This window comes from Benincasa hispida, chromosome 11 (assembly GCF_027475165.1).
Source record: "Benincasa hispida cultivar pf3 chromosome 11, pf3_genome.v1.1, whole genome shotgun sequence".
NCBI lineage: Eukaryota > Viridiplantae > Streptophyta > Magnoliopsida > Cucurbitales > Cucurbitaceae > Benincasa > Benincasa hispida.
Window position 1 is genome coordinate 60,405,579 of NC_143488.1, and position 144,179 is coordinate 60,549,757.

The window sequence follows — 144,179 nt, forward strand, 5'->3', positions numbered from 1 at the left end:
AGCTGATCCATGGAAGGTGGGCTATGTTGGCTACACTTGGTGCCCTCACTGTTGAGTGGCTCACCGGCGTCACTTGGCAAGATGCCGGAAAGGTTGGTTCTCGATTAATAGCAAGTAATTTAGAAAGAGTTAAAATCATTTTTATTAATAAAAATATTTTAGAGTGATTTTGAATACGTTAAAAATGATTTTAATTATTTAGAAATCACTATCAAACATATCCTAGAAGTGATTTTGAAATAATTAAAATCATTTTTGTCAAATATAAAACTATTTCAAAATATACTTCTAACCACCCAAAATCAAACTATTTCAAAATACACTTTTAACCACTCATAGTTTAATATTATACTTTTAATTATATTTTTCATATGACTAAAATTTATTTTGAATAGTTGGGGTGATCTTCCGAGTGATTTTGAAGACGATAATAATGATTAGATTTGCCACAACCACCATTGGTTAGGAGTTCCATATTGTTTTTGTTTTTAGAATTTGAACTAGTAGATATGGGAAACTTGAGTAAGAAATTGTGAGTAAATAAATACAATTTTGGGGGAAAAGAAATCAAAGGTTATTTATTGGGAATTTTATTCTAAACCTTTATCATAACTGCGGTTGAAATATTGATTTCTTAATTACTTTGAGAAAATTCCATAAGCTTAGATGAAGCTTAAGCTAATGATGCTTAATTACTTTGAGAAAATATGGTGAATTAACAATGCATTTTTGTGAACGTGAAATTTCAGGTAGAACTGGTGGAAGGATCCTCATATCTTGGACAGCCACTTCCATTCTCTATATCAACATTGATATGGATAGAAGTTCTGGTAATTGGGTACATTGAGTTTCAAAGAAACGGTGAGCTTGATCCAGAGAAGAGACTTTACCCGGGGGGCAAGTACTTTGATCCTCTTGGCTTAGCTGCCGATCCCGAGAAGAAGGTGACGCTACAACTGGCTGAGATCAAGCACGCTCGCCTCGCCATGGTTGCGTTTCTCGGTTTTGCCGTTCAAGCTGCTGCCACTGGCAAAGGCCCCCTCAATAACTGGGCAACCCATCTGAGTGACCCTCTCCACACTACCATTATTGACACACTCTTCTATTCATCTTGAAATGGTTGAGTTCTTTGTTCTAGCTCTGGTTTGTAATTTATATTTTTAGAGGGCAAAATTGCAATTCTCTTCCTGTCATATCATGTAAATTATTATATCTGAACCGTCTGTCAAAGGATCGATGGGGTGGGTTGGAGAAGATTTACAGATAGTAATACATAAATACATATTCCTTCGATTGAGATATGTGACATGTGATTAAAAGTGAAGTCAAATCCATTTAAACCCATTAATCTTTTTGTGAAGAATAGAGGCCACTATATTAAACTTAAAATCAACCATTACAAAAAGTGGAATATGAAAATTCATCTTCGATCTTTGACTGGAAGATAATTAATATATATCTATTCTTACTAAGTTGTACCTATTTTCGACTTGTTTACTAAAAATTTTAAATTTTATTCCAACATCATCATCAATTTTTTTATTAAATGTATGTCTGAATCTGCCACGTGTAAAATTATTTTGTTTATCGAAACTCGAGGTAAATTTTGCAAAAACTCATAATCTAGGCAAAAGCTAGAATAATATTGGTTGATGGTAAAATTTGGTCAAGAAAATTCACTTGATCTTCATGTCAATGATTAAGCTAGTTTCAATACAAGTATTATGGTAACTTTTTAGAGAACAAGGGGAATTAAGTTATATATATATATAGTTTTATAGTTTTCTCAATCCCTTTATGAATAGAACTCTGGAAGGCTAGATTAGACCTGTCAAATAGGAGCCTAAGGAGAAGGGCAAATTGGCCTCTGAGGTTAAGGTGGAATAATAGGGTTAGATGACTTAATTGATTTTTCCACTCTTCTAAATTACCTCTCATGAGTTTTTCTTGCTATTTTCAAATAATTTTGGATGAGACAACTTTCTCAAATTTACTCTTAGAGTTGCCTCTCTCGAACTTTTTCGTAAGTTCAGAATCATGAAATTAGATCTAAAGTAGGACAAAAATGGTATTTTTATGTTTATAGGATAAAAATGATATTAACATTTGATCTTGAAAATAACCATAATAATAAGGGTAATTGTAATATATATTATTTTTAAGAACAATAATCAAATGTATCACATCAGTGTAAAAGAATTATAAGTATGATAAAATTTATTAACGATAGACTTGTATCACTGAACGATAAGATTTATCATTAATATATTTCTATCAACAATATAATATATTATTAATAGATTATCTAAATTTTATTATATTCATGTTTATTTTAGATTATGTTATATCTATTAATACTTTAGATATAAATTGCTATATTTGCCAGAGACTATTATATCCGGAAGAGAGTTTCAATTTCCTTTCTTTTTCTTGTCTTGGGCACGTTCGCGCCTTCGTTACTGTGTTAGGGTTTGGGTCTGAGTTAGTGGAGTGATGTTCTCCAGCGGATTTGGCCAAGAATCCCTCCTCTTGAATTATGTCGTTTCTCTTTCCTATTGTCAAAACAGGCTTCAATTGTTCCAACACCGTTAAGGAAGAATTCCTTGGGCATATTTTGGTTCCTCGCCGGAAGCTTGCGGTTCCTGTCTGTTGTGAACTATCAATTTCTAGGTAAAATCGTGTGGTCAAATTTCTTCCGATTAGAGTTCGATCTGTATGCTCTTTGCTGTGATTCTGTTCTGGAAGTTCAAAAATCCTAAATGACAAATGATTATTTTATATTTGCCAACTTCGAGTTTATTTCATTATAGATTTATCCATGTTGCAGCTCCTGACCTCCCACTTCACCCTTGATATGGATCCATTTGGAATTTAGTGTGGAACGTTGCGAAGAAATGTTTCACATTTGGAATTATAGGGGTTACTGTTTCGGATCGTTATGCGGGTGTTGTCCCTATCCGAGGTGTTTCAATGTCTCCCACTTTTAATCCTAGAGCGACTTCTCTGGCAGGATCAGTGACAGGTAATTTTCTAAACACGACATGTTTGTTGTAGCGAGATGATACCATCAATGCTTGGGTTTGGTTTCAGGTGACTACGTGCTAGTTGACAAATTTTGCATTGAGAAGTATAAATTTTCTCCCGGTGACGTGATTGTTTACCGGTTAGTTTCCCTTCATTGCTACTAATATAATTATCTGTGTAGTCTTGTTCTGGACATTTATTTTGTGGATCGTGGTAATAGCTTGATTTAATCTCTCTTTTATAGGATGATCTAGTGCATTGTATGTGGATGGTCTTGCTCGATTGCTCAATGTTTGCATCTTAAAAGGTGCAAGCCAGATAATTTAAGGTTTGGATTGGCTCTTCTCAATTGTGTTATGACCAGAAATAGGCTGCACGGCTATATGATTAATCATTGCTCACGTAATGGAGAAATCATGTTTGGACTCCAATTTATTAACTTCCCAAAGCCGTTCATACTAAGAATAAAAACAAGGAACTAAAAATTAAGATAAGCTTAACTCCATCACGTGCAATTTGTATAGAATGAAATGGTTACTCTTAGGCATTCGTCTTCTCATTATAGGGGTTGGATTTTATGGTAGGTTGACTTCTTTGTAGTCCTTTGAGATATTTGGATCAAGAGGTACAAGATTTTTCGAGATTGGGAGAGACCTGGGAGGAGGTGTGGCCGGCCTATTTGGACATCGATTTTCAAGGATATTTTGCACATTGGTGTTATTATTTTGAATTGAAGATCTTTTATTTTATAGCTAAAGCTCTTTGATTGGCTTCTCTTAGTGGGTTGTCTTTCTGCATGCACTTTTCTATTCTTTCATTTTATCTCAATGAAAGCTCGGTTTCCATCAAAATAATTTTATTCTTTCGGAAAAAAATTCATATAAAATATATTTGCTCAAGTCATTTTAAATCATCCGAATTAATGGGTAGCACAGTGATCCATCTTGCTCTTGAAGTGTATTAGTACTGATGATGTAATTTCAAGTGATTGAGCGCAGGTTAAGAGAGGGTAAGATAGATAGAAAGTTCCTTCCTATCGTTTTGTGCAGTGTTAGTATATTTAGAAAAGGAAGGATTAAATGTTAAAAATAATTCAGGACCTACTAAGCAGAAGATGTGTGTTGATCTCTTTCCTCTTGCACCAAGCTTTGCTCGAGTATGGAGATGCAGACCTAGCAAGATTCTGAGTTTAAATTAAGGCTGGAGTTTTATATGTGAGCTTTATCTAAAGTTTGAACAATGTTGTATCTCATGGAGGGTGGTTTAAAATTAGGAGTTGTTCTCTTATGTTTCCTTGGTTTCTTTCTGTACTTTGAATATCATCAATGAAAACCTTAGTTTCTTAATTTTCTTTTCAAAAAAATGATTTTAATTGATCCATCTCAAACCATACTTTCCTGAATTAGAAAATATTTTCATTTCATATTGTCGTGTAGGCCATTTGTTTAACTGGAGAATGGCAGAACCTTGTCACTTTTGCATCCTCTTTTCTTATATGGAATGTGCGAAATGTTTTTGATCCACACTTAGTGAACATGCTGTGATCACACTTCCCAATTTGTCACAACTTTACTCTGAGAGACTTGCACATTTTGTATAAAATTTCCCTCCCAAAATTGTTGACCTATTGCAGCTCCCCTTGTAATTACAAGGAGAAACATGTGAAAAGAATTATTGCCTTACCAGGAGATTGGGTTGGAACTCGTCAAACATATGATGTTGTCAAGGTTTCAGAAGGACATTGTTGGGTTGAAGGCGATAATGCAGAATGCAGCATGGACTCGAGATCTTTTGGCCCGGTAAGATACCATCTACTATAGTAAACGCTAAACAGTCTGTTTCTTTTGGGGTGTGCTATTAGTTTTGAGATGCAACCAGAGTTTCTGTGAATGGGCAGCATCAGTGAGATCTTTAATTATTCTTGCAACTATTTCTAGGGACTTGAAAAACACAGTTGAAAATTCCATCATGTTTTTTTGGAGTTAGCATTTTATTCGACCCCTGTTTTTCAGTCGGTCTTTGATGTTTTACGGAGGATTAAGATATCGAAGAAAGTTTTTTGGTCTTGTGAACATGGTAGATAGGCTTTTGAGAAAGATGCCTTCGTTAATGGGTCATTTTTGTTGTATCATTTGTCAGAAGGTAGAGGAAAACTTGGATCACCTTCTCTGGGAGTGTCAATTTGTGAGTTCTGAAATTGTTTCTTTTAGGAGTTTGATTTTGTGTTAACGCACCAGAGCAATAGTCGTGTTTGATGATCGGAGAGTTGCTCCTCCATCCGCCTTTCAAAGAGAAAGGTTGTTTTTTGTGGTTTGCGGGGGTGTACGCTTTGTTGTGGGATCTTCGGGGGGAAAGGAACAATAGATTTGGTTCTTGGTGAGGTTCCATGTATATCTTTGGGCTTTGGTTTTAAAGATTTTTTTTTTAATTATTCCCTAGGCAACATCTTACTTAGTTGGAAGCCCTTTCTCTAATAGAGGTTTTTTTTGTATGTCCTTATTTTCTTTCATTTTTTCTCAATGGAAGTAAAAAAAAGAGTATGCATGTTAAGAAAATGAATGTAATGTTTTACATGTGCCGAAGACATTTCTTGAAACATTTTACTGCAAGTATCTGATATATGTGAGTGCAATCCCTCTTTTATATGCTTTTTACACGACATGCCTAGTCCAGGCTGACTAAAGTTAAAGCCTTTTGGTGGCAGATACCAATGGGTTTGATTCAAGGGAAGGTGTCACATATCGTATGAAAGAATTGGTGCTGTTGAGAAAAAATATCCTCAGGGGAGAATCAATTCCTACTAGTTCCTACTTAAAACTAAACCTAGAGAGATGACCAGTTTTCCATGATCGACCCGACCTGGCCTTTTGCTTATGTGCAAGATTTGGAAACGTAAGGCCTTTCTTGTACTGATTTTTATCCATCACCTTCTTTAATGTCATTTTATAACATATTAACATACATTATTTACCGTTCTTGGGGTATTTTCAATATATAATACCCATATTCCAGGATTGATTCAGGCCACTTTGGAAGATTTCTTTTTAGCAATGCAGTTCTTTATGTTTAAAATCTTCCATGGTAATTGGTAATTATAGAAATAATATTAATTTTACGGTTTGCTTTGCCACGTTCTTCTTGTAGACTCCTTTTCCCTCGTTGAACAATCTCATTTGAATAGAGAAGCTGTAAATTTGAATAGAGGAGACCGTGCATGTTTGTATGGTATGATCCATCAACTGTAAAGACGAGGCATTTAGTAAATTTTTTATTTTTGAAATTTGATTATAGGCGTGAATTAATCTTAACTAATAAATTTGGTAATAAGTTAAATTACAAATTTAGTTTTCAATTTTTGATATAATCAAAATTCATAGATTTAAGAGGCAAAATTGAAAGTTTAGCTTTTTATCATGCATGAAATTTAGTTTACATTGATAGATCAATTAATTTTTAAAATTTTAAGTTTGTTAGGAAATTATTAAATAGAAAATAGAAAATCGAAAAGTTAGAGATCGACACTTTATTTTCTAAATATATACAAATTTCAAGAGCTAATTTGTAATATTTTTAAAGTACCGTGTCCATTTAATTTATTTATTTTAAATAATAGTATTCACAGCCCAATAACCTATTATAAAATTTTGTAATATTAGAAATAAAATAGATGCAAAGTTATAAATTGGGGAAGAACACTTTTATTTTAACCTTTTTTCAAGTATAATATGAGTATGGATAGGGTTGGCAAGGGCGGGGATTCCCCGTTAGGGGAAACAGAGTCTTCGTGGGGCCTCATTTCCCGTTTCTCTACTATTTTCCAATGGAGATTCTCCATTTTTTTAATTAAAATTTGATTAGTCCACAAAAAAAGAAACAAAATTTAATTTCTAATCTATAAAATAAACACAATTTAGAAGCTTACAAATCCATTAAATAAGTTTATCGAATTCCTCATATTTTAATTGAGTGATTTTATTTAAAATTTGACTAGTCCACAAAAAATAAACAAAATATAATAGACTAATATATGAAATAAACACAATTTAAAAGCTGACAAATTCATTAAATTAGTTTATAACTTAAAATTCAATAAAGTTTGAATAAGAAAGTCAGTTAAAGGCAAATGTCTTATACTTTTAAAATACATAAATTGTTCGTCTTTCTCTTTTCGATGACTTCACATTCAAATCTTTCTCCTTTCTTGGCATCATCCCATCTTTAATTGTGAGTATTATTCATTCCTACATTTAAAATGTAATTAATAAATAATGTCACAAAAAAAAAAAAAAAGCTAGGTCACAAAATATGTTAATCCTTGAGCATACTTTAGTCACCATATCTTCATTATAATCGTCTGCATCTTCTAATAAAAAAAAATATTTATTAATATATTAAATGCTAAAAAGAGGTAAAACAAAATAAACAAACAAAACTTAAGTTGCAATTCAATTTTGAGCGCACATCAAAACCTCTATCATCTTCAGATGAAGTTTGTTACGATGTGGGCTTACAATCCTACCACAGGTACTAAAAGCAAACTTCGATGCAACACTAGATAATGGATGACTAATATGTCTCTTGCAATTTCTTGTAAAATTGGATACTTGACACTATTCAATTTCCACCAACTCAAAATGTCAAAATTAGATGTTCGAGGTAAGAAAGATTCATCCAAATATGCATCAAACTGTTGCTTCTAATTTATATTATTAGAATTTAGTACAAACAAGTCATAATCATTAAAATCATCAAATTCTATATTCTATGAGGTTTCATCTAAACTTTTAGAGTGATAATCATCACATTCACCTTCATGTTTTAGCTAATATTTGTTTCCAAATTTGAACAATTTTTTTTAATCTCTCCATTTCAAGAAAAAAACTATCTCCATAAATTCTAGAGAAGTAAAACTCAATCAACTTCAATTTGTAACGTGGATCTAAAACTGCAGATATGACCATTACTCTATGAATTTTCTTCCAATACTTATCAAACTTTGACATCATATTTGAAGCCATGTCTCTTATCTCTTGAATGCTAGAATTAGTCCACTAATTTCAATTTGCAAATTTTTGGGAAAAAAATATTAGCAGTAGAATATTTGGATCCAGAAAATATTTCAGTCACGTGATGAAATGTTTTCAGTTTCTCACATATCTCTTTTGCTAATACCCAATCTTGATTCAAAGGCAAACACTTTACCTTGGTTCTCATTGTTTTAATCAATAAAAAACAGCCTTGTACTTTAATGTAGTAGCTAACATAAAATATGTTGAATTCCACCTAGTACAACGACTCAACATTTGACCATCATAAACATTCAACTGCAGTTTCCTCAATTTTTTTTTTTTTTTTTTTTTTTTTTTGTATGCACCCAAAAAGACACACTATTACATACTCTTTCGATCCCATCTCCTATCACTACCAACCCATCTTTCACAATCAAATTCAGAATATGAGCACAACACCGCATATGAAATAAACTCCCATCCAATATTAAGTTTCCACACAAACTATCAACAAGCATATTAACCATGAAGTCATTTGTATTACAATTATCTACAGTTACAAATGACAATTTTCGATCAATATTTCAATCTAACAAACATTCCATTATTTCTTCATGAAGCATCTCAAAAGTGTGTGGAGAAGGGACATATATAAACCTGATTATTTTGTTTTGCAAAACCCAACGAGCAGTGACAGTCATATAACCTTTTGTTTGGTGGTTGGAAGTCCACAGTCCGTTGTAAGGACAATTTTTCTTTTGATCTCATTCAACAATGTCATGGTTTTCAACTTTTCAGTCTCATAAATTTTCAAAATCTCCTTTATTGTGTTTCTTGACACCATCTTAAATAATGGTTGGATGACATTACAAAATTCCCTAATACCTTGATGCTCAACTATTGAGAGAGGATATTCACGTTTCATTATCATCCTAGCTAATGCTTTTTTTGCAGCTTCCTAATCAAAGTTATATAAACTCAATATATTGTTTTCTCTCTTAAGATTCAATAGAGATTGTCGTATGTACTTTTGTCCTTTATATGGGCATATCTTAATATGATCGTGCAAATGTTTGGTTCCATTTTTACTTTCACCCCCTAATTTTCATTTGCAATAATTACAAACTACCTTGTCTACTCCATCTATTTTTTGTTTCTTAAAATGGTTCCAAGCAACCGATGTCAATCTTCTTTTTAAAGATCCCTTCTCAATATCCTCACCAAGAATAACACAATTATCAACATTCAAATTATCATCATTCGAAGGGCATGGAGTTAAATTTGGGATTGAATTTGGGGTTGAATTTAGGATTGAATCTAGGGTTGGATCTGGGATTGGACTTGGAATTGGACTTGAAGAATCTTTATTTGTAGAAGGTGATGAAGACATTGTTTTCAATCTACCAAAGATTTAATTTAAAAAACCCTCTCTAGACTTGGACTTAATTTTCAAAATATTCAAACATATTGAAAGCATTCAATCCCAAAATTCAAAGCATTCAAATTTCAAACAATGTCTTAAAATTATGGAATGTCTTAGAATTAAAATTCAAACCCCAAAAACATTAAAAAAGACTCAAAGCATTCAAACATATTCAATCCAAAATTGAAAAACACTCAAAGCATTCAAACAATGTCTTAAGTTGTTTTAAACATTTTAAATCTTTACCTTTATAAAATGATTCTAAGTCTTCGAGCTAGTTAAATTGATCAACAAAAAAAAAAAAAAAAAATCAAAATGTTATTAAATTAAATTAGAGCTTTCAAATATATATAGTTCTACCCATATAACCTAAACAAATATAACTATATAATTGCAATCCATTGGTATGTTTGGAATGACTTAGAATTTTTTTTTCAAAAATTCATTTTTAATTAAACTCTTTTTATAAAAACTCATTAAAATAAAAAAACATATATGTATTGCAATTCTATCTTATAAGTGTTTTTATATACAAATTTGTTTTGTTTGTTATATATTAAGAGTATTTTTAGTTTTTCAAGGTTGGTTGGTGGGTCAGAGGGCGACCAATGGAGTTGGTAGCTTGAATTTTCTAGTGTGGGGGAAGGGGGTGCCAGAGGTTGGTTGATGGTGGTCGGAGTTAGCTAGTGGCAACTAGAAGTTGGCCAACAACGGTCACCAAAGTGTGGCCAGAGTTAGTCGGTGGTGGCCGGGGTTGGCCGGCGGCGTTCGCCGAAGGTGGCTGCCAGAGTTGGCCGGTGGCATTCACCGGAGGTGGCTATCGGAGTTGGTTAGCGATGGTCGCCGGAGGGTGGCAACCGGAGTTGGCTTGCGGTAGTCGTCGGAGGGAGGCGGCCGGAGTTGGTCGTGGTGCTCACCAAAGGTGGTGTCCGGAGGTTGGCTGACTTCTTAGATTAAATTATTAAAAAAAAAAAGAGGGGTAACACTATTCAAACTCATAGGAAATGATGTAGGAAGCCAAGACTTCCTAAATCCATGTCCCAAACAAGGGTTAGACTGGATGCCTAACCCATCTAATCCCAACCTTTGAAACAAACACCCCCTTAAGGTTATTGTTCAAACTATTAGTCTATTAGAATATTATTTACTGTTGTTACAAATTGTATATGGTTTGAGCAAATTCATTCTATTTTAACTTAATTTCTATTTCTTCATACTTAAGGTGAGTTGTTATTTGTACTCATATATAAATAGGGGCTCTATTTCCTCATTCTATTTCTTTTTTCGTGCTGAGTTTTTATTTGGTACTAAATCTACGTTGACATATATATTTTTTTCTTCTGAAGTTTGTTGATTCCTCCTGTAAAGGGAGAGCTCATGGTCACACTTCATCTCCAGCTGCCACTATTGCTGTAACATCAACACCTATGTTTTTATTATTAAATATTTGAAATCTTGTTTAAGTTTGTCTGGATTCCACTGATTATGTTACCTGAAAATATCAGGTTAGGTTTCTTCCATTCCCTTTTTGGTCACATTGACGATTCTAGACCAGCTCTTGCACAATTTTTTCAAACACCGGTTGGTCGATACACTACAGAGGTGACAAATTTTTGGTCACGACTGCACCATTGTTTGTACACAACAATCACCCTTGTGGTGTCTCGGCTAGCTGGTGTTTGAACAAATCATGCAGGAACTACAGTAGAATTGTCAATGTGACCAAAGAGGGGAGGAAGAAACCTGATATTTCTGCATAACATAATTAGTATAGTCTAGATGAACTTGAATAAGATTGGTCATATTTGATAACAAAAACAAAGTTGTTGATGTTTAAACGGCAGTGGCAGCTGAAGATGAATTGTTGGCCGGAGGAATCAACAAATTTCTGGGAGAGAAAAGGAGGCGTTTAGCTCTTATACCAAGTAAACACTAATATAAAAGTTATGTAATTTCCTTGCATTTGAATGAGGGCAAAGAGCCTTCTATTTGTACATGAGTGCACGTTCAACTCATCTGAAAATAGGTAGAAGAAACTAAAATACTACAAGAAAAATGATTTGTTCAAACTAAATACAATTCGTTACAACAGTAAATAATATTCTAATAGTCATCACCAGTCACATTGCACGCTTTTTACGAAATTGTTATACAGATCATCTATGAAGATCAATTTTTAAAGAATTCGATAAAAAGATATTTTACGCTTATGTCAATTTGAGTATAACTTAATTAGTTTAGAAATATATCTTCAAGTATAGTTAGATTAATCTAAACATACATCTTCGATTGAGATTCAAAAAGTCAAATGTTTGCTCAAACTCCAAATGTTTTTGAACTTGACGAAAGAGAAAAAAAAAAGTCGACTCCAAAGTGTGTATGTTTCTTCTTCTTCCTTTTCTTTCCTTCTCTTTCTCTCTCTTTTTTTTTTTCTTTTTTTTTCTTTTTTTTAAATAATAAATAACTTATATTATATCTGAAAACAGTTTCTTAACATGTAATTTTGCATAACCTTTCACACACACACATATTATCATTACAGACATAGGACAAGAAAACCCTTGTGGGATTAGGCAAAACCTTTGGTCAAAGCTCGAAAAATTTTACAAAATGACCCAAAAAAAAAAACTTTTCTATGACTGACCTATTCTTAAAAAGTTATGACATTTTTCCCATGTGAAATTCTTCAAATACCCTCAAATTTTAATTCTCTCTTAAGCATAGAAAAATTTCACAAAGTGACCCAAAAATAAAAAACTTTTCTATGGCTGACCTCTTTCTAAAAGGTTTTCTATGATCGACCTTTTTGCCATGTGAAATATCAGTTATACCCTCAAGTTTAAAACATCTTCTCATTCTAGCGCTTATTTCTTCCTTCTTCAACAATGAGTTTCTTCAGTCATTGATAACAGATGTATTCAATGCAACACCAACATTTTACCAAAGCGTTTATTCTCAACTAACATTCTACCACCAACACTGAATGTTATTGATTTCAAGCATGAGAAAAGTAATAGAATGTCACTTTCAGTTATTCACTTTCACTTGAACTCCCCAATTTCTCCCATTGTTCTCTCAGTTTTAGGCCAACATTCTCATTGTCGATTGCTTTCACCTTCATTTAGTTCATTTTGTCGTGGGTATATGGCAAGATAGTTTGTCATAACCAAAATGGAGAAAATGTATGTGTTAACTACATCTTTTTCTTTGAAGATCGCTTTCAGAATGATAGGAGATCCCCCATACGGATGTAAGCGATCGTTTATTATTATATAACGATTGTTTATAAACATATAAACAATCGGTTATAAACAACTAAACGATCGCATACATCAGTATGGGCAATCTACTATGCCATGTTGGGCGATTACCTATGATATGTTGGGCATGAAGGAACTCGATTTACAAGATCTATGAGCGGAAGCAGACCGTCCAAATCTCATTTCGATTGAGAACAAAACATTTACAATAAACATACAGATTATGCATCTTAATAAAAATTACAGCATGCTTTTCAACAAAAGGGTTCAAGTAATTATACCTTTGAAGAACACTTCTTCTAGTACAACCCTCAAACTGTCACGAACACTTCGACAATCACGAACTCCTCGAATAGCAACAAAAATTGAACCAAAAACCGAAGGCACAACCACTTGGTGACCTCGGTATTCTCAAGGTGAGAACCCAGGAGTGGTGGGCTCTGACTATTTTGGTTAGGGGGGAGTTTGTGAGTTTGAAGGGGGAAGACGATTGAGAAAGAAGAAGACTATCGTATAATAAGATCACTCAATCGTATAGGCAGTGAGCCTATCGTATATGCTCTCTCAATCTATCATATAGATTCTCCACAATTCGTGTAGCTTAGTTATGAAATAATAAAATCATATTTTATTCATTCTATTTTGTCATAAAAACCAACTAACCTCCCACTAAGGTGGTTAGAGAGAAAAAAAGGATTAATTATCCATATAATTAATAATATAAATAAATATGATAATCAACTTATCATATTATATTTATAATCTATAGTTTTAATATTGCATAATATACAATATAAACTATAGTTCTTTTTCTCTATTTTATGACATTTAATATAAATCATATTTATATTATATTTAACAAATACGAATCTCATTCATAGAAATATATTTGAATCACATTCAAATATGTATTCCTCCAATTAAACTATAATTTATCAAATACATTGTATTAGTTATATAATATATAATTGAATCAATTTAATTATATAATATATAATTAAATTTCCTCTTATTAATTTGAACAATTCAAATTAACCCAAAACTAATTCTCAACTAAATCCTTTTGAACTACTAAGAGGACCTTAGGGACCTGTAGCTTGAAGCTCCAATGGTACTTGAATAATTAATTAAACTCTTTAATTACATTATCCACTATTTGTTAACTGCCGGACACTCCAATAAAGACTGACAGCTACACTCTTCGCACTACAAATATATTTCTGTGTTCATTAGATATAACCAATCAATAGTATGATGACCCTTCCACAAATTACTCGTAAGTACAGCTAGGCCAAATTACCATTTTGCCCCTGTAGTTACATTTAACTCCTTAAGTACCACTGATTCTCTAATGAATAATAGATCATAGTCTTACTATGACTAAACTCCTCTCTCGAGCCAAGAGAGGGTGTGACGCCACATTATTCAAGACCTGGAATCAACCTTTAAGGGAGCAATTTATCTACTTACCCCTGCTTTGGGGAAGGAGTGAATTCTATCTTGTGTAGCTGAGTTCCCAGCTCCCCAATTAGACAAATCCCCAAAATGGTAGGTTTGTTAAGTTGGCGATCTGGCCACTCTCACCCATACAAATCAAAGGACCATTCTCATAGGTAGGAGTTCACAACTCACTCAGGATTAAGGTCATGTTACCTATGGTCATTCTAGTGAAATGAAAGTCTATTATGAATGGCGTTATATAATAAGACTAAATATCTCGGGGTCCAGTCTTATACAAACTCCTTTGTATAGAATATCCCCGCTGGCATGTCTAATACATGAATGATTAGGATCAGATCATTTATTTACAATATTTGTAACACCTACAAAGCGGGCCATACTCGTAGTATCACCAAGATAAAGTACCCATCCTTATCCATATATTACAAACCATTTAGATTATTACTTAAACATGATCCACGTGTATATCTCCACATACATATTTAAGTTACAACGATAACCTTGGATGTTAGTTTATTGGTCTGTGGTTAATACAACTAAAATATCACATCTTTCATAGACACCGTGAATAAAATATCAAATATTATTAATCACATAGAAGTTTGTTCGTACAAGGTTTACAAACTATAGAATCCTACGAGATTTAGGGCATCAACCTCAACAGGGCGATCACTTACTTTAATAATCTTGATAGCAATTTGAATCCAATTGTCTATTTTCTGATTTCAGATCAATGATGCTATTTCGTATCTTTGTACAATTTGGTGGGGAATGAGACTAATCCGAAAATAATTATATTGGAGATCATATGAAAAGGCTATAGAATGTCTGAGTTTCAAATAAGGGTCAAACTCCAACAATATCCTGGTGTGACGGCATATCTTAAGGAGATTGGCTTACAATGGTGGACAAGAGTTTATCAAGTCCATTTTATATATGACAAAATGACTGAACATAGTAGAATACCTCAACGTTGTATTAAAAGATGCCCATAAACTTCCTATCACGAAGTTGTTGGAACATATATGTGAGTGGCTGTAGGGTTGGTTCTATGTTTGATGTACTCATGCAATGGAAAGCACAAATATTGTTACTGACTACACAATGGATTTGTTTAAGGAAGGAGAATTGAATTCTAGAACCTACCGTGTTTTCATAGTTGATATGCATGTACTTAATGTGGACGGTGGATATTTAGGGGGGTTGGTTGATCTTCATTCATGTACGTGCACTTGTATGGAGTTCAACTGCATGGAGATTCCATGCTCATATATAATTGCTGCGATGACGCTTCGTAAAATTAATGTTCAAACATTGTGCACAAAGTGGTTTATTGTTGAATGTGTACTTGCCTCTTACATTGAATCGATCTACCTAGTTGGACATAGACAGGAATAGAGATGAAGACTAGTGTTCGAAAACCTTGAAATTTTACCACCACGGAAGGTATCAAGTGTTGATTGACGTTAAACTGTTATAATACCTTCTACTGGGGATGAGCCACTAAAAATCCACAGGTGTACACGATGTGGTACCAGAGGACATAATAAGAAAACATGTAGACAAACACTGATAACACCTGATTAGGGTCCATTTAGTCTACAAGATATGTAGTGGGAATTGTTGGGGTTGATGCCCTAAAGTCTTGTGTCCTGTAGTTTGTAAACAGCTTGTACAAACACTTGTGTTGTATAATATATGATATTTACTTCACATTTTGTATTTTGCTAAGTTGCTTGTTTTATTTTCTTTACCACAAACCAATAAATATAAAATCCCTAGTTATCTGTATGTGACTGAAACATGTATGTGGTGACATATAAGTGGATCATGTCTTGAGTGATAACCAAAATGGTCTGTAGTATATGGATATAAGAGGGAAACCTTATCCTGGTAACGCTACGGATACAACCCGCTTTGTGGAATGGTCATAAGTGTTATGACCTGTCACAGATGGTCTGATCCTGATCATTCGTGTTGGGGACATGCAAGCGAGGGCGTCTAATACAAAGAGTTTGTATAACACCGTTCATGACAGAGACTTCACTTCACTAGGATGACTATACGTAACATGAACTCAATCCTGAGTGAGTTGGGAACTTCTGCCATTGAGGGCGGTCCTTTGATTTGTATCGGTGTGAGTGGCTAGGTCACCGATTCAAACCTACCATTTTGGGGATTCGTCTGATTTGGGAGCTGGGAACTTAGCTACACAAGATGGAATTCACTCCTTCCCTGAAGTAGGGGTAAGTAGATAGATAGCTCCCTTAAGGACTGATTCCGGGGCTTGAACGATGTGGTGCCACACATCTTCTCTTAGCCCGAAAGGTATTCACACATAGTTGGACTATGTTGTATTGTTCATTAGAGGAATCAGTGGTACTTAAGGAGTGAGATGTAACTACAGGGGCATAACGGTAATTTGGCCCAACTGTACTTACGAACATCTGTGAAGGGTTATCGTACTCATGATTGGTTATATTCGATGGACACAAAAATATATCTGTGGTAAGAAGAGTTCAGCTGTTGGTCTTTAGTGGAATGCTTGACAGTTAACGGATGGTGAATCTCGTGGCTAAAGAGTTTAGTCAGCTATTCATGGACCGTTGGAGCTTCGAGCCACAGGTCCATTAGGTCCCCTGGGTAGCTTGGATAAAGTCGAGAATCAGTGTTTGGGTTATTTTGAAATGTTCAAATTGACAAGAGGAAGTTTGATTATATATAATATAATTGAACTGGTTAATTATATATGATATAATTGGCTAAATGTATGAGATACATTATTTTGGAGGAAATTAGATATAAATATGATTTATATCAAGTAAAGGAGAAATTACTATAATAGATATGTGATATCAAACTATAGGTTAAAAATATAATATGATTATATTTATTAATATTTTAATTGGTTAATTATATGATAATTAACCCAAAATCATGTTCGGATGTGCGTTAGTGGGAAGAGCGTCGATTACTGTAATCGATGAATTAAAATGAAATTTGTTTCATTTTGAATCGATCGTCCGAAAAAAGATCGAAGAGTGCGTTGGTCTAAAATCATAATCGATCGCTTAATCTCGAGAGCCTATACGATAGTCGTTTTGTGCCTAAACGATCGTCTACCTAGCGCCTAAACGATCGCACACTAAGTCTTAAACGATCAGTTAGCTTTCCTAAACGATCGTATAGTGTGTCGTGTTTGCTAAACGATCGCCTTCTGTTTTCTAAACGACTGTTCAGTAAAATCTACACAATCATGTACTTTCTCCTAAACGATAAGCATCTTGCTATACAATAGTGTCTTTTTCCCTCCCACTTTCTTATCACTTACACGATCTATTCTTCCTCCTTCCTCTACCAAACTCACCAAAGACCACGCTTTGGGTTCTCACTCCAAGAATACCTAGGGATTTTTTTTGGTGGTGTCGTCCTCGTTGCGTTGGTGAGTTTGTAGTTGTTCGTGCTGCTGCAGTCGACGCATTTGCTAGGCGTTGGTTGATCGGGTAGAGGTTTCCACTGTGTTGAGTTCCAAAGTTTGAAGACCGTCTTCAACTGGTATGACAACTCTCTCCCTTGTAATTTCTTGTTCAAAGCATGCCGATAATTACTGTTTGTTTGCATAACTGTGCGTTTGCATAATTGTGCATTTGAATAATACAGTTATGTAAACCTAAGCGTTCACATGTACGTTACTACGCGATCGCTTATATTATATTATGCGACCGTGTAATAAAAAAAATATGGGATGACTTATCCAAATTTGGGCGATTGCTTAAAGTATACTAAATGGTCGCCCAAAGTTAACTATGTGATCTCATGAATAATATAAGCGATCTTGTAGTAAATTTGGACAATCTCATAATGATGAGCGATCTCATGAATGTGCATGTTTTTAGTGTTTAGTTGTATTAATTATTATTATTCGGTTGAATTCAATTAGTGTAAACATGTATTTTCCGTGTTCGAATAACTATTTAATAGTTATGAAATATATGATGAAATTCAAATTTATTACAAATTACCATATATATTTATCTTCCAACAACTGGGCAACATATTATTTTCTAAATAGGGGCATATGGTCTTGTTTTAATCTACTCCAATCCTCCCTTGTTAAAAGATATTCTATGTATTTAGCACAAAAGATGCCACAGTCATTGGATTTTCCCATTTGGAGGGTCGCATTCGAGCGCTTCACTTTCCACGGTCTAGATTTGAATTTTCGATGCTGCTTATCAAACCCAACATATATCAAGATTGACAGTATTGATCTGACCACCATTTGCAGATATCATTCAAAATGTCACTACCGATGTAGTTCGACATGGAGTCGAATACGTATATCGTGCATGAATATAGGTAAATTGCAACTATAAGCCAATGTTGTTTGACGTTGATTGACCCAAAGATGAATCCCACCTCCGCCTATGTAGGTTTTTAATTTTCATGTTGTCCAAGTGTATAGTCGAGAAAGTACTTACTGTCTGCCCACAACTTCACATGTCCTCTCTGATTCGTCTGGATTGTCATGTTTCCGTCCTCCATTACCACACCATTTGGCTGAACCTTTAATGAAATTCCTTTTGCCTCCATGATGAAATCCTGTGTGAGAGAGAGAGAGAGAAATAAATCGTGATAGTTATGGAAAAGTCATAAAGAGTAATTACAATTGCATAATTTGTACCATGAAGCTCAAATCCACTACTGTGAACATATATCCACAAAGGTTAGGTCTCGAATACAACTTATAGTGCATGTGCATCAGTAGGATGTCCATATTCTAAGATAATTAATTGACGGACAATATCATTATAAAATAGAATTTAATTGATCGTGTAGATAACCTATATGATCTTTTAGATAATCATAAACGATCATGTAGATAATCTTATACGATCGTTAGGTTTTTCTCAACGATTATTTAGATAATTTTAGACAATCATGTAGCAAATCCTAAACGATCCTCTGATTAATCTTAAATGATCGTATATAAAAAACTAAGTGATTGAGAAACATATGAGATCGAGTAGTAAAACTAAACGATCTATAATTTTGATTAAGAAAAAGGAATAAGAAATACTCACATCTTCAATCACCCATGTGTTCATCTCAAGTTTTCGGAAGGACTCTTGATCTGGAAGGTAAATGCCACCGTTCGCTCCTCATTTTTGTTTTTTGATTGTCTCTCCATTTCATATATGGCGACTAGGGAACATTTGGTACTCGGAACAACGAGTCATATGATCTAACGTTCCTTATGGGAAAGTTAGGGACATGGACCAACGAGTTAGGATTTATAACACCTTTGGGGTGGTTTCAATTCCCTAGAAGGTGATTGAGGTTCCTTTGTGTAAACCCTTGGATTTGTTTTACTAGTTAATTAAGTTTAAGTCCTCTTAATTATGAGTTAAAGATGTGTATTAACGTCAATGAGAAGAGTAAGTTAAGTATGTGAATGATGCATTTAAAATGTAAGAGAAGAAAAATTTTCTAAGTATTATGACCGTACGCATTCAGGTTGTAGCTTGGTCAACGCGTAGAGAGGGGGAGAGTAACAATGGTAAGCCAGAGAAGGCAAGAAAATATATTAAGTATGGAATGTTGCGTTATCGAGTGAAGTAGAAACAAGTTAACACTTAAGAAAGATGGAAGGTTCCACACGTTCAACATGCAATTAATTAAGAAAACTCCTCATGCAAGCCCAAGTATAAATAGGCATAACCAAGAAGGAGATTGTTTCACCAAAATTTTTCTGATGCCTAAGTGAGGGAGTTTTGTTGCCACCTGAATACTTTAGAAGTTGAAGAACTCTCGGCCAATTAAAGGAGAATTTGAGGGATTTCTTATCGAATATGGAAGAAATGATGCTCAAATTCTAAGGTAAGCAAAGGTTAAATTGTTTATGAGCATTTTCTTTAAAAGGAGTTTAATTAAACGAATGCTGAAATTAAAGTTATGAAATATGGAAGTTTGAATTTGGAATGGTGTTGTGGATGAATAAGCAGGAAGTTGCATACGAAGAATAAGCAAGTAGTTGACTCAGCGATGTTATGCGTTAACGCATACAATATAGCTAATCCACAACAAAGACAATCAAAGTACATCACATGGTGGGTGAACATCGCATAGATTGAGAAGTGTTTTAGCGCTTATCGAGCAACTTGAGGAAGGATTCCCAATTATCAGCCAAATTATAAGATAAGGTGGCTAAGGATAGTTGATGCATTAAGGATGGTTTTGATGCGTCGAACTTAGTTATGATGCGATGATTATTAATCTGTAGTGAAGTTAAGCAATGTGTTAAGCTCAAACGAGAGCTAAGAATACTGACTAAGGGACCTTTCCTTTTCAGGGCAAACACAAATAGGAGATGCATACAACCCTTTGGATAAGTAGCTTAAGGCAGTAAATGACAAGTTTTAATAAATGTTTTCTAACACAAGTTTTATGAATAATTACCAACGCATAGGCATTTCTTATGAAGTTTTTATATCATGATTTTTTCCAACACATGCCTTAAAATGAATGTTGATCGCATGATCCATATTTTTAAATGATGAATTTATATAAGGGTTTAGCATGCATTTTCTAATAAACCTATGGCATGTTTTATTGCATGATGAAATTAATCAAGTATATTCCATGTTTTACAAGGCACTATGCGTTGATATGAAACCATGAGGTATGATTATTTCAAATATGTATATTTTGTATATGTTCTTAAATATTTAAATGTTTGTGCCTTGTACAAACCCTACTCCAATGTTGGTACCAAAGGACTCGTAAGGTACCCAGATTACAATGATGTTAGGGATCCTTGACATCGAAGGTATGGTAAGGTGGTCAAAACCCAATCCAGCTCTACGTGCACACATGACTATATTATCGACGTTGATGGGATCGAGAAAAAGGGCTCTTTCTCAATAAAGTTAGTAGGGATTGAGCAAAAGGATCCCCCACATGTTCAGATAGTAGAGTAGTGGAGTTTCAAAAAGATGTAAATTATTTTAGGGTTTTTACACGATGTAATTGTAGTGCAAATTGTAGTCTTAAACAATGTGCTGATACAACTGTGCGTTGTCACAAGTTTCTTTGCGTTGAAACCAAGTATAATTTCACCACAAGTTTCTCGATGTGATCCGAGGTCGAACATAGGGACTGTTTTATGTTATTGCATTATGTTCGTGATACATGCAACCAGGGGTTTTTCAATTTATAAAAGAATTTGTGTACAAGAAATTAAACATGCGATAAAGTAAAGTAAAGCAGTAAAAATGCGATAATAACATAAATTGCGTTAAAATAAATTGAGTTAAAGTAAATTTAAGCTAAGATGATACAAGATACAGGTTTCATGGTACAAGATACTGAGATCAAGGCTAGTTGTGAAGATTATGCAAAGATCGTGTAATGCGGTGACAAGTCTTATGTACGAAGCAGAAATAGAAAAGATAATTAATACAAACATCGCAAGTTTCTTAATTGCGTTAAAGATATAAGTACGGTTCGGCTTTTCCCTTGGTGTATACCTCTCGGTGATTGGCCACGTTCCCACATCTCTGTGGTGAAACAAGGATGAGCGTAGTGAACGCAAGGTTGCTTCCATCTCTGGAAGTACTACTCGCTTTAGTTAACGCATTCTTCTAACCTTCTCTCGACAGATCAGAATGACATCTTCACTTCTGCTCTCGCAGGTGAAGATGTTGTCTAGCATGCTTTAGCTAAACGCATTTACCTCTTTATCACATATTAAGTTACTCGTTTAATCCATATTAATTACCAAGGTTTTAAGAAAACTTCATGGAGAAATCGATAAACGAAGGAGCAGAAATAGACAGAGAAGTGGAAATGAAAACGATCAAGACATTCAATAAAATAATTTAGCGTCTGATACATGATTTGTGAATGAAGAGATTAAGAAGATGAAATACACTTGATGAAAATAGAGTTAGAAACAAATACAAATGAGCACCAACGTCTTAGCACCGATCTGGATAGAGATTTGCTTGCCGGTGTGGATGGATCGTGTGGAAAGATGAGCTTCCCTCTCAGGCTTGCTCAACCGGTAGCAGGGATCTAAACACAGAGCTTCACGCGGGGATCTGGCAAAATCGCACTGAGACTCACCTCTCGGTTGTGTCTCTTCTCTTCCCGGATTTCTTCGGATCAGTACTCAACTCAACCTCTCTCTCAATAATTCAGTTGCAATTAGCCTTCGTATTAATTATACCTGTATCAAGTATATCTTCTCTGAATTCTATGGGGGTATTTATAGGTGAAAAGCTTTGACTCTTGGCTTGTGGACCCCACTTCTTGTTATGGAAATTCTGAAGATGGAGGAATAAATATTCTTTCTGTTATGCAATCAGACCGTCAAATCTGCACAACGGTTAGTTGTACACGTGTCGCAATCCTCCACCTTTGCGTTGCTCAGCTGCATCTTTCGATCGGTTGCTCGCATGCGATGTTGTATTTATTACCGCATGCGATTGAAATTCAGCTCGGGATCGACTGTCGCATTGCGCAGTCATTGCATTAATCGTCTCTACATTGTTGATTGACGGGCGCAATGTAATAGAGATGCGTTGTTCAGTTTCTCGTTGAGCCTTGATCGCAAGCGGTGACTTGGTTTCCTGCAAAACAGAGTAAAAATATCCTCTTTTACCATATTGACGATGTTAGTGGGTGTAATTGCGTTAATTCATAATTATTGTATTTCTAAGCTAATTTTCATACAATCAACACATATTCCTTCTCTTTTGGCCACAATATCTAGATAAGACAGCATAAATAACTTGTATTTCTACAAATTATCAGTAATTTTATGATTTCAGTTCCCTTTTTAAAGACTCTGACTATGATTTTATAAATGTTTCTTGGTAAGCATGTTTATGTTAACTATGATTTAAAATATGTTTTACTGAAGATAATCATTCATTGGGCTTTCCAACTCACTATTTTAAGATATTTTCCTCCCCAGTTAGTGGTCGACGTCCCAAGGCCTAGCAATTTTGCTGGTCAGTTACCTTTCAGACCTCCGAAAGATTGCAGTTTAGGTGGCTCATAATGTTTAGTTATTTATTCTTATGTTCATGTCAGGGGGTGGGAAAACAGAGTGGAGTTTTTGTTGTATTTAATTTTGGTTTTTGACTGTTGTGCATGTTAATGTTGAAATTTATGGTTAGCAATAAATTATATGTTTAACGTTGACGCTGAAATTATATGTTGAGTTTTAGAGAATTATAAACTGCTAGTCAGGTTTAACAGGTGCTAAAACTACAGGCTTCTAGGAGTATGTTGGACAGTAGTTATCATAAAAGGGTTGACAATTATTGTCTTCACATCTCTTTTTGGATTAAGAGGGTATTCTGGGGAAGGGTGTGAGAATTTGTATGGGGTTGAGGTTCATCTGCAAATGGTTTAGGTTCATTTACAGGTGGTTGAGGTTCATTTGCAGGTGATTTCAATTCTCTAGACTCATCCTCAGTTTTTTTATATTGGTCCCATTTCTCTACTAATGGTTGAGATTTTGGTTGAGCTTCACTCCCATGATTTTGAGACTTGCCCTCTTTCTTTAAAATCAAAGAGGTTTTTTCTTTCTCTTTTGACCGCTTTAGATGAAAATTTGGTCGACTTCTTCCTTTTTTGGTGCTCAGGACGATCATTTTTCTCCTGTATTTAAATTTTAAATCAGCGACTATAATGTTAATATCAATAATGCATACAACGACTGTACCTTTTTTTCAGTGACATTCTTTTGAATGCACTCCCCCCAACCTCAACTTGTGATTCATCTGCTGAATTCAAGTCAAAGTGGCTCCTCAGATTAAACAGTTGAACAGGAAGCTGTTGTCCTTCATCGACACAAAGAGCCATTTTGACTTGAATTCAACAGATGAATCACAAGCTGAGGTTGAGGGGGGAGTGAAATTCAAAAGGATATCATTGAGAATAAGGTACGACCGTTGTATGCATTATTGATATTAACATTATAGTCACTGATTTAGAATAAATAAGAGAGAGAAATGATTGCCCTGAGCGCTAGAAAAGGAAGAAGCCGACTAAGTTTTCATATGAAGAGGTTAAAAGGGAAAAAAAACTCTTTTTATTTTAAAGAAAGAGGGCGAGTCTCAAGATCAAGGGAGTGAAGCTTAACCAAAATCTCAACCATCAGGAAAGAAGCCAGACCAATATGAAGGAGCTGAGGATGAACCTAGAGAATTGAAACCACTTGCAAATGAATCTCAACCACATGCAAATGAACCTAAACCACCTGCAATTGAACCTCAGCCCCATACAAAAGAACTTTAACCACTTATTGGGGAATTAAAACTACCATAGGTGTTATAAATCCTAACTCGTTGGTCATTGTCCTTGACTTTCCCATAAGAAATGTTAGATCATATGACCTAATGTTCCCAGTACCAGATGTTCTCTGGTCTGTATATACGAAATATAGAGGCAATTCAAAAACAAAAAATGAGGAGCGAATGATGGTGTATACCTTATTGACCAAGGATTTCTTCCAAACACTCAAGATGAACACATGAGTGATTGAAGATGTGGGTATTTCTGATTCCTTATTTTATTTATCAAAATTATAGATCGTTTATGTTTTACCACTCGATCGCATATGTTCTAATACTCAATCCCTCAGTTTTTATATATTCAATCGTTTAGGATTAGCTAGATGATCGTTTAGGATTAACTACACGATCATCTAAGATTATCCAAACGATCATTTAAAAAAAACTTAAACAATCATATAGGATTATCTACACGATCGTTTATGATTATTTAAATGATCGTATAAGATTATCTATACGATCGCATAAGATTACCTACACGATCATTTGAATTTTGATTTATATTGATATTATCCATTAATTATTTGTCTTAGAATATGGACCTTCTACTGATGCACGTGCACCATAAGCTACATTTGAAACCTAACCTCTGCGGATATCTGTTCATAATGGTTGATTCGAACTTCATGGTATGGATTATGCAATATATATATATATGTATGTATGTATATATATATATATAAGGAATTTCATCAAAGGTCCGGCCAGATGATATGGTAATGGAGGACGAAAACGTGGTAGTCTAGACGAATCGGGGAACACATATGAAGTTGTGGGCAGAAAATTAGTACTTCCTCGACTATATGCTTGGACAACATGAAGATTACAAACCTGCACGGACGGAGGTGAAATTCATCGTTGGGCTAATCAATATCAAACAACATTGACTCATGGCTGCAATTGACCCGTGTTCATGCACGTTATATGTATTCGACTTCATGCCAAACTACATCGGTAGTGACATCGTAAATGATAATCCGCAACTAGTGGCCTGATTAATACCGTCCATCTTGATATTTGTTGAGTTTGATAAGCAACATCGAAAATTCAAATATGGACCGTGGGTAGTGAAGTGCTCAAATGTGACCCTCCAAATTGGCAAATCTCTTGACTGTAACATATTTTGTGCTAAATTCATGGAATATCTTGTAACAAGGAAGGATAGGAGTAAATTAAAAGAAGACCATATGCCACTGTTTAGGAAACAATACGTTGCCTAGTTGTAGGCAAATAAATATATATGGTAATTTGTAATTAATTTAAATTTCATTGTGTATTTTATAACTATTAGATAGTTATTCTAACACGGGAAATACATATTTACACTGATTGAAGTCAATCGAATAATGATAAAATAATACAATTAAACACTAAAAACATGCACATTCATGAGATCGCTTATCACTATGAGATTGCCTATAATTTATTATGAGATTGCTTATATTATTCATGAGATCTTATAGTCAACTTTGGGCGATTGTTTAGTATATGTTAAACGATCGCCCAAATTTGGATAAATTATCTCATATTTTTTATTACATGATCGCATAATATAATATAAGCGATCATGTAGTAACATATATGTGATTGCTTAGGTGTTCCCACTACATATCTTGCAGCCTAGATGGACCTTGCTAGGTGTTATCAGTGTCTGTCTAAATGTTTTTCTTGTTATGTCCTCTGTTACCACATCGTGTACACCTATGGATTTATTGTGGCTCATCCCCAGTAGAAGGTATTCTAATGTTTGACATCGACCGACACATGGTACCTTTCGTGGTGGTAAAATTTCAAAGTCTTTATACTTTGCTTTTTTTCTTCATTCTTGTCTATGTCCAACTGGGTAGATTGATTCAGCATAAGAGACAATACACATTCAACAGTAAACCACTTCGCACACAATATTTGAACATTAATGTTACAAAGCGCTGTCGTAGCAATTGCATGTGAGCATCGAATCTTCATGCAGTTGAACTCTATACAAGTGCACATACATGAATGAAGATCAACCAACCCCGCCAAATATCCATTGTCTACATTAATTAGATGCATATCAACTTGAGAAACAATATAGGTTCTAGAATTCAATTCTCCTTTCTTAAGCAAATCCATTGTATAGTCGGTAACGATGTTTGTGTGTGCCATTGCATGAGTACGTCGAACATAGAACTAATCCTGTAATCACTCACGTATATGTTCCAATAACTTCGTGATAGGAAGTTCATGGGCATCTCTTAATACTTCATTAAGGCATTCTACTATGTTCGTAGTCATTTTGTCATACCTACAATGAACTTGATAAACTCTTGCCCGTTGTTGTAAACCAATCTCCTCAAGATATGCTGTCACACTGGGTTATTGTTGGAGCTTAGCCCATGTTATTTGAAAATCAGATATTCTATAGGCTTTGGTCGCAAGATAGAAGTGTGGGATTATATCCTTGTTTTTTAATTTGTCCATCAAATTATTCCGAATGTGGTATATGCATAGGACATAAAATGCATCGAGGATTACATTTGCCACTGCCTTTCCAATAGCGATATGATAGTATGATATAATTACTAATCCTGGAATGTCTTCAATTGAAGCCTTCAAATTAGTTATGAACCAAGTCCAGGATGCATCATTCTCACCGTCTACAATACTAAATGTGATTGGGTATATGTTGTTAGTACCATCAATACATGTTGCTATTAATAATATACCCATATATTTCTCATGCAAATGGATCTCATCAACAACTACAGGGAAAATACAGTTCAAGAATCCCTTAATACATGGACCGAATGTCATGAAGACATACTTAAAATAGTAACCATCTTCTATTTCAACCCAAAAAACTGTATATGGATTTGCAAGCTTTAATGTCTCGCCATATGCGTTAACAATGGCATATGATTCTTTTGATGATCTTCGTGCATACACCAATGTATACTTTCTAGCACAGTTAGCTCGTTCGTAGCTTATATTCACCCTATAATCTCACTAGACATCTTTATCCCTTGGGATGGGAACAAATGGGCTTGAAACATGAATGAAGGTATTTGGATTGTTTGTGGTCTTGAAGGTTGTCTGTATACATGTTCAACATCAAACTGAGAGAATAATGAGAGAAGGTAAAAGTGATTGATAACAAGAATGTTGGCCTATAACTTAGAGAATAATGGGAGAAGAAGTTAGGGAATTTGACTAAAAATGAATAACTAAAAGTGACATTCTATTACTTATCCCATGCTTGATATCAATACATTCAATGTTGGTGATAGAATGTTAGTCGAGATAACACTTTGGTAGAATGTTGGTGTTGCATTGAATACATATGTTACCAATGGCTGGAGGAACTCGTTGTTGAAGAAGGAAGATGTAAACGTTAGAATGAAAAGATGTTTTAAACTTGAGGGTATAACTGATATTTCACATGAAAAATGTTAGTCATAGAAAACTTTTTTAAAAAAGGTCACCCATAGAAAAGTGTTTTTTTTTTTTTTGGGTCATTTTGCAAAAGTTTTCCTTAAACTTGTCATCTTTGAAAGCAAATTTTACTTTACCAAAACTATTCTTTTTCGATGTAGATTTTTTGCTTTAGTTATTTTAGAAGTTGCAGAAGACCGCGATCCATCATTTGTAGAACTGATAATGTGAATCTAAGAAGCACGAACATGGCACATGGCACGAAAACAACACGACACCGACATGCCAATTTTTTAAAATGTAGGACACGAACACTTTGAGGACATGTTATTTATGTGTGTATATATATATAAGGATCAAACCTAAAATACTTTAGTTTTTTTTTTATTAATTGTTAAAAATAATGTTTTCTTTAAAGATAATTAAGAAGAAGAAAAGAGCATTTAAAAGAAAAAAGGCCAAGAGCCCATTTAGAAAAGACCCAACGTTGGAAGGGATTAATAAAGCCCAAAGGCCCATTTAAGAGTAAAACCCCCAACACTAAATGATGTTTCCCTTTTCCCTCCACTGTTGTCTTCTCAGTTCTCACATTCACACACAGCTTCCTTCCCCGATTATGCTCTCCTCCTTCCTCCTTGATTCTTCTCTCCGTACACTACCGCTGTCAAAGTTCTTAACGCCAATCTCTCTCCCTTTGCCGCCACTTAGGCGGATCAATTTTGTGGACGCCGACTAGCAACCACTCCCTCTCGGTTGATTTCATAAATTTTTTGGGTGTATGTGTGTCTGTGATGTCCATCACGTGTCCAAAATTAAAAAATTAAAAAATAATAAGGGAGAGAATTTTTGTGTGTCAGACACGTGTTTAGAGCATTCTAGACGTATCCGTATCCGACGTTAACACTTAACCATATATGAGGTATTTGTACTTAATAAATATGAAGTAAATTGATATTGATTCTATGATTCTATGTTAGATGTAGTTGTTGTATGTACATGAGAGAAAACCCGTTCATATTATTTTCCCTTTGTTTTTTAAATGGAGTGCTGAAGGGGTAAGTTTGAATTTAAGATTTCTTGTTCAAGGTTTGTTAACTTTCAGCAACATTAAATATAAATGTATATCTTTTAAAGGCAGATAAAATATAGAAGAACAAATGGTAACGGCTAAATTTGTAAATTGAATTAATATATATAAAAAAAATCAAACAATGACATCTTGTGTATTTTATTTGTCTGTTTATTCATTCGTTTATTTGTTAACTTTTGACTATGAGATGCGTGCTCAAGAGTTTTTTTTTTTTTTTTTTTTTTATAATTTTTTTTTTTTAATTTTAACTAATATTACCATTATAGTTCTTGAGAGTAGAGATCGACTTTGAGATTTAATTTATGTCATATCCAACTAGATTTGTTTCGATAGGCTTTCACCCTTCATTTTTTTATTTTTTATTTTGTTTGATGTTGTTAGGTGGCAATAAAAGAAACATATATAAATAAAGGTAAAATTATTTATGAAAACAATGGCACCCTTTTGTTTTTTGTTTTTGTTTTAAAAATTAAGTCTATGTACACTAATTTCATCCTCAAATTTCTTATTGTTATCTGCTTTCTACCCATGATTTTAAAAAACCAAGCAAATTTTGAGAACTAAAGAAAAAGTATTTTTTTTTTTAAAAAAAAAATTCCTGAAATTTGACTAAAAATTAAAGCACTTTATTTAAGAAAGATGCAAATTATTATAAGAAATGTGGATGAAATAAACTTAATTTTCTAAAATAAAAACAAAAACCAAATGATTACGGAATAGGATCGAGGATTTTAAAATTTTGGATCATAAAGTGCTACTTTACCTGGAAGGACCTTTAATATTAATATTGTTGTTTTCAAAACTTATTAGAGAAATATTGTTGTTTTGAAACTTATTAGAGAAATATTGTTGTTTTGGGAGTTCGAGGCTAGAAGTCGAGGATTGAGGATTCGACTAATGTAGAGGTCGAACGTTGAGAACTCGATAAACAAACAAAAACTTGGAAACAATACGTAAATTAGGGTTGTCGAGGGTTGAAGTTTCGACATACACGAAAATCTCGCTAATTTTGTGATGAGGATCTCGCTCTTGAAGGGAATCTCGCTAATTTTGTGCAGTCTTGACATACATAAGTCGAAGCTTCAACCTTCGACAAGGAAGATAAGCGGGTGAAGCAGATTGTAAGAGAGAGCAAGATTGTAGGAGAGAGCGAGATTGAAAGCGAGATTGAAGGAGAGAGCGGCCATGACTAATGCTCTTTACACAATCAGGATAAGTTTAGTCTAATTAATCCTATGCAATCATCCCATATCCCCAACATTTCTCATACATACGTTGTTAAAAGGTTTTAATTAATTTAACCATAAGAAGTATCATAAGAACTATCATTAATGGATGCTATGTTATCATTAATTAGTACACTTTGAATTAACTCAAGATGTTACATATCTATAAGGTAAAATGTTCAAACTTCCATCTTTTATATAATTAAACTAAAAACAAAGGTTTAGTTATGCAAGTTACCACGCTCGAGAATGGACTTTCATCTAACATGATTTACATACAAACAAAATGACCAAAATTTTGAGAAAATAATGATAAATTCTCTCAGTAGGCAACGACCGAGATAAATTCAATGATAGAATAAAATGGCGAAAGATTGATTCTCAGAGATGGATTTGTATATTACTTCCATTGAAGCTTCCATTCTCAAAGATTGTAGGAGAGAGAGAGATTGAAGAAGAGAGCGAAATTGAGAGAGTGAGATTGTAGGAGAGAGCGAGATTGAGAGAGCGAGATTGAGAGTATCTCGCTGAACATCTCGCTCTCTCCTACAATCTCGTTGAACATCTCGCTCTCTCAATCTCACTCTCTCCTACAATCTCGCTGAACATCTCGCTCTCTCAATCTCGCTCTTTCCTATTGTATATTCAATTTTTTTATATTATAAAGTTGTACATTATTCTTTTAATTAAATTGTATATTATTCTTTTAATTAACTTGTACATAACTTTTAATTAACTTGTCTTGTACATTATTCTTCTAATTAAGTTGTACATTATTCTTTTAATTAAGTTGTACATTATTCTTCGAATTAAGTTGTACATTATTCTTTTAATTAAGTTGTACATTATTCTTCTAATTGAGAAACAAATATTTTTTAATTGAGAAATAAATATATTTTTTTTCAAATCATGGCTTTAAACCCAAGACCTGTTGATCCCGATATTTTGTACGACCAGTCCATTCATCTATCATCTGTTGTATGGCGAGATCGTACTACTGGAGAAATATCTTGCAGGCGTCCATTCATCAATCATCTTGCAGGGGTAGTTCTCCAGCGCACTATCCCACTTCACCCTCGAATACTACCGCTACTACGCACATCTGGATTTTATGTGTTTCTAGATTAGTATTTATTCAGTTGGACTGGCATATGATCACAGCCTTGGTCGAGAGATGGAGGCCCGAGATGCATACATTCCATATGTCTGTTGAAGAGTGCACTATCAAGTGTTGTTGGGGTTACCTGTTGACGGTGAGCCGATCACCGGAGTGATGTACGATGACTGGTTAAAAGTTTGTCAACTGTACCTCGGTGCGACCCCACCTGCTGACAAGATTAAAGGATTGAGGTTAAATTTAATATGGTTAGGAACACAATTTCGTCAGCTCACAGATGATGCAGACGAGAAAACCGTCATAGGATATGCGCGAACATATATACTACAAATGATGGGTGAAAGTCTGTTTTCAGATAAATCAAGCCATTTTGTTCACTTGATGTTCCTGCCACGGTTAGCTAACTTCCATGATGCAGGGCGGTATTCGTGGGGTGGAGCATGCTTGGCATGGTTGTATAGACAACTATGCAAAGCAACAAGACCTTTGGTTCGAGAGATAGCTGGGTCTCTCATACTTTTGCAACTATGGGCTTGGGAGCGATTTCCAACAATGGCTCCACAGCTACATGTTAATGACGCTCAGTTAGTTGGATGAGCCTACGGTTCTCGGTATGTTGTTTTAATTCAATTTAATTTTTATATCACTAATCTAGTTAATTTAAATTCTAAATTATCAATTTAAAAATTTAGGTGGAGAGACAAATTTTGTGTGACTAGGACAGCCACACATGTAGTCAGTCAGTATAGATACATGTTTGATCTGCTTCAACCTGAACAGGTACATTACACTGAACCTAATTGATTATTTTATACACATTTTTATTGTATTTGTCTTTAATATTCTCTAATATAATATTTTTTGTTTCAGGTTATTTGGGAGCCGTACAAAATTATTATGCATACTTTGCCTAATTTTTGTACGAATGGTCAAAACATATGGCGGACGATGAGTCCTCTCATATGTTTTCACATTGGTGAGTGGCATCTTCCTGACAGAGTGATGAGACAATTCGGTTTTCAGCAGGATGTCCCATCGCCTTGTAATACATGATATGGACCTAAGGACTGGAGATTGGTTCGAAAAAGTTACACATTTGGTAGTGCGATGACACTATCATGCAAGGTTTATTGTAGTGGGGGTTTCTCTTGAACAGTTTGACACAGATGTTACTTCAGAATATATTCATTGGTATAATAATATTACAAGGCGCGACGTCACTCGTCTTGGAGCAGCTGTGGGTCATCTGGTAAATGAATATTATCTAATTATTTTTAATTTAAATTTATTTTAAATATTGTCTAATTTTTTTTATAATTTACAGAGATCGAATAACCGTAGACTCCGTGAGGTTGCGAATGATCCGAACCAGGTTCTTGCTATATGTAGTGACAACTAAAGCTATTTGGAGGAAATTCATTATATGTACGATATACCTATTGTTCCTCCACCAGCTCCTAGACGTAGAGGACTTGTTCGGGAAGAGGATGAGTTTGATGAGGTTGCATATAATGTGGAAGAGTTGTCCCCTATGATGCAGACGTAGAGTTAAACAGATTATGTTAGTCTGATGATGATGATGCCAGCCTTTGGTTCAGGACATTATGACTTAGAGACTGGTCCTTCGTCTTCATATGTGCATAGATATGGCCGGGGTCATGAAGAGCATAATTAATATTTATATTATGAAGCACCTGCAGAAGTACCAGAGCAACATCAAGAAGAACCTGAGCAACCTCAAGTTCGAAGTCAACGACGACAACCAGCTCGAAATCGACGATGTCCGCCTTATGGGACACATTGATTTTTGTAATTATTTTTATATAAATGAGATATTTAATTTACATTTTTTATTTTTATGAGATATTATTTTTTTAATTTATTCTTTTTATATATTATGAATAGTAATTATTTTGATATAGAAGCTTTTAAATGTCACTGACATAAATAATAACATCAGATAGTCTAAATCTAAAAAGTTAGGTAAAAAAACTTCAATATTCAAATTTACATATTTTAGATAATAATTTGGGAAAATAATAAATCAAATCAACGCTCAAAACCTTCACATGCAAGTCTATAATAAGACTAATTGATATAAAGAATAGAAATTTTAATCAGGTCAATAGTTTAAAAGATTTTATAATAATGATCTTGGATTCCCTTTGTACATTTGGTACCAAGATTCTGATGGAGTTTTTTTTTTTCTTTTTTTTTAAAAAAAAATTATAAATAACAATAAAATATTTTTAGAAATTGTTTTTATAAAATGAAAAATTAAAAAAAAAAAGAAAGAAGAAGGTGGAATGGGGAATTAAATAAAGAAAAAAAAGGGAAATTTGTACAGATATCTCACTCTCGCTAACAACTCGCTCTCGTTCTCAGGATCTCGCTCTCGCTCTCAAGATCTCGCTCTCGTTCTCAGGATCTCACTCTCTCAAAATCTCGATCTCTCTCAAAATCTCGCTCTCTCTCATAATCTCGCTCTCTCCTACTCTTCCTTCTTTCGTTCTTACAAACTTATTTATAACACATCAAATAATTATGAGTGTTATGAGGAAGGTCTTTCGTTCTCTCCACATCAAATAACTTGAGATGAAAAAACTACCCTTCATAAAGATACCAAAAAAAAAATCAGACCAAAAAAAAAACTGGAAACTCCCAAGTTAAGAAGCTTCGTGCCAGATTGCACCAATGAATGAGTTAGAAAGAATAATGAAAACTCCCAAATTAAAAAGAAAAAAACTGGAAACTCTCGCTCTCTCTCAATATCTCGCTCTCTTAGATCTCGCTCTCTCAAATCTCGCTCTCTCTCTTACTCTTTCCTCTTTCGTTCTCTCCCAATACAAAATTATTTTTACACATCAAATAATTATGAGTGTTATGAGAAAGGTCTCTAGAATGAGAAATGTTTTTTATTCTCTCCACATCAAATAATTATGAGGAAGGTTTCCGGAATGATAATTAAACAGACTCAATAATAATTAAATTAAGGGCAAGGTCGAGGGTTCAAAGTTCGACGTACAAAAAATAGGGAAGATCGAGGGTTGAAAATTCGACCTACACGACTTATTTAAAAAAATAAAAAACAGTAATATTTTTATAAATAGTTTGAAAACAACAATATTTTCCTAAATAGTTTCTAAAAGGACAATATCCTTTTAATTGCACCACAATAAATAATTTTCTAAGAAACACTCTGTGTAGCAAAAATACAAAATGCTTTGACTTTCTTTTGTCCACTCTCTCTCACAATCCCTATTATATTTAGAAAAATATGGTATGGGTTATTGTATTTAGATATTGCAGGCTATTTTATTCTAAACAAGTCTCAAATATTATTAGTATGGCAAATACAATAATTTTTTATATGTATATATAAAAAGTCAAACCTGCTCCTAGGCACCCAATTAGCTGTTTTATTCTTGAAATAATTCACATGGTAAATAGAATAAAATTTGTTGGTCTTTTCTTTTTTTTTTTCTTTTTTTTCAGCCTATTTCATTATCTTTAAAATTAATTGCTCGAACGATTTAAATATAATAATTAGACTTAAAATATTAACAGATATAATATAATATAAAAAAATTATAAATATGACAAAATTTAGATAGTCTTTAATAATAGACCATATCAATATAGGAGTTTATTGGTGATAGACCATATAGATGGTAAGAGTTTATTAACAATAGAAGTCTATTGTTGATAAACTTTTCGTTATTTGCAATTTTTTTAAAAATGTTATTGTACACTTGGTTATTATTTCTAAAAATGCTATCCATTACCATTATCCTTAATTGTGCCTTTAAAGTCAATATCTAACTTTTTTAATTAAATTATATAAGACACCCTTAAGCTTTGTAAAGGTTTTATGCAAATAGATTTTAAAGAACAATGAACATAGCTCAATGCTAATTTACATGTGCTCATTTTTTTTAAGTAGAAAAGGTTTAAATCTTCATATCTCTATTTGTATATTAAAAAAATAAACTTTGAAAAATTCTATTTTTATATTTAACTTTGAAATTCTTATCAAAGAGTACCGTTGTTTTTTTAGTTAAAATAAAATGGAACGATGACTCATCTTAACGATATCTTTTGAGATAAAATAAATGGTCCTATAATTTTACTATTTTATATAGCTGTAAATAATATTGTGGATGCCTTAGTATGTTTTTTAATTGAAAATATATTTTTGGAACAAATTTTAAAGTATAAAAGATAAAAGGACAACCGCAAGAACGACCGAAATAAAATATGTATTTTGAAAGAAGGCCATAGATATCTTTTATTGTATAAATGACCAAAGACTAAATTTAGGATGTTTTTACGTAAATTAATGGACTAAAATACCCCTGATTCATATCTCCTAAAATCAAGCAAAAGTTAAATAGTTGAATGACTTATTGTGATGATTGGTATATTTAAATAAAAAAACATTTTAAATATAGATAAAATCAGTTACTTAAATTAAAATTTTAAATAGGTATAATTTGAAATTAACTAGTGAAGTTTAAACAAATATGGACTATAATCATATATATTTAATAATAAAAAAATTTATACATTTGATCCTTGAAAATTGAAAAATATCGTGTACTTAGAAAATTAAGATATGAACTAATGAAATTGAAATTAACATGTACAAGAAGCAAGAAGCATATACATCTAAATAACACCAAAATTATACATTTGATGTCTGAAAAATACTGTGTATTTGAAAAATTAAAATCTTATGAGATTCTCCAAACATGTAAACAAACATCTGAGTGTAAGGGTACATCGAAAATGAGAAAACATAACCCACCCACCCCACTCCTTTGTTCATTATCGAAGAAGGTGTTTGTGTTATGATCTTTCTCCTTGAGTGTTTGTTATTCCAATTTTCTTTAATTCATCTTTGTAGAACTATCCTACATACTATTTAAAATACTATGGAAATACCATTATATATAAAATCTTTCCTGATCAAGCTTCACAAATACCTTATACTAAAAAGTAGAAAAAAATTCATCAAATTTTCACCACACAAATACCTTGTACTAAAAACTACTAGTTAAATCTTAACAATATAAAATACCTTATAACAATTAAGGTCATCAAAATTGGAATAACTTATATCTTCATTACACTGAACCACACAAGTACATTGTAATAACTAAAAACTTTGGTAAACGAAGTTATGTAAATATTAAATACAATTAAAGTATTCACATGCCACTAAAATATCTACCACGTACTTGGTCAGATTGAAATATGCAAATAATTTATACCAAGGGGTTTAAAGTTGCATTTTAGGAAGAATGGACAATAAAAGATTTTTGAATATGAACTTTGTCACTTGCTTGCAAAGATTAACCGACGAGTTGTAGTTGAGATCGATTTTAAATTCTAATTCGTAGAAGTATAGAGTTCTCCTTGTGATTTAAGTCAATAATGAATAAAGGAGATGATGAAATTATCTCCATCCAAAATGCTATTAAAATCTTCGAGTATTCAAAATAGAGCATTTGAGCGATAACTTTGGGATAAAAAAAAAACTGGCTTTTAATTTGTCTTATACTTTTCCTATGAAACGTTGGCGAAATAAAAATGTAAGTTTAGATTTAAAATTTAGAAAGATGTTGGGTGAAAATTTGACTTTCAAAACTAGAGGGAACCAACTTTTTTTGTTGGAGAATCCCACATTAGAAAATTTGGTATTGGAAGTCTCCTTTATGTACTCCAACCTTTATGTTGGGTTTGGACCCCAAGGGATACCCATGTTTTGGAGGGAGTGAGGAGATAGACCATTGTGGAGTTTGGTGGACGTCCCACACGCACGCCACCGTCCATCCGGTCAGGCGAGACGCGTGTGTGATGATTATTAAAAAATATTGTTTTATTTTTATTATTATTTTTTAATCGAAAAAAAAGAGGAAACGGTCCGTTCGTTCGCGTTTCGTCCGTCCATCCCGTTCCATCTGCGCACGTTTTGTGGCGGAGCACCCTTCTCGCTCCCTACAGTTTGATGCTAAAGGCCTATAAAAGGTGAGGCCTTCAGCAGTTCATAATACAGAATTCATTTCTTCATTTCCCACTTTATTTTTCCTCTCCTCCTCCATCTTAGTGTTCCGAGCAGTGAGTTTAAAAAGGGTGTATGTTTCGGTCGGTAACGGTGCATTTCAGATCGGGTTTCATTTGGCTGTTTTATCCTGAGGACGACGTGGCACTTTTCAGACCTGCTTGCACACTTGGTCAGAGCTGCGAAACGTCTTAAAGAGAACGAGCTCCATGACTCAGCCTATAATGAGTTTCTATTTTGCAGGTTTTACCCTTCGCTTAACCGCCGTGCCTTGACGGTTTACTATTCATCGTTCTGAGGGTCCTATCATTTCTAACAATTTTAAGATGATTGCTATATCATCAATGGCCCTTAGTAGCAACAATGACGTTATGATATCTGACCTCAACCGTCCATTCCGGTTCGAAGGAGCGAACTTCAAGCAGTGGAAACAAAAGATGCCGTTCTTCCTCATCGTAAAAAAAGTTGTCGAAGCTTGTACCAGTGCTAAGTCGATCGTCCATTTAGAAGAACCAACTGAACAACAGATAAAAGAAGCTGCTGACTGGGAGGAGAAAGACTTTCTATGTAAGAATTTCATTTTAAATGGTTTGACTGATGATCTTTATGACTACTACAGTACAATGAAGACAGCGAAGGAGGTCTAGGATGCCTTGCCTTGCAAAAGAAGTATGACATCGAGGAGGCCGGATCGAAGAAATATGCGGTTAGTCATTATCTCAAGTTCCACTTGACGGATGAAAAATCTGTGGAGGCCCAATCCCATGAACTCCAGAAGATAGCCCACGAGATAATTACTGAAGGTATGCCTCTAGACGAACAATTCCAAGTTGCTGTTATTATTGATAAACTGCCCCCTTTGTGGAAGGAATTTAAGAACACTTTGAGGCATAAGACCAAGGAGTTCTCCTTGGAGAGTCTTATAACCTAGCTAAGAATCGAGGAGGAAGCTCGGAAGCAGGACCAGAGGGAGGAGGTGAATGCAGTACTTGGGAAACTCGCCTCTGCCGTGGTAAAACCTGACAAAAAATCTATGAGGACAAAGAGGAAAGGTCAGAATCGTGGCTCCAACAACCAGAACCAACAGAAAAAACAGAAGCCCTCTTTAGGAGAAACGGTACAGTTTCTCTGCTTTAATTGTAATAAACCTGGGCACATGGCTAGGAACTGTAGGAAAAGGCGTCGTCCTGCTGGTCAGGCGAACCTGACAGAAGAACCGTTAGTCGCCATGATCATAGAAGTAAATGTGATCGATGGTTGTGAAGGGTGGTGGATAGACACTGGCGCGACGTGCCATATCTGTCACGACCTTAGTCTATTTAAAACTTATACTGAAACTAAGGATAAAAATATTCTGTTGGGAGATCACCGCTCCATGAAAGTTGTTGGAACTGAAGTTTACCTCTGGGAAGAACCTCACATTGAAGGGCGTTCTGCACACTCCGGAGATACGAAAGAATTTGGTTTCAGGCTATCTTCTCAACAAAGTTGGGTTTACTCAAATTATAGGGGCGGACCTATATACCCTTACAAAAAATAATGTATTTGTAGGGAAATGGTATGCAACTGAGGGAATGCTCAAATTAAAAGACTTTAATAAAATGAAATCTTCTATGTATATGTTGTGTTCTATGAATATTTGGCATACTAGACTCTGTCATGTGAATAAGAATTTAATTAGTAATATGATTAGACTGGAAATTATATCTAAGTTATCCACAAATGATTTTGATAAATGCGAGTATTGTAGTCAAGCTAAAATTACTAAAACTCCGCATAAATCTGTACTTAGGAATTCTGAGCCTCTAGATTTGATTTATTCTGATGTCTGTGAATTTGATGGCATATTGACTAGGAACAATAAAAGATATTTCATCACCTTTATTGACGACTGCTCTGATTTTACTTTTATATACTTGCTGAAAAACAAAAGTGATGCTTTTGAAGCCTTCAAACTTTTTGTTTTTGAAATAGAGAATCAGTTTAATAGAAAGGTTAAAAGACTTTGTAGTGATAGGGGAATCGAGTACGACTCGGACAATTTTAAAGAATTCTTTAACTCACATGGAATAATACACAAAAAGACCGCACCTTGTTCTCCTAAAATGAACGGAAAAGCTGAAAGGAAAAATAGAACTTTAGCTGAGTTAGTAGTTACTATTTTACTTAGTTCAGGAGCCGCGTCTTATTGGTGGGGTGAAATCATTCTTACCGTGTGTTATGTCCTAAATAGAATCCCAAAATCTAAAAATAAAACTTCACCTTATGAAATTATCAAGAATAAGAAACCAAACTTGTCCTACTTTAGAATATGAGGTTGTCTAGCCTTTCTAAGGATTCCTGACCCAAAAAGGAGAAAGTTGGCTAGTAGAGCTTACAAGTGTGTCTTTATAGGTTATGCCTTAAATAGTAAAGCCTACAGGTTCTATGATCTAGTGAACCAAGTGATCATTGAATCAAATGATGCCGACTTCTTTGAAGATAGGTTTCCTTTTAAATCAAGAAATAGTGGGGGCTCTGGATCAAGTGGTATAACCCTAGTTAGAAATCCTAACCCTAGAGAGGAAACTAACCCAGAATCTAGAAGAAGAAAAAGAGCTAGAACCGCCAAAGATTTCGGAAATGACTTCCTAAGCTACAATGTAGAAGAAGACCCTAAAGATCTAAGAGCTGCCATGTCCTTAGTAGATGCCAACCTATGGCAAGGAGACATAAATGATGAGATGGACTCACTTGAGTCAAATAGGACTTGACACTTAGTAGATCTACCCCCAGGATGTAAGACAATAGGGTGCAAATGGATCTTAAGGAGGAAACTTAGACCTGATGGGACTATCGATAAATTTAAAGCCAGGTTAGTAGCGAAGGGCTTTAGACAGAGAGAAAACGTAGATTTCTTTGACACCTTTTCCCCTGTCACTAGAAAACGTAGTACATCAGATGGATGTAAAAACTGCTTTCCTAAACGGTGAACTTGAAAAAGAGATTTACATGGAACAACCTGAGGGTTTTGTTGTCCATGGTCAAGAAAATAAGGTGTGTAAATTAGAAAAATCTCTCTATGGACTAAAACAAGCTCCTAAGCAATGGCATAAAAAATTTGACAACTTTATCCTATCTAAATGTTTTAAGGTCAATGAAAGTGACAAATGCATCTACTATAAGTTTGATAATAACCTCTGTACTATCTTGTGTCTATATGTAGATAATTTATTGATCTTTGGGTCGAATTTGCACGTCATAAATGATGTAAAATCAATATTGAGTGCGAACTTCGATATGAAAGACTTAAGAGAAGCTAGTGTAATCTTAGGCATAAAAGTAAATAGGTTTGAAAAGGGAATTTCTTTGGATCAATTTCATTATATAGAAAAGATTCTAAAGAAATATAATTATTTTGAGTGCAAACCTGCATGTACTCCTTGTTGGATGCAACTCTAGAGGGGTGAATAGGGTTTAATTAAACTTTTTTTTTTCTAAATTAACTAAATTAAACTAATTAACACACTTTTTATAAGTAATAAGAAAAATTCAAATTATACAACAAATAAGATGACAAAAAATGTGATAATTTAATTCTATCAAATTTTAGCAAACAAATAAGAACAAACTAAAACATACAATAAATTACTTAAATTAATTGCAAAAATGAAAAGGAAAGAGTTAGAGAAGAAGACACCATAATTTTTATAGTGGTTCGATCAAACTCGACCTACTCCACTCCCCAAGCGCCTCTTAGGAATTTGAATAAAATCTTTCCGACTCTTTCCACGGATTAGAGCCCAACCGTTACACCACCACTCCTTTTACGGGTTCAAGAGCAAACCCGATCCTTTCTATGGTTTAGGATCAAATCGTTACAAATGTTGGAATTTTTGAAGAATACAATACAACTCTCACTAGAGTGGATTTACAAGTTTAAGCACTCAACAAGTTTATCCTCACAATACAATAACCCTCTCTCACGAATAAGATGAAAAGAAAAAAATTGGGAACTTAGAGAGAGCAAAAATGGAACTTTTGAGTTTTAGAGGATTATGAAATGTAAAATTTGTTGGTTTAAAATTTAATTTAGAGAGGAAGATGGTTTATATAGAGATGGAAAAAATTTTAGAAACCACAATTAATTTGGACCATTGGATTTTAGAAAAGAAAAATCAATGGTGGAGATTTTAAACTAAACTAGTCGTTAGATACAAACAAAATATAATATTAAATTCCTTTTCTTTTGAAATTCATTTTCTTTTTAAAATTAATCCAAAAAATAAAAAAAAACATATCATGTGTCAAAAACTAGCCGTTAGATACAAACATAAAATAATATTAAATTCATTTTCCTTTTAATTCATTTTCTTTTTAAATCCATTCTTTTTAAAGTCAATCCAAAAATAAAAAGACATACTATGTGTAAAAAAACCTAGCCGTTAGACACAAACATAAAATAATATTAAATTTATTTTTCTTTTTAATTTCAATTTTTTTTTATTTTAAATCAATCCAAAAATCAAAAGTTAGTTTCTTAATGATCCACTATTCAACCAATATGCTGCCACATGTCTACATACAAATGGTCTGGTTATGCCACGTCATCCACAGGATATTTTCTCTATAGATTTGTTTCGGTCATATCGTCTTCGTTTTAGCTTCGATTTGAGTGATTCAAGAGGTGTTGGAATCGTTGTTCCGAGCTCTACGCTATGAACATATTAAAACACTAAGATTTTCATTAATTAAAAATTAAGTTTATTATCATCAAAACATTGATTAATTAATTAATTAAAATTAATTAATTTGAGATTAAGGGCCAAAAAGCCAACAATCTCCTCCTTTTTGATGATGACAAACCATTCAAGAAAAATATCTTGAAATACATGTAAACCATATGTAGCACATAATAAAATTCAACATATCACCATAAAGATCATTCTTGAAATTCACTCAAAAAAAAATAAATTCTCCCCCTAATTAATACAATCAAAATCATAACAAATTTATAGCATATTTTTCTTAAACTTTTCCCCTTTGGAATCATCAAAAAGAATAATTAAGAAAAATTTAGAACTACATAAATGTTTCCTTTAAAGACATGAACATAAATTTAGGCACAACTCCCCCTAAGAATATTAACACATACTTTCCATATCTCCCCCTATCAAAATGCATTCTAAAAGATTTAACAAGTAAAATTATAAAATCAAGAGACATCATAACGAATAATACCGAACTCAAGCCTATTTTTGCAAAAGTTTTCTTCATTCAAAAGCTTGGTAAAAATATCCGCTAATTGATTATTAGAGCCTACAAATTCAAGAGTAATATTATCATTTTGCACATGCTCTCTAATAAAGTGATGCCTAATATCAATATGCTTAGTCATAGAATGATGTATAGGATTTTTAGTCAAATTAATAGCACTAATATTATCACAAAATATAGGCACATTATCAAACTTTAATCCAAAATCACAAAGAGTTTGTTTCATCCAAAGAATTTGAGCACAACAACTAGCAACTGCAATATATTCCGCTTCGGTAGTGGATAAGGCAACCGAATTTTGCTTTTTACTAAACCAAGAAACTAAGGAACTACCAAGAAATTGACAAGTCCCACTAGTACTCTTACGGTCAAGTAAACTACCCGCAAAATCCGCATCGGAATATAAATTAAATTCAACATTTCTAGGATACCATATGCCTAAATCAATAGTACCAAGCAAATATTTAAAATTTCTTTTAACGGCATGTAAATGTGATTCCTTAGGACAAGATTGAAATCTAGCACAAAGATATACACTAAACATAATATCAGGTCTACTAGCGGTTAAATAAAGTAAAGATCCAATCATACCTCTATAAGTTTTTATATCCACACACTTACCTTTTTCATCCTTATCAAGCTTAGTGGATGTACTCATAGGAGTTTTTGCAATTTTACCTTCATTGAATTTGAACCTTTTGAGCAAGCCCTTGTGTATTTGTCTTGACTTATGAAAATACCATCCTTGAGTTGTTTGATTTGGAGTCCAAGGAAGAAGCTAAGTTCTCCCATCATACTCATCTCAAGTTCACTATGCATACACTTAGAAAATTCTTCACACAAAGATGTATTAATAGAACCAAAAAAAATATCATCCACATATATTTGTACTAAAAGCATATCATTTTCTTTAGTCTTAATAAAAATAGTAGTATCAATTTTACCCATTTTAAATCCATTCTCAAGCAAGAAATTACTAAGTCTATCATACCAAGCTCTTGGAACTTGTTTTAAGCCATAAAGAGCCTTTTTCAACTTATAGACATGATTAGGAAAATCAAAACTTTCAACCCCGGAGGTTGTTCTACATAAACTTCCTCCATGATATAACCATTTAAAAATGCACTTTTCACGTCCATTTGATACAAAATGAAATTCTTATAAGAAGCAAAAGTAAGCAACATTCTAATAGTTTCTAATCTAGCAACGGGTGCAAAAGTTTCTTCATAATCTATTCCTTCCTCTTGACAATAATCTTGAGCTACAAGTCTAGCTTTATTTTTAATGATATTTCCATTTCATCCATTTTATTTCTAAAGACTCATTTAGTTCCAATTATAGAAGCATGAGAGGGTCTAGGGACTAACTCCCAAACTTTATTCTTTTCAAATTGATTTAATTCTTCTTGCATAGCTAAAATCCAAAATTCATCATTTTCGGCGTCTCTAAAACTTTTTGGTTCAATTTGAGAAACAAAAGCAAGATTATTAAACATATTAAGAGAGGAACGAATTTTCACACCTTGTTTGGGATCACCAAGAATTAATTCTTTGGGATGGGAAAAAGCATATCTCCACTCTTTAGGCATGGATGAAGAACTAACTTCGTTCTTTTCGATTAAGCTCACCTCTTGCTTACTTGAAACAATTTTCTTGCCTTTGTCACTAACAAGTAAATCTCCAAAATTTCCTTCTGAAACATCACTATAAATAGGCTCATTAGAAATAACATTGCAAGATTCATCAAATACTACATGCATAGATTCCTCAATTACTAAAGTTTTTTTTATTGAAAACTCTATAAGCTTTACTAGTAGAGGAATAGCCAAGGAAAATACCAACATCCGTCTTAGAATCAAATTTTCCAAGTTTTTCTTTGTTATTCAAAATAAAACATTTGCAACCAAAAACTTTGAAATACCCAATATTTGGAATTTTGTTATGCCAAAGTTCATAAAGAGTTTGATCCAAAGAAGGTCTAATTAAAACTCTATTTAAAACATAACAACCGGTGTTAACGGCTTCTGCCAAAAAGTATGTAGGTAAACCATACTCATACAACATTGATCTAGCAAATTCTTGCAAAGTACGATTTCTCCTTTCAACTACACCGTTTTGTTGAGGAGTTCTTGAAGCGGAGAAATTATGAGAAAAACCATTTTCTTCACAAAAAGTTTCAAAAGCATTGCTATCAAATTCTCCTCCATGATCACTCCTAATTTTAGAAATCAAAAAACCTTTTTCATTTTGAACTCTTTTTGCAAAACTAGAAAAGCTTTTCAAAGCATCATCCTTATGTTTTAGCATCAAAACCCAAGTAAATCTTGAAAAATTATCAACTATCACAAAGGCATAATAGTTCCCTCCAAAACTAGCAATTCTAGAAGAGCCAAATAAGTCCATGTGTAATAGTTGAAGGGGTCTAGTTGTAGAGATTACATTTTTAGATTTGAAAGATGACTTAGTTTGCTTACCCATTTGACAAGTATCACAAACTTTGTCTTTTTCAAATTTAAATTTGGGAAGACCTCTAACCAAAGAATTCTTGGAAATATTTGAAATTAAGTGCATGCTAGCATGTCCTAGTCTTCTATGCCATAACCAAGAACATTATGCAAAGCCGATAAACATTTATCATTAATAGGACAATCATTCAAATTAATAGTATAAACATTTTCATCTCTATTTCCAACAAATATAACTTTTCTATCACTAGCATTTTCAATGATGCAATTCTTCTTATCAAACACAACTCTAAAGCCTTTATCACACAATTGACTAATACTAAGTAAATCATGCTTCAAACCATCAACCAAAAGTACATTTTCAATTAAAATAGAAAATTCATTACCTATACTACCTTTACCAATTGTTTTACCTTTCTTATTGTCACTAAAGGTTACAAGACCTCCATCCTTTTTGGAGAGAGAGACAAACTTGGATGGGTCTCCCGTCATGTGCCTCGAGCAACCACTATCCAAGTACCACTTGTTTTTCTTAGAGGCTTTCAAACAAACCTACAAACACAAATGTTCAAGTTTGATTCTTTGGTACCCACACTTGTTTAGGTCCTAGATGGTTAGCATTAACAAACTTGAGAATCCGTTTCATTTTTGCATAGACATTCAAGGCATTGGATTTAGACAAGTAACAAGAATAAGTTGTATGTCCAAACTTGCCACATGAGAAACAAATAACATTATGTAAAGATTTATCTCTTACAACAAATTTACGCACTCTACTTTTCTTGGAGAAATTATTCCTTGGAGCATTGTGAAACTTTGCCCTTTGAGAAAAATTTCTTCTTGGAGAAGTAGTATGGGCATATTTCAATTTAAAACACTTAGGTCTAATATGGCCTTCAACACCACAATAATGACATATAGGCACAAAGTTAGATTTAACATGCTTAGACACAACATTAGGCATATTAAGCTTAGGCATATTATGAGATGCTTTAACAAAGATAGTTTAGAACTTGAAGGAGTAGAACATTCATCAATATAGCCTAAACCTCTTTTATCACCAAAAGGCTTGCCTACTTCAATTATCTTGTCTAATCTTTGAGCACCTATTGTCAACTTTTTAATAGATTCTTTAGCCTTATCAAATTATTGCAAAGCACTAAATTCCTTTTCTTTGAGTAATTTAATCAAATTATCTTTTTCACAACTATCATGCTCAAGAAATTTAACTTTGTCAAGCAAGACATTTTTCTCATCACAATCAAAAGCATGCTTGTCACAAGAGATATTCATTTCATCAATATGCATAGCATCATGCTCATTCTCTTTTAAGCAAGCAATTTCTTCAAGTAAAGACTTATTTATACTAGATAAAACATTGTATTTCTTTTTAAGCACAACATACTTAGAACTAAGTTTTTCTAAATCATTTTGCGTATTTTCAAAAGCTTCGAACAATTCATTATAAGAAAGAGGTTCTAGAGTTACCTCATCATTTTGTTCATCCTCTTTGTCACTATGAGCCATGAAGCAAAAATTGGCCACTTGTTCATTATCACTCCCACTTTCGCTTTCATCACTATCATCCCAAGTAGCTTTCATTGCTTTCTTCTTGGATTTCTTGGATGATTTGAGAAAAGGACAATCGGTTCTAATATGACCCGACTTCTTGCATTTATAGCATATTACCTCATCCTTTTTGCTCTTTTCACCTTTTGACTCTTTTTGGTTGGAAAGATGCTTCTTGAATTGCTTTTTTCTCTTGATGAATTTCTTATACTTACGTGAAAGATAGGCAACATCATCTTCATCAAGGTCATCTTCATCTTGGGAGTCAACTTCTAAAGAGATGGTCTTTAAAGCTATACTATTTTCTTTCTTTTTCTTCTCATCCTACATGTTTTTCTTGATCTTTATCTCATGCGTCAACAATGAGCCCATGAGTTCATCAATGGAGAGAGATTTGAGATCCTTTGCCTCTTGAATGGCCGTGACTTTAGGCTCCCATTGTTTAGGCAAAGACCACAATAGCTTCTTTATCTTCTCAAGATTTGAGTACTTTTTCCCAAGTCTTTCTAAAGCATTGACAATGTTAGTAAATCTAATAAACATATCGGAAATAGCTTCATTTTTATCAATTTTAAATATTTCATATTGATGAACTAACATGTCAATCTTTGTTTCTTTTACTTGACTAGTTCCTTCATGAGTAATTTCTAATTTATCCCATATCTCTTTAGCGGTTTTGCAAATAGACACTTTATTATACTCAACTTCATTCAAAGCACAAAATAAGCAATTAATAGCTTTGGCATTTAAAGAGCATGCTTTCTTTTCATTTATTGACCATTCTTCCTTAGGTTTTATAGTGCTAACACCATCAATATTTTTTGTTGGAATTTTAAAATCTTCCTCAATAATATCCCATAAATCATAATCAATAGAAAGCAAGAAAAATCTCATTCTATTTTTCCAATAACTATAATTAGTACCATTAAAGAAAGGAGGCTTTATAATAGATTGACTATCGATAAAAGGGATAAAACCTAAAGTTGCCATAGCTAAAAAACAATTAAGTTTATCAAGAAATAAATATTTGAAGAAGAGCAACCCGCTCTGATACCAATTGTTTGATCAATATGGCAACCCTAGAGGAGGTGAATAAAGTTTAATTAATTTTTTTTTCTAAATTAACCTAATTAAACTAATTAATACACTTTTTATAAATAATAAGAAAAATTCAAATTATGCAACAAATAAAATGACAAAAAATGTGATAATTTAATTCTATCAAATTTTAGCAAATAAATAAGAACAAACTAAAACATACAATAAATTGCTTAAATTAATTACAAAAATAAAAAGGAAAGAGTTAGAGAAGAAGACACCGTAATTTTTATAATGGTTCGGTCAAACTCGACCTACTCCACTCCCCAAGCGCCTCTTGGGAATTTGAATAAAATATTTCTGACTCTTTCCACGGATTAGAGCCCAACCGTTACACCACCGCTTCTTTTACAGGTTCAAGAGCAAACCTGATTCTTTCCACAGTTTAGGATCAAACCGTTACAAATGTTGGAATTTTTGAAGAACACAATACAACTCTCACTAAAGTAGATTTACAAGTTTAAGCACTCAACAAGTTTATCCTCACAATACAATAACACTCTCTCAAGAATAAGATGAAAAGAAAAAAAAATTGGGAACTTAGAGAAAGCAACAATGAAACTTTTGAGTTTTGGAGGATTATGAAATGTAAAATTTGTTGGTTTAAAATTTGGAGGGGAAGATGGTTTATATAGAGATGGAAAAAATTTTAGAAACCATAATTAATTTGGACCATTGGATTTTGGAAAAAAAAAAATCAGTGGTGGAGATTTTAAACTAAACTAGTCGTTAGATACAAACAAAATATAATATTAAATTCCTTTTCTTTTAAAATTCATTTTCTTTTTAAAATTAATCCAAAAAATAAAAAAGCATACCATGTGTCAAAAACTAGTCGTTAGACGCAAACATAAAATAATATTAAATCCATTTTCCTTTTAATTCATTTTCTTTTTAAATTCATTCTTTTTAAAGTCAATCCAAAAATAAAAAACATACCATGTGTAAAAAAACTAGTCGTTAGATACAAACATAAAATAATATTAATTTATTTTCTTTTTTATTTTTTTTATTTTAAATCAATTCAAAAATAAAAAATCTATCATATATTAATCTCTTGATGATCCACCATTCAACCAATATGCTGCCACATGTCTACATGCAAATGGTCTGGTTATGCCACGTCATCCACCGTGGTATTTTCTCTATAGACTTGTTTCGGTCATATCATCTTCGTTTTAGCTCCGATTTGAGTGATTCAAGAGGTGTTGGAATCGTTGTTCCGAGCTCTACGTTATGGACATATTAAAAAACTAAGATTTTCAGTAATTAAAAATTGAGTTTTTTATCATCAAAATATTGATTAATTAATTAATTAAAATTAATTAATTTGAGATTAAGGGCCAAAAAGCCAACACTTCTTATGACCTTAGTGTTAAGTTGTTCAAGAACACTGGTAACAGTGTTAATCAATCTGAGTATGCGAGCATCATAGGCAGTCTTAGGTACGTTGCCGACTGCACTAGGCCTGACATAACTTATGCTGTAGGATTACTTTGCAGGTTTACAAGCAAACCTAGTAAAGAGCATTGGAATGCTATAGAAAGGGTCATGAGATACTTAAAGAAAACCCAAAACCTAGGATTACATTATCAAAAGTTTCCCGCTGTTCTGGAAGGGTTCAACAATACTGATTGGAACTCTCTTTCAGATGATTCAAAGGCTACAACTGGTTATATCTTTAATATAGCTGACAGAGCTGTATCTTGGAAGTCCAAGAAACAGACTATTTTAGCCCAATCTACGATGGAGTCAGAAATGATAGCACTAGTGACAGCTAGTGAAGAAGCAGACTGGCTTAGAAGTGTGCTATCAGATATTCCCTTATGAGAAATGTATTGATCCATTGCGATAGTATTGCAACAATCGCAAAAGTTCATAACCGTTACTACAACAGAAAGAGACGTCAAATACGTCATAAGCATAGTACTATTAGAGAGTTTCTCACTACTGGTGCAGTTGGAGTGGATCACATACGAACTGATGAAAATTTGGCAGATCTTTTGACGAAAGGACTAGCCAGAGAAAAGGTTTTCAGAACCTAAAAAAGGATGGGACTCATGCCTATCAAAAGATGAATCATAGTGAGGAAAACCCAACCTGTAGATTGAAGATCTCAAGAAACAAGTTCAACGGGTAATAATTGATCATGAGTGATATATAGTGAATCATGCTAAACCAAATACAGAGTTCCATTCCTATGGATTAAAGTTTGAGCATGATATCCTGAATCGTAAGAAAAGTTGAACTCAGTTCTTAATGAGATCTATACTTGATGACAAGTGGGGTACTTAGCTACAGAAGTACCCTTGATAGACTCACCTGTGTGAATATGGAAGTGAGGGCCGCTTCCTATGGAGTTTTTAGGCAAACTCTCTAGAGAATTCACTAAACCGAGATTCACGTGCTAGGCCTTAAAAGCACGGACTTTCGTACCCATGTTTTGGAGGAAGTGAGGAGATAGACCAATGTGGGTTCGGTGGACGTTCCACACGCACACTGCCGCCGCCGTCCGGTTGGGCAAGGCGAGACACACGTGTGTGTGTTATGATTATTTTTAATAAAAAAATATTTTATTTTTTACTATTATTTTTTTTATTTTTTAACCGAAAAAAAGGAGGAAATGGTCCGTTCGTCTGCCCGATTCGTCCATGTTTCATCCGCCCATCCCGTTCCGTCTGCACACGTTCTGTGGCGGAGTGCCCTTCTCGCTCCCTACAGTTCAACGCTAAAGGCCTATAAAAGGCGAGGCCTTTGATAACTTGTAGAAATACAAGTTATTTATGCTGCCTTATTCAGATATTGCGGTCAAAAGTGAAGGAATATGCATCGATTGTATGAAAATTAGCTCAGAAATACAATAATTATAAATTATCGCAATTACACCCATTAACATCGTCAAGATGGTAGAAGAGGACATTTTTACTCTGTTTTGCAGGAAACCAAGTCATCGCTTGCGATCAAGGCGCAACGAGAAACTGAACAACGCATCTCTGTCACATTATGTCCATCAATCAACAATGAAGAGACGATTAACGCAATGATGGCGCAATGTGATAGTCGATCCCAAGCTGAATTTCAACCGCATGCGGTAATAATAACAACACCACATACGAGCAACTGATCGAAAGATGCAGCTGAGTAACGAAAACGCGGAGGATTGTGACACGTGTACAACTAACCGTTGTGCAGATTTGACGGTCTGATTGCATAACAGAAGGAATATTTGTTCCTCCATCTTCGGAATTTCCATAACAAGAAGTGGGATCCACAAGCCAAGAGTCAAAGCTTTTCAGCTATAAATACCCGATAGAATTCAGAGAAGATATACTTGATTCGGGGATAATTGATACGAGGGCTAATTAAGGCTAGATTATTGAGAGAAAGGCTGAGCTGAGTATTGATCGGAAGAAGTTCGGGAAGAAAAGAGACAAGGCCGAGAGGTGAGTCTCAGTGTGATTCTGCCAGATCCCCACCGTGAAGCTCTGTGTTTAAATCCCTGCTATCGGTTGAGCAAGCCTGAGAGGGAAACTCATCCTTCTGCACGATCCATCCACGTCGACAAGCAATCTCCATCCAGATCGGCACTAAGACGTTGGCGCTTATTTGTATTTGTTTCTAACTCTATTGCATCAAGTGTATTTCATCTTCTCAATCTCTTCATTCAAATCATGTATCAGACGCTAAATAGTTTTATTAAATGTCTCGATCACTTTCACTTTCACTTTTCTGTCTATTTTTGTTCATCCATTAATCATTTTCTCCATGAAGTTCTCTTAATACCTTGATAATTAATATGGATTAAATGAGTAACTTAGTTTGTGCCAAAGAGATAAATGCGTTTAACTCAGACATGCTAGACGACATCTTCACCTGTGAGAGCAGAAGTGAAGATGTCATTCTGATCTGTCAAGAGAAGGTTAGAAGAATGCGTTAACTAAAGCGAGTAGTACTTCCAGAGATGGAAGCAACCTTGCATTCATTACGTTCATCCATGTTTCACCACAGAGATGTGAGAACGCGGTCGATCACGAGAGGTGTACGCCAAGGGAAAAGCGGAACCGTACTTATACCTTTAACACAATCAAGGAACTTGCAATGTTTGTATTGATTATCTTCTCTGTTTCTACTTCACACATAAATCTTGTCACCGCATTACATGATCTTTGCATAATCTTCACAGCCAGCCTTGACCTCAGTATCTTGTATCATGAAACCTATATCTTGTATCATCTTAGCTTAGATTTACTTTATCGCAATTTACTTTCATGCAATTATTGTTATTATCGCATTGTTACCGTTTTACTTTACTTTATCGCATGTTTAATTACTTGTATACAAAATCTCTATTAATTTGAAAAACCCCTGGTCGCATATATCACAAACATAACCTCAAACAATCTCTGTGTTCGACCTCGGATCACACTGAGATACTTGCGGTGAAATTATATTTGGTTTCAACGCAAGAAAACTTATGACAATGCACAACATACTACAAGAACATTTGTTAATAACGCATATCTAGAAGTAGTATCACATATCATTGCATGAAATCTATGTCATCAAGTTTAAGGCATGGACTTGCACCATACTAAAAATATGCGTTACAGCCTTCAACAGTTCGTAATACAAAATTCATTTCTTCATTTCCCACTTCATTTTTCCTCTCCTTCTCAATCTCAGCGTTCCAAGCAGTGAGTTTAGAAAGGGTGTATGTTCCGGTCGGTAACGGCGCATTTTTGATCAGGTTTCATTTGGCTGTTTTATCTTGGGACGACGTGGTACTTTTCAGACATGCTTGCACACTTGGGTAGAGCCCCGAAACGTCTTGAGCGAGCTCCGCGACTCAACCTATAACGAGTTTTGTTTTGCAGGTTTTGCCCTTCGCTTGACCACCGTGCCTTGACGATTTACTGTTCGTCGTTCTGAGGGTCCTACGTTTTTAACAGAAGAAAATCTAGAAGTTCTTTTTTCTTAAAAGAAATTACAGATAATTACGATTTAAAAGATATTAGATAAATGGTTAATAAAATTAAATATTGTTTAAAAAATAAAACTAAATGATAAAAAAAAAATTGAAAGGACAACAATTCAAATCTATATAATAGATGAAAATTTTGAACAAACTCAGACCGCGTGTGACATGTGAATCAATATGTAGGGGAAAAATTGAAAGACGATGGAATAAATTGACACGTGTGTAGCTATTTTTCAAAAGTTTTTTCTCTTGGGTTTTTTTCAAGATGAGATTTATAATTTGGCTATTTTCTGTAAATTCTCAAGATAAAAATAAAGTATTTAACTAAGCGTTGACGAACAACTTAAATAAAAGAACAGTAAGTTTTTGAGAAATCCCACATTGCTAAATTTGTAATTTGGAGTGTCCTTTGTAAACCCCCAGCTTTAGTTATGGATTTGTGTTCCAAAAGATACCTATGTTTTAGAGGAGAGAGGAGATAGACAAAAATGGATTTGATGGATATCCCGCATGTGCCATCGCCATCTGTTGAGATGCGGCATGTGTATGAAATTATTTTTTTATTAAAAATAATAATAAACCTTTTTTATTTCTTTATTTTTTTTAACTATTATTTTAAAATGAAGAAAATTTATTTGGTCCTCAGTTTTCCCACGTGCTTCTCCCTTATGCATGTTCATTGAGTGTGCGCATTCTTCTCCCGGTTAGTTTTGCGCAACCATTGGCCTTCAAGGCCTATAAATTTAGTTGAATTAATTCATTCTATATACAACAATCTTCTCCCCTCTTCTTTGTTTACAGACGAAAGATTTCCTTATACTCTTTCCTTTGATTTTACGTTTTTCGAGCAATTTCTGTTTCGTGAAGGGTGTGAGTTTTCCGTTTATTACTAGTGCAGCTTCGATCAAGATATATTTTTTTTCCTGGGTTGTTTTATCTTGGGAACGACATAGCCATAGTTGAACTGCCTGCACAAGGAGCCGAGTCGCAAAATGTCTTAAAGAGAGCGAGCTCCACAGCTCAGCTTGTAACCAATTTTTATTTTGTAGGTTATTTTCCAATGTCAGACACTATTCAATAGCAATTGTTTTCTGTCCACTGGAGGTAGTTTTTTCTACAAGAAGTATAATTGAAACCTACTCTAAAATATAATAGTATTTTGTGTATTTAACTTTTTTTTTTTCTAACTTAGATTGAAATATGTACATTTTAGAATTAATGTGCAAAATAGATAAATGAAAAGGGATAGTTGCATAAATATAATTCAAGTCCAAAATAATAGAATATGTAGTACAATGATAAAAATAATTGCATATATAGATAAAAAAAAATGGTAAAAGACTAAAAAACTCATGCCTAGCCACCATTTTGCCCGTTTCTTTCCAATTTTCTCAAATTAAAAGCTATCACTGATAGTAGCCAGCAGTGGTTACCACTGCTAGCTGCTATCGCTAATAGCTTCTATCAATTACTATCGATGATAGTTGCTATCTGCGATAGCTTTCAATTTGAGAAAAATTAGTACAATCTTGAAATATTAGCTTTTAATTTGCTATCAATTATCAGTAACTATCATTGATTCACTTTCATCAATTGGAATTAACCTTGAAATATTAATACTTAAGGATATCAATAGCTATCAATGATAGATTTATAAATAGTTATCAACTTTGAAAGAAGACCAACAACTTTGATTACCACAGTAACTATCACTAATAGCAACTATCAGTCGCTATCACTGATAGACTTTCATCAATTAGAATCAACCTTGAAATATTAATATTTAAGGCTATCAATGATAAACTTCTATAACTGGTTATCACCTTTGAAAGAAACTCGATATATAGATATCACCTAAGTTCTATCACCGATATCATTAACATCACTCATATTGTGGTTATCAGTGATAGCTTCTTTCACTGATAACATTACTAATAAGATGCTATCAATGATCTCACTGATATCATGCTATCAGTGATAGTTATCTATCACCGGTAACGTGCTATTAATGGTAGGTTCTATCACCGATAACGTGCTATCGGGTAGGTTCTATTACCGATAACGTGCTATCGGGTAGCTTCTATCATCGATAACATGCTACTAGTATTAGTTTCTATCACTGGTAACATGCTATCAGTAGTAACTTTTATCAATCATAGCCATTGAACACCTTTTTGCCCCTTTCTTGTCCTTCCCAAACATTTATAAGTCTTTTTTCTTTTCGATGGTAGCTTCTATCACTGATAAACATGCTATTAGTAATAACTTCTAGGCATTCCACTTATATTTTAGCTCGAGATTCAACTTTATTAATTAAATTCACTAAGTTGGCTATCAATGATAGATTTCTATAAGTGGCTATTAACTATGAAAATATAATCAAAGATTAAGCTATCAATGATTAAAAATATTAGTAGCTATCACTGATAGACTTTCATTTACTATTTATATTTATTATTTTTTATAATAATCAAACTTGATGATTGACTTATTGGTATTAAGTCACTTATGTATTGAGTACTTTCAAGTTTTGAGTACGAAACTCAACCTCATAATTCTTGTGAAAAAAAGAGAAAGAAGAAAAAATTCAAATAAAGGAAAGAAAAATTTAAAAAATAAGAGAAAGAGAATAAGCAAAAATTGAAGAATAAAGGAAAGAAATAAAGATTAGATAAAGGAAAGAAGAAAATAAAAATAAAAAAAAAAAAAGAAAGAAACAAAATCTGAGAAAGAAAAGAAAAGAAAATGAAAAAAATGACAAAAGTGAGGGAAGAGGCAAAAATCGAAGAAATAAAAAAAATAAAAAGATTAAAAAAAAGAAGGTGTACAACAAGATAACACTAGAAAGGACAAAATTGGAAATTAAATAAAATTAAAAAGATTGAGTAGTCAACTCATTCATAATTATAAATATTTTAAAGTTGTAATATATTTTTATATTTTTTTTTTTTATTGTTCTATGTATTACAAATATCCAAACGAAAACGCTGCAACAATGACATCCTTTAATATGGGATTTTTTAAAAAATTATTTCCGAGTTCAACAGATTTTAAATTTAAAAGTAATAAAAAGTAATTTTGTAAGAATATATTATTTCCAAACCTTTTTATACCCAGGAAAAGCTCTTTTGTGATTTGAATTTTGACGTCACGGGAGAATATTGAATTACGCCATACTGAAGCGGCTGAGGGCACAAATGACCTTTCTCATGAGGCGGCACCACCACCACCACCACCACCTAGAAGTACAGTCGACGTTAGAACTTAGAATTTACTGTCTGAATCTTTTGCTCTCTGACCAAAGAAAAAGTAAGCTCCAAATGGAAGTTAAAAATGATGTCAAATTACAATATGAACTTCTTGCTCTGAAGTCTGACCAGAGAAAAGTAGACTGAAAATTGTATTTAAAATAATAATAATAATAAAGTAAACTGAGAGATGTGTAGACGACAAGACGGATTCTATGGCCAGCCTGCTTCCGATTTTAGTTTATCGTGATATATTAACCAACCCAACGACACTCTTTAAAACTTCAACTGTTTGGTCACCTGTTCCTTGAACAACTTTTTCTCGAATCCTTGGACTAACCCACCCACGAAAATTGAAATTTGAAACGATCATGTTTTCCTTCTAGAGAAGAAAAAAGTTTGGTCACTAAGAGACAATTGGGTCTTTAGTGTAAAATGATTCAACATTTTTTATAATTTAGTCATTCCCTTCATCTCAATCTCTTCTAAATTTGAGCAATTCCAGTTCCTGTTGAAATCACGCCACCCGCCTCGTATTAGCTCATCCTTGCTTGCTTGGACAATTATCTTTGTAGCATATTTTGGCCGTGCGTGTCAGTTGTCGTTAAGGAGCTCTTCGGTGTTTCAGGGGCCGATAAGGGTTGAAGGAAGGGATGTAAAAAAAGTGGTTGATGTGTGTATATTGCAATGGCTTCTTGTTGCTTTGCAATCCTGAGTTGCTGTAAAGGAAATAGCAGCACCGAGGAAGCGGCAGAAGGTGAGAATCAGGTAACTCTGTTTTTCTTTAGTAGATTCTAGGTTTAATTTTATATATTCTATAGATCTTTTCGAATGGGTTTCTAACAAAATTCTGATAATTTTAGGTTTGTCTTTAAATAAGTAATTAGTATATACTCTTTTAAATGATTTTCTTCCCTTGCACTTGGTTTAGGGATTGGTGTTACCAACAATGTACGCGTCTTTTCTTATAATTCCCTGAGGTCAGCAACTAGGAATTTTCATCCATCAAGCAGAATAGGTGCCGGAGGTTATGGAGTTGTCTACAAAGTGAGACCAATGGACAATCTTATTTTTATGATTCTCTCCTGTAATTTCTTTCCTGAAGGTAGGTTAGGTTAGGTTAGGTTAGTTTAGATACATTTCCCATATTAATTCTGATGCATTTTGAATCTGTCATTGATTTGCGACGACAGGGAGTTTTAAGGGATGGCACCAATGTTGCAATCAAATCACTGTCTGCAGAATCAGCCCAGGGATCTCGTGAATTCTTAACCGAGATAAATATGATATCAAATATAAGACATCAAAATCTTGTTGAACTGATCGGTTGTTGCGTTGAAGGCACACATCGAATTTTGGTGTATGAATACCTGGAAAACAACAGCCTTGCAAGTACTTTGCTTGGTAAGTTTCCACAGCATTCAAGTTGATATTTTATATATATATATATATATATATATATATATGTTCCAGGTCAGTATAAATTTGTATTATGTTATATCTCCGGAAGTCTTACGCTAGTTAGATATTTTGTTTCAAATCTTAAATTCCAGTTTGGTTAACAACTTAACATGTGTTTCTGGTTTTCAGTATAATCTCTGACATGTTCCTTCCTTAATTTGGCTTGTAAACAAAATACTTGCAGTTAGTTTATGAAATTATCATCAGTATAAGATTATGATAGGTATCATTTATTCACTAGTAGGAATTATAATCTATCAACTAATGACTACTTCGAGAGGGTCATTGATCTCTCTGCATCAGACAACTTCAACCAAGTTTCTAAACAAGAAAAACTAGACTTTGACGACATATATGAAAGACCGAACACAGCCAAAGAACGTTAGTTATAACTTCCAATTCCATGATGTTTGTAATTTTTCCTGAATATCCGTGGCTATATCCTTAAATTTGAGTTACTGATATCGATATCATATCGATATTTTCATCTGTCAGCTTTGACACATTTCCCTTCGTGCCCTTCCTTGAATGCACTTTCAGAGTTTGAGTTATAACTATCATTTCAGGTACAATGAGTAAGGATGTCGTTCTGGATTGGCCAAAGAGAGCTAAAATTTGTGTTGGTACAGCTTTGGGTCTTGCCTTCCTACATGAGGAAGCCGAACCATCTGTTGTTCATAGAGATATCAAGGCTAGCAATATACTTCTTGACAGAAACTTTGATCCTAAAATAGGAGACTTCGGGTTGGCTAAACTTTTCCCAGACAATGTTACTCATGTGAGCACTCGAGTGGCCGGAACTGTGTAAGACTGTATTTCATTATCTTGATATTTGTGAACTTTACTTCAAAAGTATGTTGAGGACGACTCTTTTCCGTTGTCTATCATTATTGTAGGCAGAGCAACAAAATTTATCTTGTTTACTATTTGAACTGCTGTGTCGTATTTGTAGTAATCTGCTACCATAAACAGGTAAAACTAAAAAGGGAAATTTTAACAGTTGATCACCATTATCTTTGTGGCTTATGCAGCCTATTCAATCATCAAGAATAATAATATCTTCATTGGACTAATGAGTTTAGCCAGGTTAAATAGTCACACAGCAAGTAGTTTGTATGATGGCCGATTACTAAATCAACAGAGCTCAAATGTGAAGTAGAAATGAATTGGCTGTTGTGAAAAAGTCCAATAAAGAGAGGTTTAGAAGTTGTGTACTGGTTGATGTTGGGTGGTACATGCATTGCATTCATAGGATCTAGTTGCCAATCCCATCTTAGTTTGCTGTCATTGGTTTTGCTTCTTCAGTCGTCCAGACACCTTCAAGATGAGCCACAACACTAATTTCTTGATCTTTTTTGCTTGATATTCTGTTCCTCTTTAATTATTTTCCGACCATTTTGTGTGCCTACAGTGGATATTTGGCCCCCGAGTATGCACTTTTAGGACAGTTGACAAAGAAGGCAGATGTATACAGTTTTGGTGTACTCATGCTGGAAATAGTTAGTGGAAGTAGCAGCAGTAAAACAGCATTTGGAGAAGAGTTGTCGATTCTTGTGGAATGGGTACATTTCCAAAATTTTTTAACTAGAACTTATTGCTCATTCATTTATGGAGTTGAATGTTACTTTGCTTTCACGAGTACTACTATTAAATAGGGACCAATGCATGTAATCATTAGATATAGGTTTAGATACAATAATATAAAAAGGGTATGTGATCTTAAGCTGGTGGATAGAAGTCATGGGCAAGTTAAATGAAGTTCACTTTTAAAAACTTGTTAGAACTCTTTTTTTTGGCATCCTCAGTCAAACTTCATTGCATGTATAATCATTTTCCATACAGTATACTTCAATTGGGTAAATTTGATTCGTGCCACTTGTAGACTTGGAAATTAAAACAAGAAGGACGGCTGGTAGAACTTATAGATCCGGAACTGATCAATTATCCGAAGGCTGAGGTGATGCGTTTCATCACAGTTGCACTTTTCTGTACCCAAGCATCTGCAAATCAAAGGCCAACCATGAAGCAGGTTGTGGAAATGCTTTCAAGAGAGGTACACCTTAACGAAAAACTATTGACAGAGCCAGGAGTGTACAAAGGACACAAAAGTAGGAAGTTAAATGGTGCTGGTACTAGTTCTGAGGGAACGTCATTCTCCCATGGAGACAGAGGTAAAAGAGCTATAAAGTCTTGTACTTCTTCACCCCAATTTAATAGCTCAAACAGTCTGACTCAAATGCTTCCTAGGTGATACTTAACCACTGCTTCTATTCCCCTTGGTAGTGTAATATTTTCGATCCAATCCTACAATTTACTTGCTTGTGATACACAACCCACTACTATTCTTGGTTTCTACTTACCTTCATCCAAAAATATAGAACTTTTTACTATTTCTCATGGCTGTAAGACAATTGTTTATAGAAGTTCTTGAATGGGAGGAAATAATAGAATATTTATACTCCTGTCCTGTCTCCTGCATTTTTTGAGCTCTATCAGGTGCCGAAGGCTGAGGAGATGCAAGTTGGATGCTTCTTTTTGTTGTATTGTCTATTTTATGAATCATTCTTAATGATTTAACATATTTTTTTCTTTTTTTTTTTTTGACCCATCATGCCATGTTTCCATGGATCTAGCCGTGAAGAGTGAGAACTAGGAACCAACCTTGTTGATTGGGTTGCTTTGTATTGGGGTTCTAGTTATTTAGTAGAGTCTCGTAACTACCGAAACAAGAAGTATTGGAAGAGGTTACTAATTAGTGTTTTGATCCAACCCAAAAATTTAGATACAGTCATGCAAATACCCTAAAATAGCTAGGATATTCGGCATATTTTAACACACGTATTATTCTAAAAATAATTTAAATCACACAATCATCAAGTCATGCAAATGTAAATACCATATACTAAAAAATTGTCAACTTAAATGGACATTTAAAGTACAGCACCTTCAATCTTCAACTTCACGCAGCCGATCGGCAGCACCATTAGCCCAACTTGTTTGCAACCATTTTTGGTTGCTCCAAAAGTTGAATGTTAAATCTATTCTTGGCAAACTTTACGCTATTCTTGGCCACAATTAGAATGCCAAATCCACAATTGGTGCGTTAAATCCAACAATAGTAAACTTTATGCTATTCTCGGCCACAACCAATACTTTTCCTCTCTTCATTTAACAACGAAGAGATCATTTTACAAAATTTTAAATCCCAAGTTTAATCTTTTGTATCGATCATAAACTCCTCTGTAATGGTTATCTTCCATGTGGTGATCCAGATTCTATTCAAGTTTCCACTAGAGTCTTTACTCTGGTTCAAGTCTGTAACGACCTTAAATTACTAACAAAACATTTATCAAATTCTTTCCCTCATAAACATGTCCTCCTTATTGAGAACGAGTCCGGTCAGCAACATGACTGGTCAAATGCTGACGAGGCGCCCGACATAGCTGAGGTGGATTCCCCCTCTGTCACTCTGGATTTCCTCTAGAGGATCTTTTCTGTTACAACCGATTTCTCTCCCTTGCTACACGTAGCCCTAGAAATTTATTCTTCTCACTTTGTCTTTATTCACCTTTAATTGTGTATTAATCATTCTTTCTCATCACTCTCATTGTAAGAGGAAAATACAAATTAATATATACAAGAAGAGGAATTCTCTTATTTCCTTTCTCTGTCTCTATCTCTCAATCCCTTATCTTCCTATTTCCTATTCTGGTATCAGAGCCAGCAATGGTGAATACTGAACCCTTCTCCTTATTCTCAGTTCTGCGTCACGTCATTACCAACACCGAAAATACGATAGAACCTCCTCTAAATCAGCTCTTAAATCAAGTGACGTCCATTAAAATGGACAGGTCGAATTTTCTTCTTTGGCAAAACCTCGTCTGGCCCATTCTCAGGAGCTACAAGCTAGAAGGCTATCCAACAGGGGAAACTCCATGCCCCAGTTGTTTTATCATAGAAAATGTAAATGCTAGTGAAAGCTCCAGCGAGAGCTCAAGTGCTGAACCAGGTGCATCAATTGAGAAAGAGCACCAACCAAATCCAGTTGAATAGCAATGGACAAGCTTCTCTTGGGCTGGCTCTACAACTTGATGTCTCAAGATGTCGCAACCCAAATGATGGGGTTTCAAATTTCCAAGGATCTGTGGGAAGCCGTTCAGGAACTGGTAGGCATCCAATCCATGGCAGAAACTAATTATCTCAAGCGATTGTTCCAACAAACATGCAAGGGAGCTTTAAAAATGGGTGAGTACTTGGCCTTAATGAAAAAATATTTTGATAGGCTTGCCCTTGCTAGGAGCCCCGTGTTTGCTATTGATCTTGTTTCTCAGGTGCTATCAGGGTTGGATGAGGAATACAATCTCGTAATAGTAGTCATTCAAGGCAAAGGTGCAGTACGCTGGTCAGATATGCAGTCGGACTTTCTTTCTCACGAAAAATGCCTTGAATATCAGCTTGCAGTCAAATCAAGTGTGTTCGGAATGTCTGGCTTATCTCTATCTTCTAACCCTTTTTCTGTGAATGTGGTGCAAGGTAGCACTCAGACCAATCAAAATCAGTATCAAAATCCACAAGGTGCCACCCAATTCTTGAATTCTGGGGGGTGGGGGGTAGAGGTCGAAATAGAGGAAAAGGTCACTAGGACAATGCTTCGACAAATCGGCCAACATATCAAACTTGTGGAAAATTGGGACACACGACCGACATCTGTTTCTTTCGCTATAACAAAGAGTTCAACAACCCCAGACAAACTCACAATCGGGCTGAATCCACCCAACTGCCTACCAACCGAACTCAGGATCAAAATCCATCACCAATGGTTGCCAATTCCAACATTTCCTCCCTTGAAACAGTGGCTGACCCAAACTGGTATGCCGATGGTAGGGCCACCAGCCACGTTACCAGCAACCGCAAATTTCTAACATCCGCTACTGATTACACAAGTATGGAAAAGGTGATTATTGGGGATGGTACTCCCTTGAAAATCTCTTAGTTGGGTACCTCTGTTATTCGTTCTAAATCAGGTTCTCTCTTTACAAAATATTCTATATATTCCTGATATAGCTAAGAATTTAATCAGTATATCAAAGTTGGCTAAAGATAATAATATTTTCGTTGAGTTTCATGCTAATTTTTGTGTGGTCAAGGATAAGGATTCGGGGGAGGAGCTACTGAGAGGCACACTTAAGGATGGTCTCTACCGGATGGAATGCACCAACCTGTTGATAAATATCATGTCTAGAACTCAGTTTGATGGAAGTTTAGCTCGGTTGATCACAGTTTTCCTTCTTTGCATATTTTACATACTAATGTATCAATGTCCACAACCTGATTACACAAATGTCTTGGACATACATCCCCTAAAATTTTGGACAAACTGATTAGAGGATGTAACCTCAAAATATCTATTAATGCGAAAAATAAATTCTACAAAGCTTGTCAATTCGGAAAAATGCATAGCCTACCCTTTCCCCTTTCCTCCTTTCACGCGCAGTACCCCTTCGACCTAATTCATATTGACCTATGGGGACCGACTCTGGTGTTGTCTGCTAATGTGTTCAGATATTATATTTTATTTATTGATGACTTCAGTAGGTTCACCTGATTATACTCTCTAAAATAAAAAAGTGACACTGCTTCTGCTTTCAAAGACTTGCAATCTCTTATGCATACTCAATTTGGTAAAGTAATCAAATCAATTCAAATGGATGGCGGGGGTGAATTCAAGATTGTTGCTTATAGCTGTAAACATCTGGGCATTCAAATCAGAGTCTCCTGTCCTTATACTGAAGGAACTTGTATGAGGAGAACCTTAAGCAGAAGCGAATCGATCAAATTTCACTAATTATTGAATACAAAGTTTACAGTAAACATACAAATAAATATGCATTTAAAATTAAATTACAATATGTTTGACTAGAAAAGGTTTCAAAAAATATCACCTTTATAGAACCTTTTCTTCACGATCCTCCCTCGAATGGAATCATGAACCTTTTGAAGAAAAAAAAAAAAAAAAAAAAAAAAAAAAAAAAACTCAAACCAAAACCCAGACACTACAAGAGTGAAACCTTAGTATTCTCAGGGTGAGAACCCAAGAGTGGTGGGCTCTGACTCTTTTGGTTTAAAAGGGAATATTAATTTGGAGGAGAAAGAAGATTGAGAATTTTTTTCACAAACAACTCAAAGATACAGAACTCTTCTGTAAACCTCAATCGTCCAACAACATTAGCAACTAGAAGAAGAAAACATTTTTCTTTTTCTACTTGCCCAAAATTAACCATCGCCCACTCATGTGGGTGGAGAGAAAAAATGGGAAAGGGAGTTGTAACTCCTTTCCTTATTATTAAAATAACAATAATAATATAATATAAATAAATATGATAACTAACTTATCATATTATATTTACATTAAATTATATGTTATATGAAATATAAAATTTAACATATAGTTTTAATATTATATTACATATAATATAAACTATAGTTTTTTTTTCTCTATTATATGACATGTAATATAAATCATATTTATATTAAATTTAACAACTATGAATCACATTCATTGAAAATATATTTGAATCTCATTTAAATATTTATTTCCTCCTATTAAGCTATAATGTATCAAATACATTATGACAATTATATCATATATAATTGAAATAATTTAATTATATCCTATATAATTAAATCTCTCTATTAATTTGAACAATTTAGATTAATCAAAAAACAAATTCTTAACTAAATCCTATTGAGCTACCAATAGGACCTCATGGATCTGTAGTTTGAAGCTCCAACGGTACATGAATAATTAATTAAAATCTTTAATTACATTATTCACCATCCGTTAACTATCGAGCACTCCACTAAAGACCGACAACTTCACTCTTCGCACTAAAGATATACTTTGTGTCCATTGGATATAACCAATTAACAGTACAATGATCCTTCATAAATTGCTCGTAAGTATAGCTGGGTCAAATTACCGTTTTACCCCTATAGTTACATCTAATTTCTTAAGGACCACTGATTCCTCTAATGAACAATAGATCATAGTCCTACTATGACTAAACCCCTCTTGGCTAGGAGAGGGTGTGACGCCACATTGTTTAAGACCCGGAATCAGCCTTAAAGGAGTGATTTATCTACTTTCCCATGCTTCAGGGAAGGAGTGAATTCCATCTTGTGTAGCTATGTTCCTAGCTCCTCAATTAGACGAATCTCCAAAATGGTAGGCTTGTTGAGTCGGCGATCTGGTCACTTTTACCCATACAAATTAAAGGATCGCCCTCATAGGCAGGAGTTCACAACTCACTCAGGATTCAGGTCATGTTACCTATGGTCATCTTAGTGAAATGTAAGTCTCTATTATGAATAGTGTTATATAATGAGACTAAACATTTCGTGGTCCGATTTTATACAAACTTCTTTGTATAGAATATCCCCACTCGCATGTCTAATATATGAATGATTAGGATCAAATCATTTATAGCACTTTACAACAATTGTAACACCTACAAAGCGGGACATACTCATAGTGTCACTAGGATAAGGTACCCAACCTTATCCATCTACTACAGACCATTTAGGTTATGACTTAAACATAATCCACCCGTATGTCTCCACATAGATGTTTAAGTTACAATGATAATTTTGGATGTTAGTTTATTGGTTTGTGGTTAATGCAACTAAAATATCACATATTTTATAGACAATGAATAAAATATCCAATTTCTTAGGATTAGCCTCAAGCACATGTGCTGAGCAACCCTAGATTCTGAAATGACGTAAACTAGTTTTACAACCATTCCATAACTCCAAAAGTGTTCTGGCAACACTCTTGGAGGGAACGCAATTCAGGATGTACGCTGCAGTCTCTACTGCATAACCCCAAAACAAGTTAGATAAGAAAGCGTAACTCATCATAGACCGAACCATGTACAAAAGGGTTCAATTTCTCCTTTTTGATACACCATTTTGCTGAGGTGTACCAGGTATTGAGAGTTTGGATACTATTCCATGTTCTATCATATAGTTATGGAATGTTAAATCCATAAACTCTCCACCTCGATCAGATTGAAATGTTTTAATCGTTCTATTTAATGCATTTTCAACTTCAGCCTTGAATTCTTTGAACTTTTCAAAAGATTCAGACTTATATTGCATTAAATAAATGTACTCATATCTTGAATAATCATCAGTAAAAGTGAAATATTCATAACCTCCCCTAGCTTTTACATTCATCGGACCACAAAGGTCTGAATGTACTAGCTCTAGAGGTTCTTTGGCCCTATAATCTTTTCCAGTAAAATGTCTTTTAGTCATCTTGCCTTCAAGGCATGACTCACACACAAGTAAAAATTTTTCTTCTAACTCGTTTAGAAGTCTATTCTTCACCAACCTCTGGATTCTATTGAGATTAATGTGTCCTAGCCTTAGGTGCCAAAGTTGGGCATTTTCCTTAGGAGAAATTCTAAGTCTCTTATGTTGAGTTACAACAGTTTTAAACATCTCTATGTTATGGAGGACATTTGTTGCTAACGGCCTTAGCACATACAAATTGTTTTCCAGTTTTGTAGAATAAACATCAACACCGTTCTTTGTAATAAACACTTTATTAAAAGAAAGTTAATTTGATAAGATTGTTCTAACAAGCACTTTACATAAACTAAGTTCATTTTCAAATCAGGAACTACAAATACATCATTCAAAATGAGAAATTTGTTCTGTAAAGTCAACCGAAGATCTCCCACTATCACAGTTGAGACGACGTGTCCAGTTCCAACTCACATCGTCATCTCACCAACATCAAGTTTCCGCAAGGAACTAATTCCCTGAAATGAAGAACAAACATGGTTAGTGGCCCCAAAGTCAATAATCCAAGCAGAATCATCATTCTCCACTAAACAAGTTTCTAAGACAAGCAAATCATATTTACCTTGTTTGACTTTCTTCTTTTTTTGTCAAATATCTGGGGCAGTTTCTCTTCCAATTCCCATCTTGGTTGCAATGGAAACATTTTCCTTTATCAACCCTGACAGGTTGTCTACCCCTTGGTGTAGTAACTCTTGATTTAGTAGTAGCCTTCCTCTTTCCACCCTCCTTCTTCTTCCACTTTTTGGTGTCGGAGGAAGAAGGTACAGACTTAGTTTCAGAGGTCGAACCGTTGTAGAACTTTTTAGAAGATGAAGTAACATTTGGTTCACCCTTTTTCTCCTTGCTTTTCAACAAGGATTGGAAGGTTTGTATCTCGTTGAGCAGGGTAGTTAGGTTGTAGTCAATGTTGTTCAAAAAAACATTACTACGGAAGTGTAGGAAACTTTCAGGTAAAGATTCCAGTATAATGCTAACCTGGCTAGCCTCATCGATGTTTCACCCGTTCATCTCCACCATGTTGAAGTGGATCATCATGTTGAGAACGTGTTCTCGAATAGATGCCCCTTCTTGCTTACGGGCATTGAAGATGTACTTCAGAGCGTCGTGCCTGAGCTGTGCAGACGGTTGTCCGAACATTCCCCTCAGGGACTCCATGATCTCATGGGCTGTGAGCATGGGCTCATGCTTCTTGCCCAAAGCTTCGTTATGGCTTGCCAAGGTATACGCTCGGGCCTTTTCGTTTGTCCTTGTCCAGTGCTCATATGCTTCCCGAATGTTTCGAGGAGCATTGGGAGGTGGAAGAGGAGGACACTCCTCCATGAGGACAAAAGCGAAGGTCATCGATGATTAAAATAGTGTTGATCGTGTTTTTCCAGCTAGCGTAGTTTCACCCGTTAATTTATCGGCAGTTAGACTAAGAGTAGTGGTAGCCATTTTAAATTTGCTGAAAAAGAACAAACTACTTTAGTCTACTTGCATTAAACCACTTTTTAAAAAATCAATCAATTTTTAGCAAAATAGTCTAGTATACCCTAAGTGACATCTATTTTGCAATGATGTTTCAGTGAGACAGGACAAAAGTCACCGTAGGGTGATCAAGTGCCCTTTCATTAAAATGAAACATTCTCAACCATTAGACAAAAACAACTCCTTGTAACTGTAACTAATAGTCACCATTGTTTGGTCCAGAATTTGTTAACATCCTTAACAATTATATGTAAGTGTAACTCCTCATTTTAGGTTCTAGAGTCCTGCTCCAATGAGCCAACCGTAGGGAAAAGACAATTAGAACAAGAGACTAAAGCAACCCTATCCATTTCTGAAGATCAAATAAAGCTTTATGCAATACAACTATCCTTTAGGGGGACACCCACGACGCCTCGAGGCGATGCATGAAACTTTATTCAATCTAATGAGAGAGACCGAGGGATGTGTTGTCACCCATCTCGCTCCCACTTACTATAAATACTCTCTCCATTCACCTTGGTATTTGGTGCGCGAGGATTGGAAGTCAATTTTACTCAACGACCAAAATCCCGTGGACGCGGTATGCGATGCATGTTCCTAAGATATGCGTTGATAGTCATGCGTCGATGGTCATGCGTTGGAATGAAAAATGCATTAACGAATGTGTGTGATGACCATGCGTCCTGCCATAAGTTTTCTTGTGCTGGAACCAAGTATAATTCTAATGCAAGTTTCTTGGGTAATTCGAGGTCGAACACAGGGACTTGTAACTATATGTTTGCGGTGATGTGCATGCGGCGGTATAAATAAAAGAATGGAGGGGATATTGCTAAGTTAATCCTACTCCTACTTCTATCTAACAAACAACGCAATGAAAATATGCATGAAAGGTAGAGATGCGACAAACCTTGACATGAAATAAATGTGTGGGAAAATAGATAAAATGCGGAGATGTTTTCATTGCAATACTTAAGAGTGATCGCAAGGGCAACCTTAGTCAACGCAAGCCATGCGATCATGCAATACACATACAATAGTAAACCACCTCTCGGTGCGAATGCTACGGCTTCTATTGCTAGAACGCATGCGATATATACGCTAAGTCTACAGGGTCTACACATAAGCCTCTATTCCTATTTATGCGATGACAAAGTGACATCCACACAAATATGCAACCATATAATATCATTCATATTCCTAGGGTGCATGCGATGCAGGTTAACAAACGACGCTTATCTCTAAGTTCCTTGTTCTTGTCTATGCGTTCCAATCCGCTGTCTCGAGTCTTAGATTTGGGTTTTAGACTACTTTCTCAAGTATGCCTAAATGTGAATGATGCGCTCATAGAACAAGGTAATGGCATGAACTTGGCTGACCTAAGCTTATTCCTATCTCTAGTGAACAACGTAAATATTGCTTAATGCGTCCAACCACTTACCCTCTCGGGCAGTTGATTGTTGCTGACTTCACTCATAGACAAGCAATGCATTAGCCTCTAGACAGGCGTTGCAGCAGCTTCACACTAAGCAAATAAGATTATTCACATACTCGCGCAACGCACACCTCTCGGTGGGTTGCTTCATGCTTCATATTCCTAATCCACATGACTAAGTATGCAATACCCAAGCACTCCCACTAAGTGTTGTAATGAAAGTAAAGATTCTAAGCAAGAAGATGGAGATGGAGTCGAAGGAATAGAGAAATGCATTGAAAACACATTGTATTAATTTCTTAATTCAAAGTGTCATATAATACAATATAGGAAAAGAAAGGAAAAATAAATGACCGGCTGGAAGCAAAACTTTGCTTCCAGCGGATGTGCGTCAAGGCTGCTAGTGGTGCCATGGATGGGTGGAGGAGCTGACTCTCTTGAGATCTAGCTTCGGTTGAAGGCTTCGGTCGTCACTCGGAATGGATGAAGGAGGTGAAGAACTCTTAGCCATCTTCTCACGCAGTTTTTCTGGATTGCGGGGAAAGTCCCCGATTCACAAGTATTCTCCCCCGGATCGTTTAAAATTTTTCTCATCGAATTCTATTTATAGAGTTTGGATCGCCAAAAGCATTAATTGGACTGCTCTGAGTCTGACATTTGGTGCGTCAGTCCTTTCTGAACCTCTACCACCAATGGCACGATAGGTGAAATGTCAACATCAGCTTTGGATTTTCTCGAGATAGATGCGTTGATGCATTCATTCCACCTACCTTGCGTTGATCCCATTAGAATGCGTTGTTGCGTAGCCGCAATCATTCAATGGCCGCATTCGCTTAACACCGCAACTCTACATGGTGACTGCAATTACTTGACGAGCGCAACTCCCATACGATGGACGCATACGGCTGATTACCGCAACATCCATGCGTTGATCGATGCGTTTGCCCTTGCGATGGAGTGTTTCTCCACATGTGGTCGTCTATGCGGTGGTCCGGTTTCCGCGTTTGCGTTCATTTCCTACATTAGCTACAAAAACAAAACATTGAATGCATAATTAACGCAAAGTAATGTGTTAGCTATGATTTGACATGATGATCGACGCAAACTCATATTCTCGTGAATTCCTATCATGATCGATGCAATTTCTGCCTAACAAACTTCATAATTTTAAGTAAAAAGACTAAGATGGCATGCATTTCTGCATGTCATCAGTATTGACTTACCCAAATGCCACACGTAGGGGGACACCCACGGTGCCTCGAGGCCGAAAGTAGATCTCACGATATGAACTTTTAGGGAGAAACATATAGAGGCAAAAATGAAGTATCATATACCCCACTTTCCTCCCACTGAGTTTTCTACCTAGGGTTAATTAACTTAGGAAAATTCAGCTACTGATTTTATCTAAGTGTTTGTTTAATTTGCTAAAAAACAACTATTGTCTTTGATGATTAAATAATTTTGATTCAAGTCTCATTAAACTCTTTAATAGACTTTCATCAAACCTGCATGCATGTAACAAATCCATTTAACTCTTTAATAGCGATCTGAACGATAGCGAGAGGTTGCTGTCTAATTCTTCATGAGAACGAGAGATTTACAAAATAAGTGTTCTTCAAAGGTATATCTCTCATTCCTTTTGTATTTGTTGAAGAAAGCATGCTGTAATTTTGTTTAAGATTCATAACTGTTCTTGTATGTTTGTGAGTGCGTTTAATTATTTCACAATGGGCTTGGAAAGATCTTGCTTCCGTTCACTGGTTCTCTTAAATAAGAGTGCCTTCAATTGGTATCAGAGCTAGGTTCTGATATTCATAATCCATTGCTGTATAGAATTGCATTTACTTTTATGGTGGGTGTTAAGCATGTCTACATTCAGTTTAAGTGTTAAATATGTTTGTGGATGTGGATTAATGGGGTTTTCGAGATGATTGCCTTTGGTTATTACTTTCTTTTACATTTTCAAAGTTATTTGTAAGGGCCCCTATGTTTTTAGGCATAGTAACTTGCTATTGAGTCTGTAATTCAAAGAGTTTGAATATGTTTGAGTCGCTCGTGATGAAGCTTTAAGGCATGGAGATGCACATTACTTCGAGGAAGAAGAAGACCAAGAGTTGGTCAGTTCGTGTAAACGATAGGGGTAAATGATCGTTGAGTATGGGATACTCATTGCAAGGTAGACATGCACGCACTAAACGATCGTGTAGGTCAACATGCTTCATCACATTCACTGACTACATGATCGCTCAGTAAATGTTACCGCTTGTTCTTCGATCGTCTAGACGATCATGCTTCATAGCATAGTAGTTGTCTACACGATCGTTTAGACTTGCATTTAAACTTGGTGCGTTGCATGATCGAGTGGCCTTTATGCTTCATCACATAGTCAAAGGTACTCAATCGTTGCTACACGATCGTGGATACTCGACCACTTTTGCTAAACGATCACAAAGAAGGCTTCGCCTGGACGATTCAAGACCCAGATCGCTTGTTGAACCGGTTTATTCGATGGTTTAATGTAATAGATAGATTTAATTTCCAGTTTTGAGGCTAATCATCCCAGTCCATTAATTTTTGGTAAATGTATATGAGATGTATGTTTAATTGTATGTCATATAGTATGCCATATAGTTTATATCCCACCATAGGTTATGCAATGGTCATGCATCATCTCTATGTTGTAAGAGTTATGATATAGTAGTTTGCATGATTAAATTACTTAAGAACATGCTCATGCATCATATAATATAAGAGTTATATTTATGCATGCATTAAGCATATTCATGCATCATCTTTATATTATAAGTGTTATAGTATAAGGGTGTATGTAAGATGTATGCTTAGTCCATTACTTTTTATATAAAAGTTATATATAGTAATGAATGGACATTGCATGAAGCATGACACATAGGTTAAATTTATAAGAGTTATAAATACCTATTCTAGCTAAGCAATGTGGATGATTTTTGTTGTTTCTTTTATAAGAGTTATAATGGAAATTAGAACTAAAATTAATAAGAAAGACATGCATGCAAACTTAGACTTGAATCATGTTTTTTAAAAGAGTTTTAAAATTTGATGGAGATAGACCTAAGATCACAGCTCTAATGAGATTAGAAACCTAAGGTTTAATCTTTTAATCAGTTTAGTAGGATTAAAATGACTAATAAAAGATTAAATATGTACCAAATCTATCTATAAGGGACCTTTTATCTAAGGTAGGTTCTATCTAGGCTGGAGTACTTAATCTGACGGAAACGGAACACCCCTATCTGGGAACCTACCTGGAAAGGTGAAGTAGATAGATTTGATGCATGCATGCAAATTTGATGATAATCTGTTAAAGTGTTTAATGGGACTTGATTTGAACTTGTTTGATTATCAAAAGCAACTGTTGTTTAGCAAATTAAACTCACACTTAGATAAAATCAGTAGCTGAATTGTCTAAGTTAATGAATCTTTAGGTAACACATTTAGTGGGAGGTACTTGGGGTATATGATACTTCACTTAAATCTCTTCACGTTTCTCTCTAATGTTCACACCATGAGATCTATCCTCTGCCTCGAGGCACCCTGGGAGTGTCCCCCTAAAGGATGGTGTTTGGGTAGTCAATACCAAGGTGAATGGAGAGAATGTTCATAGTAAGTGGGAGCGAGACGTGTGACAACATATCCCACGGTTTATCTCATTAGGTTGGATAACATTTTTTGCATGACTCGAGGCACCCTGGGAGTGTCCCCCTAAAGGATGGCAGTTTTTGCACGACTCTTTATCTGATCTTCTATATAGGATAAGGTCGCTTTATTCTCTTGTCCTAATCCGCTTTTTCCCTACGGTAGGAGCATTAGAGCGAGAATCTAGGGCTTAAAATAAGGAGCTATACTTACACGAAATTGTTAAATGTTAACAGTTCTGGACTGAAAAATGGTGACTGTTAGAGTCAGTTATAAGAGTTGTTTCTGTCTAATGGTTGAGAATGTCTCATCCCAGTGACGGGGCACTTGATCACCCCACTGGTAACTTTTGTCCTGCTTAGCTGGGGTATCATTGCGAAAATAAATGTCTTCTCATTTAGAGTACATAGGAACTATTTTACTAAAACTAAAACTGGTGTTAAAAGTGGTAATACATAGACTTATTAAGTTTATTCATGTTTTTCAACAACATTAAAATGGCTACTGCCACATTAGCCCTATTAAGTGCCGATAAATTGACTGGAAAAAACTACGTTAGTTGGAAAAACACGATAAATACCATACTGATCATCGATGACCCTCGATTCGTCCTTACGTGGGAGTGTCCTCTTATTCCAACTCAGACTGTCGCTCGAAATGTTCAGAAGGCTTATGAGAAATGGACACGGGCGAACGAGAAGGCCCAAGCTTACATCTTGGCAAGTCTAAACGACGTTTTGGCCAAGAAGCATGAGCCTATGGTCTATGTGCGTGAGATCATGGAGTCCCTGCAGGAGATATTCAGACAACCATTTTGACAGCTTAAGCATGAAGCTCTGAAATGTATCTTCAACTCCAAAATGGAGGAGGGTACATCTGTTCGAGAACATGTTCCGAACATGATGGTCCACTTCAATGTGGCGGAGATGAATGGGTCATGCATCGATGAGGGCAACTAGATTAGCATAATTCTACACTCATTGCCAGATAGCTTCCAGCACTTTGTCAGCAATGTTGTGCTGAACAAAGTTGAATATACCCTTACAACTCTTCTCAACGAGTTGCAGGAATTTCAATCCTTACTGAAAAGCAAGGAGAAGAAGGTTGGTGAAGCAAATGTTGTTTCATCATCAAAGAAGTTCTATCGGGGTTCGACCTCAGGAACAAAGTCTGCACTTTCTACTTCTAACATTTCTAATACTTCTAAGACTTCTAATTGCAAACATTTTCCATTGTCAACCGACACTTGTCCTCATTGGTTGAAGGAGAAGAAGAAGGTTAAGGTCAAGGCAAAACAAGGTAAATATGATTTACTAGTTTTAGAAACTTGTTTAATGGAGAATGATGATTCTGCCTGGATTATTGACTCTGGGACTACTAATCATGTTTGTTCTTCTTTTAAGAAGATTAGATCCTGGCAGCAACTTGAGACTGGTGAGATGACAATGTAAGTAGGCACTAGACACGTCGTCTCAGTTGTGGCAAGAGGACTCTAGTTGACTTTATAGAATAAATTTATCATTTTGAATGATGTGTATGTTGTTCCCGAGTTAAAGTGGAACTTAATTTCTGCAAAGTGTATGATTGAATGTAAATATACTCTTAATTTTTTGGTGAATAAAGTTTTTATTATGAAAGATGGTGTTGAGATTTGTTCAGCAAAATTGGAAAATAATTTGTATGTGTTAAGGCCGTTAGCAACCAATTCCCTCCATAACATTGAGATGTTTAAAACTGTCGTAACTCAAAATAAACGACTTAGGGTTTCTCATAAAGAAAATGCCCAACTTTGGCACCTTTGATTAGAGCACATCAATCTCAATGGGATTAAGAGGTTGGTGAAAAATAGACTTCTAAGTGAGTTAGAGGAAAATTCTTTACCTGTGTGCAAGTCATGCCATGAAGGCAAGATGACTAAAAGACCTTTTATTGGAAAAGGTTATCGAGCCAAAGAGCCTCTAGAGTTAGTGCATTCAGACCTTTATGGTCCGATGGATGTGCGAGCCAGGGGAGGCTATGAGTATTTCATCACTTTTACTAATGATTACTCTCGGTATGGGTATGTTTATTTGATGTAACGGAAGTTAGAATCTTTTAAAAAGTTCAAATAGTTCAAGGCTGAAGTTGAAAACGCATTGGCTAAACGGATTAAAACACTTCGATCTGATCGGGGTGGAGAGTTTTTGGCTTCTAAGTTCCAGAACTATATGATAGAACATAGAATTGTTTCTCAACTCTCAGCGCCTGGTACACCTTAGCAGAATGATGTATCAGAGAGGAGAAATAGAACCCTGTTGGACATGGTTTGATCGATGATGAGTTACACTTCCTTACCGAACTCGTTTTGGGGTTTTGCAGTAGAGACTACAGCTTATATTCTCAACTAAGTTCCTTCCAAGAGTGTTTCCATAACACCTTTGGAGTTGTGGAATGGTTGTAAAGTTAGTTTGCATCACTTCGACATATGGGGTTGCCCAACACATGTGCTTGAGGCTAATCCAAAGAAATTGGAACCATGTTCGAGGCTGTGCCTATTTTTAGGCTACCCTAAAGGTACATGAGGGGGTTACTTTTATGATCCTAATGAAAACAAAGTGTTTGTGTTGAAAAACGCTAGCTTCATGGAGGAGGATCATATGAGGGAGCACAGTCGTGTTGCATGAACTTTCCAACGAAACTACTCAACAAGAGTTATTGAAGGGCTTGCTACATCAACAAGAGTTATTGATGGGAGTTCATCTGGTAGGTCAAATCCACCTTAAGAGTTGAGGTAATCTCGACGTAGTAGGAGGGTTGCGAACCCACCTGTTCGCTATATGGGTTTCACTGAAATCTTGGCTATGGTAGCCGATGGCGAGGTTGAGGATCCGTTGTCTTATCAGAAGGCAATGGAGGATGTTGACTGGGATGAATGGGTTAAAACCATGGATCTCGAAATAGAGTCTATGTATTTCAACTCAGTATGGGATCTTGTAGATCAATTTGATCGGGTTAAACCTATAGGTTGTAAATGGATCTACTAGAGGAAACGAGGTGTTGATGGGAAGGTGTAAACCTTCAAGGCTAAACTTGTGGCAAAGGGTTATACCCAGGTGGAAGGAGTTGACTATGAGAAGACTTTCTCGTTTGTTGCCATGGTGGAGTCTATCCGCATCCTCTTATCCATTGCCTCATATTATGACTATGAGATATGGAAAATGGATGTCAAGACTGCCTTTCTGAATGTTAATCTTGAAGGAGACCATTTATATGCTACAGCCCGAGGGATTCATAGCCCAAGGTTAAGAGCAAAAGGTTTGCAAACTGATTCAGTCCATTTATGGGCTGAAACAAGCGTCTCAATCTTGAAACATTATGTTTGATACTACGATCAAATCTTACGGCGTTGACCAAAACGTTGATGAACCTTGTGCCTACAAGAAAATCATCAATGGTCAGTAGTTTTCCTAGTGTTGTATATAAATGGTATCCTACTCATTGGGAATGATGTACGTTTACTAACTTCAGTTAAGAACTGGCTAGCGACCCAATTCCAAATAAAATATTTGGGAGAGGCTCAGTTTGTTCTTGGTATTCAAATCTTTCGGGATCGAAAGAACAAATTGCTAGCATTGTCTCAAGCATCGTACATTAGCAAGATGTTGAACAAGTACTCGATGCAGAACTCTAAAAGGGCCTACTGCCTTTTAGGCATGGAGTTACATTGTCTAAGGAACAGTGTCCTCAGACACGTCAAGAGGCTGAGGAGATGAGACGGGTCCCTTATGCACTGTCGTTAACAGTTTGATGTATATGATGTTATGTTCTCGACCTGACATCTGCTAAGCTGTGGGGATAGTCGGTAGATATCAGTCTAATCTAGGACAGGGTCACTGGACCGAGTCAAGAACATCCTCAAATATCTTTGGAGAACGAGAAACTACATGCTCGTGTATGGATCTAAGGATTTGATCCTTGCTGGATACACGGACTCTAATTTTCAGACTGATAAAGATTCTCGAAAATCCACTTCAGGATCAACGTTTACTCTTAACGGAGGGATTGTAGTATGACGAAGCACTAAACAGGGATGCATCGGTGACTCCACGATGGAGGCCAAGTATGTAGTGGCTTGTGAAGCTGCTAAGGAGGTTGTTTGGCTCAGGAAGTTTCTGACTGATCTGGAAGTTGTTCCAAACATGTCTAAGCCCATTACCCTTTATTGTGATAATAGTGGTGTTGTGGCGAACTCCAAGGAGCCTAGAAGTCACAAGCGCGACAAACATATAGAGCGGAAGTAATCTCATCCGCGAGATTGTGCATCACGTAAGACAAGTAGAATATTGTTGGGGTTGATGCCCTAAATCTCGTAGGATTCTGTAGTTTGTAAACACCTGTATGAACAAACACTTGTGATGTAATAATATGAGTTATTTTCTTCACAATTGTCTATGTAATATGGGATATTTTAGTTGCATTAACCACAAACCAATAAACTAAAATCCCTGGTTATCGTTGTAACTTAAGCATGTATGTGGAGACATACAAGTGAATCATGCCTTAAGTGATAACCTAAATGGTTTATAGTATATGGATAAAGGAGGAAAATCTTATCCTAGTGACACTATGGATACTACTCACTTTCTAGATGTTACAAGTGTTGTAAAGTGCTATAGATGGTCTGATCCTAATCATTCATGTGGAGATATGCGAGCGGGGGTGTCCTATACAAAGGAGTTTATATAAGACCGGACTACGAAATGTTTAGTCTCCTTATATAACGCCGTTCATGACAGAGACTTTCATTTCCTTAGGATGACCATAGGTAATATGACCTTAATCTTGAGTGAGTTGGGAACTCCTGCCTATGAGGGTGGTCTTTTGATTTGCATGGGTACGAGTGGCCAGATTGCCGACTCAAACCTACCACTTTGAGGATTCATCTGATTATGGAGCTGGAAACTCAGCTATACAAGATGGAATTCACTCCTTCCCCGAAGTAGGGGTAAGTAGATAGATTTCTCCCTTAAGGGCTTATTCCGGGGCTTGAATGATGTGTCACCACACACTTTCTCATGGCCCAAGAGGTGTTCACTCATAGTAGAACTATGATGTATTGCTAATTAGAGAAATCGGTAGTACTTAAGGAGTTAGATGTAACTACAGGGGCAAAACGTAAATTGGCCCAGCTGTACTTACGAGCGATCTGTGAAGGGTTATCGTACTGTTGATTGGTTATATCTAATGGACACAGAAATATATCTGTAGTGAGAAGAGTGCAGCTGACGGTCATTAGTGGAGTGCCCGACAGTTAACGAATGGTGGATTTCGTGATTAAAAAGTTTAGTCAGTTATTCACGTACCATTGGAGCTTCAAGCTACAGGTCCATAAGATCCCCTTGGTAGCTCAATGGATTCAAGTTGAGAATCAGTTTTTGGGTTAGTTTGAAGAGTTGAAATTAACAAGAGAGAATTTGATTATATATGATATAATTAAATTGGTTCAATTATATGTGATATCATTGATGTGATGTATGAGATATATTAATTAGAGGAATTTGATATAAATATGATTTATATTAAATAAAGGAGAAAAGAACTATAGTTTAAATATTACATATGATGTGATATTAAAATTATAGGTTATAAATATAATATGATAAATTAGTTATTGTATTTACTTATATTAAACAATTATATGATAATTGTGGTTGATTATTTTCTCCATTAACTGTGAAGGTGGGAGGTTATTTTTAGTTTTGGATAACTGAAGGATAAAATGAAAAGTGTTTTCATTTTTGGTTGAGGGATCACTTCATTAGTGAATGACTAATCGTTTACTCACGAGAGACAAAGCGATAGAGCGACACTTACTAAACGATCGTCTAAACGATCAGTGTGATTTACTAAACGATCGTGTGCTAGTGAGATTTACTAAACGATCAAGCATTCTCAGTCTATGCGATAGATAGAACTTTCTCCCACTTGCTTGATCATGCAGTTCGATCGTTTCCTTCCTCCATCCTTTTACCAAATTCACACAGAGCCCACATCTCTTGGATTCTCACTCCGAGAATACCAAGGTTGCCGAATGGTTGTGTCGAGGGGTTGCTGTGCGTGGATCAAACAGTTCGTGATTACTAGACGATTGGCTAGGCGATTTGAACGATAGCAAAAGGGTGTTGTCCAATTCCTCATGAGAATGAGAGATTTACATAAGAAGTTTTCTTCAAAGGTATGTCTCTCATTCCTTTTTTATTTGTTGAAGAAAGCATGTTGTAATTTTGTTTAAGATGGATAACTGTTCTTGTACGTTTTTGAATGCATTTAATTCTTTCACAATGGGCTTGGAAAGATCTTGCTTCCGCTCACTGGTTATCTTGAATAAGAGTTTCTTCAGATAGAACCTCTCTAAAAAAAGAAAATAAAAGACTAACTATTACAAAATTTAAGTCAATCGGTTTGGAACAGGTGAGCTGGGTCTTGAATTGCTCGAACCGAACCGCCTTTCAAAGAACACCTTGTAGCTGATCGTGTAATAAACACACCATGCGGAGTATGAAATACTATGTGATCGTGTAGCTAATGACTATGCAATGAGCATGATAGTCTACGTGATCGTGTAGCACGCAACCATACGTCGAGTATCAAAATACCGCGCGATCGTTCAGCAAGCGAGTGCCTATGCGATCTTGTAGTAAAAGATGATATGCGATGAATAAGTAGGCAGCTACATCTGAAGAATAAGCAAGTAGCTGACCAGTCGATGATATGCGACGAAACGTGTAGGCAATCCACAAGGACTTATGCAACCATAGGTACCGAACATTCATCGCATAGGCACAAAGGCGTGTCTTCATGACTTTCTGAGCATCTCTAAGCGAGGTTTTTCATTATTCATCCAAGTTATAAGGTAAAATGGCTAAATGTAGATGATGCGATGAACTTAGTCATGATGCGATAAAATTACTAGTATGCAATGAAGTTAAGTTTATGCGCTACACTCAAAAGGGAGCAAATTATATTGATCAAGGGATCCTTCCTTATTTCAGGACAGACAAAAATAAGAAAGGCTTACAAACCCTTGGATAAGTAGCTTAAGACAGTGAGTGACAAACTTCTCGCTCCCACCGACCGACTGATGGAAATAGACTGACTACCAGAGATATTTTATAATCGTTTTTGTTAATGACTAGCTTCGCATATGATTTTCAACGCATAACCAATTCAACATGGTGTTTTTATACTATGATTTCTACAATGCAGGCTTTACTCATATATTAGTCGCATGATCCATGTTCTCAAATAAATGAGTTTTCATATGTGAATTTAGCATGCAATTTCAGTAACTTATGCCTATAAATAATACTTAATGTTTACAAGGCACTATGCGATGAAATGGAATCTACGAAGTATGATTAATTCCCATGAGTATTCTACTATCATAATTGTAATATGTTTTAAAAGTTTTGTGCCTTGTATAAGTCCTACTCCCATGTTGGTACCAAAGGTATGATAAAGTACCCAAGTTTCAGTTACATTAGGAATCCTTGACAATGAAGGTATGGTAAGGTGATCAGGACCCAATCCAGCTCTACGTGCACGTATGATTCATATTATCGACATTGATGAGATCGAGCAAAAGGGTTCTCCCATATATTCAGACAGAGGAATAGAGGTGCTTTACAGGATTAATAATAAGTTTCCTTTCAGGGTTTAACATTTGACTTGAATTTATGTTCTCTGTTTATTTTCAAACCCTGAAGACGATAATGCAAATGTTTATTGAGAAACCATGTTTATGTTATTTATGTTGAAAGCATGTTTTATTCTAAATAGTCACTCATTGGGCATTCTAAGCTCATTATTTTTAATGTTTCCTCCCTAGGTAGCACTTGACATCCCAAAGCCTAGTAGTTTTGCTAGTCAGTCACTTCTCGAAAACTTCAAAAAACTTGAAGCTTAGGTAGCTCATCATGTCTTACTTAAACTTGGGTCTTATGTTCACACTGTGAGTAGTCAGGGTAGAGATCTTATAGTTATTGTAAATAGACTTACTGGACCCTTTAACTATGATGTATGTAAATAAGCATTCTGCTGTATGAGAATCTATATGTTTAAATTGCATTGGCTGGGTGGTAATGGTCTGTATAAGATAAATTGTTAATCAGGTAATGGGTTCACAAGTTCATGGAAATATGTTTGACTGTAATTGTCATATGAGGGTTGACAATTGTTGTCTTCACACCTCTTCTCGGATTAAGAGAGTAATTTGGAGAGGGGTGTGACAATAATTAACACCGAAATTCATATATTTAAGCTTTCTCAGTAGAATCTCGGGCAGGATTAACAACGAGATTCTATTATCCCAAATCTACCCAATTTTTCGCAAAAATTGATTTTTCCCAAAATCTAAAAATTTTGAATCAATTTGGAAACTCTATTTTAATAATTAGAAAACTGAATTTTGGAAATTCATATAATTATGAAAACATAATTAAAGATTTGAAAAAATATGTAATAATCTGATATAATATTTAGATATGTTAGAAAAAAAATGTGATCTTTTAACTAATTCTTGGTGGTCGATCTCATCCCAGACGAACCGAGAAAAACTATTTTTACGAGTTTTCAAAATGTGTGCTAGTTGTGTAAGGTGAAAACCTAACCGACTATTTCAGACAATTTTTTGCTTCTATTCCATTGTAATATTTAATATTTTAGTTCCAATCCCTCAATTTGTTTTCCGAACTTGCTATATTCCCCTTTGTAGTATATAATATTTTAGATACAATCCTCCAATTTTGTCAAAACTTGCTCTATTCCTTTTTCCCCTAGAAAGGTGTAAGGTGGGGAGAGCACCGTCCCATAATAGCTATGAAGACGAGTGATAAATGTAACATGTGCCGTGTTCGTAATTAGGGAATTAACTTCTAAGTCGGTTTAGTTTTGCTTTTTAGTCAAATCAGCCAAATCTATTAGTTCACCTCCACATTTAGGCAAAACCAACCAAACCAACTATTAGCGTAATTTATTTCTTTTTCTACTATTTTCTTTTATTATACTATTGGTATCTATTTATTCTATAATTGATTATATTCTATTAAGTTGATTACTCAATAATATACATAAAATTAATATGGTATTGCCCAAATTAATATGGTCGTTGTAATCCCCTGCCGCTGTTAGACTCACGCATCACCTAGATTCGCACCAATTTGCTATGTTTGGGCCGTACGTTTCCGTTAACTCCATTGCTCAAATTTGTCTGTGCACATCACGCTTTTGCTTTGATTTTACCTGAGAATTTTACAACACACAAAAGAAACGAAGTACATTCACAATGCAATTTAACAAGTTAAGCATGAAAACAAGGGAAAAAAATTACCTTGAAGAACAAGCTTTCTTTAAATTTCATTCTTCATAAGCAGATCTCCACATGTACGGGACGGCTCTAAAAAGTCTTCTCGACTATTCTCTTGGCAAGAATAGACTTGTAGGAGCCTCTTTTAAGAGATCAAGAGAATTTAAAGGAAAAATATTTTTGTAAATAACTCACTTCTTTATGTTATGAGATCTACAGAGAAAAGGCAGAGAGTCACGATTGTTTCCTGTGGAGGGTTCCTAGCACAAAGAGAGCTTGTATAACACGTGAAGTGAGATAACTTCCCACTTCCCATCTCTCTCCCACGTGGAAGTTATTGTTTAACTTAATTAAATTAGTTTAATTAAATTTGATTAAATTAAATAATCATTTAATTAATTAACTAATTAATTGATTTAATTAAATATCTTATATTTAATCAATGAATATTTAAATTATATTCAAATATTTATTTATATCATAACCTATAGTTTTAATATGAATCTTATTCACATTAGCTTTTAACCTATAGTTTGATTTGCATCTTATTCATGTTAATTTGTTATTTGAATCACATTCAAATACATTACATCTCCTATATTATATGGTTTAATTTAGAATTAACTATATATTATAATGTATCTATATAGAATTAACTATATATTATAATGTATCTATATAGAATTAACTATATATTATAATGTATCTATATATATTATGTTAATTGTATAGTACACAATTAACATATTATTTCCTAAATTAATTTGAACACTTCAAATTACTCTTTTAGAACAGTTAGTCCTTGTTAATTTGTTGTGAGCTAGCAGGAATACTTAATGAACCTATTGATTATAAACTTCAATGATTTGAGGTTAGTTAATTAAACTCTTTAACTAAATTAACCAACATTCATTAACTATAAAGTAAACCACTATAGACCCGTACCTACACTCTTATGCATTGTAGAATATATTGTGTCCATGGTTACAACCATTACAATTAAGTCGATTCTTCACGAGTTGCTCGTAATTACAATTGGGTTAAATTATTGTTTTACTCCTATAATTACCTCTATCCTTAAGTACCACTAATCCTCTCGTGAATAATTTGTTTATGGTCCAACTATAAACCAAGTTCCTCTCGAACCAGTGAGAGAGTGAGACCCCATTGTTCAAGGCTTAAAATCAGCACTTAAGAGAACTACTCATCTACTTACCCTAAGGCGAGAAGGAGTGAATTACATTTTGTGTAGTTATGTTTCCAGCTCCCCACTCGGTCAAATCTTCAAAATGGTAGGCTTATTAAGTCGTTGACTCAGGCCACTCTCATCATACAAATAGAAGGACGAGCCCTCATAGGCAAGAGTCCATAACTGACTCGGGATTGAGCTCGAGTTACATATGGTAATCCTGTGAAATATTAATCCCTTCCGTCAACAATGTTACAAAGACAGATTAATTATTTCACAATCCAGTCTTATACATCATTTGTAACAATTACAAAATGGATCGTATCCATAGTGTTACTAAGATAAGACACCTAAAAACTTATTCACATACTATAGACTCATTAGTTTATTACTTAAACATAATCCACTTGTATGTCAATTATATACCATTCAAGTTTCATGTAATTACCTTGGATTTTTGTTGTAATGGATAATTCTTTATTACATATTTAATAATTAAATTAAAAACTGTATTAGATAATTAATTAACTTTGAAGCTTTAGGGCACAAATCTCATTACAACCGACTTGGTCTGGTTCATTATGATTTGGTTAGTTCAGTTGGACCATTTTGGTTTGGTTTGGTTCATCTACTTAATTCATTATACTGTTTAGTCCTTGTTCTCTAACCTCTAGGGGCCTCAGATTTGTTTTCAAATCGGTCGTTAGTAGATTTTATTTTCAGATCTTTATGGAGATCTTTGTTCCAGTTCTTAATGAGTGTTTCCAGCCCAGATAGGGAAGTTTTCTTCAGTTTCATTCACCTGCCACCTTGAATGTCATCCAATCCATTCAATCGGATGCTTCACAAACTCAGGTTGGTCGTCACTCTACCACCTCGAACTTGAGAAAGGGTGTTAGCATAATTTATGATTTATTCTTAATTTATATTTTCCTCTTTAGTATTTTCTTTTTTTGCTATTTTTCTTTATTGTATTCGTGGTCTATTTATTTCATAATTATTGATTATTCAATAATATACGTAAAAAAAAAATTAACACCAACCAATAATCAGCTTGGAATCAACCTGGTGGGTCTTATACTTGTTGATTGGGTTTTGCGCGTTTCATGGGAGAAGTGAATGTAGATGTGTTTGTAACCAATATTTCATTCTAAATGTAATCATTCTAAGGGTAGATTCATATAATAGTGGTTAAGTTATGAATTTAACCTAAACCAATTCAAAAGATTACCAATGAGCTTAGATTTCAATCAATTGTTCGATTCCATTCTTCGTTTCCAATGTATAACCACTTCCTCGAAATGAACAAAATTATATTTCCTCTCTTTTTCCTTTTTTTTTTTTTTAAGTAACGATGCAGATACCATCCAAAATTATGCAAATGAAATTAAATGCCCCACCTCGTTGGTATCTGTTACTAAATTGTTTAAATTTAATAGTACGATAATCGAGGGAACCTACATTTAATTTGGCCTCGTTCTGTGTAATGGACATTGTTCTATGTGATATCTGCCTTGAAGTGACAGAATAGCACATTACTACGCAAACCCTCCGCAACCTGTGGCGTAAGCTATATGGACGAGCATTGATTATCAATTTCTCAATAGTAACGTGCCTTCATAACACGTCTCGGTCATAAATATTGATGATCTCAAAGTTCTGTTAATCAAGACAAATATATATCTATAAATTTGGTGGGTAATGTATCACTCTAAACTCTAAACTAATAATTGTATTAATTTAAATCTTGAATTTTGTAAATTGTATCCACTTAAATCCTAAACTAACAACGGTATCAATTTAGATTCTGAACTTTTATAAGGATATCAATTTAAACCCTCTATTATATTTTATTTGGATACAATTACAAAAATTTAGAGCTTAAATTGATATATTTATAAAAGTTCAAAGATTAAATTGATACACTTATGAAAGTTCAAATTTAAATTGATACTTACAAAAAATCAAAATTTAAATTCATACAATTATTAGTTTGGAGTTTAAATTGATACACTTATGAAAGTTCAGGTTTAAATTGATACACTTACAAAAAAGATCAAAATTTAAATTCATACAATTATTAGTTTGGAGTTTAAATTGATACAAATCTCAAAGTTCAGGGTTTAAATAGATATAACTCCTAAAGTTTTAAATGGATACAACTCCCAAAATTTAAAGTTTAAATTGATACAATTCCCAAAGTTTAGGGATATAAATTGATATTTTCCCTAATTATTAACTCATTCCATCATGTTATGCACTACTAAAGAAATAAAATATGTTTAGCCTCCAAAACAAAACAACATAGAAGAATAACGATGAGAATGCATCCTTTATATGGAACTAAACAAATCCAAATGACTAACAAGACTGTAATTACCAAGAATCTTTCATACCATTTCAGTCCAGATTCGCCAATGAACCAATTTCGTAGTCTTTGTATTTACACCCCTGTCGTAAATAAAACAAATAAGCATTCAGATTTGATATAAAAGCAAAGTCACTAGGATTTATAATTGAGGAAAATATTAAAGTGAAACCCAATATTCATCTTACCAAGTAGTATACTATATAGTGAAGTGAGTAGACCATATTTACAACTCCCAATGACAGCTTCCATTCACCCAGTTGGGTCCCAGAAAGTCGAAATCTTCTTGGGGAACAGCAATAGTACAGAACTAAAAATGAAATCTGGAAGTCTTTTTTCCAGTGTCTTGAATAAAGTTGTGGTGCTAAAGCAGTCTCAAACTGGAGAGGAACTTCTTCAGGGTTTTATGACCCCATGTTATGTCATTTTGAACGATATCTTTGTTGATTTCCTGCAAATCGGACCGATTCTCAATTATATTTGTGTCATCCTCTTGTCTAATTTCTTCATAACTTGACTTCACCTCCATCTCTTGTCCAGCCATAACATCAGGATCCGGTTTCTGATTCTTTTGTATGTTCTGAGATTAATACAAATGAAATATGAGGCATATGAACATTATATAACATAGTAGAGCAGTAGAAGAAGTTGAATCAAGCATAGCACAACTATTGCCCGAGAAGTGTTTATAAGTTTAATTCAGTGATTGTAGTCTCATGCTTTCAGAGTGTGCTTTTAGGTGGTCACAGGTTTATTTGCAGTTTTATAAGTTTAAGAAGTAATGGGCTGTATAATTTGAAGCATATTATAAGTTACATGAAACTTGATTGTGCATACAACAAGGTCAGCTTGAAATGTCTTTCCATGTATTTCATGCACTCAAAAGTTATGTCGACATTCGATGATGTTTGGTTTCGTGATAAGTTGGTAAGAAAGAAGCAAAATAAAACTAAGATATCAAAATTGAAATTATTAGGCCATAAGACTATGACAGCAATAGTACTACAATACATGGTCCATGTCAAGTTTCATCTCTTTCACATATCAATTCGAAAACATTTAAGCTATCAAAGTTACGTCCACTGTAGTTAGGATCTCCTTCAAAAGTACAATACATGGTGCACAAAAATTGAAAGGACGATTTTGTGGTAACAAGAGTTGAAGCAGGAAAGAAATGGTAAAGGTAGGTCAGGCCATCAAGCTGTTACCTCGGGTAGTGTACGATCGTTAGTATCATTAATTCCATCAATGGAACCATCATCTTTGACTTCATTTGGAGGTGCATACTGATTTGATGTTGTTGGTGTTGGAGGTAAACCAGGAACTAGAATGGGAACTCCCTTGTTAACAAAGCTTTCTTGAACTCCATAGTTAACACCATCATCTTTCTCGTCATTCTCCAAAATTTCCTCTGTTATCTTTGTATCACTCTCGGATGTAATTGTTGTCTCCCCATTTGAATTGCTGTGTACCTCACTCACGGCCTTGTTACTTGTATTGAGAATGAAGCTCTCCTTTGGGGAGCTAATATTCTCTGCCACAAGAACTCTGGCATTCTCTTTTGAACCCGAAATGCTGCTAGGGTTATCCTCTGAAAGAGAGACGTTACTGGCATTCTCTTCAGAAGCAGAGATATTACTGCCATTTTCTTCTGAAGCTGAGATGTTACTGCCATCAATCGATTCCACTGATGGTTTTTCTGCTATTGAATCCTTATTTGTATTGGGGATCAGTTCTTCGTTTGGATAAGTGAGGTTCTCCTTGATCACTAACTTTTCTTGGGCGATCGAAGAATCCTCCTCCTGGTTAACAATTTTTTCTTCACTTCGTATCCGTGATTCAGCACTATCCCAATCTTCAGAAACGATGATTGTATTTGATGTTTCCCAGGGTTCAAATGTTCGATCAGGACCAGGTTGCCATACAACATTTCCAGTTGTTCCTTGAAGTATGAATTTGAACTGGATTGTTTTCCCAACAGGAATCTCCTGATTTGGAAAAAAACAAAAAACCATGACCAGATATTAGAATCGTTTACGAAACTTGTTTCTTTAAATGAAGATTTTTACGTTCTTCATGAGTCTCTCTACTCACCACTTCTGCTGCCCATTGATGCCCATCGGCCCAGTTTAAAGGTATTGCACTTGAAACGTCCCAGGAACCAAAAATTGGATCATCACCTACTACAAAGAAATGCTCCCCAAATGTGCACTCTTTCTGGAGCTGGAACTTGACACGAACGGTCTTTGATTGATCTGCGTAAAAGATGTCGATATGGAAAATTGAGGCTATTTTCCCAGAGGAAATAATTATTTATCATCAATCGTGTTGACTTACTTGTTTCTTGATTCTCAACTGCATCATTCTGAGTATCTGCCTGCAAAGAACAAGTTCAATCAAAATCAGGATGGTTTTATTAGCATATATACTTCATTACAACCATATTTTCCACATCAATTCCTAGATTTTCTGGAAATAATTATCTCTTTCTTATAGATGCATCCGCAGATACTTCATTACCCATTCTAAACTTCCGAAGTTTCTATTATTCTTAATTTGATCCAACATAAACCTTTAGGAAACGATTGCTTTATCCAGTGAAAAAACTGACTCAATGTCGAGACATACAGAGTAACGTGCAATTAAAGAACAAAGAGACTTCATTCAAAAACTCAGGATCGAAGGCATATCAACACGATCTTTCACCGGCTTTCATATTAGCAAAATCGCAACTCCCCGATCATTCATTCGGAATCCATAAATAAGCAAAAAAACACCAAGAATGTTCGCACAGCTTAACTCTCGATCACACATTCAGAATCCAAAAGTAATTAAACACGGTGAAGAAAATAATTCTCAGCAATCCAAGATTCTTCAAGAAAACCAAAAGAAAACAAATGAAACCGTGGAAGTACAATCACAAAGAAAAAATTTCCAATACCGAGGAAGGAAAGAGACCTGGTGAGGAGACGAGAAGCAAGAAATCAAGTCGATGCCTCCCCGGCGCGAAGGTACCAAATGCTCAAGTCCAAAATTGGCCAATTTCCAAGGCCTCCGATAAGAAATGAATTCAGGTCCTCCAGAAAGAAGACGCTCTTTCAGAGAAGGAGCAAAGTAAGAAGAAGGTGTACTGTTAGCGATGATGGATTTGGAGGTCGCTAGGGCTTTCATCACTCTCACTCTGTTACTGACAATGACAAACGGCCTCCGAGCTTAAGCCTCGCAACTTTAATGGAGTTTCTGGTGGTTACCATTATATACCGGTGGGACCTCGTGAGGATAAGGGAAAAACGATTTCTTACGTGCATCATCGAAAACTGGCACGTGTCCCAACAACCCATCGAATCACGAAGCTCATGCTGTATGGTTCAGTCATGTGAGCCATTCAATGCAACTGGGTTTTAGGGCCATAACTCTTAAATTAGATGTCAAATAAATTATAGTTAAATTAAATTTTGTATGACCAAAAAAATGGTGGTTTGTTTTTCGATCAGATGTTGTTTAGGCTGCATCTAATATCATACTTTCCCTTTTTTATATATATACAAAGATTTCTTTTTTTACTTTTTTAATTAAAAAAAACAGCCACATGTAAATCCTTATTAGATACTTGTCTAAGTTGTATAGAGATACGTAAATACATTAAAGTATTTTCCTTTTTCGATATATATATATATATATTGAATTACCTTTCATAGCTTGAATGTTTCACTTCGTTCTTTTATTAGTGAGTTGTTAACTTGGTTATAAATGACTACTGAGACGAGTGTTTGATGCATTGAGTTGGTTATTATAATTTATGAGTTAAAACATAATGTTTTGTATGCTATGATAATCTATATTTGGGGTGTAAACTATTTTAGTTTTGCTTATAATAATTTATGTTTGAGATGCATATTATTTTGGTCTGGATAGTAAATAATAGACATCGTAACAAAGATGAAAAGAAAGAATTGGTAAAAAATAGTAGATGAATTGAAATAATAATATTGCAGTTAATTATGGACTATAATAATTAAAGACACCAAATGTTATAATTGGAACCACAAACTTTAGGTGAGCTATAATAGTTCGCTTAATTCACGCGAAAGTTGGGAGTCCAAACACTCCTAAATTATTTATGATATCTTATTACATCTTTTCTAAGAAATTAGAGATTTAAACATCGATCTTTTAGTCAATAATATATTTTTTTTTTAACAAGATGAACTATGCTTAAAGTTAACTCAAAATATTAATATAAAGGAATATGATATTTTCAAAGTATTGCTATGATATAGTAATTTAAGTTTTTACTGATTATCCTATGATACCAAAATCACATTTTTCAAGTCAAGTCAAGTCTAACTCAATATTTAAATTTTAAATTACTTGAGGTTGAAGGTTTAATCTACTTTATATCGTAAACCATTTATGTGCTATATCGATGATTTGAATGTAATCACAAATTCTTCATCTTCATTTGAAAAAATTAAGATCCCGTTTAATAACCACGATCATTTTTTTTTTTAGTTTTTGAAAATTAAACATATTTTATCACAATTTTTTACAATGATTTGCATATTTCTTAAGTAGAAGAGTTCAATTTTTAGTCAAATTCCAAAACAAAAAACAAAGTTAATGACAAATATTACTTTTTTAAAAAAAAAAAAAATTACATAGTTTTTGAAAATATTGGTAACAAGTAAATAACAAAGCAAGAAAATTAAAAGTGAAATAAATATTTATAAGCTTAATTTTCAAAAATTAAAAACTACAAACTAAGGTGTCGTTTGGTAACCATTTCTTTTTTTGTTTTTTTTTTTAAAAAAATTAAGTCTATTTTCTCTTTATTTCTTATCATGATTTGCATCTTTCTTAAGTAACAATGATTGAATTCTTAGCCAAATTTCAAAAACAGAATTCAGTTTTTAAAAGTTGCTTTTTGTTTTAAAAATTTGGCTTGTTTTTTAAACCATTGGTAAAAGATAGATAACAAATAATGAAATTTAGAGATGGAAGTTGTGTCTATAGGCTTAATTTTTTTTTAAAAAAAAAAATACTAAACGGTGTCTAAATAGTTATCAAACGCGACCTAAACATCCGAAATGTTTATAATTAGAAAAATTCAATCCCATGAACCATGATCCTATAAACTAAAGGTGTGTTCAGTTAACTTCTCAAGTGTTTAATTTTGAAAATAAATCATTTTGAAAAAAAATTGGAGCGTTTAATAATCACTCAAAATAGCTTAAAATTTTTTTCAAGTTTATTTTACAAGTTTTTTTTTAATCAGAAGGGTTTACATGAAAATGATTAATTAAAAAATACTTATTTCTCTAGTCAACCTAAACAGATCTTAAATCAAGCTTAATAACCAAAAGTTAAATGTATAAACTCTACTTTTACCTATAAATTTACGTGTTCTATTATCTACCATTTAATAATATTTTTAAAGAATTAAGTAAAGTATTGGAAAAAAAAAGTTCTCAAAAGTTAATTTTTATTTTGAGTGTTGGGCAAAGAATTTCAATCCATCTCTTTTATAAGAAAGGTGAAATCATACTTGAGAAATCAATAGTAAATAAGCAAAAGGCGACTACTCCGATTGTTTTCGAGAATTACCAAAAAAAAAAAAAAAATGGGGCATTTTTTTAGGGGCTAAAGACTTTTGGATCACTTTTTAAAAAGTTGAATTTTAGAATAAATTAGGTGTGAAAGGTCGAAATTGCCCTAGAAAAAAAATCACTTTATCCTCCTTTTCCCTTTTTTTTTTTTTTTTTTTTTTTTTTTTTTTTTTTTTTTTTTTTTTTTCTCTCTAACTTCTCTCTAACTTCTCTTCCCTCAAGCTCCCTTGCCATGCCCTGGGTTTTTTAGCAACTCTTGAACACTCTCTCATATTTGTAGTAAGTTTTTATGATTTTTTTTAATTATAAATTTTTTTTTGTTCTCTATTCTTATTCTTATGTTGATGTTGGGTTGAATTAGGTTAAATTTTCAAACTTGAAATGTATATTTCCCAAGTTAATTTTATAGTTTTAAGTAATTTAGGGTGATTTACAAATGTTTTAGCAAGTTTTTTAGTTAATTTTTTTTATCTCACAAACAAATTGTATCTTCTAATCTTCAAATGTTCAATTCCAAATCAATTATATACTTATTTTAGGTGATTTAAGGTGGTTTTATACATATTTTAGGAAGTTATTTTAGCTACTTTTTTTTTTATCTCGCAACATCTCGCAAACATATCACATATTCTAAACTTCAAATGTCCAATCTCAAATAAATTATATACTTGTTTTAGGTGATTTAAGATGATTTTACACATATTCTTGGGAGCTATAGCTACATTTTTTTTTATATCTTGCAACATCTCGTGAATATATCACAATTTCTAAACTTCAAATGTCCAATCCCAAATCAATTATATACTTGTTTTAGTGATTTAAGGTGGTTTTGCACATGTTTTAAGAGTTTTTTAACTACGTTTTCTTATCTCACATCTTCTAAACTTCAAATGTCCAATCTCAAATCAACTATATACTTATTTTTGGTGATTTGACACTTGTTTTAGGGAGTTATTGTAGCTTTTTTTTTTTTTTTAATTTTTTTTATCTTGCAACATTTGTAATATCTCGCAAACATATCACATTTTCCAAACTTCAAATGTTCACTTCCAAATCAATTATATACTTGTTTTAGGTGATTTAAGGTAGTTTTACTCATGTTTTAGGAACTTTGTAGGTATTAAATTTTATTTCGCAACTTGAAATGCCTAACTTCAAATCATTTTTTTTCATGAACTAAAGACTTTTAGGTATTTTAAGGCCGACATATGTTCGGATTTGAGTTTGTTATGTGGTGTATGGGATAAGAGACAAAAAAAAAAAAAAAAAAAAATGAAGGAGGCATGTTAAAAGCTACTGTCGTATGTAAAGTAATAACACATGATTATTTCACGGTCAAACGATATGCTCTTGCAGAAGTTAACCCTATGGAGTTCGATATAAAGATAAAGTGCATATATGAGATAAAAGTTGAAAAATGAAGCTCATCCACTTGAATTAAGCAATGAGCATGTTTTGAAGTTTTATATTCTTAGTGAAAATTTGTTGGAGGTCCCCCTGTATATCTCATTCGAACATAAGAGCAATCAAAATAAGAAAGGTTTCAATATGTGTTACAATTCAATATCTGGGAGCAACCAAGTGCATAACTTAAATGATCCAATTGCAATGGATGAATTAGATGAGAATGAAATTCAAGTCGATTTCTGTGATAACATGATAATGGCCACTCCAACTTATGGGAATTATATGATTCAAAAGACGATACTTTTACATGGGAGCTAGTTGAGATGAATAGTGAATCGTATGACATCCTACAACAAACAAATATTTCAATAGAAGATCACATAGTTAAATATGGCTCAGCTAGCCAAAAGTTGAATGTGAAAAAAAAAAACATTTGGTCAGAAGAAAGCTCTACAAGTGAGGAGTTGAAGGTAGGACAAATATTTTTTTTTTTGCAAGAGAGAATTCTTTGTGAGATTAAGTCTTTTGGCAATGAAAAAGAATTTTTAGTTTTTAGTACAGAAATCTACAAAAGGGGTGCTTTATATTAAATGCATTGATGGTAAGTGTAAGTGGAGATTGCGAGCAGTCAGATTGAAGAATTCAAATATATTAAAGATTTCAAAGTATGTAAATATTCATGTTGTCTTGATATTTTGAATCGTGACCACAGACAAGAAAAATCTTGGATAGTTGGAGAATTAATAAAGTCCAAATTCAAATGAGTTGATCACCAATACAAACCACATGATATCATAAAAGACATGAGGCAAGACTATGGCATAAATGTAAGTTATGAAAAAGCATGACGTGCTAGAGAAAATGCATATGAACAAGTGTATGGGTCTCTTGAAGAGTCATACAATTTATTGTGTTGGTATGGTGAAGCACTGAAACTTGCAAATCCAGGTACAATATATCAGATTGAATTTGAAGATGAGTATTTCTTCAAATATCTTTTTATGACTCTTGATCCATGTGTTCAAGGCTTTTTAAATTGCATTAGACTCATAGTCATGGATGGAACATTTTTAAAGAACAAATTTCGTGGTCAATTGATAGTTGCCACTTGCTTAGATGGTAATAATTAAACCTATCCCCTTGCCTTTGGAATAGTTTATAGAGGAATAAATGCTTCTATAAAATTGAAGGAACTCTAATGAGAACCTTGAGCGGAAGTGGATCGATCAAATTCCATAATTTATTGAATACAAAGTTTAAAGTAAACAAGCAATAAGATATGAATTTAAATCTAAATTGCAACATGCTTTACAAGAAAAGAGTTTGAAGAAACCTCACCTTTGAAGACCTTTTTCTTCACGATTTCCCTCAAATAGATTACGAACTTCTTGAAGACCTTCTTCAAGATAACCTCGAACAAAATCCGGACACTACCATAAAAGAAACCTTGATTTTCTCAAGGTGAGAACCTAGAAATGGTGGACTCTGACTATTTTGGTTATAAGAGAAAGCTTAAGGTGGAGGAAGAAGATTGAGAACTTTCAACTCAAGATAAAACTCACATAACACTTCTGTAAAATTTATTTTTCTTTCTTATTTCAATCGTTCAACAATCTCAAAATCTAGAAGAAGAAGAAAACAATTTTTTTTTTAATTCTCCTTGCCATAAAAATAACCACCACCCACTAATGTGAGTGGAGAGAAAAGATGGAAAAGGACTCCCTTCCTTATTATCAAAATAATAATAATAAAATAAATATAAATATGATAACTAGCTTATCATATTATATATATATTATATTATATGTTATATCAAATATAATATATAACTTATAGTTTGTATCACATATAATATAAACTATAGTTTATTTTCTCTTTAATATGCCATTTCATATAAATCTTATTTATATTAAATTTAACAACTATAAATCCCATTCATAGAAAATATATTTGAATCTCATTCAAATATTTATTTCCTCCCATTAAACTATAGTGTATCAAATACATTATGACAATTATATCACATATAATTGAAACAACTTAATTATATCATATATAATTAAATCCCTCTATTAATTTGAACAACTCAAATTAATCCAAAGACCGATTCTCAACTAAATCCTATTAAGCTACCAAGGGGACCTCATGGACCTGTAGCTTGAAGCTCTAACGATACATGAATAATTAATTAAACTCTTTAATTACATTAGTCACTATCCATTAACTGTCGGACATTCTACTAAGGACCGACAGCTGCACTCTTCGTACTACAGATATATTTCTGTGTCCATTGGATATAATCAATCAACAGCACGATGACCCTTCCCAAATTGCTCATAAGTACAGTTAGGACAAATTACCATTTTGTCCTTGTAGTTAAACATGTATGTGAAGACATACAGTTCACATACATATTTAAGTTACAAAGACAACCTTGGATGTTAGTTTATTGGTTTGTGGCTAATCCAACTAAAATATCAAATATATTTATAGACAATGAATAAAATATCAAATATTTTATTAAATACATAATGAGTTTGTTCAAATAATGTTTACAAACTATATAATCCTACGAGATTTAGGGCATCAACCCCAACAAAAATGATTTTTGGAAAAGTTGAAAGGTGCAATAGATGAGGTTTACAATCTAGGCTTTGTGACAGATTGACATACAAGCTTCTCCAAGCGTCTCTAAGTGACAGATCAAAATCGCGCCCTAATTATAACATTCGAAGAACATTCCAGTCATTAACAACGCGTTCATGTAGGTAACATGCAAGTAGAGGTATCCTATGTAATGAGTTTACATAAAATCGGACTACGAAATAGTAACCATAGGTGTAACACCATTGACTAGTTAGCTTTCTATTTCAATAAGATGACCTAGACAACTTAGTTTTAATCTGAAATGTACTATGAACTCCTGTTCACAAGGGATTGTCCTTTGATTTGTATGGGTGAGAGTGGCTAGTTTTCCGACTCAATAAAATTACCATTTTGGGGATAAGACCGAATGAGGAGCTAAGAACATAATAATACAAGATGGAATTCACTTCTTCCTGACTTTAGGGTAAGTAGATGAGTGTTCCCTTAAGTGGTATCTCTGAGACTTGAACAGATGGCCATACTCTCTCACTGACCCGAGAGGAGTTTATATTTAATGGTTGAACCATGAAAATATTGTTCACTAGAGGAGCACTGGTACTTAAGAATACAGAGGTAAGCCAAGGGTAAAACGGTAATTTGACCCAATTGATGTTATGAACACTCGTGAAGGATTAACTTGGTGATACTGGTCTATATCCGTGGACACAAAAATATATCTACAGTGAGAAGAGTGCAGTTGTGAGTCTTTAGTAGAATGGATCCACAGTTAACGAATATTAATTAATTTGGTTAATAAGTTTAGCTAATTAATCTCATATCGTTGGAGTTTCTGATCTGTAGGTCCACCAAGTCCCCTTGTTAGCTCACTAAAGGATATTAATGAGAAATGATTTGCATTGTTCAAATCAATTGAGGAAATTGTATATTAATGTAATTAATATATAATTATGTGATCTATAATTCAAATTATGTTAGAGAGAAATATTTGAATGAGATTCAAATATTTATTTCATGTGAATTAGATTCATGAAGAGTTAATTAATAATAATGTTCGAGAGATGGAAACATAAAAATATGTCATGTTTATATATTAATTAATTAACTATAAATTAAATTAGATTTAATATGTGGTTATTTAATTAATGTGCCAATTAATTAAATAAGAGGTTATTTAATTAATTGGCATCAAGGGTGGAAAGAAAAATACTTGGAGAAAGGTTAAATCCTTCTCCATATCAATTCGTTCTTATTAGCCCATTTAGGGCAAATATTCATTTGGGCAAAAATATACATTAGCCTCTAAATTAATTCCTCTCTACACTCTCTACGATCTCTCTACCTCTTCCTCTTCCAAGGGGACACCACTCATCCAACTCTTGGAATCCTAGAGAATAACAATTATTCTTATGGTAGTGTCAGTGATCGTTGAGAAGACATTTGTGTGAAGAACAAGAGAAATTTCGAGAAGTTTGAGAATCTACAAAGGTAAAAATCGTTCATCCATTTGATTCTCCTTTATAATGCATGCCTAGTATGATGTTTATCCTATTTCGATTCTATTTAGTATGTTATGTTTTTGTTTCCTTAAAATCGAAAAATCGAATGCAAGACGATCTCACACTTCTGCTCGGGATCCGATCCCAACAGGAACATAGTTGCAAGATGTTGCAAGATAGTTGCGAGATAAAAAAAAAAAAAGTACCCAACAAACTCCCTAAAACTTGTTCTTACCCAACCCTAAATTACCTAAACGGTCATATAAAACATATAAATATATGTGCCATAATGTGTTAGAAGGGGTCATTGGCATGTCTTTGGTGGTGATTGCAAGTTTTTATGTAGGAAGATGGGTGCGAGAATATTAAAAGATACAAAACAACTCCTAAATATGAATATGGTTCATATAAATGCAGAGCAACTTTTGATTTTGCAAAATGAAACCAACCAACAACAGTATTCTCAATAATCAAAGTAAAAGGAACTCAACTCTTCTATTTTGGAAGCCAAGATAAACTTAGAAATGAAAAAACCTAAGCAAATCAATAAAAATAAAAGAAAAAATAAGTAAAAAATCAGTAAAATCAACAAACAATCCAAATGTTAGAAATTTTCTCCTATATCTAAATGAAGGTTTAAGTTCCTTATAGTGGTTGAAGAGTCGTCGTTCAACTTTGTCATTCTTAAGCTTTGATCTTCCTTGTCAGTCTTAGTCGATGTTCGAAGGGTCGTCGACCATCCACAATGGTGGTTAGTCACTGTTGAATGAGAAATTTTGGACCAATCACAAGTTGCCACGACATTTACTAAATTAATGATGAAATTCCAAATCATTAAATTTAGGCCCAATTAGAAGTTGATATATGTCCCGAATTGAAGTTGAAGACAAATTTTGATGATGCCACGTGGTTTTATCATGACTATTGAATCAGGGAAGATTAATTTGGTCCAATTTGATATTATTATTTGGACCAAAGTTGAACTAAGTCTAAAAATAGGTTGAATTTGACCCAAATGTCAAATCAGGCCTAAATCCGATTAATTGGGCCCAAAGGCCAAACCCATGAACCAACCAAGTCCAAGTCCAACTAATTGGGCCCAAAGGCCAGGCCCATAGATCAACAAGCCCGAAGGTCAATCATCCAAGAAGATCAACAAGCCCAAAGGTTGATCGTCCAAGAAGATCAACAAGCCCAAAGGTCAATCCTCCAAGAAGATCAACAAGCTTAAAGGCCGATCTTCTAAGAAGATCATCAAGCCTAAAGGCCAATCCTTCAAGAAGATCATCAAGTCCAAAGGCTGATCATCCAAGAAGACCAATAAGCCCGATCAGCCCAAAGGCTGATCATCCAAGAAGATTAACAAGCCCAAAGGTCGATCATCCAAGAAGATCAACAAGCCTAAAGGTTGATCATCCAAGAAAATCATCAAGCCTAAAGGCCGATCATCCAATAAGATCAACAAGTCCAAAGGCCGATCATCCAAGAAGATCAACAAGCCCAAAGGTCGATCATTCAAGAAGATCAACCAACTTAAAGACTATAGTTTATTTTGAAAGCATCAAATTATTATGTATTAGAGATTGTCTTCACTTTCCACAAAATTAATACAAATACAAAAGTTCAAGTTCCACGAAATAAATTTCTCTTGAAAATCTCGTGCCAACAAATTGGCACGTCCGATGGGACATCTCTACCTCTCATCTCTCTCGTCATCAAGTCAACAAATCTATAAATAGCACCAAAGAAAGCTGCATCCAAAGCTACCATCGCATAAGCTCTGTCATCACGGAGGAAATCTGGGACCAGCTGATGGAATCTTCTAAAAGCGGGATCGTCATCATAGAAAATCCCTTATTCGACAACTATACTTCTGCTACTGATCTATCAGAGAAAGAATCATCACGTTTTGATGTAGTGTCTATCATGATGACTGACTTAACAACTGAGTTGACCATGGCAGAGATGGAGATAAAGATAAATCTCCTAATGAAAGTTGTAGAAGAGCGAGATTATGAAATTGCTGCTTTAAGAGATGAAATACAGGCTCGAGAAACTGCTGAGTCGAGTCAATTTCCAGCTACAAAAGCCAATGACAAAGGAAAGACTGTCTTGCAGGAAGACCAACCGTAACAATCTACCTCTGTCGCTACCCTATCAATTCAACAACTGCAGGATATGATTAAAAACTCTATAAGGGCTCAGTACGGAGGACCATCACAATCCTTCTTTATGTACTCCAAGTTGTACACCAAGAAAATCGACAACCTGAGAATACCAGCTAGGTATCAACCTCCAAAGTTCTAGCAGTTCGATGGAAAGGGAAATCCAAAACAACATGTTGCACACTTCATTAAAACCTGCGAAAATGTAGGAACCGGAGGAGACCAGCTAGTCAAGCAGTTTATCCGTACCTTGAAAGGAAATGCTTTTGAATGGTATACTGATTTAGAGCCAGAAGTGATTGATAGTTGGGAACAGCTAGAAATGGAGTTCTTAAACCACTTCTATAGTACAAGGCGCACTGTTAGCATGATGGAGTTGACGAACACCAAACAGTGGAAGGGTGAGACAGTCATTGATTACATCGACCGATGGAGAGCTTTGAGTCTAGATTGCAAAGATAGACTTACTGAATTATCTGTAATGGTGATGTGCACTCAAGACATGCACTGTGAGCTTCTTTACATCCTACAAGGGATAAAACCTCGTACGTTTGAGGAGTTGGCAACACGTGCTCATGATATGAAGCTAAGCATCTCCAACAGGGGAACTAAAGATTTCCTAGTCCTCGAAGGGAAAAAAATACAAGAATGAAGCCAAGGGCACTGAAAAGATCATGGATAGTGCCACAAAAGAATCTATGGTCGTTCATGTGACCCCGCTGGAATTTTCCTCCAAAGGAAAACAAACAAAATTTGAAAGAAGGCACAATGAGGGCGAGAAGCGTCGTCCAACTCTTAAAGAAATACAGGAGAAGGTTTATCCATTCCCTTACTCTGATGTGGCAGATATGTTGGAGCAACTGCTAGAGAAACAACTTATTCAGCTGCTGAAATGCAAGCGGCTGGAACAACCAGGAAAAGTAGATGATTTTAACTACTGCAAGTATCATCAGGTCGTTAGTCACCCAATTGAAAGGTGCTTTGTGCTGAAGGAACGAATTCTGAAGTTGGCTCGTGAAAAGAAGATTGAGCTAGATTTAGATGAAGTAGCTCAGACAAATCACGCTACAGTAGTGTTGACTTCAAGTGTTCTAACACTGTCTGTGTCTCATGCTCAAAGACAAAGCTTGATCCAATTTGGAGCCTTCGAGCCTATAGTTGTTTAGTTTCAGCAAGAGATTCAAATAGCAAATTCCAAAAAGAAAGATAAGCTCGTTGAAGATGACAACAAAGGGTGGATAGTTGTGATTTATCAAAAAAGACGACAGCCAAACTCCACCCAAAAAGAGTCGCGTTCCTATCGAAGCTATAGAAAAAGGAATAAGACTTATAAAAAGAAAGGAAAAAAGATGACATGGAAGCCTAAGCCTACTAAGAAAGAAGACAAGGACTTCCCTCAATTCTAACGTCCGACAACTTTGGCAGAATTTCTCCCAATAAGCTTTCTTGCATGTCAGCAAATCATCTAGAGAAAGTATCAGAAGTTATTGCATGTCACATTGTCGGCATAGTGGAAGTCGACAACAATCATATAACTGCCGAAGAAGTCAACGATTCAGAAAAAATGAAGCAAAGAACTTATGTCTTCGATCGTATTAAGCCTTCAAGTGCTCGATCTTCAGTCTTTCAAAGATTGAGTATGGCCACGATAGGAGAAGAAGACCGTTGTTGAATGACTACTTCTACTCGAACTTCAGCCTTCAAAAGGCTAAGTATATCCACGTTAAAGAAAGATCGACCTTCAACATCTGCTTTTGATCGTCTCAAGACAACAAGCAATCAACGTAAAGGAAGGATGAAAATATTGAAGGCAACATCATTCCATGAAGAAAACAATGACGAAAAGATTCACAGTCGTGTCCCTTCACGCATGAAAAGGAAATTTTCTGTTGATATAAATATAAAGGATTCCTTGATAGTGAAGCCAAAACTCATCATATTGACGAATCCTATAAATGAAGAGGATGATCAAAACCATGATGAAATAAAAGCTTCTGAAGTTTAAATGAAGAAGCTCCTCATCACAAGAGCCTAAACTGCATGATGCTCCTGGCCTGCATGAGCTTAAAATATGAATGCCCCCCCTCCCTCCCCCCCAAAAAAAAAATCTTTGTACGAACTACGTTACGACTTGATCCCTATTATTATAAATGGTACGTAGGAAACTTAGAGAAATTTAAGTTCAGTCGCGCATAAAAAAAAGGCGTTCATTTTTAACTACGTTATGACGATCCCTATTATTATGAAGGGTATGTAGACAGCTAGAAAGAAACTTCAAGTTCAGTTCAGTTAAAAAAAAAAATACGTCATGACATGATCCCTTTCTTTAAGGAGGCAACTTAAAGAAATTTAAGTTTAGTCCATCAGAAAGGGTACCACAACCACCTAAGTATGATACTATAAGATTGATGTTGATCATCCCTGTTAAAGAATGACACTCCAAATTGAAGATATTCATCCCTATTGAGGGAAACACAACGGATTGAAGTTGTTCATCCCTCATAAGGAGCTAGCAAAATAAATAAAAGGCATACACTTGGAATGTGCTTTGCTTCCTCTTCAAAATCAAACTTGGATACTCCTCCATCTTCAAGTTCAGAGGCTTCGTCGATGCTCTTCAATCTTCAAGTTCAGAGGCTTCATCGATGCTCCTCCATCTTCAAGTTCAGAGGTTTCATCGATGCTTCATCTTCATGCTCAAGTCTGGAGGCTTGCAATGACATCTTCATGCTCAAAGTCACAAAGTCAAGCTCAATGCGAAGATTCATCTATGCTTCGTCAAACTCAAGTGCGGAGGATTCGCTGATGCTTCAAGCTCAAATGTAGAGGATTTGCCGATTCTTCAAGCTCAAGTGTAGAAGATTCGTCGATGCTTCATCAAACTCAAATGCAGAGGATTTATCGATGCTCTATCAAACTCAAACGCGAAGGTCTCGTCGATGCTTCTCCATCTTCAAGTTCAGAGGCTCCATCGATGCTACTCCATCTTCAAGCTCAAGATCGACATGCATGGCTCCACTTCCATCTTCAAGTTCAAGATCGGTGTGCATGGCTCTGCTTCCATCTTCAAGTTTAAGATTGGTGTGCATGGCTCTACTTCCATCTTCAAGTTCAAGGTCGATATGCATGGCTCCGCTCCATCTTCAAGTTCAAGGTCGGTGTGTATGGCTCCACTTCATCTTCAAGTTCATGGTTGGTGTGCATGGCTCGGCTCCATCTTTAATGTCTTCGTCTACAAAACCATGATGCGACTTCACTTCATCTCCAAATTCTTGCGTGGTTTGTTTCATCTTCAAAGTCGTGGTGTGGTTTCACTTCATCTCCAAACTGATGGTGTGGCTTCGCTTCATCTCCAAAATCATGACGCGGTTTCGGTTCATCTCCAAAATCATGACGCGACTTCGCTTCATCTCCAAAGTCTGGCGTGGTTCGCTCCATCTTCAAACCCGTGGCATGGCTTCGCTTCATCTCCAAACTGATGGTGTGACTTCGCTTCATCTCTAAAGTCGTGGTGCGGCTTCACTTCATTTCCAAAATGTTAGCGCAATTTTGCTTTATCTCCAAAGTTTGGCTTAGTTCACTTCATCTCCAAACTGATGGCATGACTTCGCTTCATCTCCAAAATGTTGGCCCGACTTCGCTTCATCTCCAAAGTCGTGACGTGGCTTCGTTTCATCTCCAAATTGATGGCGCGGTTTCACTCCATCTCCAAACTGATGGCACGACTTCACTCCATCTCCAAAGTCATGGTGCGGCTTCTCTTCATCTCCAAAATGTTAGCGCGACTTTACTTTATCTCCACAGTCTGGTGTGGCTCGTTTCATCTCCAATGTCTGGCATGACCCATTCTATATACCAAGTCTGGCGTGGCTCGCTTCATCTCCCAAGTCTAGCGTGGCTCACTTAATCTCCCAAGTTTGGCGTGGCTTGCTTCATCTCCCATGTTTGGCGTGGCTCTGCTTTATCTTCACGATTTATGTCTGCGGCTCCACTTCATCTTCGCAATTCATGTCGGTGCAACTTTACTCCTTCTCCAAAATGTTGGTAACTTCACCTCTTCTCCAAAATGTTGGTGCAGCTTCGCTTCCTCTCCAAAAATGTTAGTGTGGTTCCACCTCATATGCGAGATCGAGTTTGGTCTACCTAGCTCTACCTCATATACGAGGAAAACTTTGGTCTGTATGACTCCACCACAACTCTGGTCCATCCGGCTTCGCCTTATATGCGAGATCAACTCCGGCCAACTTGACTCCACTCAAATGCTTGATGGTATATTCTCCTCATCTTCAAAGTTTGATGGCATATCCGCCTCATCTTCAATACTCGATGGCATATTTGCCTTATCTTCAAATTTTGATCAAGGAGTAACATAATAGGGTAGACATTTCCAGGGTCATCCCTAGGTTGATCGAATGGGGGAGTTGTAATCTTTTCCAAGACCCCCCCTCTAATGATGAACAAAATGTACATAAGTTGACCTGTCTGGGGTCATCCTTAGGATGATCGAATGGGGGAGTTGTAGGCCTTTGCGGGCCCCCCATGACGATCGGAATGCACGAGTGGCGATACAAGGTAGACCTTTCTGGGATCATCCCTAAGGTGATCGAATGGAGGAGTTGTAAACCTTTGCGGGCCCCCTATGACGATCAGGATGCACGAACGACAATACAAGGTAGACCTTTCCGGGATCGTCCTAGGGTGATTGAATGGGGGAGTTGTAAACTTTTATGGGGCTCCATGATGATCAGGATACACGAATGGTGATATAAGGTAGACCTTTCCGGGTCGTCCCTAAGGTGATTGAATGAGGGAGTTTTAAGCCTTTGTGTGACCCTCATGATGATTGGGATGCACGAACGGTGATACAAGGTAGACCTTTCCGAGGTCGTCCCTAATGTGATCGAATGAGGGAGTTGTAAACCTTTGCAGGCCTCTCTTGACGATCGGGATGCACGAGCGGCGATACAAGGTAGACCTTTCCGGGGTCATCCCTAAAGTGATCGAATAGAGGAGTTGTAAGCCTTTGTGGGGCCCCCCATGATGATCAGAATACACGAACGACGATACAAGGTAAACCTTTTTGAGGTCGTCCTTAGGGTGATTGAATGAGGGAGTTGTAAGCCTTTGCGGGTCCCCCCATAGGTAGACCTTTCCAAAGTCATTCCTATGTATACCAAGGAGACGTTCATGTATGAAGGAATTGCTGCAAAAAAAAATAAAAATAAAACATCACTTCCTGCAAAAAAAAAAAAAAAATTAAAAAAAGAATAAAAGAATAAAAAGGGGAAGAAATAAAAAGAAAAAAAAGAAAATTGAGAAAAAAAAAAGAGTGAAAAAAGAAAGAAATAAAGAATTTTTTTTTAAAAAAAAAGAAAAAAACATTGGAAGAAGAAAAGGAAAATGAAATAAATGAAAGATTAGAAGAATAAGACAGAATTAGGATAATAGAGGGGTTTGGGGTCCTATTTATAGAGGTTACCTGGGTTCCATAACAAATTAGGAAATTCAAATCAAATAAAGATTTGATTTAAAATATTAGATTTTTATTAGATTTCCTAATTTGATTCCATCCTAATTTCACATTAATTTTTTTTTTTAAAAAAAAAAATTCTCTATTTAATTTGATTTTATTAGATTTTGTCAACAAATTTATCTTCAACTAAGATTTGGACATATTCCAAATTTTATTCACAGTCAAATTAAAATTGTGGATAAAATCACAAATTAAAATTTGATCATATTCTAAATTTTATTCAAAATCAAGTTGTTCAACATTGAGATTAAATTGTAAATAAAATCTCAAATTAAAATTTGGCCATATTCCAAATTTTATCCTAAATCTAAATCATCAGATTTTTATCTCAAGCCAAATTATGGATAAAATCTCAAATTAAAATTTGGACATCTTCCAAATTTTATATCAAATTCATCTAAATTTATGTTCTTATCTCTATTTCCAAATCAAATTAGGAGAAAGATCTAAAATTCATTCCAAATTAAAATTTGGCCATCTTCCAAATTCAAAGTATCCTGTTAAGTTTTGATCTTCAATCAAAATAAATTGGAGAAAAAAATCTCAATTAATCTCTTATCAAAATTTTGGCATATTTCAAAATTTATCTCTAAGTTCAAATCATGAAATTTAGTCTTTACACTCGAAACAAAATTAAATTAGGGGATAAAGTCTCAAATTTACCTCAAATTAAAATTTGGTCATATTTTAAATTTTGTTCCAATTATCCAACGTTGAGTTTTTATCTCAAAATCAAATTAAATTGAGGATAAAACTCGTAAATTAAAAGTTTGGCCATATTCAAAATTTTATTCCAAATTTAAGTTATCCAATTTTGAGTTTTTATTTTCAATGAAAATAAATTGTGGATAAGAGAAAAAAAAATCTCAATGGATCTTTTATTAAAATTTGGTCATATCCCAAATTTCATCTTAAATCCAAATCAAATTGCGGTAAAATCTCAAATTAAAATTTGGCCATATTCCAAATTAAGGTATCCAACCTTAAGTTTTCCTCTTCTATTGAAATAAATGGTGGATAAGAAAAAAAATCTCAATTGATCTTTTATTAAAATTTAAGCATATCCCAAATTTTTTCTTAAATCCAAATCAAATTGGGGTAAAATCTCAAATTAAAATTTGGCCATATTCCAAATTTTATTCCAAATTCAAGTTGTCAAACCTTAAAGAAAAAAATTCTCAATTGATATTTTATTAAAATCTGGGCATATTCCAAATTGTATCTTAAATCCAAATCAAATTAAATTTGGACAAAGCTCAAAATTTTTTCGTAATTTTGGCCATATTCCAAATTTATTTTTTAAAACCAAATTTTTAAGTTTTCATCTCCAAACAAAATTAAATTGGGATGAAACTTGATTTTTTATTTTAAATTCAAAATTTCTGAGTTATATCCCTAAAATCAAATTAAGTTGGAACAAAACTCAAAATTCTTCGTAAATTTGGCCACATTCCAAATTTCTTTTTTAAAGCCAAATTTTTAAGTTTCTATCTCCAAATCAAATTAAATGGGATGAAACTTGAATTTTTATTTTAAATTCAAAATTTCTGAGTTTTATCCTTAAAATCAAATTAAATTAGGACAAGACTCAAATTTTTTCGTAAATTTGACCATATTCTAAATTTTATCCCAAATTCAAGTTAAACTTATGTACTAAATTCATAGTTTGATTGACACATGAATTTTGGCCAAATTAAAGAACAGATATATTTGGATTTTGATTCCAACTTTATATTTTCGAGATTTATCCCACCATATATATGCATAAATCTTGAGAGGGACATTTGTTGAATGAGAAATTTTGGATTAATCATAAGTTGCCACGTCATTTACTAAATTAATAATGAACTTTCAAATCATTAAATTTGGGCCTAATTAGGAGTTGACATATGTCCCTAATTGAAGTTGAAAACAAATTTTGAAGAAGATTTGGGTCAAAGTTGAACTAAGCAAAATTAGGTTGAATTTGACCAAAATGTCATATCAGACCTAAATTCGATCAATTGGACCCAAAGCTAGACGCATGGACCAACCAAGTCTAAGTCCAACTAATTGGGCCCAAAGGCCAGACCTATAGATCAACAAGCCCGAAGACCGATCATCCAAGAAGATCAACAAGCTCCAAGGCTGATCGTCCAAGAAGATCATCAAGCCCAAAGCCCGATCATCTAAGAAGATCAACAAGCTCAAAGGACGATCAGATCAACAAGCCTAAAAACCGATCATTCAAGAAGATCAACTAGCTTAACTACTATAGTTTATTTTGAAGGCATCAAAATATTATGTACTAGTGATTGTACTCACTTTCTACAAAATTAATACAAATACAAAAGTTCAAGTTCCACGAAATAAATTTCTTGCTGTAACCATTAAAAAATACTTAATTTTCTTTTCATTCTTAAAACATAACAAATTCTTACAAAGTAAACATATATCGAACACAAATCTTGAATTCAAATTTTTAATACTCAATTATCAGTAATATTTTTCTCTACTCTCTACCCTCAATTTTAACCCTGTAAAAAAAAATCATTTTCCAAATTTCGAATTTTCCAAATTCCTTTTTATTTTTATTTTTAAAAATACCATAAATATTTTGAATTTTCATATCCAACTACTGATCCACAATCCATCTTCTTCTTCCTCACACCTCCCACAGTTATCTATCTCTCTCTTCAACCACTGAACAAATTCTTCAATTCCGATCCATTTTCTTCATCCTCAATCACCGTTATTCACTTTCTCTCACTACAATCATTACTATTGAATGGATTCATAATCTTATTCTTTTGGCCCTTTGAACCAACTCTTTCTTTGTCAGTTATTGATTCACTGTCATGGATTGTACACATCTAACAAAAATAAAATATATGTAAGGAACAATGAAGTTGTATAGAACTACTCCAAAAATTTGAAACTTTCTATTAAAAAAACTAGGATCAAAGATTAGTTATACAGTAGAAAAATGAAAGTACAACGGATTCAATTTTAAGTAGTAAAAGATTAGTTACACAAACTTAAAAAAAAATGCAAAACGACGTTCATATTCTAATAGAGAAAACTCCAAACCTATTAAAATTCTGTAATTTAAAGCTTCAAAAAATTTCATATACATAGAAAAAAAAAATTATCATAGAAAAAGGGGCTTTTAAATTAAAGCTCTCGCCAAAACCAGCATCCTAGGTCGCCACATCACCGACATCTGAGATCATATCGCCGATCAACAAACCACCGAGGAGTCCAACTCCGGATCTCATCTCTGTCTTTTAGCTACCGAAGTCTTCTGCTTCAACTTTCTGCAGGGATTTCAAGAGATTGTAACAACATCATATACATCCATCGTCGAGAAGAAATTGACGTTCGTGAGGCCCTTGACCCTCTTGATATTGATATCGAAAGTTCTCCCCTCCATGGGTGAAGAATCAGGAGAAGAAAAATTAGAATGTAAAATGAGGATATGCCTTAAATATGCTTTTGTTGTTTTGATCTTCTTTGCTTTATTTGAGGTCTTTTGGAACATTTCTCTACTATTGAATGACTTTGAACTTGTGTTTTAGTGGTTGATAGCTTGGTTTTGGAATTGTGAAAAGCTGCAAGAAAATAAATCTAAGATAGGAATTTACCTTCATTTTTAAAAAAAATCTCTTTTGATCTTCTTTGCTTTATTTGAAGTTATTTGGAACATCACTTTGCTATTGAGGTGCTTTTGAACCTGTATTTGGATGATTAGTTTCTAAAGTCTAACATTGAAGGTAGATTTTTATTATTTTATTATTTTTTATTTTTTTTTCCGCAAAAGGAAACATGGCAAGTAATTGCGATAAAAGAAAAACATAATGTAAAATGAGTAATAATCTAATCAATCTATTAGTCTAAGAACAAAAAGTGGAAAGCGGTCTTATTATTAGAATTGAGAAACATTTCACCATCTATTGTAAATTGTTATCTAGGGTGGTCTGAAAGGTGGATTTTCTAGCACAATCCATTGCTTGTGGCCAAGTACATTCATTCTTTTCTCAAGCTTGGGGAAAAAGATATCCATGTAACCTTTGGCGTGTCTTTCTCAGAGATAGGAGCTTTTAATTTCTTGCAATTCATTGACGACCACATTCATCGATGTTTTCTCCCTAGGTGCCCTCAACGAGCACGACAATCTGATTCTCATCATTGATACTAAACATTCTTCCACATATCTCGGTATGATTTTTCTACGTTGTTCCTCACTCATTATTGCTATTTCTTATATTTTGTCTTCGCTTTCTTCTTCTTGACCTATTTCTACAAATAGTATAGAAGGGTCTATTATGCCCAAGGCATCGCGAGATAGCCCCATTGTAGTGAACAAATGAATATCTACACCATGACCAAATGTATCATCAGTATGTCTTTTTCCGATGACCATCTCTAACAATAGTATTCCGTAGCTGAAGATATCTCCTTCGATGGAAATTTTGCTACCAGTGCCATACTCTGCAATTGTTCATTCATTATTATACCAAGTAGCAATTACGATTGAAAGTTGATAGAAAGTTGATAGAGTTTAGACAAAAGAAAAATACCTGGAGGGATATACCATATAGAACCCTTAAGTGCAAGTGACATGGTTTGACCAAAAGATAATTGCGCATTTGATCATTCCAACATAAATCTAGCCAACCCAAAATTTCCTACATGAGCTACCATTTGTTGGGCTTTAGATCACAATGAATAATAGGAGTTTCACAAAGATTATGGAGATAATCTAATCCACATGCAATATCAATAGCAATATTCAATCTTTGAAGGAGATTCAACCTCCTTTGATCGTGCCCTTTATTTGCAGGATGAAGCCAACAATCAAGATTTCCATTGGATATGAAATTGAAGACTAATGCTTTAAATTCGTTACCTTGTACATCAATACTTGAGCAAGAAGTTATGATCTTTAGGAGATTTCGATGTCGTATGTTTGAGAGAGTATTGCATTCATCAATAAAACTCTTGGAAGCACCTTGTTGTTGGAGGTTTCAAAACCTTAATGGCAACAATAGATCCATCATTTGAAAGAACACCTTTATACACAGAGCCAAAACTGCCCGAACCAATCAAATTGCCCCTAGAGAATCCGTTAGTTGATTTGTTGAGTTCTAAATAAGAAATTTGTGGTAGAAACTCCTTTGTAGAAGATGGAGTTGAAGCATCCTTCCTCGACTTCTTGAACACAAAAAATACACAAAGGATGCTCACCAAAATAACAATGAATGCGACAGTAGATACTACAGGGATTAGCACCTTTGATGCTAGAGACCGCTTATTGGGCAAATGTGTTTGGTTAGGCTTGCACGGAGGTGAATGTAATTCTTGTAAACCATCACATACATTATTATTCCCAATGATAGAAATCATGGTTGAATTAGAAAAAACTCCTTCTTTGGGCACTTTCCCCTCAAAGTTATTATAGGATAGATTGACATACTTGAGTGCGTGAAGCTTACCAAGAAATTGGGGAATTGACCCAGACAAGTTATTACTGGAAAGATTTAGTACTTCAAGACTTTTCAAAGCTTCTAAAGATTGAGGCATTGTTCCCTCAAATTGGTTACCACTGAAATCCAAGTAACGCATGCTTACACAGTTACCAAGATTGCTAGAAATGTTACCCGATAATTTGTTCCTTGATACATCCAACGTTATCAAATTAACTACCTCATCCACTTCAAGTGGTAGTGGACCAGTAAGTGAGTTATTATTCAAGGCTAAATAGGCCAAAATGGAAGAGAGATGAAGAACTTCATTTGGTATACTGCCACTTAGTCTGTTACCAGATAGGTTAAGAATTAAAAGCATTTTGCAACGTCCCAAGCTTGTTGGTATACTTCCTTCAAGTCTGTTATCGTTCATGTAAAGCTTAGTGATCGAAGATAAGTTACCAATAGATGATGGAATTGGCCCAGTTAATTTGTTACCCTGCAAAAATAGCTTCACCAAGTTTTGAAGATTCCCAATATTAGGAGGAACACTGCCATTCAAATAATTCTGCCCCACCACTAGATGTTGCAAGTTAATCAAGTTTATAATCCCAGAAGGAATGCTTCCACTTAACATATTTGCACCCAAGGTTAACGCTGTGAGGTGGCTTGAAAGGTTGCCAATAGATGAAGGCAATACCCCTCCAAAATTATTCCAAGATAGACCCAAGGAACTGATAAAATTTAAGTCACCGATTCTTCCACTTCCAAGTCTGTTGTCTTCAAAATTGAGTCTCTCCAAGTCTATTAAGCTCGCCAAATCATTAGGTAGCATTCCAGTGAAACTGTTACTAGCAAGATCTAGTTTTCGAAGACCAGAGATGTTGGCAAACGACGTGGGAATAGACCCTGTGAAATTATTGCCACCACCACCAAAGAACTGAAAATTGGGTAGTGTATATCCAATATTTGGTGGTTGAGTTCCTTGTAGTCGATTTGCAGTAAGACTCAACAAAGCCATAGAAGTTATATTATAGAGTGAAAGTGGCACTGTACCTGTCAAATAGTTTGCAGTAACTGTAAAGAATTCCAATCTTGTCAGGCGCCCGAGTTCGTTGGGAGTGTTCCCTTCAAAATTGTTATATGCGACTGACAAATTAAGGAGGGAAGAAAAGTTTCCTATCCAAGATGGAACTGTTCCAATCAGATTGTTAAGGCTGAGTCGTTCCAACTTGGTTAATGTGAACAACTGGTGTGGAATCTGACCTTCAAGCCCATTGTTACCTAAGTTGAAATGAAGCAGCTGGGTGCAATGACACATATTTCTCGGAATCTCGCCGCTGAAGTTATTGTAGGACAAATTGAGATGACGCAACTGTAGTAGTTGACCAAATTCTTGGGGAATATGGCCGTGGAGTTTGTTGTCTCCCAATCTGATTTCAGTGAGATGAGTCATATTTCCCAAAGAAGTTGGTATTGAACCACTCAGTTTTCGAGCTTCCAAGTCCAAGACCACAACTCTTCCGAGTTGATAAATGATATTTTGTTCATATTAAATTATAGATACGTTGTGATTATAAGGCATTTCTTCCAAGTCAAATTACAGGGTGGTTGTGGGATATCAAATCATATACTATTATTCTACAAATATGACAATCGCTCCTTGATTATTGAATCAGATATTTTCTGAATCCATTTCATGCGGAGATTGCAGCCATATTTGACCGACTTTAGCTTGGGAGTTCACTCATTGATTATAGGATCAGACTCCAATTTAGCCATTAGTGCACTAAAAGGTTCTTCTAAGTTCTAACTATCTTAATGAAGTTGGGATTTGGATCGCTGAAGCTAAAAACTTCTCTCTTTCCTCTCATCTTTTCTTCTCTCTTGCTAAATTCTTCTTCATTTCCCCTTTTTTATGCTTAGCTGTTGTTCCTCTGAGGATTTTGTTCCTACTTAGCTTATTGGATGGAGTAATTGCATTGATAGCATTTTTAGAAATAATAATTAAGTGTAGGGCATCATCTTTAAAAAATTATAAATATAGTTAAATCTATCGACTCATATCTATAAATTTTTTTATATTATATTATATCTACTAGTACTTTGAACTTGTTATATTTGTGCGATGGTTTCATTTTTCATTTCTTTTTCTTTAGTGAATGACACAAATTTATTATATTTCTCATACAACCCAATTATATATCTTATACTTCTAGGAAAAAAAAAGTTTTCAAATCGATTGGTTTAATTAAAGTTATTAACCATTTTATAAAATAATATATTATTGCCGCTATTTTTCTGAAAACATAGTTGTCAAATTAATCCTTTTCATTTTTTGGTTTGTTTCTTCACTAAAAAATTATTTGATACTTTTGACACAAGAAAAACAAAAAAAAAACCGAAATGATATGTAAAAATAAAATCATTATCAATATAAAACTTCGATTCAAAATGTTCAATAAAATTACCCTTTTTAGTTAAACTAGCTAAATCCGGATTTATTTTTTTTTTAGAAAATAAATTCTACACAAATAGGATAATCAGTCATTCATTCATCCATCGTTATTGTTTTTTACATTGACACACAAACATTGCTAAAATAAAATTTAAGGCAAACTACCTTTTTAGTCTTTAATTCTTTTTAGAATAAGTATATTTGATATTTGGTGCTTAAAATGTTGGACTCTGAGTGTTTAAAATACATCTTTTTAGTTACCAAATTTTTCATAATAAGTTTAAAAGATTTCTAAACTATTTTTTATTTTTATTTTATTTAAGTATATGAAATTTTGAATTACAAAAATATATTGAAAAGTTAAGTTTACAGAGAAGATGTAGTTTTTTTAAAAAAATTAATTTTCTAATTGGATATAATAATGATAAATTATTGTAGGGATTTTTTGAACTTAATTTAAAAAATCCAGAGATTTAAAAAGTACATTTTAGAAATTTGGGGATCAAATTAATCTATTCTATCAAATTCGGGGGCTGAAAAGATATGTTTAAAAACTTAAAGAACAAATACACATATTCTTCAAAATTTGGAGACTAAAAAGATAATTTTCTCGAAAATTTATTAATATAGCAACACTGAGATAATCGAATTTTGATTTCTTGCCTTGCTCTATTAAAGAAAACATCTCTTTCTCAACTCCTTGGCTCTACCTCCAACTTGAACTTATCTTCCCTCACTTTTTCTGCTCCCAAGTGCCATTCCTTGATATTCTTCCCTGAGGAAGTTTCTAGTATATTATTATTTTTTATAGGTCACGTGTCTTCGATAATTGTCAAATTATTTATCGATAATTATTTAATGTTAAATGGTCTTTTTCGAAGTTCTTATTGTTTTTTTAAAAGCTTATAATACTATTTTCAAAGATTTTAAAACTTTCATAAACGCTTATTTATCAATAATTGTATATCCTTTGAGAATTCTCTCACAAAGCCTTTTACATTTATTGACAAATCTCAAAAGGTTATTTTTATTAATCCATGTACAAAGTAATGTAACGACCCGACCCCTAAGACTTAGGTAAGGCCGTTACTAAAATAAATGCATGCAAAGAATTTAAAACGACACTTAGCTATTTGAAATAAATGCTAATTAAAACAAGAGAAGTTCAAAAGAAATTTATTAAAAACAAAAATAGGGTACCCATAAATCATAAAGGTTAATAAATACATATGAAAAACAATTCTTAATAATAAGTTTCAAACATCAAAACTAAACATTAAGAGAAACATGAAAAGAACTCTAAATCTTATGATGCGGAAGCGTAAAAACTAGTCCTAGTGGCTCGATCATGAATTCCGCTGCGTTATCGCCGGTGCATCTTTATCCTTACCTGAAACATCAACATAATAAAGAATGAGTATGAAATACTCAGTAAGTAATCCCACCACTAGGGTCAGGCTAGACATCTATGTCTTTTAAATACTCGCATATGGCACATAAATACATGAAACAGACAAGAGACTGAGTCCTATCCTATTGTAGTTGAGTATGCCCACAAAACTGGTGGATCCCGAAGGAAACACAAAATTGATGAATCCCGAAGGAAACACAAAATTGGTGAATCCCGAAGGAAACACAAACTGGTGAATCCTGAAGGAAACACAAAACTGGTGAATCCCGAAGGAAACATAAACTGGTGAATCCCGAAGGAAACACAAACTGGTGAGCATCTAACTAATCAACGAGGATATTCACACAGTCTTAACGTGTTAAGATTCAACATTGTACAGTTCTAAAACATACATAAAAATCTTTGATACCATGGCTTCATCACATACACATAATTCTTAATAATATATTATACATCATCCATGTATAACTTACATCATAAATCCACAACATGCAAGTATGCCTCAACACCAGCAGATTAGACATCAACATATGAAAACACATACTATCACATACTAACGATCAAGTACTTAGGTGTGTATATAAACAAATCAGAATTCGTGCTAGAACATACTTTGATTCATGTCATACTGTCAATCAACATGCTAACATTTACCATAACATACACTTATCATGCTAGCATACAACTAAAGCCTGGCCCGTGGACAGTTCCAGTAATAAGATTACTTACTTCAAATTTGATCCCAAATTAACCCAAGTAATTAACCTTCTTACAACTCTTGGAAGACTTTGAATCCACCCTATAACATACATTACAAATATTAATTTAGCACCCCTAGTCCAAAAATAATAAATCCAAAGTTTTAAACTCATCTTTGGGGTCTAAATTCAATTAACTAAATTAAATCAAATGACCACAAATTTAACTTACCGAAGTCGCGGCTTGGTTCGAGGCCAGTTCTAAAGTTCTATTTATTTGTCCAAACTGAACCTAAATCAAAACCAAAGTATAATAACTAAATTTTCAACGATTACCCTTGATAAAAAAGGGAACCAAACCAACTACTCACCCAAAACTTACCAAAATTATTCCAAAACAAACCACACCCAAACTTCGAAGAAAACACCTAAAACTAAGAATCTTACCCAAAAGAGATGTGACAGCAACTGCGACGACAGTAGGAGCTGGGCAGCGTCGGACGAAGAAGTGGCTCTGGACGACAAGACGGATCAACAACGACGTCAAACCCACGATCTTAGATCTGCCACCCGCGAACGGCTGAGAGTCAACGACGACTGACACGGCGTGAGCAGAGGTGTGCGAAACCCCAGTGCAAAGAGTCGGCGGCGAGAAGAGGCATGGGCACGCGACTGAGAAGGGAGAGATCACGCGGTTTGGGTCGCTGATGCTCGCGGACGGCACCATTAGGCAAGGGTTGCCGAGAGAGAGAAGCGAGCAGTGGAGGTGATCGGCGAGCGGCTGGGGACAGATGTTCAGCGTCCGATCTGGGCAGCGACGGCTGAAGGAGGAAGAAAAACGAAGAGGGGGTTTCACATGAGAGTGAGGCATGAGGGAGAGGGTTATTCTTTTTATTTTTAAGATGATGATGATGATAATAATAATAATAATAATAATAATAATAATAATAATAATAATAATAATAATAATAATAATAATAATAATAATAATAAAAGGAAAATAGTACAATTATAATTAAATCCTTTTCTTATTCCACTTTATACCATTTAAATTTCTTTCCTTTCCCAAGAAAAATAAATTCTTGCCATAAATTTCCAAATTGAGTTTGACAATTGAAAAGAATTTGAATAATTTCCACGCCAACACTTAAATCCTCACACTTATACTTTAAATTCAAAAAATCCAAACGTGCCCTTCCACTAAGGATAATTACTGAAAAGGGAAAAATTACATTATTATTAAATAAAAAGGCGTGGGATGCTACATTCTTCCCCCCTCAAAGAGCTTTCGTCCTCGAAAGTTCATCCTTGAAAAAGCTCCGGGTACTGGGACTTCATCTCATCCTCTTATTCCCAGATGACCTCCCTGAACTGGTGATTCTGCCACAAGACTTTCACAAAAGCAATTTCCCGTCGGCGCAATGTCTTTACTTCTCTAGCAAGGATCTCTATGGGCTTCTCCTCGTAGCTCAAGTTATCATTCCATCGCAAGGGCTCGTAGTCGACTACGTGGGACGAATCTGTCACATACTTCCTCAAAATCGAAATATGGAAGACATTATGAAGTAAAGACAGTGCTAGAGGCAATGCCAATCGGTAAGTTACAGGGCTAACTCACTCTAAGACCTCGAAAGGCCCAATGAACTTCGAACTCCGCTTCCCTTTCCTGCCAGACCTCATAATACCTTTCATGGGTGCTACTTTCAAAAACACCTTATGACCAATTTCAAATTCTAGGCCCTTACGTCTCATATTGGCATACCTTTTTCTTGTCTGCTCTGAGCTGTTTGCATACGAGCCTTGATCTTCTATATTTCCTCATTCGTGGTTTGCACTAGCTTAGGTCCTAGCAATTTCCTCTCACCAACCTCACCCCAGCATACTGGAGACTCGCAACTCTTTCCATATAGGACCTCAAATGGTAATGTGCCAGTGGCAGTCTGATAGCTATTATTATATGTGAATTCCACTAAATGCAGATGAAAGTCCCAACTCCCTGAAAACTCTAGTGCACAAGCGTACAACATATCTCCCAATATCTGGTTCAGACATTCTATTTGACCATCAGTCTATGGGTGAAAATTGTACCAAAATCCAATCGAGTACCCAATGCTAAATGGAGACTCATAAAAAAAAACTAGATGCAAAACGAGGGTCATCGTTTGATATAGCTAAAACTAGTATCGAAAGAGGTGTAACAACCCCTTCCATAAATAACTATGAAACTTAAGATGTTGAAAAATCAGCAACACTTCTACACGTCCGAGCTGAGAACTGTGAAAACGGTCATGAAGTTAAGAAAGTCTTATATACTAAAAACATATATCTGAGCCTACCATGTCACAGGGAAAACTTCATACGAGTAGTGAAGAAACTGGTCATGCTATATAATGCGTCATCTGAAGATATATACCAGTACAAATCTAGTCAACTGAAAACTGCTTCTACTCTAGAAGTGCCGACTGTGATGTCTTTCTTAGGATCTACATGTCTGAGAATAACTCTGTCTAATTAAGCCTTACATTCATGAGAAACTCATCATAAGGCTCTATACCATTGTGGGCTATAAAACTGGCTTGGGCCAATCCTTATATTATTCTTTAGCTTTAAAACAATCACATATCATATTTATACCCTGTTATGGATAAGTCTAAAATTTCCTCTGAAAAAAAATGAGGTTTTGAAGTTCCTGGATGCTAAAGCACCAGTCAATTGATAATACATTTCCATAACCTCGTAATAACCATAATTGATCCCTGAAGTCGATTTTTACGAAAAAAACCTTCTTAATTCATAAGTCCTAGCTTGGATTACTCGTATTCCCTAAAGCTAGTTAACTCATTCCTCATGCAAGAGAATACATACTATCTTGTAATGCTCCAAACCCACTTTTAGTAACTTCTTACTATCAACTCAACTTTATTGCCAAGTCTATCCCTTATACTAATAGTTATATTGGAAGGTCCAACTTACTTACTTTTGTGCATATACCATTATTGTCTACCTCAAATTGGATTATTTTCTTTTCTCAATCAAATTGATGGTCTTGCTAGTTCATGTTTCCAACACTTGCACACAAAGTCAAAATCCCTTAAATCTTACTAATGCCCAACATTTGCATCATAGTTCAATGTTTTATGTCTTAACTAATGAAGCCTCAACATACCATATCAATAGTTCTCGAACATCTACTGTTACTAGTAACTCCCTTTTAACTTATCCCTTCTCAACCTTCTATTTTGGTAACAGATTCTTGTGTTAAAATAAAGTTCCATACCAATCACCTACCTAAGCTATCTTTACATCTAACACATATTGTCCTAAAGTTCCACATGATAATGAGGTATTCTTCTTTTACACCAAAACCAATACCTTGTAACCCCTCTTATCAAGCCTTCAAACCATACTTAACTAGGAGTTTCGAACACATTAAATTTCTCTCTTTCCAAGAGAGTAAACTTTCTTGGATACTTTCTTCACATTCACACTTATCTCTCCCTAAGAATTTCCATCTTGTAGAATTCTTCTTTGCCAATTTGCATACTTTTAAACTCCAAACGACCTTTGTTTCTTCAAATTTGCCTAACTTGGATCTTTTCATCACAATAAGGCTCTGGTTTTCGTCTAGGTATACTAGAATAATCCTTCGACCTAAACAAATAACACCTTAGTTTATCCCCTTTAAGTCCAAGGTCATGTCCAACTATTTTAGCTTCCTTTAATGACATCAACTTAGCTAAATATTCCAAAATAATTCTTCATATCACCACATATACTTTATCTACTCTATCAAGTTGTAGTATTATCCAAGTGATTATGACTTATGAATCCTTTCTAAATTTCTTCTCAAAATGTTGGGTTTTTAATATCTTAAAACCTTTAATAAATCCATCGTCTCTTCCTCTTGTCCTTCATATCCATAAAGCAATTTTTTTTAACATTATTTTCGAGAATGTTCCATGTGAAGGAATTTATTTATAATGTCTCCAATTGCACCACAAAACATAACACTAGTCCTTAATGAATTCTTGTCAAGATAATTTTATTCCTGGGCTTAAACATATAAATACCTTTATTTCTAAACTGTCATAACTCTACATAGTTTCATCAACCTTTAAGATCTCTGAACTGAGGTATGTGTATTTGTTCGTTTCTTACATAATTCCCATGAGATAAACTAATGCCAAGTGACCTCATAATTTATTTTATTTTATTTTCCTCCTTTTGTAGTGTCGTACCTGATAATCCTCTTATAATAACTTCTAACGAGTCACTGTCCTAAAATTAGAACATAACTGGTGCATTTAAGTTAAACAAATATTTTAATGCACAACTATCATAAAACTTGTAATTGATAGGACGTACCTGGCGATGACGAGGAATTTGTTCATAGGCCATAGGGACAATCTAGACTTATATAGTAAGTCAGTCTATAGAACCCAAAACATGGGCTCTGATACCAACTGTAACGACCCGACCCCCTAGGACTTAGGTAAGGCCGTTACTAAAATAAATGCATGCAAAGAATTTAAAACGACGCTCAATTATTTGAAATAAATGCTAATTAAAACAAGAGAAGTTCAAAAGACATTTATTAAATGCAATTGTTAAAAACAATAATAGGGTACTCATAAATCATAAAGGTTAATAAATACATATGAAAAACAATTCTTAATAATAAGTTTCAAACATCAAAACTAAACATTAAGAGAAACATGAAAAAAATTCTAAATCTCATGATGCGGAAGCGTAAAAACTAGTCCCAGTAGCTCGATCATGAATTCCACTGCGCCATCACCGGTGCATCTCTATCCTTATCTGAAACATCAACATAAGAAAGAATGAGTATGAAATACTCAGTAAGTAGCCCCACCACTGGGGTCAGGCTAGGAATCTATGTCCTCTAGATACCTGCATATGACACATAAACACATGAAACAGATAAGAGACTGAGTCCTATTCTATTGTAGTTAAGTATGCCCACAAAACTGGTGAATCCCGAAGGAAACACAAAACTGGTGAATCCCGGAGGAAACATAAAACTGGTGAATTCCGAAGGAAACACAAAATTGGTGAATTCCGAAGGAAACACAAAATTGGTGAATCTCGAAGGAAACACAAAACTGGTGAATCCCGAAGGAAACACAAAACTGGTGAATCCCGAAGGAAATACAAACTGGTGAATCCCGAAGGAAACACAAACTGGTGAGTATCTAACTAATCAATGAGGATATTCACACAGTCTTAACGTGCTAAGATTTAACATTGTACAGTTCTAAAACATACATAAAAATCCTTGATACCATGGCTTCATCACATACACATAATTCTTAATAACATATTAACTTGCATCATAAATCCACAACATGCAAGTATGCCTCAACACCAGTAGATTAGACATTGACATATGAAAACACATACTATCACATACTAACGATCAAGTACTTAGGTGTGTATGTAAATAAATCAGAATTCGTGCTAGAACATACTTTGATTCAGGTCATATTGTCAATCAACATGCTAACATTTACCATAACATACACTTATCATGCTAGCATACAACTGAAGCCTGGCCCGTGGGCAGTTCCACTAGTAAGATTACTTACTTCAAATTTGGTCCCAAATTAACCCAAGTAATTAACCTTACTCTTGGAAGACTTTAAATCCACCTTATAACATACATTACAAATATTAATTTAGCACCCCTAGTCCAAAAATAATAAATCCAAAGTTTTAAACTCATATTTAGGGTCTAAATCCAATTAACCAAATTAAATCAAATGACCACAAATTTAACTTACTGAAGTCGCGGCTTGGTTCGAGGCTAGTTCCAAAGTTCTATTTATTTGTCCAAACTGAACCTAAATCAAAACCAAAGTATAATAACTAAATTTTCAATGATTACCCTTAATAAAAAAGGGAACCAAACCAACTACTCACCCAAAACTTACCAAAATTATTCCAAAACAAACCACACCTAAACTTCTAAGAAAACACCTAAAACTAAGAATCTTACTCAAAAGAGATGTGACAGCAACTGCGACGACGGTAGAAGCTGGGCAGCGTTGGACGAAGAAGCGACGCCGGACAAAGAAGTGGCTCTGGACGACAAGACGGATCAGCAACGATGTCGAACCCACGATCTTAGATCTGGCACCCGTGGACAGCTGAGAGTCGACGATGACCGACACGGCGTGAGCAGAGGTGTGCGAAACCCCAGTGCGATGAGTCGACGGCGAGGAGAGGCACGGACACGCGACTGAGAAGGGAGAGATCACGCGGTTTGGGTCATCGATGCTCGCGGACGGCACCATTAGGCAAGGGTTGCCGAGAGAGAGAGATGCGAGCGGTGGAGGTGATCGGCGAGCAGCTGGGATTCGTGACTAGGGGCAGATGTTAGCGTCCGATCTGGGTGACGACGGCTGAAGGAGGAAGAAAAACGAAAGGGAGGGAGGGGTTTCGCATGAGAGTGAGGCGTGAGGGAGAGGGTTATTCTTTTTATTTTTAAAATAATAATAATAATAAAATGAAAATAGTACAATTATAATTTAATCCTTTCCTTATTCCACCTTATACCATTTAAATTTCTTTCCTTTCCCAAGAAAAATAAATTCTTGCCATAAATTTCCAAATTGAGTTTGACAATTGAAAAAAATTTGAATAATTTCCACGCCAACACTTAAACCCTCGCACTTATACTTTAAATTCAAAAATTCTAAACGTGCCCTTCCACTAAGGATAATTACTGAAAAGGGAAAAATTACATTGCTATTAAATAAAAAGGCGCGGGATGTTACATGTAGTATCTTGAATTACAAAGTATAAGAATATAATAAAAAAAAAATTAGGCAATGACATGATGAAAGTAAACTCATATGTCATACAAGTCCACAAAAAGACTAATGAAATTCTACAACATCAAACTACAGTCTATCAACTAGAAACAAATGTTTTACGCATCTCTGCCATCATTTTTTAGATTTTATTCTCAAAACAATTTTCTAACTCGTTCATTTGATGCTTGAGTACTTGTACCTCAACTTTTCTTTGTTCAGATTCTTTTATTTGTCGTCTAGATTCTTGAAGGCATTGTTTGGACTCATTAAGATGATGCTTAAGATCGCGTATAGTAGATGATGATCAAAACAATTCAGAAGGAGTAACACCTACTCCATAACCACGAACACGTCCGTGTTTCTCTAGTTCAAATACTCGTACAAAAATCTCATCCTCGTTCATGTCAAGTGTACCATCGATCACTTGAGAAGCATATGATTTAAGTTTCGACTATAAATACAAATTCACATTTTATAATTCAAAACTAATGCATGTATAAACTTAAGTATTTACAACAAACACAAATCACTTCATGAAAATCTACACATCATCTTACAACATCAAGGTCTCCCATACCATTTATCATCTAAATATACTCTATCATTCAAATTAGTATCTTTTCCGAAAAAAAAAAAAAAACATAGCAACATTGATGATACACTACATAAATCCTATCCAAATTCAAGTTCAAACACACATTAAGGAGATTTCTTCAAATCAATTCTTTCCAAGAAAACATAGCAACATTGATGATAAATTAATGGCCTTTAACTCAAAATCTAATCACCAACATCATTTATATCCGTTATTTTTTTACCATTTTCTATTGTGTAGTTTCATTCACAATCAATTTATTATTTCTCAAATATATTTAAGTGAAAATATTATATATTAGATAATTGGACTAAATTAAAAGAAATTTATGTAATTTTTCATTTAATTACCTCATTTTCAACTCTTTATTGTATACTTTGTGTACCACATGTGTGATATACATTCAAATTAGAACGATTCTTTTGGTTTTTTAATTTGAGCTTGATAGTTCATGCTTTATGGTAGTTGAGGTACGCTCATTTTAACATTAGAACTACTATAATTCTAAAAATATCGAAAGCCAATGTCGTGGTCAAGCAGCAAAAAAATACATCACTCGTTCATTCAATAGCTTATCAAAGATATTTAACCATAAGTAATCATACATGTAAATCATGGTATTAAACTTTGAACTGTTCTAAAGATAGCCTTGCATTTGGTTTATCTTGGTAGCTGTAACAAATGCTTGAGATTCTAAGAAATAATCTCATTAATTGAGATCAAATGGAAAAAGGTTATCTTATATTATAATTGAGACAATGCACCATCTATTGGAAACAGTCGACAAGGTTTGTTTGAGAAGTGGATTTTCCAACGGAACCTATCGTTGGTGGAAAAACTCACTCACTTGTTTCTCAAGCTTGGAGAAACAAATTTCTACGGGAACTTCCATATCCTTTCTTAAATTTGAGATAGGAGCGTTTAATTGCTTGTAATTCATTAATGACGATATCTATCGACTTTCTCTCTCTAAGTGTCCTCAACGAGCATGAGAAGCCGATTCTCAAGATTGTGACTTTCTCTCTAGATGCCCTCAACAATATCCTCACTCATCATTGCTGTTTCTTGTATTCTATCTTCATTCGTTTCTTCTTAACCTGTTTCGGCTATTTCTTCATATAGCAGAGAAGGGTCAACTATATTCATGACCCCTTGAGACAAGGCCATTTCGGTAACCAAATGAATATCCACACTATTGCAAAACGTCTCATCGATAGGTCTTTTTCCAATGATCATCTCTAATAGTAGTATTTTGTAACTGTAAACATCCCATTCAGTGGAAATTCTTCCACCTGCGCCGTATTCTGCAATTATTCATCATCATTATACCAATAGAAGATCAAAATATAATAATTTTCATGGAAGATGGTAAAGTTTAGATGGAAATGAAATACCTGGTAGGATATATCCGATCGAACCCTTGAGTGCAAGTGACATGGTTTGGCTAAAAAATATTTGATCATTTGATTCTTCCAACATGAATCTAGCTAACCTAAAGTCTCCTACATGAGCTACCATATCATCGTCGAGCAATATATTGCTAGGCTTTAGATCACACTGAGCAATTGGAGGTTCACAATGATTATGGAGATAGTCAAATCCACATGCAATGTCAATAGCAATGTTCAATCTTTGGATGAGATTTAACCTTCTTTGATTGTTCTGTTCATTTGGGGGATGAAGCAAACAATCAAGATTTCCATTGGACATGAAATTAAAGACTAGAGCTTTAAATTTATTCCCTTGTACATCAATGCTTGAGCAAGAAGTTATGATCTTGAGGAGATTTCAATGTCGTATGTTTGAGAGGGCGTTGCATTCATCCAAAAAACTCTTGGAAGCACCTTGTTGTTGGAGATTTAGAACTTTAATGGCAACAATAGATCCATTATTCGAAAGAATACCTTTATACACAGAGCCAAAACTACCTGAACCAATGAAATTTTCCTTAGAGAATCCTTCCGTTGATTTACTGAGTTCCAAGTAAGAAATTTGTGAACTTCTTAAGCACAAAACACACAAAAATGATGCCCACCAAAATAACAAGGCAGGCAACTGTAGACGCTGTGGGGATTAACACCCTTGACGCTAAAAACTTCTTGGGTGAATGTGTTCGATTATGTTTGCATGGAGGAAAATGTAATTCTTGTAAACCGTCACATAGATTGTTATTCCCAAGTATAGAAATCATGGTTGAATTGGAGAAAACTCCTTCTGTAGGCACTTGTCCCTAAAAATTATTATATGATAAATTGAGATACTTGAGAGAGCGAAGCCTGCCAAGAAATTGGGGAATTTGCCCAGACAAGTTGTCGATAGAGAGATTCAATTCTTCTATTCCTTTCAAATCTTCCAAAGATTCAGGAATTGTTCCCTTAAACTGGTTACCCCCAAGATACAAACGTTCCATGCTAATACATTTGTCGAGGTTGGTAGGAATATCACCTGATAATTGGTTCTCTGATACATCTAGTTCTGATAAACGAACTAACAAACCCACTTCTTGTGGCAATCGACCAGTAAAAGAGTTATGATCCAAGGCCAAAGACATCGAAAGGGAAGAGAGACTAAGGATTTCCTTTGGTATGGTGCCGCTTAGGTTGTTACTAGATAGCTCAAGAGTTAAGAGGCTTTCGCATTGTCCTAAGCCTGCTGGAATACTTTCGTCAAGTTTGTTGTGACTCATGTAGAGCTTGGTTAGTGAAGATAAGTTAGCAATGGAGGAAGGGATTGGCCCAGATAATTCGTTGTAATTCAAGTACATAACCTCCAAGTTTTTAAGCTTCCCTGTATTGGGAGGAATACTGCCATTCACAAAGTTAACTTCCATTGCAAGACGTTGTAAGTTAATCAAGTTTCCAATCCCTGTAGGAATGCTTCCACTTAACATATTTTGACCTAAAACTAGGACTCTCAGCGGGGTTGAAAGGTCGCCAATAGACGAAGGCAATACTCCTCCAAAATGGTTCGAACTCAAACTCAATATCCTTAGGCTTGTACAATTAGCCAAGGAACTAATAAAATTTAAGTCACCAACTTTTCCTCTTCCAAGTCTATTAGATGCAAAATTTAGATGCTCCAAGTATTTTAATCTCCCCATGTCATCAGGTAGCATTCCAACAAGGTTGTTCCCAGGAAAATCTAAGATTTGAAGGCCGGAGATATTAGCTAAGGACTTTGGAACAGGCCCATGAAAATTATTGACCCCACCACCTAAGGCTTGAAGATTAGGAAGAGTAAATCAGATATTTGGTGGTAGAGTTCCTTGCAATTGATTGTTAGCAAGAGACAAGTAAGTTAGAGAAGTTATATTACAGATTGAAGGCCACACTGGAACTGTCAAATTATTAGAAGCAACTAGGAACATTTTCAATTTAGATAGGCGTCCTATTTCACTTGGAATGTTTCCTTGAAAATTGTTGTACCCGAATGACATACGTAATATCGAAGAAAAATTTGCTATCCAAGGTGGGATTGTTCCAGTGAGATTGTTAATGCCGAATCCAAGAAATTCCAACTTGGTTAGAGTGAAGAACTGATATGGAATCTGACCTTCAAACCTATTCCCACCAAACTGAAGCAAACACAAGCCAGTGCAATAACTCATATTTGCCGGAATCTAACCACTAAATTCATTCAAGGACAAATTAAGAAGTTGCAGTTGTAGTAGCTTACCAAACTCCTGGGGAATATGGCCTTGAAAATTGTCGTCTCCCAAATTGATTTCAGTGAGATAAGTCATATTCCCCAGAGAAGGCGGTATCAAACCAGTCAGTTTTCGACATTCCAAGTTCAAAGCCACTACTCTTTTGACCGTGGAATTGCAGGCAACACCAAACCAATCACAATAATGCGTGGAATCATTCCAAGAGCTCATGATTCCAAGTGGGTCTTTGAGTACTCTGCTTTTCAGGTCAAGCAGAGCCAATCGATCTGGTTCATTTGTAGAAGCCAAGCTCATAGATATCAGAAATATATGGCACAAAAGTATGCATAAAATCGTGTTGCTATTGCAGAAATTGTACCTCATCTTGCAGCTGAGAAATGCTGGATTTGTAATGAACAATACGTAATCTGAGCAGTTTAATTACTCGAAAGGGTACGCAAAATGGTATTGTCGAATGTCGGCTATGGTAGCTTTGACTTTTGAGGTTTAAGTTTTCTTTGGAATTTACTCTTTGAGTGGTTATGAGGTGAGTTTTAAGTAATTCTATTAGAAATTAGTTTATATTTTGTTGTAAGTTTTGTTATACGGACAGTTAAATGGTTAGTCACTGTTGTAATTATGCCTATTTATAGGCCTCTTTTGGTTAATAAATTATACAACAAATTTATTTACTCTGCTTTAATATGGTATCAGAGCAAATTAAAACTCTTTGACTTTTCGTTTTCCCTCCAGTCATTTTTTTTTCTGGTGACTTTTCTTCTTCTCGGGCCGATCTCGCTCGCTTCCGTCCACAGTGTCGAGCGCCATTGGTGAGCGCCGATTTTTTGTTCTCCTTCTTCATCTGAAACGACGATCATGACCAGATCTGACGACCCAACCTCATCTGGAAACTCCAACTCCATGGAGAATGTTCGAGCTTCCCCATCTTCCATTCTTGAACAATATCAGAACCCTTATTTTTTTCATCCCTAAGACAGCACCAGCCTTATGCTCGTTTCCAATCTTCTTACGGAATCGAATTACGACTCGTGGAGTCAGGCGATGAAGATCGGGCTCACTGTCAAGAATAAACTCAGCTTCATCAATGGTGAAATCCCTCGACCTTCCGGTGAGTTACTCAGTTCTTGGATCATATGTAATGGCATTGTCACCGTGTGGATTCTTAACTCTCTTTCCAAAGAGATTTCTGCTAGCATCAACTTCTCCGATTCCGCTCAAGAAATTTGAGCTGATCTGCAAGAACGGTACTAGCGTAAAAATCGATCAAGAGTCTTCCAACTACGCCGTGAAATTTTCAACTTATCCCAAAATCAAGATTCTGTTACCACATACTATGCAAAGCTGAAAACGTTGTGGAATAAACTCATCTCCTACCGCCCATCTTGTTCTTGTGGAAAATGCACTTGTGGTGGTGTCAAGAACCTACAGACTTACTTCCAAACAGAGTATGTTATGGCTTTTCTCATGGGTTTAAATGATTCATCTGCTCCTATCAGATCTCAGTTGTTACTAATGGAACCAGAACCATCAATCAATCGAGCCTTCTCTCTAGTTGCACAGAAGATTGACCAGAAAGCTAATGCGATATCTTCATCTAATGCCACTGCCCTCCTTGTGAAAAATGGTTCTTCTGCTTCCCACCAGACTGCTCCAAGCTATTCTCACAACACCAATCAGAACAAGAAGAAGGATAGACCGATCTGCACCCACTGTAATATTCAAGGGCATACTGTTGATCGTTGTTACAAACTCCATGGATATCCACCAGGGCACAAGCTTTACAAACCTCCCGAATTAGTAAGAGTAGATCATTCTGATTTTTTATCCTCTTTAACATCTGAACAATGCCAAGGCTTATGGCTATGCTCCAGTCCCATCTTAACAAGTCCAAAATAGCCACCATAGCAGCAACGTCTAATAAGGCATATTCTATCACTCCTACAGCTAACGTTGCAGGTATTTGTTCCCTTTCTGATATATCTTCTGATCAGTGGATACTTGATTCTGGTGCATCAGCTCATATCTGTCATAATAAGGTCCTATTCACTATTCTAAGACAAATTAAACCGACAACTGTTACTTTGCCTAATCAGTCTCAGCTTTTGGTTGAATTTGTTGGGGATATTCAAATTAGTACAGATATCATGCTACAGAATGTGCTATATATATCAGATTTCTGTTTCAACTTAATTTTCATAAGCTCTTTAACTTCCTATCTACCCGTCATGGTCACTTTTTTTAGTGATTTTTGCCTCATTTAGGACAAGTACTCTTTGAAGACGATTGGCAAGGCTAACAAATGGAATGGATTATACTTGTTGTAAGCATCGGTTGATAAGTCCTTACATTCATTTTCACATACTACAGAACTTGTTTGTTCTTCCACTACTACATTCTCTGCTTCTACTTGGCATAATCGGCTTGGACATCCATCATATAAACATCTTAGTTTCCTAAAAGATATTTTACATGTAGACATGGATAGTACTTGTAATAAATGCATGATTTGTCCTCTAGCAAAACAAAAGCGACTGTCTTTTCAAAGCCATAATAGACTTGCTGCTCATGCTTTTGATCTTATACATTGTGACATTTGGGTCCCTTACAATGAACCTACTCATGCTGGATATCATTACTTTTTAACACTAGTTGATGATTATTCTCGATACACTTGGGTTTTTTTGATGAGGAACAAAGGTGAAGCTATTACTATTGTCCCTCTCTTCTTTCAGTTGATTGAAACTCAATATGGTTTTTCGATAAAAGCTTTTCGATCGGATAATGCACCAGAACTGGCCTTTACTGATTTTTTTGCTGTCAAAGGTGTTCTCCATCAATTTTCTTGTGTTGAACGGCCTCAACAAAATTCGGTAGTAGAAAGAAAACATCAACATTTGTTAAATGTCGCACGATCTCTATTATTTCAAGTTAGGTTACCTATCTTGTTTTGGGGAGAGTGCATATTGACCACATCTTATTTGATCAACCGCATTCCATCTCATATCTTGTCCTGGCAAACACCTTACAATCGTTTGACTGCTGAACATGCTGATTATACTTCACTACAAACTTTTGGTTGTCTTTGTTTTGCCTTTACTTTACCTTCTCACAGGACCAAGTTTCAGCCTCGGGCCATTGCCTCTATTTTTTTGGGATATCCCACTGGCATCAAGGGCTATCGCTTATATGACATTGAGAAGAAGCAATTCTTTATTTCAAGGGATGTTGTGTTTCATGAAGACATATTCCCTTTTCATCAAATTAGTTCTCAAGCAGAGGTACTTGACCCTTTTCCTGATCTAGTTTTACCATTATCACTTCCATTTTCAGGTGATTTATCCAACAATGAAGCCTCTTCATCATCTACTTCTGCTACTCCTGAGCTTTCTGACCAGCCTACTTCACATGACGTTTCTCAACCTACTGCTCCATTTGTTCCCTTTGCACCTGCTGATGATGAAGCTGCAGTCACTAATCAGCCCCATCTGTCTTTACTTGATAATTCTTCTCACTGTTGCCGCTCTACAAGGACGACTAAACCACCCTCATATCTTAGGGACTATCATTGCAACCTTCTTTTACACAATCATTCTCAGCAGACAGTTACTAAGTATCCTTTGCAAGCTGTTTTATCTTATTACAGACTGCATCCTCTCTACAAGATGTTTGCCCTCAATATCTTAGCCGCATATGAGCCTCAGTTTTATCACCAGGCTGTCCCTCATGAACATTGGCGCTAAGCTATGCACGATGAACTTCTAGCAATGGAAACCAACCGTACATGGTCTGTTGTGCCCTTACCTCAAGGCCAACATTCTATTGGATGCAAATGGATATACAACATCAAGTATCGTGCAGATGGGACCATTGACCGCTACAAGGCACGGTTAGTAGCCAAGGGATACATGTAACAAGAAGGCCTCGACTACATTGAGACATTTTCTCCTGTTGCCAAGCTTGTTACTGTCAAAGTACTTCTTACTCTTGCGGTCTCAAAAGGTTGGTCTCTACTTCAACTAGATGTTAATAATGCTTTCTTACATGGCAATCTAGTTGAAAAGGTATACATGGATCTACCCTTGGGTTACAAGCACAATGTTGTTCACAAACAGGGGGAGCATCTTGTTTGTCGCTTGCATAAATCCATATATGGCCTTAAGCAAGCATCACACCAATGGTTTGACAAGTTCTCAAAGGCACTCCTTTACTCGGGATTTTCTCAATCCAAGTCCGATTAATCCTTATTCACTCGAGGTTCTGCTCAATCCTTTGTTTCTTTGCTTGTTTATGTTGATAACATAGTCATTACCGATGCTTCTTTACCTGTACTACATGAGATTAAAGATCATCTGCACGAGGCCTTCAAGCTCAAAGACTTAGAGTCTCTTCGGTATTTCTTGGGCCTTGAAATTGCAAGATCGTCTCAGGGTATTTTTCTATCACAACAGAATTATACATTGCAACTCCTAGAAGATCATGGTTTGTTGGCTTGTAAACCGGCTCCTCTACCTTTTGATCCGGCTTTAAAGCTCCAATTTGATGTTGGTACCCTCCTTCCTGATGCAACATTGTATCGGAGACTCATTGGAAGACTGCTATACTTGACTATTTCTCGGCCCGACATAACTTTTGCTGTCCATAAGCTCAGTCATTTTGTTGCTCAACCTAGACAGCCTCATCTTGATGCTGCCATGTCCTTACTTAAGTATTTGAAAGCTTCTTTGGGCCAAGGTATTCTGCTACAACCTGTCCACACATTCCAATTAAAGGCGTATTCTGATGCTGATTGGGGATCTTGTCCTGATTCAAGGAAGTCTATAACCGGTTTCTGCATCTTCTTGGGTAATTCCATAATTAGTTGGAAGGCTAAGAAGCAGTCTACGGTATCCCATTCTTCTGCCGAAGCTGAATATCGAGCTTTAGCTGCTACTACAAGTGAATTGCTATGGGTTGAACAACTTCTTCATGAGCTTTCGGTACCTCTTATTCATCCCTCTTTAATCTACTGTGATAATGAGGCTGCTGTCCATATTGCTGAAAATCCGTTTTTCATGAAAGGACGAAGCACATTGAAATTGATTGCCATTTTGTCCGAGATCACATTGTTCGTGGTAGTGTCAAACTTCTTCCCATCCAGTCTCACTTGCAGCTTTCTGATATCTTCACCAAGGTTTTGCCCAAAACTATGTTTTTCTCCTTACTATCCAAGATGGGTATTCTTGATATAACCACACCATCTTGAGGGGGAGTATTAGAAATTAGTTTATATTTTGTTATAAGTTTTGTTATACGGGTAGTTAAATGGTTAGTCACTGTTGTAATTATGCCTATTTATAAGCCTCTTTTGGTTAATAAATGATACATCAGATTTATTTACTCTACTTTAATAAATTCAAATAGTTGGCTCCACCCCCATTGTAATAAATGGCAGTTGGGTGGGTGGTAGATATTAATTTGAAAAACCGAATGGAACGATCAAAATAGGTCGAACCAAAGGCAGATTTTGAAGTAGAGGCGGTTGCCCAAGGAAATAATAAGATTTCGACCAATTCCGATCGACAAGGTAGTATTTCTTTGAAATTTTATTTTAGGGTTATATATTATATTTTAATTTAGTATAATTATTATATAATTTATAATTAAAAAGGTAGTGAAAACCATGGGCTGGTTTTTACTTTATAGGTAGGTAATCAGGACCTTTTTTTTTTCTTTAATTAAAAAACATTTTTTTTTAATTTTTTAATTTTGCATTATTTGACCGTGTTCTCCTCTTTCCTTTTTTTTTGGTATGACGACCCATTTTCAAGTGTCTAAATGAAAAACAACCCACTATTTATAATGGAATGAAAATGGTCTTCTGCTTGCATTAACACGTTGTGAAAAGACTCATTCAACCCTAAGAACTACCTGTTTGCCTACGATAGAAGCTAAACTCTCACTACTCAATGTTCTATGTTCGTCGCTTGATATACTATGCTTGATGCTTGCTGCTCGATACTCTCACTTCGTCTTCCTCACACGCTCCTCATTTGTCTTGCAAAGGAAGCCATGGTAGCTACTCGATGCTCTATGCTCGTTGCACTATGCTTGATGCTCCCTGCTCATTACTCACTACTCCCACTTCGTCCTCCTCGTCCAACTTGCAGAGGAAGCTATGACAGTTACCTTCAAAATCTTGTGAGTGAACCAAGTAAAACATAAAAGATGAACAAAATGCATAGAGTGTGAAGGGGAATGTGGAAGGAGGACAAACCAGTAAAATGCAGATGAAAAAAATGATGAGGGGGATTTTTGTACCAGGAGCAAGTGAGGAAAAAATCGTAGATTAATTTTTTTAATAAAAAGAAAAAATTGCAAAACTAAGAATAAGAAGGAAGAAATGCATTTGAGGTTAAAGTGGTAATTTCGCATCGTGCTAACATAAACAGAAGACCAAAATTCATTAGTTTTCAAAATTGTGGTTAATTTTCATTTGAGCCCTTATAAAGGGGCCTTTGTGCAATTTTCACTTTTTCTTTCTCTCTCCCTCATTTCTCTTTCATTCTTCTGTTCTCTTCTTTTATTTGTTTCATTTCCCTCCTTTTTCATTTTCTTCTTTCTTTTTAGTCCATTCTTTCTCTCTTTTCTTCTTTTCTTTCACCGCATTTTCTATTCTTTTTTCTTCTCTTCTCTTCCCTTTTATTAAAAAAATTAAAATTCAAAATTAAATTATCATATAAATATAAAAAAATCAATATATGAAGAAATAAAAATAAAAGTAAGAAAGAAATATAGCCAAACTAAGATAGAAAACAAAGAAATATAAAACAAAATGGAGTTGTCTTGTCCAAGAATCAATCTGAAGATAATGGATGGGTTGGGACACGCACACTACCAATTAGCCAACCCAATTTTCGGTTAATTTTAGAAATGAAAAAATAAAATAGAAACAAAATGAGGAGAAACTCAAATTTGACTCAATTTTGAGAAATGTTTCTTAAATTTTAAAAATAAGAATTAGGAACAATTACAAATAAGTCAGTTTTCTTAAAAATGAGAAACAGAAACCAGAAAGAAGAAATAGAAACATTATCCACCAGACCTTGAGATAACACAATTATTATAGGTTTCGTAAAATTTGATCATAAAATGACCATGCCAAGACATAAGTAAGATTTCCTAGAGAAGTAGTAATAAACCAACACATTTTCGAGCTTCTAAGTGCAAAGTAACTACTTAGTAATATTACAAGTAACATAAATCCAATCACAAAAATGAGTGGAATCGTTCCAAGAGTTCATGGATCTATTTTTCAAGTCAAGCCGAGCCAAGTGATCTATTCATCTCCAAAAGTGGTTCTACTTTCCAAGGCTACAAATCAGTAAGATATGATAGAAAAATATACGTTGCATCTTCTTGGTATTGCAGCAACCTTGCCTCTTCCTGCTGGGAAATTATGCTACATTTGTGAACATTGGAACCCTAAACTCGCAAAGGAGGAAAGCTTATAAAGCATATAGAGGCAATGGCCACTTTGTGTGGACCAAATTTTGAGGGGACGTAATTGGTACATGACTATAATTCGAAGGTGATAAAAAAATAAATAATTGAGATAGTCTTGCATTTAGTAAAATTGCTATGGAGCCGTTTGTCATTTCCAAAATCATTTCAAAACTTATTTTTAATGACTCAAAATTAATTTAAATTTTAAATTATTATTTATAAATGCAATTTTCATATCATCAAAATTGATTTAGAATCCTTAAAAACATGCTTTAAAGTGATTGAAAAGTGATTTTCTAATAGAACTCAAATGTTTTCTGGCCAAATACAATTATTTGCCTCTCAAGCTTAGGAAAACAAGTATTTATGATACCTTTGATGTGACTCTCTAAAATTGAGGCAGGAGCTTTTAATTTCTTGCAATTCATTAATCAGAAGATTCATTGACATTCTCTCTCCGAGTGCTCTTAAAGAGATTAATAATTGACACTAACATTCTTCCATCAATTTTGGTATGATTTCTCTATGATCTTCCTCACCTATCATCACTATTTCTTGTATTATGTCTTCGTTCTCTTCTTGTTGAAGTGTTTCTTCAAATAGTATAGAAGGATCAATTATGCTCATGGGATTTTGAGGTAGTGGCATAGTAGTATCCACACCATTTCCAAATATATCGTTAGATGGTCTTTTTCCAATGATCATCTCTAATAATAGTATACTGTAACTGAAGATATCTCCTTTGATGGAAACTCTGCTACTAGTGCCATGCTTTGCCATCGTTCATTCATTATTATACCAAGTATATAGGGAATTAAGAAGTAGCAATTATTATTGGAAGGTGATAGAGTTTAGATGGAAAGCCCAAACAAGTGAAGCTTGCCAAGAGAATTGGGAAATAAGCCCAAACAAGATGTTGCTAGAGAGATTCAATTCTTCTATGCCTCTTAAAACTTCCAAAGATTGAGGAATTGTTCTCTCAAATTGGTTACCCACAATACTCAAATGCTCCATGCTATACATTTATCGAGGTTGCTTGGAATTGTTGGGATTGGTGCCCTAAATCTCGTGGGTCTTGTAGTTTGTAATTGTAATGTACAAACAATTTATTTATTTAATAAAATATGAGATATTTTATTTGACATTTAGTAGCATTAACCCACAAACCAATAAATTAACATCCAAGGTTATCTTCTGTAACTTAAACATGTATGTAGTGATATACAAGTGGATCATGTTTAAGTGATAACCTAAAGGGTCTATAGTAGATGGATAAGGCTGGGTACCTTATCCTAGTCACACTATGAATATGACCCGTTTTGTAGATGTTACCATTGTTGTAATGTGCTACAAATGATCTGATCCTAATCATTCATATGGAGACATGTGAGTGGGGGTATTCTATACATAAGGGTTTGTGCAAGATAGGACCACGAAATGACTAGTCTCATTATATAACATCGTTCATAATAGAGACATACATTTCACCAGGATGACCATAGGTGCATGACCTGAATCCTGAGTGAGTTGTGAATTCTTGCTTATGAAGGCGGTCTTTTGATTTGTATGGATGAGAGTGGACAGATCATCGACTCAATAAACCTACCATTTTGGGGATTCGTCTGATTGGGGAGTTGGGAACATAACTACACAAGACGAAATTCAGTCATTCCCTAACGTTTGGGTAAGGAGATAAATTTCTCCCTTAAGGGCTGATTTTGGGGCTTGAACAATGTGGCCCTACACCATCTCTTGGCCCGAGAGGGGTTTGGTCATAGTTAGACTATGACTTATTGTTCATTAGAGGGATCAGTGATACTTAAAGAGTTAGATGTAACTATAGGGCCAAAATGGTAATTTTGGTCAAATTGTACTTAAGAGCAATTTATGAATGATCATCGCATTGTTGACTAGTTATATCTAATAGATATAGAAATATATCTGTAATGCGAAGAGTGTAACTATCGGCCTTTAGTAGAGTGATCGACCGGTAATGGTTGTTGAATAATTTAATTAAAGGAGTTTAATTAATTATTCAAGTACCATTGGAGCTTCAATCTACAGGTCTATAAGGTCATCTTTATAGCTTAACAGAGATTATTGAGAATTAATTTTGGATTAATTTGATTTGTTCAAATTAGTTGAGGGAATTAATTATATGTGATATAATTAGTATAATGTATTCGATACATTATAATATAAAGTTTATTTAGAGAAGAATTAAATATTTGAATATGATTCAAATACTAATTATATGAATGAGATTCATATAATTGAATTTAGTATAAATGTGATTTATATTAAATACCATGCATTATTGAGAGAATTAAAACTATAGGTTATATTATATTTGATACCATATAAACTATGAGTTATGAGTTATATTATATAACATATAGTTTAATATATATATTATATGATAAGGTAGTTATCATACATGTACATATATGTATATATGTATATACATGTACATATATGTACATATATGTATATACATGTACATATATGTATATACATGTACATATATGTATATACATGTACATATATGTATATATATATATATATATATATTAAATGATCTATTAAATTATTTTTATATTGTTATATCAAATTTTTGAAATTAATATGGGAGGGAGTTGTAACTCTCTCCCCCTCTTTTCTCTCTCAATTTTACATGGGTTATGTGTGGGTGGTTTATCCTGAAGTAGACCTATCATCTTCACACAGATGATTTTTAGAAAATTTCTCTCTGTGTATTAACCAAAAAGAAACACACAAATGAAAATTTCCCCTCTCAAACTCTCTCCTTCTTCCAAAATCTCAGAGCCCACATACTCCTGAGAAATTCTCATCCTAAGAGAATACATAGGTAATTCTTGTGATGGCGCCCTTTGGATTTACCGTTCGTTGGATCGTGACTGTACGTGATCGAAGAGGAGCAAATTCGTGAAGAAGATTTTGGTATTTTCAAGGTAAGATCTTCTCCTCCTTCTTCCTTGCATGCTTTAAATTAAATATTAATTGCATAAATTGTATTATGTAGTTTCATTGTTCTATGGAAATAAAAATTGGGCCAATCCCCGCTTCAGCTACAGAACTTCATAGTTCCTTCAGGAATATCACCTAATAATTTATTATCTGATACACCTAATTTTGATAAGCTAAGTAGTTGTTGGGTTTTTGGCAAAATATTAGAAGTGCAATTGTCTCACATAAAAAATATGTAGGAAAATCATGGGCTTGTCCTACATTGAAAATGTTTAGGAAAATCATGGGCTCGAAGCCTATAAAAAGAGTCCATGCCTTTGGTTTTTAGTGTCCCAGTTATAAATACTTTAAACTTAGTGTGCTAACTCTAATTAAATTTCTTTTGTATTCTCTAGTTTAAGAGTGTGAAAAAAGGTGTAAGTAGTTAAAAGCTTTGAGAGAGTGCTATTGTAATTGAGAATAGGGAGATAATTGTTCTATGTGATTGTAACAAGTTTTCACATAGTGATTTTTTTTTTTGTAGGCTGTGGTTTTTCTCCGAGTTGGGAGTTTTTCACGTAAATTCTTATGTTTTCAAATTTTATTGCTTTCTTTTAATCTCTCTGTTATTTTCTGTTTATTCATGTGGTAGAAGTGAGAGGTTTTTCCCAACAAGTGGTATCAGATCGTCAGGTTCGTAGTTTCTTAAATGTTTGAGTATGCTCTGTAGTTGCAACTTTATCTGAGCTTTCACATTAGAAAAGAATTCTTGAAACGGGTTGTAGTGTTTATGAATAGTAGTGTGAATTGTTCACTATTTGTTGTTTTGCTAGGAAAAGAAGCAGATGTGTCAAGCTTTATGAGTTTGGTAAAGGTTGATGTGGAGAAATTTGATGGAAAGATCAACTTCGGCTTGTGGCAAGTGCAAGTCAAGGATATATTGATACAAGATGGGTTACACAAGGCTTGAAGGGAAGACTAGGCAATGGTGCTTCTAAAGAGTTAAGCGGTGATAGTGGTCTAGAAGAGTCTAGCGGTAGTTCCAGTAAAGGTTCTAAGACATCCAAAATGAGTGATGAGGATTGGGAGGAGATAGATTTGAGAGTTGCAACTGCAATCAGGCTAAATTTGGTTAAGAATATTCTTGTAAATGTGCATGGAATTTCAACAGCTAAAGAGCTTTGGGAGAAACTTGAAGCAATGTATCAGGCAAAAAGCATCGCTGATTGGTTGTACCTAAAGGAGTAGTTTCAAAATTGCAAATGGTGGAAGGTACAAAAATATCACATCATCTGGTTATTCTCAATGGCATTGTTTATGAGCTGGAGGTGATAGGAGTGAAGATAGAAGATGAAGATAAGACACTCCAACTCATCTAGTCACTTCCTTCTTCTTATGAACATATGAAACCAATCTTAATATACGGGAAGGAAACTTTAGTGTTTGTTGAGGTTTCTAGTAAACTTTTGTCTGAGGAAAGAAGACTAAATAGTGAAGGATGTACTTCACAAGAGGATTTAGTACTGGTAGCTAACAAGTGGAAGAAGAAGAAAGAGTTCGTGCATAAAAGGTTTGCTGGGAATGTGGACAGTCTGGACACATGAAAAAGGATTGTCCTAACAGAGCAGGTTCATAAAAAAGCTCTGAGTTGGATGCTAACATTGACCCCATTGTCATGGAAGATGACAATCTTTTCCATTGAAGTAATACAATATTCATCCTCGTGGTATGTTCGCTTTACCATGATAGAGGATGTAATATTAGCGATTCTGCAAGTTTGCACACAGACATTGACTTCGCGGATGTGCAAGGTATGTGGTGGAAATTGTGTTGATGGTTGAAGGATTTCCAGGTGAGCCAAATAGGTGGAAGTTGCACCATAAATATTAGCATGGTTTATCGGCATGTGATGAAAAAGGAAAATCTTGGGAGGTGGTATTCCAAGTAGTTTACTTTTTATGGTGAAGTAGGTTATAATTCTATGAGATGAGAATTATGATTGTCGGTTAAGACAATAAATGTTGTAGAAGCTCTGGATTCCTCAAATATCTTGTCAAGGTGGAATTTGTTGGGTTTTTGGCAAAATATTAGAAGTACAGTTGTTTCACATAAAAAAGATCTAGGAAAATCATGGGCTTGTCCTATATTGAAAAAGTTTAGAAAATTAAAAAAAGATTTAGGAAAATCATGGGCTTGTCCTAAATAAAAAAAGGTTTTGGAAAGTCAAGGGCTCCAAGCCTATAAAAAGAGTCCATGCCTTTGGTTTTTGGTCGTCCCAGTTAAAAACCTTTTAAGCTTAGTGTGTTAACTCTAATTAAATTTCTTTTGTATTATCTAGTTTAAGAGTGGAAAAAAAGGTGTGAGTAGTTAAAAGCTTTGAGAGAGTATTATTTTAATTGGGATTGTAACATCCCATGTATTCGTAATTTTTTTTTTCTAATTCAGTATTTACTGAAGGAAAATTTGAATTTTATGTCACATGAATTTAATTTGGAGTTATTGTCAAAATTAAATTCAATTTAGAGGGGAAGTAGTTAATTTTGAATTGAATTAAGAGATGGATGGTTATAAATGGATTTGGAGTTATTGTCAAAATTAAATACAATGCAGGCTAATTATCGGGTGGTTATAGATGAGAAGAATATAACATCCCGTGTATTCGTTATTTTGATTTAAATTCACATGAATTTATCTCTTCCCTCCCTCCCCCTCTCCCCTTCACCTACAGCACACCCCCTTAAATTCTCTCTCTCTTTTGTCTTCACGAAGCGCTCCCACCCTCTAAGATTTTTTTCCTCCTCGCCATTCGTCCCTTTGCCCAACAGCCGCACTACCACTCGCCTCTAGTTAGCGCCTCGGCATAGACAGTTCCACTGCTCACCTCCAGCCAATCGCCTCGCCGTCTGCTAGATTTGAGCGCGCCGCTCGTCCGCCACCACTGATTTGCTGCACAGATTTTCTTTCCTTTGTCACTATTCTTGTTGGATCTTGGCTTCGAGATTAAAGTTGGTGTGGAATTTATTTGCTGTTTAGAGGGTCGATTTTGTTGGTGTTTTCGACACAGTTTGGTTACGTTAAGTTGAGTACTGCTAGTGTTTGATTGCTTGAGCTCGTCTTGGAATTTTGACTTGAGGTAAGTAATTTTACTACTTCAACTGCCCATGTGCCAGGCAACGAAATTTAAGGTATCATTAAAGATTAGCTTGGATATGAATGACAGGGCCGAAACCTACGTCGTTAATAAGCTTCAATTCTGGTCAAAAAAAAATTTATAATACGGAACTACTTGTATTTCTACAAAGACGTAGTAACAGTGGTAAGTCCGAGTCAATCCGCAGAGAAGCGCAATTGGTTTTATTAAGTTAATTATCTAACTAGAACGATAAATGAGGGGTTTTTGATGTGGAAGAGATAAATGTGTGAAATTGAAATAAAGTGCATTGAATATATGAAACGGTAATGGATTCATTTAGTTCTTGGATTAAGTAGTCATTCAATGTAAATTAAATCCTTGTTTTCAACCAAAATATCATATATTTGAATTATGCATGCATAGCTACCCGATCGATGCAAATTAACTAATCTCTATAAGCCCAAAAATCAATTAATCCGAATCGAGCGAGCGTTCTAATTCGTAATTAAGGCTGGAAAGTCGTGCCCTAAGTAACCTACATGTTCCTAGATGCAATTGGGTCTTCAACGGCCATAAAGAACTAGAAACACATGCATTAAGATTCAGGATTCAACTATGTTGATTAAGTGTCAGGACAACCGTGTTCAAATAATCAATTTATTCTTAAATCTAGATTAAACGTACAATAAAAAGATTCATGGACAGCCTAAAAAAACCTGAGAATGACCATTTAATCCGTGCTACAAGGGTAAATTCAAAGCATGGACAATTACAAGGATGCGTGTGAGCTTGAATTTAACTAGCGAAGATATGCGATCATGATAGGGGCGTTAATCCAACACATAAAAACAGGTCTAAATTAAACAAGATTAAAAAAAAAACATAATTCCGAATTAAAGCACAAAGATTTAATAGAAAACTCATCAAAATACAAAGAACATTCGATCTAAGAACTAAATGAAAAATTATCTCATTGATTCATAGACAAACCGATGGGATACAATCCAATACAAATTCATAATCCGAAAATAAAACAAAAACTAACCTAAAGATACTAAAAATTGAATGGGATAGAAGAAGAAGGATGTCTGACTTCAACCTCCATGCGTTTAGCTCCCAATTTCGGCATTTACCCCCAAAATTCAGCATTTTTCAACCTAGGGTCGAGAAGGGATATTTATAGGATTCATCATAGTGTTGCAACGCTGATGCGACGAGAGGGAAGCGTTAGATAAAAAGTCCAACGCTTGGTCCAATGCTCACTTGCGTGTGCGCTCAGCTCCATGTCCATCATTCTTCACAATGTTGCAACGCTCTAAGGAAGAATTGCAAACTTGATGACGGGAAATTAGATGTCAATTACTCGACAACTAAAATTTTGTGGACGCAATATGCGATGCATGTTCTTGAAGTATGCGTTGATTGTCATGCGTCGATGGTCATGTGTTGGAATGACTATGCGTTAACAAATTTATGCAATGACCATGCATTATGTCATAAGTTTTCTTGTGCTCATGCCAAGTATAACGCGAACACAAGTTTCTCGAGTGATCCAAGGTCGAACTTAGGGAAATGTAGCTGGATGGATGTGGTAATGTGCATGCGGTGGTTGAATAAAAGAATGGATGGGAGGTTTCTATGCTAACACTACTCCTACTCCTAAGTAACAGATAACGCAATGAGAATATGAAAGAGAGATAGATACACGACAACTTATGACATGAAAGTAAATGGATGGAAAAATAGATAAAATGTAGAGATGTCTTAATTGCAACCCTTAAGAGTGACCGCAAGGGAAACCTTAGTCAACGCAAGCCATACGGTCATGCTACACACACTGGAGCCTAACTCTAGGACGTTTGTGGTGTATCTGCGATATTTTCGGGAAGCCTATGCCTACCTAAACCTCCATAACCCGTTCAAGTGCTCTCCTGCATGAGCGTGCTAGCCGCATACCACCATATCCTACTTCCTGGACACATGCAATATCCTATCCGTAGGTTGCATATGCTGTGTGAAAGCGAACGGAGCTTATCTCTAAGTTCATCATTCTTGCCTATGCATTCCAATCCGCCCTCTCGGGTCTTAGATTTGGTTTTAGACTACTCTATCAAGTATGCCTAAATGATGAATGATGCGTTCATAACACAAGGTAACCGCATGAACTTTGCTAACATAAGATTATTCCTATCTCTAGTGAACAATAACTTACATTGCTTAATGCAACCAACCACTTACCCCCTCAGGCAGTTAATTGTTGCTGACTTTACTCATAGACAAGCATTGCGTCCACCTATAGACAGATGTTGCTACAACTTCACACTAAGCAAATAAGGTTTTCTCACACACTCACGTAATGCAAATCTCTCGATGGTTTGCTACATGCTTCATATCCCTAATCCACATGACTAAGTATGAGATACTCTAACAATCTCACTAAGTGATGCAATGAAAGTTAAAGATGCTAAATAAGAAGATGGAAATGGAGTCGAAGGAAAAACAGAAATACATTGAACACATCATGTATTAATTCCTTAATCATAAAATGTATACAATACAATATAAGAAAAAAAGAGAAAATGAAATGACCAGTTGGAAGCAATGACTTGCTTCTGACAGATGTGTTTTAAGGCTATCGGTGGTGCCATGGATGGGCGGAGGAGCTGACTCTCTCAAGATCTAGCTCTGGTCGAAGGCTCCGGTTATCACTCGGAAGGATGAAGGAGGTGAAGAACTCTTAAGCTTTTTCTCACGCATTTGTCTGGATCGCAGGGATAAACCCTGGGTTGCAGGGGTAATCCCCGGACCAGTTTGAATTCTGCTAGTCGGCTTCTTAATATAGAGTTTGGATTGCTGACAACATTAATAGACTGCTCTGAATCTGACATTCGTGGCGCGTTTAGTTCTTTCTAAATCTCTGTTGCTAATGGCGTGGTAAGTGAAATGTCAACATCAGCTTTTGATTTTCCCGAGATGTACGTTGATGCGTTCATATCACCAACCTTGCGTTGATCCCATTAGTATGCATTATTGTGTAGCCACAATCATGCAGTGACTACATTCGCTTAATACTCGCAACTCTACACGATGGCCGCAATTGCTTGACGAGCGCAACTCCCATGCGATGGACGCATGCGACTGATTACCACAACACTCATGTATTGATCAAATGCATTCGCCTTTGCGATGAGAGTTTCTCCACATGCTGTCGTCTATGCGGTGGTCCGGCTTTCGCGTTTGCGTCCACTTCTTGCGTTAGCTATAAAAATAAACATTGAACGCATAATAATGGGTTAGCCGAGATTCATCATGCTGAACGACGCAAGCTCATTTTCTCATGAATTCCTAATATAATTGCCGCATATTCTGCTTAACAGCCTTCATAATTCTAAATAAAAGGCCTAAGATGACATGCATTTCTGCATGTCATCAGCAACGCTGATGCTTCTACCTTCAAGCGTTGGAGTGAAGCATCAGGATACGTTGGGACGTTGACGATGAAAAACTTCAGAGCGTCGCAACGTTTGGAATAGCGTTGCAACATTGTGTACACTACAAGATACTCGCTATTCAATGCTGGACAACTCGATACTCAATACTCGATCCTCGTACACTCGGTAGCATTTTCTTGATTACTCGACAACCTTTTACTCGATGGTATTCGATGGTGCTCAATGGCTGGCTCAAACTCGATCGAACTCGATGACATTTTGGTCTTTTCAACTCCTTTGAAGCGCGAATGTTAAAATTAACTCCAAATTACTTCAAATTAACCCCGTTCTTTACCAAATGATTAATTCTACCTCTTGGTTGCTCGATACCTACAAAATAGAGAAATAAACATATAAAATCAACTAACAAGCTTGAATTAAGCTAGGAATATTAGCTCTTTTTGAGAGCTAACAATGAACAATGTGTAATTGTTAGCATGAACTTCAGTATGTGTGATATATGGACTTCTATGGATGTATGAGTATGAGGTGATGTATGTATATGTTGTGAGCCTATGTTATGATGTATGATATATTTATGAGATTGTTGTATGTACTGTTAGTTAGATACCCACTAGAGGTTGTGTTTCCTTTGGGATTCACTAGAGGTTGTTTTTTCTTCGGGATTCACTAGAGGTTGTTTTCCTTCGAGATTCACCAGAGGTTGTGTATCCTTTGGGATTCACCAGAGGTTGTATTTCCTTCGAGATTCACTGGATGTAGTAGGTACTCCTAACTAGGTAGGATGAGTTTAGATGTTCATTTATATGTGTTCCATGAATATTAAGGGCATATGTTCGTCCCACCAGAGGTCGATATCTAGAGGACATGGATGTCTAGCCTGACCTCGGTAGTCGGGTTACTTGCTAAGTATTTTTTATTCATCCTTTCTCATGTTTATGTTTCAAGTAAGAGTTGGGACGCGTTAGCAAATGACAAGCAGAATCCGTGATCGAGTCACTGGGACCAGTCTTATGCTTCCCTGCATGTTTTCGAGATTTCTTTTCATGCTTTTAATTTTAGTCTTGATATTTAGAACTCTTTGTTTTGGTATTCTTTTTTAGACTAGTAGTTTTTTAGATTCGTTTTCATGGTTATGGGTATCTTGTTACTTGGATTTTTATTATCTAGTTTTAATGAAATCTTTTAATTAACTCTATTTATTTGACATTTATTTCGCTATGAAAAGGTGTCGTTTTAAATTCCATGCATGCATGTGTATAGTAACGACTTAGCTTGAGTCCTAAGGAGTCAGATCGTTACAGAGATCGAGGGAGAGAATTGTTCTATGTGATTGTAATAATTTTTCACATAGTGGATTTCTTTCTGGTAGGCTGTGATTTTTCTCCGAGTTAGGAGTTTTCCACGTAAATTCTTGTGTTTCCAATTTTATTGCTTTATTTTAATTTCTCTTTTATTTTCGGCTTATTCCTACAGTAGAAGTGGGAGGTTTTTCACAACAGTAATCCACCCACTTCATCTGGTAATGTAACCAGTAAATGAGTTATGATCTAAGGCCAAAGAGACTGAAGGGAAAGAGAGACCAAGGAATTCGTTCCACTTAGGTTGTTACTAGATAGGTGAAGAGTTAGAAGGCTTTTGCATTTTCCTAAGCTTGATGGTATACTTCCCTCAAATTTGTTGTAACTCATGTCAAGTGTGATCAGTGAAGATAAGTTACCACTGGAGGAAGGGATTAGCCCAGTTAATTCATTGTTATGTAGGCCCAAAACCTTCAAGTTCATAAGCTTCTCTATATTGAGAGGGATACTACCATTCATGAGGTTACCTTCCACTGGAAAAAAAAACT

The 144,179-nt window shown here is 34.9% G+C and overlaps 4 protein-coding genes, 3 long non-coding RNA genes and 2 pseudogenes across 9 annotated transcripts in view; 4 read left to right on the forward strand and 5 right to left on the reverse strand.

Moving 5' to 3' along the window:
• Nucleotides 1–1,301, forward strand: part of LOC120090447 (chlorophyll a-b binding protein CP29.1, chloroplastic-like) — a 1,881-nt gene extending 580 nt beyond the window's left edge. Inside the window, exons 1-2 of the mRNA XM_039048113.2 lie at nucleotides 1–92; nucleotides 750–1,301. The exon at nucleotides 1–92 is cut by the window's left edge and continues 580 nt beyond it. Of these exons, the coding sequence (XP_038904041.1) occupies nucleotides 1–92; nucleotides 750–1,115 (458 nt within the window). The 3' untranslated portion in view covers nucleotides 1,116–1,301. The remainder of the gene's footprint in view (nucleotides 93–749) is intronic.
• A 1,235-nt stretch (nucleotides 1,302–2,536) lies between these two features.
• Nucleotides 2,537–6,096, forward strand: LOC120091393 (uncharacterized). The gene is made up of 5 exons (XM_039049399.2): nucleotides 2,537–2,670; nucleotides 2,853–3,022; nucleotides 3,091–3,163; nucleotides 4,658–4,823; nucleotides 5,729–6,096. Exons 1-5 carry the CDS (start codon nucleotides 2,537–2,539, stop codon nucleotides 5,771–5,773), a joined length of 588 nt encoding a protein of 195 aa, XP_038905327.2. The 3' UTR covers nucleotides 5,774–6,096.
• Nucleotides 6,097–56,248: 50,152 nt separating this feature from the next.
• On the forward strand, nucleotides 56,249–59,988 carry LOC120091099 (Protein kinase superfamily protein). Its single transcript, XM_039048940.2, has 6 exons — nucleotides 56,249–56,822; nucleotides 56,997–57,112; nucleotides 57,259–57,469; nucleotides 58,093–58,330; nucleotides 58,938–59,088; nucleotides 59,409–59,988. The coding sequence occupies exons 1-6, from the start codon at nucleotides 56,753–56,755 to the stop codon at nucleotides 59,775–59,777; spliced, it is 1,155 nt and encodes a 384-aa protein (XP_038904868.1). The 5' UTR covers nucleotides 56,249–56,752; the 3' UTR covers nucleotides 59,778–59,988.
• Nucleotides 59,989–61,137: 1,149 nt separating this feature from the next.
• Nucleotides 61,138–62,960, forward strand: LOC120091100 (uncharacterized). Its single transcript, XR_016524782.1, has 3 exons — nucleotides 61,138–61,771; nucleotides 61,858–62,480; nucleotides 62,674–62,960. It is a non-coding gene; the product is annotated as an uncharacterized LOC120091100 (long non-coding RNA).
• Nucleotides 62,961–85,056: 22,096 nt separating this feature from the next.
• Nucleotides 85,057–88,762, reverse strand: LOC120092050 (Carbohydrate-binding-like fold). Its single transcript, XM_039050243.2, has 6 exons — nucleotides 88,329–88,762; nucleotides 87,708–87,747; nucleotides 87,465–87,625; nucleotides 86,579–87,358; nucleotides 85,559–85,950; nucleotides 85,057–85,453 (listed from the first exon to the last, which is right to left on the reverse strand). Exons 1-5 carry the CDS (start codon nucleotides 88,539–88,541, stop codon nucleotides 85,735–85,737), a joined length of 1,410 nt encoding a protein of 469 aa, XP_038906171.1. The 5' UTR covers nucleotides 88,542–88,762; the 3' UTR covers nucleotides 85,057–85,453; nucleotides 85,559–85,734.
• Nucleotides 88,763–92,389: 3,627 nt separating this feature from the next.
• On the reverse strand, nucleotides 92,390–93,902 carry LOC150032782 (uncharacterized). Its single transcript, XR_016524259.1, has 2 exons — nucleotides 93,722–93,902; nucleotides 92,390–92,730 (listed from the first exon to the last, which is right to left on the reverse strand). It is a non-coding gene; the product is annotated as an uncharacterized LOC150032782 (long non-coding RNA).
• A 13,181-nt stretch (nucleotides 93,903–107,083) lies between these two features.
• On the reverse strand, nucleotides 107,084–111,291 carry LOC120090751 (uncharacterized; annotated as a pseudogene). Its single transcript, XR_016524290.1, has 2 exons — nucleotides 108,744–111,291; nucleotides 107,084–108,654 (listed from the first exon to the last, which is right to left on the reverse strand). The product of XR_016524290.1 is annotated as an uncharacterized LOC120090751 (transcript).
• A 1,960-nt stretch (nucleotides 111,292–113,251) lies between these two features.
• LOC120090054 (uncharacterized) lies at nucleotides 113,252–115,099 on the reverse strand. The gene is made up of 4 exons (XR_005485397.2): nucleotides 114,646–115,099; nucleotides 114,431–114,490; nucleotides 114,230–114,299; nucleotides 113,252–113,479 (listed from the first exon to the last, which is right to left on the reverse strand). It is a non-coding gene; the product is annotated as an uncharacterized LOC120090054 (long non-coding RNA).
• A 7,078-nt stretch (nucleotides 115,100–122,177) lies between these two features.
• On the reverse strand, nucleotides 122,178–125,735 carry LOC120090051 (LRR receptor-like serine/threonine-protein kinase EFR; annotated as a pseudogene). Its single transcript, XR_016524289.1, has 2 exons — nucleotides 123,024–125,735; nucleotides 122,178–122,933 (listed from the first exon to the last, which is right to left on the reverse strand). The product of XR_016524289.1 is annotated as an LRR receptor-like serine/threonine-protein kinase EFR (transcript).
• Nucleotides 125,736–144,179: the final 18,444 nt, after the last annotated feature.

What these genes read in the sequence shown, in the direction of transcription:
- LOC120092050 (XM_039050243.2), bottom strand. Translation starts at nt 88,541, where the DNA reads ATGAAAGCCCTAGCGACCTCCAAATCCATCATCGCTAACAGTACACCT. An exon ending in ATCAATGGGCAGCAGAAGTG is followed by an intron (nt 87,359 to 87,464) that starts GTGAGTAGAGAG and finishes TTTCCAAATCAG; the next exon opens with GAGATTCCTGTTGGGAAAAC. An exon ending in ACGATCGTACACTACCCGAG is followed by an intron (nt 85,951 to 86,578) that starts GTAACAGCTTGA and finishes TATTAATCTCAG; the next exon opens with AACATACAAAAGAATCAGAA.
- LOC120091393 (XM_039049399.2), top strand. Translation starts at nt 2,537, where the DNA reads ATGTCGTTTCTCTTTCCTATTGTCAAAACAGGCTTCAATTGTTCCAAC. An exon ending in GGTGACGTGATTGTTTACCG is followed by an intron (nt 3,164 to 4,657) that starts GTTAGTTTCCCT and finishes GACCTATTGCAG; the next exon opens with CTCCCCTTGTAATTACAAGG. An exon ending in ACTCGAGATCTTTTGGCCCG is followed by an intron (nt 4,824 to 5,728) that starts GTAAGATACCAT and finishes TTTTGGTGGCAG; the next exon opens with ATACCAATGGGTTTGATTCA.
- LOC120091099 (XM_039048940.2), top strand. Translation starts at nt 56,753, where the DNA reads ATGGCTTCTTGTTGCTTTGCAATCCTGAGTTGCTGTAAAGGAAATAGC. An exon ending in CACCGAGGAAGCGGCAGAAG is followed by an intron (nt 56,823 to 56,996) that starts GTGAGAATCAGG and finishes CACTTGGTTTAG; the next exon opens with GGATTGGTGTTACCAACAAT. An exon ending in GTTATGGAGTTGTCTACAAA is followed by an intron (nt 57,113 to 57,258) that starts GTGAGACCAATG and finishes TTGCGACGACAG; the next exon opens with GGAGTTTTAAGGGATGGCAC.